Source organism: Chelonia mydas, chromosome 10 (assembly GCF_015237465.2).
Source record: "Chelonia mydas isolate rCheMyd1 chromosome 10, rCheMyd1.pri.v2, whole genome shotgun sequence".
NCBI lineage: Eukaryota > Metazoa > Chordata > Testudines > Cheloniidae > Chelonia > Chelonia mydas.
The window spans coordinates 57603718-57747896 of record NC_051250.2 but is presented as its reverse complement, the minus strand read 5'-3'; the positions used below and the strand labels follow the sequence as shown (position 1 = coordinate 57747896).

General features: G+C 41.4%; 1 protein-coding gene across 3 annotated transcripts; it reads right to left on the bottom strand.

Moving 5' to 3' along the window:
* Positions 1-75821: 75821 nt before the first annotated feature.
* ALDH1A2 (aldehyde dehydrogenase 1 family member A2) lies at positions 75822-143784 on the bottom strand. Of its 3 annotated transcripts, none has more exons than XM_043524095.1 (13): positions 143765-143784; positions 111030-111134; positions 110668-110808; positions 108981-109110; positions 102594-102655; positions 99251-99379; positions 99010-99123; positions 87181-87283; positions 83952-84136; positions 82908-83072; positions 82305-82462; positions 81168-81242; positions 75822-76450 (listed from the first exon to the last, which is right to left on the bottom strand). In XM_043524095.1, the coding sequence occupies exons 3-13, from the start codon at positions 110740-110742 to the stop codon at positions 76378-76380; spliced, it is 1269 nt and encodes a 422-aa protein (XP_043380030.1). In that variant the 5' UTR covers positions 110743-110808; positions 111030-111134; positions 143765-143784; the 3' UTR covers positions 75822-76377. The 3 variants fall into 3 exon arrangements, with proteins under 3 accessions (XP_043380030.1, XP_037767372.2, XP_037767371.1); XM_037911444.2 differs by lacking the exon at positions 143765-143784 and adding an exon at positions 143683-143754; XM_037911443.2 differs by lacking the exon at positions 143765-143784 and adding an exon at positions 141326-142426.
* Positions 143785-144179: the final 395 nt, after the last annotated feature.

The window sequence follows — 144179 nt, the reverse complement described above, 5'->3', positions numbered from 1 at the left end:
AGAACAGAGGACTGCATAAAGTCCAGTCGGGATGTTGCTTTGCTAATCTAATTAATGGAAAGGGGCTCAATGTATATTTAGGTAGATAGATGTGTTCTATGGAAATATCGTGGAAAGAATTGGCAGATGTATGGCAAATGTTATACTCTCTGTGGAAGTGACTAGAAACAGGGCTGGATTAATGGAACAATGGAATTGATTGAACAATGATCTGTCGTAGAGCCTTGATGAAATTTTTTGGCTGAAACGTTTATTTGCCAGAAAAATGCAGGTTTGGGTCGACTGATACATTTCGTGAATTTGTGTCAATTTCAGCTCACTGTTTTGAGTGCAAGTTAAAAAAGAAAGTGTTGGACATACTGAAATGTTACGTTTTGATTTTGGGGCTAAAGTCACAAGGAGAATTAGGCGCCCTTAACAAAATGATAAAACAGGTGCCCCCTTTATGCTCAGTAAGCTAGTGGTTAGTGTACTCGTCTCGGCTGTGGGAGGCTCAGGTTCTAATCTCTGCTCCAGGGAATATTTAGCTATTTATACAAAGTGGAACAGCTCCAACAAAAGTGTGATAAAGAGCCATAGTCCAGTAGTTAGGGTGCTTTCCTGACATATGGGAGGCCTGGGTTCAAATCCCGGCTCCATATCAGGCAGAAGAGAGATTTGATCCCCTGGCTTCCAGGCGAATACGACAACCACTGGGCTATTGGCTATAGGGGTGGCACTGCTACATCCTTGCTTTTTCTTGAGCAAAGACTCACCTGGCTTAAGTCCTTAGCTCCAGGAAAGGGTTCACAGCTCTGAATCCCAAATGGAGGTAGATGCCTTCCCCAACTCAGACTCAGGCACCTAACTCCCTTTGAGCAGTGGGGCTTAGGCCACACCTCTCTCCTTCGTGTTTCCCACTGGCTAGTTTAGGCAGCTCTCCACACAGTGTACTGCCTTCTGTGTATCCCTATTTAGGCACCTAACTCGCCTTATGCATTGTATGGGGAGCTTGGGTCCCTAACTCAGGGTTATGTAGGACATCGAAAAGTTAGGCATTGCAATGCCTACATCCTCCTTGTGAATCTGTCTCCTAGATCATTGGTTTTCAAACCAGGGTGCGCATACCCCGAGGGGTACGGGATAAAAATCCTCTAATAGTGGACAATGCATTTTATTTAGGGAGACTTGGCAATCTAATGAACATATAATTTCCTTTCAGTTAGAACTGCAGCTGCATTGGTGTACGTTTCCTCTCTGCTGTGTGACTCAGAATCAGAGCTTTTCAAACGGTGGGGCATGCCCCCCTTGGAGGATGTGGAGGAACGTTTTTTGGGGGGAAGCAATGACATCAGGTGACTTGTGCTAGCAGGGCCGTCCTTACCCGTACGCAGCTGCGTAGGGCAGCAGGAAACTTGGGGTGCCCTGCGTAGCTGCGTGCTGCTTCAGCCCCTGCCGTACCTCTTCCCCCTGGCCCCCGCCCCTGCTCCGCCCCAGCTCTGCCTCTTCCCGCCCCTGAGGGCTCCAGCAGGGCTGGGCTTGCACTCCCCGGCAGTAGGAAGTGCAGGGACCCGGCCCCAGCCACGCTGCTGGTGAGTGCTGGGAGGTGGTTTCCCCCTGCTTCCCAAGCCACCCCCCGACCCCACGGAGGCCTGGGGCCCCACATGCACCCCTGCGGAGGCCTGCCCCCCCCAAGGGGGGGGCTGCATGAGGCCCCAAAATAGCTAGGGACGGCCCTGTGTGCTAGTGACACCAGGTATCTTAGCTTGGGCCAGCTCCATCTGGTGTCACTGCTCACCCCACCGAATGTTCCTCTGCACCCCCTAGGGAGCATGCACTCCACAGTTTGAAAACCTCTACAAGCTGTTGCTAAATGGAAAGCAGAAATCTGAGGGGGCATGTGACCCCGGCTGCCCCCTCCCAACACATCACCTCTATCTATCTCAGATAGAGGTATGCAGTAGACTACATTATTTAGAAAGAGGTACATATCCTAAAAAGTTTGAAACCCACTGCCCTAGAGCTGATGGGTGCTCTCTGGTGTGGAGTTTTGTTTTTTAATTAAATTCAAATCAAATGTATTTCTTATCCAATTTGCACCATACCGTAGCTGTGTTTAAAAAAAATTGATCAGCTATGAAGGAATTCATACTAGCAATAAAACCAATGCGCATAAATAGCCCGTGAATGGGAAATGACAGGTTGTTTTGCTTTACATAGGGATTAAGAGTTTTGAAAATAGACAGAACTTGGCATATTGAGATATATTCGCGCAAAACCTCGGGTATGTAAATTCACTAGAATTAGGGCTGAAGAAAAAGTTCACATGAATCCTTGCAAACTGCCTGTCCTGTGATGTGCACAGATGCAATATATGTATGTGATTCGTGTTCTACTATGCAGAATATCTCTTAATGAGGGCCTAATTCTACAAATCCTTATTCATACAAGTAGTCCTTACTCACACCAGTGGTCCCAGTGATATCAGTAGGATTACTCCTGTGAGGTAGCAGCAGAGCCAAGCTGTAAGTCACATAAAGTCAATTTCCCTTTTAAAATGTGAGTGTGAGTCTAGTGGCCAAAATAAAAATGGAGAGCTTCCCACCAACTCTGCTTCATTAATAATGTTGGCTTACTCAAAGGTCTGTATATAAATGTATCTGATAACACTACACCCTGCCTTTGTTCCGAAGATTCACACACACAGGGAAACTGACGAAAGTTTATTTTGGAAAAGGAGTAAATCCAAATGATGGATACCATGTGTCAAAATAAGCCTTAGTGCACGTTTGCACTTTCACACTCAAGTTTAAATTATGCTTTGGATCTACGTAGAGGATCAGTCTGGCAAGGAACAGCCTGAGTTATCCAACAAATTAATTCATTCTGTTGCATGGAGTACAGAATATATCCATTTCACTGAAATGCTATATGGTATTCATTACATTCAGAGAGCTCTCTCGATCCTAGAAATAGATCACCTGAAAATCAAGTAATGGAAACATCCCCTTATGGTCAGGTCTTCCTTTATTTGGTGTTCAATGTATTTATTCTTGAAGAGACAGATGATTAAGGCATGTTACTGCGAAGTCTCGTGTTAACTAGATGTTCACCATTATGGTACTATTATAACAAATTAATAACCTTTGTTTTATCAAATGGCTTAAAAACATTAATTAAGCCTCAGGTGAAGTAGATATCTCCATTTAACTTGTTTGGAAACTGACACAATGAGAGGCTAATAGGGCCTAATTATCAGAGATGATGAGCACATGCAGCCTGCATTGATTTCACTTAGAGTTGTGGGTGCTTGGCACTTAATCACATGCTTGCATGCATTCCTGAATAGGGATGGACCCAAGAATGTGGTTAAGTGCTTTTCTGAATTGGGGCCTGTGTGATTTGCCCAAGGTGGTACAGCAAGTCTATGGCAGAATTGGGAAAAGAACTTGGAATTCCTGACCAGGCCAGCAAAATGACCAATAGGCCATTGTCTGAGACTAGAGGGAATGGACTTGTCTTAGATATTTTCTTAGGTTTGGGCATTTTTGCACAGCTGTTAAGTATTTCAGTACACATACACAAGTTTTTCAAAGTAGCAGCAGAGCCACTCACCTGCAAAGTGTTCTTTCTGCATGTGGGAACCCATGTGGACTAGAGACTGAAGTCTCTGTGGTAATAGGGCCTTGCCCTTCGCTTACTCTGAATCTGGTTAATGTTTGCTCAGTCAGCTGGGAATGGAAAGTATCATGTTAGTATCATATTGACAATCTTTCTTCTGTGGATGCTATTTATTGAAGCATTAAAACAGTTTGGTAGAGTTGGGTTTTGTGACTTCTTCTTAAAGTAGAAAGGTTTCAGAGTAGCAGCCGTGTTAGTCTGTATTCGCAAAAAGAAAAGGAGTACTTGTGGCACCTTAGAGACTAACAAATTTATTTGAGCATAAGCTTTTGTCGGTGAGCTGTAGCTCACGAAAGCTTACGCTCAAATAAATTGGTTAGTCTCTAAGGTGCCACAAGTACTCCTGTTCTTTTAAAGTAGAAACACATTGTTACTGTTGGTCCACGTTGTTACTATGCTGATACCATTTTCCTCCTTAAATAAAAACCACAAAAAAGACACTAGTGCTGTAAAATAATCACAATTTTGCAGCTTAACTCTTAGCAAAAGGAATTTTTCAGTGGTGACAGTTCTGGAAAGACTTTAACTTTTAAATACTTACAACAAATAATAAGTAAAACTTCGTGATTAATGTTTCCAGAAGGGACTACTAACATTATCTGTACATCTGTTCATGATATAATCTCCAAATGAAAAACATTCATTTGAAGGAAAAAAAAGACAAGTATTACCCAGTGTTTCAGTGCAGACTTCACTCTGTGTGGACATCCTTGGTAAGAGTTAACCAACAATTTTTTCATGTGATCACTATTTAGCCAAACCTCAACAGTACTCCTGAGGTTGCTTAAATGTCATTGACTGCCTCTCATTTCGTTCGCTGAAAAATGTGGTCATTTTAAATTATGCTACATGAAAGAGCTTTCAATTGCATTAAATAAAATTGGCCATCATATTTGATGAAAATACTCAAAGGTAAATCAGCCATAAATGCTGTGAAACAGCATATTTTAAGTCTCATTGATTTAAATATTAGGAGATTGTATAGTTTGTGCTTGTGACTGTATAAGTAATTTACAGTAGTCTCGCCATATCTTGTGATACATTCAGGATGACAGAATATGAACTTCTAATAAATTTATGTTAACTCACAAAATAATGACCTATGTTGGTCAGCAGCAATTTGCCAGTGTAAGGCAGAGTCTGCTGAAATTAATACAAGTTAACAAAGTGCAGAGAAATCCATTGGACTCAGTCTAGGTAACTTGGACCTGAGTCTTAAATTAATTTTACTCTGTCTGTGAAAGTTGGTGAGATTCATGTCGTCAGTGCTAAAAGTCACCTTTTTCTTCAGATGTGTAATATTTTCTGCTGGCATTAAACTTATACAAATTGGGGTCATGTTAAACATTTTCTTATGATATACAAATTGACATTGACTGATACCATTTATAACTCTTTAGTTTTTCATTGCATGGTCATTTTGATCATTGGTGAGTGCTATTTGCTCATCAGCCACTGATTCCCTATTGTCTTGCATCAGCTGGCACAAAAAATCAGTGACCATATAATGGAGTTACAGCCAACATCATTTATGGATTGCCTTTGATTTTGACAGAACGTCCTTTGATTGATGTTTGCTTACTGCCGGAATATTCAGATTCTAATAACAACTCCACTGCCATTCAGATGTAAGAATGAAAGTGACAACCTAAGGTGCCAAACATGAGGAATCGAATGTGGGATACACAGTGCTAGGTGTTCCTTGCAAATTTAACACATGCATGTGATGGAGCTAAAAATGTTATCATAAAAGGTGTCTAGTGTCAACTATTACAAAAACAGATAATTAATCAAAGTGACAGGAGAGAGAACAACAGGAAAAACAGGGCAATCAGCGATCTCAATAGACCTGCTCACATGCTGAAAGTTAATCACATGTGCTTTGCTAGATTAGGGTTTTGCAGCAGGGTAGTCTGTGTATTTGTTAGAAACATTTGAGGTCAGGCAAGCCTTCTTTAATATACAAACATTGCCTGTGAATTGAAAGAATTTCAAGAACTGATCTGGCAACACCATTTTTCTGGCCTGTGTGGACAAGTCAGGACTCGACCATTCTTGATCCTAAAATCCAGAAAACTCTGTGCGCCAGGTCCAGCACCAACCAGCACAGCTATGCAGTCCGAAAGAGTTTTCAAGATGAGGACCGTTCTATAGTGACGGGACCTAAAATACTTGACACACTTTAGTCAGCAAATACCTCGTTTTGCCAACTGTTTATTTAAAACGTGACTTAAGGTTCTGTATCTGGAACCTCAGAGACAGAGTAACACTGATGGTTGCCTCAGAATAGTCTTTGTGGTCATCATCTTGTCAGAGAGAAGGTAACTACGATAGCAATTTAATGTAAGTAGAGGGTTCAGGAAGCAGAATGCTCCAAAAGTGTTCCACCTCTTACCATGCTACCTGCATATTCAGTCTGCTAAGGGTGGGTAACATCATGTTAATTGAAGGTTTCCTTTATATGGCATGTACAGTATATCTGTAAAGTGTATTGTCTCATTTATGAGAGTAGCACTGAGGGAACTACAATATATAAAGTAGTCACCAGATATTGTTACAGACTAAGGGCAAAATTCTGTACTCAGATCCTTATAACTGATCTAGAATTTGATATTCTGCTCTTTTTAGATGCATGGAAGTCCTAGTGGGAATTCTGAGGGAGTTCCATACATACAGAACGTTGAAACTGAAATCCACAGTACAGAGATGAGAAAATAATTTTGTCCAGGGTGGCTATTTAGGGGGGGATACGAGGTACAATATGAACCATAGCAAGTATTCTCTGTGCCACAATGTGATATTTACTTGTACTACGTATCCTTGGTATTCTCTATACTGAAAATGCAAAATACCATGGTATATTTAACTACGACTGATGGTGAATGACTTATTCTTAATGGTATGCACTGTAAGGAAACAACTATATTATTTGGTTTCTTTAGTGATCCTAAAGAGTCAGGAAACACAAACTGCACAAAGCCTCATATACACCTGAGAAGGACAGGTGGAAATGTGAAGTAGTTGTGCAGCTTGACAAAGTGGGAATAGTTCTCATCCTACCAGGTTACTCTGTCTCCCTTTGTCCCACTCCGCACATGCTGTGGCTCCATGTGGCTCCTGGAAGCAGCAGCATGTCTCCACTCCAGCTCCTATGCGTAGGGGCAGCTGGGGGGCTCCGCACACCACCCCCGCCCCAAGCGCCACCCCCGCAGCTCCCATTGGCTGGGAACTTGTGCCCCAATCTCTTGCCCCAGCCCTGATCCCCCTCCCACCCTCCGAACCCCTTGGTCCTAGCCCGGAGCACCCTGCTGCACCCCAAACCCTTCATCTCCAGCCCCCCCCCAGAGCCTGCACCCCCAGTCAGAGCCCTCACCCCCCCCCAACCCCCTGTCCCAGCCCAGAGCCCCCTCTCACACCCTGAACTCCTCATTTCTGGCCGCACCACAGAACCTGCACCCCCTCCCGCACCCCAGCTCCCAATTTTGTGAGCATTCATGGCCCGCCATACAATTTTCATACCCAGATGTGGCCCTTGGGTCAAAAAGTTTGCCCACCCCTGGTTTAAACACTGATTTCAGCTTTACATAAAATTAATGCTTATTTCTCACATTTTGAATCATAATCTGGGAGCTAGACTAGAACACAGATGTCCTTTCTGGCAAATATAGTTTATATACTTGTATATGATATTTTTGCTCTATCACCTTTAGGACTGTGTTGAACAAAAGCTTGGGTTGTGCAGATTTATGGAGTAAATCTCTGAAATACATATTCTTCTGGCCTGTGTTGATGAACCAATTGTCTCATTGATCATATGGAAGGGGGTAGTTTACAAGGTAGTTGTAAGTGCATTAAGAGAGCTGCATGCTGTCCATGCATATAGGAAACCTCTCAAGTAGAAATACACAGTGTTTCTGTAAATGATGATTGTTTACATCATTTGCTGCAGACTTTAAATTATGGTGATTATACGAATCTCTACTAATCTACTTTTATCCATTGTCTGATGATGTGGCCTCATCATCGTTGCTCATACTCTCACTGGTGCCTTTCAGATAATGTTAAAACACCTCAACAAAGGTGCCAAGGTTTGTAAATCTCCACTCTCTCTCTCTTTTATGAGGGAGCATGCCCTCCTCCCCAAAATCCTATCAGAAGAAGAAAACAATAGTTAGTAACCAACACCTTGGTTACTGGCCCACTCAGTGCAAACACATTACTGGCATTTTATGTTTTGTCCATTGCATTCATCCCTTTCTTCCGTTACTTAGTAGGGGCTCGTCCACAAACTGAGTGCCTAATTGTAGTATGGAACGTTTGCATGCTGTGGTCCTTTTCTGTCCTTTCAGTTGTCACAAGTAATGGGGGCCCCTATGGTTCCCTTTTAGTGTGTAATTGGTATATTTTGACACATTATTTTCTCCCGGAGTGAACCCTGGCAAAGAGGCATATGAGACGAATGTGACCTTTTCATTACAGAAGTGGTGGCCGTCTCCAGCAGCGTTCAGGTTCCCATTCTAAATCCATCTCTGAAACCAGTTTACCATCTTAAGTGTAGGCAAAATGCCCTTTAAGACTTGCAAGATTAGCAAGCAACCACTGAGCTTCAGATGTGTATTCAGGCTACAATTCTCAGCCAAGAATGTCATAACTTGTGCTAGGATTCTTTGCACTCCTGGTTCTAGGATTTACCATTGCTACTTTGGCTCAGAACGTTGGAAGGAGGGGAAGAAAATCTGTGACCAATATGTAAGATACATGTTTGGCTCTAGGGATTTAGTATTAGTATTTCACTAGTGGGCTCGAGGCATGCAGACAGGGTTCTTGTAAGAAATACTGAACCTGTTAAGGGTTTCTGAGGTTCACTCCCATTGGACTTGCTCAAAATTATTTAATGGGGCAGGAATATTTCTGCTGAATAAGTCAAAAGGGTGATTGTGATGGTTCTTTGAGCATCCAAGACTGAGTCACCTTGTTATGTCCTGCCTCTGGAAAAAAAAGAGGGGGATCTTTCTTAGGGTAGCTCCCTGTCACCACCAGCCTTTGAGCCACTCAAACACTCTCCTCTGGGCTATACCAGCCTTAACTTCGCCTTGCAGGTTAACAATAGGAGCACCTCAGTTGCCAATTCCCTTTGAATTGTCCCCCTGTGATATTCAGCCCCTGATGCTGGCTACTCATAGAAATCCCAGATTCTCTGCACCCAGAGGTGTCGTTTTCCCCAGTTTTCCAGTTTACCTTAAACCACCATTCCTGTAAACCATATAACACTTGTGAGCACTTGTAATAAAACAAAAGTAGGTTTATGTAAAAAATACTTAAGATGTAACTAGAAACGAGAAAGAGTAGTGGAAACAAATGGTTACAATACAAAACATATCATAAACCACAAACCTGAGTCCATCCTTATCATTAGTTACCTTTCCTATATAATAAAATAGATTTCCCTCACAAAGTTCACTCCACTGCAGAGCTCGTTGGTATCTCAGGAAGCAGAATCCAAATATTCATGAAAGTACCCCCTGCTCCACCAAGGGTTTCCTCAGTGAATGTCTGCAGAGTGCTTCTCCTTCCTCTGTGTTACCCTGAAAACTGCATTTTGTTTCTATTCACAGACAGAACAAACCCCTGTCATGCTGAAAAGTTTCTTTTTACTTTTAAGTAGTTTTGATTATTTGTCGTTGTCACTGATGGGTTCCCATTAAAAGTCTTAGGATAGCGAAAAGCTAAACAATTAAGCCTTGCATTGGAGCACCAGCCAGCCAGAGCAGGGTGATAACTCCCCCTTGCCCAAATGGACCATCAACAAGACGTATTATCTCCTGGTGACTAATTTCTACTCGAAATCCATAAGCAAACTTTCAATATACATTGTCCCTTAGATATTACCTGTGCATACATCTTGCAATGGTTATGAATCTTGATAAATTACGAGCTCTCTGCAGATACAAGATATTACTCCATAAAGAGTAACACATGAGGTAAGATGTGTTTGGTGTAATGAGTTTGGCTATGTCTACGCTGCACATCTCTTGTGGCAGCATGTATGGTATGCATAGCAGCATGCAGCAGTGACAAGTGGGCTGTGTCTGCTCTGCAGTGTGTAGCAAGGAAAGGATCCAACAGCAAGGAGGCAGTGGCATACTAAAATAGCAGTGTAGACGGTCAAGGCACTTCTTGGGTGAGTAGCAAGCCCGGTAGGGTACATACCTGTGTACATACCCACAGGTTTCAGGAGTGTCTTTGCTCAACTTGCCTAAGGAATGCCTCATAGTCTACACTGCTATTTATATTCATGCTGGGGGTAGCGTGTAGTGTATGTATTCCACTTGCTGCTGAAAGGAGTGTGCAGTGCATACCTTTTGTCAGGTCTGAGGTGAGATTTGTTTGCAGAGAGATGGGGACCCTTTTTTGAGGGGTCACTCTGTCACAGTGATGAAGCCCATTTTGTGGCCTCCCACAAATACTTCTGTTGCCCAGCTGGAAGAAATATCTTGGCTATATTGTTGGAGATTGATGACGCATAGCTTTTTCCAACTTAGTATTCAGGAAATATTTATAAACATGAAGTAGAGTCATGAAGTAGAGTCAATAAAAAGCAATTAGATCTCTTAAAATTGGAACTTCTTCTCAAATGGGTTAAAGTGACACTAGCTAGATATTTCTAAAATTATAGCCTTGAAAGAATCATTCTTAGCTGGCAAAACTTGTTGTCTCTAACGCACGATAATTAACATTTCTCAATTTATTGTAAAAATATTTTTTAACTGACATAGAATTTGTTAGAAATTTGTTTTAGAAGGAAATTTTAGCCAGATCTTTAAGGCACTGAGAATAAAGTACATTTGCTGTAATTGCACAGATGAAAAACTGATCGAGACAGTCTTGCTGACTCTGTAAATCAGGGAAAATAAGATTTGGGGGTGGGGGAGGAAAAACATTTCTGCCTAAAATGAGCTCATTAAGACAAAAACCTACAGCCCTACTCCTCCTGTCCGGAAAGTTCCATTCTACAGGAAACTATGTCTAGCCTGAGGAAATACATTAAAATAGCCTTTGGCCATGTCAGCCTGTGAGACATCATTGTGATACCTCTACTGGAGGAGAATAGGGGACACTTGTTTGCCAGGGAGATTAAGATAAAGACTTCAGGGTGCCTACGTAAGGGAATGTATTTGGATGCAAGAAGACCTGTGTGTTCATAGAATCCTCACCTGTCCCTTGTGGAGTTTAAACTCTGCGCTAGAACGCAGTCAGTCTGGAAGCTGTGCTCGTTTGAGACACTTCAGCCGACAGAGCTCAGGGTATTATTAGAGGATGACAGAGACAGAGTGGTCTAATAAAGGTTGTGTGACTGTGGAACAAATTTTACTGCAGATAAGGCTTAGCCTTAACTTTATACTCCTTATGGCATGTCGCAAGACACATCTCAGGAATATCTGAATACCATAAAATGCACTGACAGCAGTTTGCACCTGCAAGATTGTGCCTGAGACTACTTGCAAGTGCAAACTCCGAGATCACTTCCAAAAGCTAGGTCTGATATGTGCAGTCACGTTTGGCAAAAAGATAACCAAAGGGTTAGGGGAAAGTAACTGATTTGTTAATCAGATTTGTCTCCGATTTGTTAATGGGTGATAATACCAAGGCTATACTGGAATATTGTTTGTGCTACACAAGAGCATAACAAAGAGCAATGGAATGGAAATTAAGAAAAGGCAAATTCTGAGTGAAGATATATGAACATTTTCTTGCAAATGAGATGTATTGGGCTGTGGAATAGGCTCCTCAGAAAGTAATGGAAGCTCCTGTGCTTGAGATTTTTAAAATGAGATTAGACAAAATATTAGAAAATGCCCTGTATGGAACAATGCTAGACTGACCCCTAAGAGATGGATTTTGATGATCTAAGAGGTCTCTCAGTTCTTTCCTCTGTGGTTCTAAGAATTCCTATTCCTCAGTGGGGCAGGTTGGGTTACCAATCCATCAGGGCAGCAGAGAGGCAAATAGTGAAATATTTTTAAAACCATTATCTTTTTTCCATTGTATTATTATTTATTATTGGTATTACTCTAGCGCCACGAACCCAGTCATGGACCAGGATCCCACTGTGCCTTTGAATATATTATGTATATTATTATTATTATATATTAAATCACACTTAGATTTTCAGGACTGTCTTTCAATATGTTTGGAAAGTGCCCAGCACACTTTGAAACCTAATTCAGTCAAAAATTATGTTACAAATAATTTCTATTAATGAAAGCCAATCTCATGTACAACCTGGGGAAGGTGCAAGCTGACGTGGCAGAATTATAGTCTGGTTGTCTTAGAATTGTTTGTCTGTGAATGAGAGAGCACAAAACTAGGCATCTTTGAAGCAGGATCTGAGCAAGTATTTCACAATCCTGCCTGCGTCACCCCTGCGATTCCAGTCCTGGACATTGAGTATAGACGGGGAAACCTGATTCTGCGCTTACATGCTGTACTTTAGTTCTATACCAGTGTAACTTAAAGAGCAAAAGTGGTTGTTATAAGTGAAGATGAAAGGCCAAAATCTGCTCTTATTAAAATCTGTATAAATCCAGAGCATCTCCTCTGACTTTGGCTGAGTTACTCGAGGTTTAAAGTCGTGTAAATGAGAGCAGAATTTGGCCTGGAGTTTGACACACTGGAATGTAATTCTGTGATGCGGACTAATGACCAGTAAGGGTTAGGAGGGAACTACCAAATGCACTTTCACTTGTTACCTTATTTAAATTTCAACCCAGGCCTCTGGAGGTGAAAGGCTAGCATGCTATCCAGGGCCTTACAAAATGTGTTTCAACACACAAACCTGCAATATCTCTGAAATCTATGTTGGTTCTTTCTGCCTGCTGTGTGTAATTTCAGAATACAGTGTTACCATTAAAGGAAAACAACAACTGTTTGCTCTTTCATCTGCACACCCTACTGCACCAATTGGGGGAATCATTCCCCAGGCTCCCCTAAAATCTGTGATCTTTGGCCCTCGCTGTAAATTGATTCCTTGCTCTGCCAGTCAGACATGTGAACAGGGTAAAATCCATGTTATTTTAAACCCTGGCATTAACTCTCTCTACCACTCTACCCTCTTATGTTTTGACGTTATTTTATTGCGTTATTTATCTGGAAGAATATATCAGAGCACAACGCAAGTTTAGCCTGTTAAAAAACTTCCAATTAAAAATAAATCCCTGAAGTATGCTTTGACTTCTGCAGGAGAATTGATGTTGGGAAAAGCAAGTCCAATTAGTCATGAGCAAGTGAGTGCCTCATTACTGTGAAAATTGCTTTAGTACTATTTGGCCCATGTCTACTTTACAGGATCCTTTCCATGCGTAAATACAAATGTGTAAAATGTCCAATATCTTGTTTAAGTTTATTGTGAACTGATTATCTGAAACCCACAAAATACTGTTCTGCTTGAGTGCCATGTAATTAAATAAACCACAACAGTTTTCTTTTTTCCACTTCTCCCCCTCACCCCCCATTTTTACAGCAAGAATAGTAATGTATTTTGTATACATAATGCCTTCCTTCTTACGTGTATTCAATATGAGTCGCTTTGGCAACCACTGAAATTAAGGAATGTCTTGGTTACAACACAGTAACTATTCTACATAAGGGTTTAGGATGGGAAGGGAAGATAAAAAACTGTTTGAAAACTACAGGAAATTTGAGGTAGCCACACTGTAATTCCAAATTGCAATCTTGATAATACCCTGGCTTTAACCAAATAGAAGAAAGTGACATGATCTTTGACTGCAAGTGGTCAGGACCTTGGTATTGTATCTCAGGATAGCAGTACCAACCGAACAGTGCTCCAGTACCACGGTGGGACATTGGTTCAGTGATGACTCATCGGTAAGATGGACTTTTAAAGTTAAACTGATGATTAATAGGGTTAGTTTTGACAGCTTGATAATGTGCTTGTGTGCGTAAAGAGCACAAAGCAAAGATAGTCACTGTATTCTTTGCCAAAATCCTTATTCATGCCACCAGTCACCCTAAAGTCAATAGGACTCCTCACAGGAGTAAAATTTTGAGGATTGGCAAAATTACTTCTCCATGCTGCTATGTAGCTGCCTGGCATATTGTCAGGCTGGTAGCATCAGATATAACATAATATTGCGTGTTGAGTGTGTATACTGAAAGTGGGGTAAAATTATATTTCAATTTTCCTTTGAGAAAAATGTTGGTAATACAAGGCCTGTCAAGACCCTTTCCCGTGTCTGATAGCTTTATCACAGCCCCAGCTCCAAAGGTTAAATGTTTTGGATTACACAGAATGTACATTATATAGGGGACTTACAATAAATCAACAAGGCAGGTATGTTAAACACAGAAAAATATCTACAGCTGTTCTCTTACTCATCCTGCTTGTTATTTAACTCCGTCTCTACCCAAAGGAATATTTTTAGTTGTACTGTCAACAGTTTCAAAACAAAGAAGCAACTACAACTGGCAAATGAGGAACCCAGCTGGTGCTGTGTTTAGGCTCCCAATGAATATACTCTAATCCTGACACCTGCAAGCTATTTAATCAGGATTTACAATTGAACATGAAGGATGAGGGGTCCAGAGGGCTGTGTTCTTGGTGTTTTGATTGCAAATGATGGAGAAAAACTTTGTTATCGGATGTTGTAGTTATTTGAAGTTTGGTGCCCTCTAACCCACAGGGGACCTAGAATCATTTATCACTTCACAGCAAAAGCCAAAAAAAAAAAAAAAAAAAAAAACCCACCATGGCTTACACACTTGCAGTCTCCTTTAGCTTTTCCTGTATTCCAGTGTAAACAAGACTTGGATTTATGAACAATGAAAATCAATTGCCAGCAGGCCTATGGAAGGGCCAGGTTGTATGGGAAAGTATGCATGCTCTATCCTGTTTCAGACTGAAAAAGATCACTTTAAATGCCTCAGAGCTGGTAACACATGCATAATGATGAGATGTGCCTAAAGATACGCAGAAAGAATGTGGTTATAATGCAAAGACACAAGAACAGAATAAGTAAGTGAATTTAGGGAAAAAAAAGTCCAGCTTCTTTCACAGTGTATTCCTTGAATCTTAAAGTGACATTGTCAAGGTTGAATGCCCCCAACATACAGCCTGCCTTAGATAGAAATGTCATATTTATACTCATTGCCCTCTTATTCCTTTTAAATTCCATCTTTTGTCCTAAACAAAGGATGTAACATGAGTCAAATTTTAATCAATCTCATAACAAATCCAAGACACTCAATTATTTTGCGAGACTTTTTGTTTATCTTGTTTATTTACTGAGGGATTTTTAAGTGCCCCTGGCTGAGTGCATGACAAATTAAATACCGTAATTTGGCCTGGGTGTGGGTGTGGGTGTGTGCGCGCACAGGGGGCGGGAGGGTTTGCATGCCATCCTTTCCCTCTGCTGTGCCTGTCGAGCTCCATAACTACAAATAAGCAGAGTGTGATGTTACTGACACCCTCTCTGAAGTTGTTAGGTAACAGTGATGTGCCCTTAGGGTCTGTTCTGATGATTCTAAGTTATTTTTCATTGGCTGAGTGTATTGTGTAACTCCATAGCCTGCTGAACTTTGTGTGGGTGGAGTTATGGAATAAGCCAGATGCTGTCTCTAACTTGATTATGTTGTTGAATTTAATTCTGAATAAAAAAGTAATTGTTGTTTTTCAAGGCAGACGAGTGGTGGGGGGTAGCTGAGATGGCTCTAAGCTACCTTTTATGCCTCCCCTGATCAGCTGAGGGCTGAGAGTGGGGGCAAACCATCCTCTAGAACCAGTTAGAGCAGCCACAGGGCTGCTCAAATTTGTGCTGGCTAGAATGATCCCCTAGGGACTGTTCTGCAGGCCAAACAGCATCATCCCTTCCACGGCCCTTCCCCTACCAGCTGGCTCTCGCATGCCCCTTGTGTTGGTGGTGGGGAAGCCACGAATTCACCTCATGATGGTGGGATGCTCTTCAGCCCCACTGGGGCTGGTTTGATGTTTCTGTGCACCATGTTGGCTGTGCAAAAGGACCTAATCAAGGCACAATCTGAGCTTCAACTCATATCACCTTCACCAAATATTTGAGAAGCATGCAAGCACTGCACCCTCTAGCCGACCAGTAAAAATGAGCCATTCCCCCGCTCTACTTCTTTCTGGAGGGATTTGAGAAGAGAATTTAAAAAGTGTATTCACATTTATTACAAGATAGGCTTGTTTTGATTTATTTTTTAAATAATGTTTTTAAAAGCCCTGTTAGCCCCACTTTTTCCTGCCTCCAGGTGCTGTATTAGAGACATCTTCCTTGCCTGCTGGCTGGTGTCTCCCGCACAGTGTCCATGTCAGGTTTCAGAGTAACAGCCGTGTTAGTCTGTATTCGCAAAAAGAAAAGGAGTACTTGTGGCACCTTAGAGACTAACCATGTCACAGCTCTTCCATTGCTTGCAGAATGTCAGAATGAACTATTCCTTTGATGAAGAATTATTAGTGCTACTCCTTTGCTCCCCAGACTCTTCCTCAGCTTCCTTTGCCTGCTATCAGCAGTACTGGGTCAGACTTTTCCATTTCCATGCTCCTACACTTCTTTGAGCAGGGGCCATAAGACATCTCACTTAGTCTATCACAAGCGCTTTCCCTCCCTCCAGCTCCTTCTGTCGTTCAGACACTAGCACCTGATCCATCAGTAATCACCTGTAAGCTCTTTTCCGGTGAATGCTCTCCTTGAGGTAACTTTTCCTCTGTTTTTCAAGGAAATGCCAATACTTCAGATCAGAACCCACCTCTTCTGTCAAGGAATTTTGATCTCTTTTAAGTTCCACACCAACTTAAGGATTCTTTCTGGATGATTCCTATTACAATTCCTCTGATATCCTTCAATAGGCTATTATGTGACATAACCTCCCCTTGTTTGGGTCAGCATAACTACTTCCTCTGATGAATTCATTGCATACACTCACTTGATTTGTCTTTGCTTTCCTTGATGAGTCTTCTATTTTAATCTCTACCCAGTTCCATTTCCACCAGATTAATAAAATACTGTCAGTTTGAAAGTAACTTTTTCATGTGGAGTTGCAAATATCAGTGTCACCATGGACACAGGAAATGATGATTGGCTCTGCATCTGTACCCAGGATATGGAGGTGTAATAAAGGCTGAAGATTATTGCCACAAAAACAGGTACTCCAATCCTGCTACCTTTACATAAATATTCCCATTGACTAAATAGTCAAACTGGTAAATTCAGTAAGACTATATGTGTGAAAAGAATTGCAGAATGGGCACTTATATACAAGTATCTTTCAATGCCTCTTTGTGTAAAACTGAATTCTATGAGGTCTAGAGCAAGGCTTAATCTTGCTGTTTTTAGGGCATCCAAGGTTCAAACTGAAGTTCACAAAAATGCAAGATTGGGTTCCTAGTCATGATAATTGTTCAGGAAAGAAAATGCTCCTCAGGATGTGATGCTGTGAAGAACATTTTTGATGATGGATGAAGTTGTGATTGATTCTTTACTTAAAACTGTGATCGTAGTCGAATTCAGAGTACATTGATTTAAACTGGTGCGGCTCCTGATAAGCCCTCAGTGGCACATCTTGTTCCAGGAGATGACACCACAGTTGATAAAGTTACAAATTAGACTTTCCATTATATCTAAGAAAAGCATGATACAGGCCTTGATGCAGTTAGTCCTTATGAGATGTCCAGCGGGGAGTGGAAGATTGCTGCACTCCATCATAAATGCAAATGGAAGCTACATGTGGACACACACAAGATTAAGCATTAGGGATGGTCATCAGCACTGAGTTGTAGTAAGTCTCCAGCCCCTCAAAGGCTCACTTCCTTATTTGCAAGTGTTCAGGGAAAAAGGGAGGCAGAGAGTGGGTGTGTCCAAAGAGACTTGTTTGAGTGTGATACTCTTGCTAATGCTGTGCATGCTTAGCTATGCTTTGGCTTCTTAGGCCATATTCCTATAGATAGGCAGGACTAACTTGTCATCAGCACAGCAGTGAACGTGTTGAGAAGTCTAAATGCCTTTGGAGGCAATTGGAGTAAAGTATAGGGTGACCAGATAGCAAGTGTGAAAAATCAGGACACTTTTTGGGGGGGTGTTGGGAGGGCTATAGTTGCGTACATAAAACAAAGCCCCTAATATCGGGTCAATCCCAATAATATCAGGATGTCTGGTCCCCTTAGTAAAGTACAACCTTTCTGATCCTTAGTTTAAAACATTCCTGCGACTGCATTCTTTTCGGAGAGCAGAAATGAACCTTAGTGCCTAGAGCGCAACTCCTTGGAAGGGTGTTTAACAAGTCTCACTATGCAGAAAACCAAAATATCAATTTGATACCAGTGTACACTAAGGAAATGCATGAAACTGGAATGGCGGTAAAAGTTAGGAGGGAGGTGGACTTTAATGTCTGGATAAATGTGCAAAAAGAAAAGGAGTACTTGTGGCGCCTTAGAGACTAACCAATTTATTTGAGCATAAGCTTTCGTGAGCTACAGCTCACTTCATCGGATGCATAGATGTGCCTACATAAATGTGAACAAAGTTTAACCATCTCAACCGCAAAAGATGAAAAAAAATGGTCCTCTCTAATTTTATTCATAGACTACACTTGGTCAAAAGCATCCATAAAAATGCCATAAATGAAACAAACAGGGATTCTTCAAGTGTAAAACAGATACAGTCACATTTCAGAAGTTCAGCGCTTCTGGTAGATAAGAATAATAAATAATGTACAATCTCTGCTGGGAAATGGGAATTTCCTTACTTCAGAGTTCTGCCTTAGTAATGATTATTCAGATATTAGTTTGGAGAAACACCAAATGAAACTTGCTGAGGTCACCCTTTCTGTAACTAGGAAGCGTGCCCATTTGTACTGGGACTGCATTACACGACATCTGCATTGACTGGAAGAGATGTGCCTACATGTGCACCTTTGGAGACAGGGACTTAGCCCTGATCAGTTTTCCCATGGACTTCAATGGGCATTGAGACAGACTCTTAAAGAAATGTTTTGGGAGTGTATAGTGCATGCACACCACGCCAAACACAGCAGAGAAAACTTGCTTGTAGAAAAAAGATTTTAATTTGGCAAATGTTCCAACACCAGGAGACCACCAGTTACAAGATTAGGGAAGGACAGTCAAGAGGTTGAACTTTGCCTGTGAAAGGCTCTATGCCAGCATTGTTTGCTGAGAGTTTGGTAGCGTAATGCTATTTGTTTTTAAAAAATTATTAATAGGGAAAAAAATCCCTTAAGGCTCTGACTTAGGCCATCTCTACACTACCACTTACGTTGGCAAAACTTACGTTACTCAGAGGTGTGAGAAACACTCCCCACCCTCTCACTGACATAAGTTTTGCTGGTATAAGTGGTAGTGTGCCTAGCGCTATGTTGGCGGGAGAGCTTTGCCCGCCCACATAACTACACCGCGTATTGAGGTGGTTTTATGTTGTCGATGGGAGAACTCTCTCCTATCGGCATAGAGTGGCTACATGGGTGATCTTACAGTGGCGCAGCTGCATCGGTACAGCTGTGCCTCTGGAAGCTCGCTAGTGTAGACATGGCCTTAGTAATGAATGATGGTATTGTATAAAATGACCAAATGTTTAGAAGGGTCCAATAGCTCCAAACTGAACACTGAGTGTAACAGTAGCATACTATGTTGCGGCAATTCAGCAGTATCTAGGTGCTTGGATTTCTCTGTATGATCCCTTGGAAAATATTCATCTGGGGTAAAATTTGCACCTGAACAGATGGCCAGCACAAAGTGAATGTATTGCTTTCAAGTTACGCATGGCCTGATTTTGAGGATGTAGCGTGTTGTAGAGCTTCAGTTTTAGTATTGTGCTCAAACATATCAGCACAACCAGCTAGGTGCCTGAATATATTCTGCCAAGTAAGCAGCTAGGTTAGAAACAAAGCCCTGTCTGTTTTAATAAGGGTTGTTAATTACTGACTGCTTCAGCATATGAAAATGAACTTGGCTATTTCTTTTGAACTGTGCCTTTAGAAGTTCAAGATAGGGAAGTACAGTGTTTATTCAAGAGGCCTGTGAATCTATGTATCCTCAGCTAGATTATCACTTTGTAACATTCACAGATAGTTAACAAAACAAATGGCTTTGACTGTAATGCAGGAGCTGAGTTCTTCAACTTCTTCCCAGCAACCAGACCTGCCATCTGATAATCTAACAAGGTGTGCTCCATTTCAGCAGTGGGAAAGGGGGCCCAATGTCCGTCATTTCTCTTAAGAATTAACTTTTGGTCTGAACGCAGAGCTAACTTCAAATACTCGTTACAAAATATTGGTAAACTCTCTACTCGGTTTGGAAGTGAATGCCATCAATCCTGCTCTGAAATTAATTTCTCAGTGTGAAGATGCTTATTATTAGAATTATGAGTCTTGAAAAGTCTTCCTCACAGGAGCAGCCCTGTTGAAGTCACCAGTGTAACTATGGGCAGAATCTGGCCTGTTGTCTGCATGCGTGAGGAAGGGCTTTCTGAATCAGGTTCTAGATTAGGAATGAGCAAATGAGTTAATAAAAAAAGAAAATCTTCTTTTCTTGTAGCCCTGCTGGTTGGTACAGTTACCCCTAAAGGGTAAAATTGTGGCAGATATACACAGCTGTCCTTTAGGGGCAATGTTCGTTTGGATGCTCCGGGAAACTTTCTGAAACATCTAAATATTACCCAAAATATCATTGCTATTGTCAGTAACATCATGATGTAAAAACAACAAGAAGTCCTTGTGGCACTTGAGAGACTAACAAATTTATTTGGGCATAAGCTTTCGTGCATGCCCAAATAAATTTGTTAGTCTCTAAGGTGCCACAAGGACTCCTCATTGTTTTTGCTGATACAGACTAACATGGCTACAACTCTGAAACCTGTCATCATGATGTCAAAGTCCCATATCTCATGAAGTTCCAGGGCTGGTAGCAATGCTTATCCTATTTCTAACCCAGACAGTTATTAGACATCATACCTGTCACCTTTCAGGCACTGAATATTGCTCTACTGGGGTTGGACATTTATATGGATAACCAGAGTTAGCATAATTAATGATAAAAATGTGAAAAGGGATAGTAAATCTCATGCTTCAAGGTTTAAACCAACCCCTGAGTATTAGAGATCAGGATGAGACCGAATGTGGAGGGCAGATTATCCCACATCTCCCTAGTGCATCTTCCTCTGAAGCATCTAATACTGGCTGCTGTCAGAAACAGGATACTGGGTTAGATGGATCTCAGGTCTGATTTAATCTGACAATTCTTATGTTCCGAAGCATTGCACCAGTATAATTTGGGGGGGAAGAACAAAACATTTTTCAAAAGTTTTAAAAACAAAGAGAAGTTCATTGATAATGCCTAGATGTTATTAAAATTTGGAATAAAATTCTAGTGGGGAGGGATTAGTGGGCAGAGTGCAGGTGAGAAAGGCAAAAGAGCATACTAAATTCAATTTTATAATGAGAATATTCCACCTTCACTTCAAGGAGAAAGGAGAATGACATGAGGTATCGGTGATGTGCAAGGTTTTTTACTAATGAAGGAGCAGAGGATTCTGGGAAGTTGGGGCTATTTTCTCCTTTCCCAAGTGTCTGTGAAACTTACTCTTCTGTATACTTATCTAAATCTATAAGGTTTAGGTAATGGAAGTGGCTGAAATTTTTTGAATGAATTTTTTTTCATCCTAAAATGCCCTTTAATATAGTAAACTTCATAGTACAGTATAGTTTTTTTTTTGTATTTTAAAAAAATATTTAGTTGCAAAACCCTAAACCAAATCTTTTTCATATTCTTTTTTCCCTCTTCTTCTTCTCCCTTTTTCAGTGGCAAAATGGAAAAAAGAAGAGTAAAAAGGAGAGAGAGGGGCTAAAACTAAAAGCCCAAATATTTCTGAAACCAAAAATTTGATAAAATCTTCAAATAAACAAAAACTTGTTCTCTTTCAACATCTGTGGGACAAATTACTTCAGAATTTTCAAAATTTGTTGTGAAAACTCTTTATAATTTTGAGTAGATTTTGTTCTAAAGTTTGTTTATGCTTTTTGAACTCCCACCCAGATTTCGGGTAACTAGAGTGGGTGGCTAGGTACTTTTTATTTCTCCTCGTCATACCATAACAATTACGATAAAATATGTGGCTCAGCTTTTCATAAGTGACTAATGGTTTTGGATACCTCAATTTTTGAGTGTTCAACTTGAGAAACCTTAAAGGGATCAGATTTTCAGAGAATGTATGCACAACACTTTCTAAGAACTAGACTCCTTTTCACTAATTACTCCTGAAAATTTTGGCCTATAACTGTAAAAATCTGACCAGAACATCTCAAAAAACTGGAGGAATTTCAGACTGACATAACTGTTTTAGAATATTTTCAGTACATTCTAAATGCCTGAAGATAATACATACATTCCAGCTATGAGCCTTATTAAATGAAAAGTAAACTGTCTATGTCATTTGCAAGTCTGTTTTCTTGTGATGTTTTTTGATGAAAGGTTTCTGTGGCTTAAAGAGCACCACCCCATCCAAAGCTGGCATGTTTTCTGCAAATATTGATGCCCAGAAAATCAGCTCATAGTACAGAAATCCGAATCCAGCTTCTGATTAATAGCACTAGATTTTTTTTTTTTATGGACAGCTCATGCAGAGAATTCAAAAGAAAAACAAACATTTCATGGAAAGCTCTTGGTATTTTGGTGGATAGAATTCAGGCAGGTGCAGGTTTACAAGCAAATTCAAATACAGGAATGAGTAAACACTGCTGTTTTGCCTGTAGCAGAATGGATCACACAGACCAGCTGGAATTTAGATGGATTTTTTTTTTAAATGAAATAATAATAATAGGCAACTTTTATTATATTACTAAGCCAGTAACCCAACAGTGGAATGGAAAAACACCATGGATTTCAGTATTTTTAATTTTTTCAATCAAATTACTTAATTTTGTAAGAAAATGAAACAGCACAAGGAAAAAGATTTTACATGTGCTGTGTTTCCAAATAATATACCTCTCATGAGATGAACTTTAAGCAAAGGGGAAAAAAGTGTTTATATATTTTTTTCTTTATATGATTGTGTGGTGTCTCAGGGTTTGCATGACAAGTTACATGTTTCTTCATCTGTCATAGGAATATATTCTTACATTTTGGAAGAGGGATTAGACTGCTGACTTTTGAGAACCTCGACATTTGGATTTTGAAAGTTTAAGAATACTATGTGGAGTAGTTTTCAAAATGGGTGAACAATAAGCTATCGTCTTAAACCTGGATCTCCCCATTGTGTGATACAATTCCTGCTTATCTGATCTTACCAAAATCACCTTCATGATGAATTTCGGGATCCAACAGACCTCCGTGAACTTTAGTTCAATATACACTTGGAGGATTTATTGTATCCAATTTTGTCTACCTGAAGAAAATGAGAAAACCAGACAAATCAACTATTTGTTAATCATCTCAATAGCATGGGAATTTAAACAAATGTTACATATGCCTTCAAACAAATGGTCAGCTTCTGAAGCACATGTTTAGTTAGAACACTTCTGGCTCTCGGGTGATATTTCTCTCATGGTCTTTCTAAGAATACTGACTATGCCTAAATTTCTTCCGAGAGTTAACTTACAAGTGCCACTGAGCTAAAGAAATTGTCACATCTGACATTACAACTGTTCTTTACTATTCTAATGAAGTAAAAAAATCACACTTCTTCCACGGGGAGAAATTAAAGTGCTTGACCATCTGCATATGCATCATTCACAGGTTGGGCCTTGTTCCCGTGGTATCTGATTTTGATGTTAACAAATATAGAGTTTTGTTCCTGAATTGATACTTTTTGAACTATGTTGATAGAAATCAACTCATGTTTTCTTTTTGTTCCCTGATTTATTTACAGCACATGTTCTTAATTTGGGTACATGCAAACATGTCAAGAAAGAACTGAAGACCAGCATTCCGAAATAGATGCTGTCTGCTTCATTTCATTACTTTCTTCTAAAACCAAAAAGAACACTCATGACAACAACTCAAAGCTTCCATCCTATATGTTTTCATGCCTGGAGTAGGCTGAACTGTGCTCTTCACCATGGGCAGGAGAATCAATGCTAGGGTATCTAGGTCAGGAGAAGTCAAGAGTAAGAATGTGCAGAGTAAGAATGTGCAGGATCTACTGTAATACATTCTCTTTTGTGTCGCCACTCATCACCATTGCCATAATCTTCACCACCGAGATATCGTTTGCTAGAACCAATAGCAGAAGCTAGAGTTCCAGTGTCAGTTCTGTCAGCTCTGAACGGATCCCGATATTGAAATTTGGGACTCTAGTATGAATCATTCAAAACTTAATCTTTCAGGAAGCTATGAAATACTAGCTTGAAAGGGCTTGTGTGTATTTTTGGAGGAATGATCATACATCAGACCCTCTCTGAGCCCGGTTCCTCCTGTTGGAAAAGCTACCACAGCCACTCTATTAACTCCCCATGCCAAACTGTTATTCTAAATGATCCTGACATCAGTCATTCCCCTCCTCATTATTTAATTCAACTACGCTCCATAAGACTTGCATTAATTACAAGTAATTCATGAAATGCAGATGTTTCATTAACTTAATGTCTAATAAGAATTACATCAGAAGATTATTTATATGAACAATAAAGTACATTGATTAATAAAACATTTATGTGTCAGTGACAATCAGTTCAGGCTCCTGCAACTTAATTAATTCATTATTTGTTTATATTGGAGGAGTGCCGAAGGACTCTTTAGTGATTTCTTTGATTTGTAAGAAAGTTTAGATACTTTGGGCCAAATTCCACTTTCAGGTACATGCCTGCAAACCCTCTGACTTCAATGTGAATCTAACCTTGGACAACATTCTGCCTTTTTTCCGTTAGCTGGGGGAGAGGGCCACTTGGTTTGGTTAATTGCACCTTTTAAAATGTGGTGTGCATTGCTGTTGGAGATGAGTAAGAAGTGAGGGAGAACATGGATACTTTCACAACAGTAATTTCCCCACTGAGAGAGAGAGAGAGAGAGGATGTACTGGGCACATTGGCTTATTGTCAGCTCTTTTTCTCACTTTAAATTGCAAGCTATTGTAGGAACAGTCAATAATTTTCCTATTTTTTGCACAAATTCTAATTTCAGTATGCCAGGATCAGGGGCAAAAATGTCCACCAGTAAATACTTCCACATCTCAAAGGCAAGAAGCATCATGTATGGCAGTTCTTGAGGATCTTGCCATTTACAAAGCTTAAAACCACAAATTAGGGCACGGATATTTAATACTTCAATAAAACAAACATCTAAAAATCACAAATTTATTTTATAAAATACTCTATCCCTTGAACAGCAATTATGCTTCCCAAAGCAGGCATGCTTTCCGTGCTAATGAAACCAAGGGGAGCAGATGGTTTCCTCTATAAATCCATGCATGGAGTGTTGTGCCATTGGAATAATGCTTTAAACGCTTTACATAACATTACAGAGAAGGGTTAGAGAAAGAGCTTGCCCAGTATTTACACAGAGGAGTGGGGTTTGGGAAACCTGGCTTAGGAATCTCCCACTGACTTGCTGTGTGACCATGAGGAAGTCATTTACCTGCTTTGTTTCCCTATTTCTGCATCAGTCAAATGTGGCTCATTACACCTACTTTGATTAAGCTCTTTGTGCAATACATTCTTATTTATCACAGAAGGAGAGAGAGTTTTCTATTCAGCAATTAATATGCCTCTGATTGATGTGAGTCTCTCAACTAACTACAGACGGTGCTGCTCAGGGCTGCGGTGCAGATCACAAACTTATTGTAAGAATATTTTCAACTTGAGTATTTTCAGTGACCATAGAAAAAGCATTTTCCTAGCGAAAAAATGCAAGAGGAGAAGTCACGGAGCAGCGGTTCTTTATTGGGACTTAGTGAATATTTCTATAAATATATTACTTCAGGCCCTGACAGTAAGGTGCTTGTGTATATCTTTACCACTCTAGATTGCTAAAGGCCTTTTTAGATTATTATTCTGAACATAAAGCAAGCAAATGGCAGAGAACAGAGATCTCGCTTCCAAATTAACATGCACGTAGACTGAACTTAGTACTACTGGGGTAGCTCCTCAGTTCGCTATCTATGAACCCACAGAGAAGAAGTCAGAACTGTGCACGAAGGCTAGAATTTCCTCGTTTTATGCGAGCTCCAGGACTCGCTCCCCATCCTATTTCTTTTCAGTGTGATCATGTGTTCAGGATTTTAACTGGCTGCTGTAACTTGCCGGAGGCTGGGTTCTACGTGTGCTAGTTAATGAATGGCCTGTTCAAAAGGCAAGGCGGGGTGTATGTGTGTAGGGGGAAGGGGTGTTGTAGCTGACAGGCTCTTTTGTGAAGCCCTGTTTCTGCTTTGGCGCCCCCTATGGGAAAGTGCACAAAATCTAGGCCCACATTTTGAAGTGCCGGGTGGGAATGACACACGGAACTAGGACGCAGGGAGGTGAATTTACCTTACTGTGGGTTTATTGTCACGTTTTTCTGAGTGGGGCAGAGCACTAGGTGTCCCAGTGGTGGAGCCTCCACTGGTTTCTAGCCATTCCAGTGGGAAGAAAAACAGCTTAGGACTGTGACTTTGGGGAGGAAAACTAATGCACAGAGGACAGTTGCTTTGAATGTAGTAGGTCTGCTCATGTGCTTAAAGTTAAGCAGCTGTTTAAGTGTTTTGCCCAGATCCCCAGCTCAAGAGTCTTCTCCAGTGGAGTGACTTTGATGGCAGAAATCTCTCATTCAGTGAGCAGTGAAGAAATTATCATTTCTTTCTTTCATACCTAGGCCACTGTTTGTCTGGCTTATTTTTAAAGAGTGGCAGGAAACCCCATGCACCCTCAAGGTTTAGAAAAACCCTCAAACACATCTTGCCAAATATCTACAGCCATCTGTCTCAGATTGCACCCACACCCACAAACACACCATCCCAGGCAGCGTTCCACAGAAACCAAACTGTGATTGTGTGAATGGCTACAACCATTTTTTCCTCTAGCCGTGTGTTGATAATACGTGTAACTACAAAAAACCCCAAACATCCAGAGAGAGATTTTCACAGGATTTACATTCAAACATGTTTTAGGAAAAGTTGTATATAATCCATCCCATCACACCACTGTGGCTTTGACTGTGCGTGCACACACATCGCAGGCTTCTGATAGCTCCCCGACCAATCCAGCTTTGCTCTTGTGCTGATGAAAGCACTGGATCTCCCTGATGTGTGTGTGTCAAGCCTCTGATGTTAGAACAGTGCTTTGCAAATGTAAAGCAGTGCACAAGTGTTGAGTGTGACTATTCATAATTAGGATCCTCATGTGCTTTACAAACACTAAACATCCCAGTGCCCCTGAGACGTAGGTAAGTGTTGTTGTCTCCCTTTTACAGATAGGTAAATCTGATATGTGAATTGCCCAGTGCTACAAGGCAAGTCAGAAGCAGAAAGAGAAGTAAAACGAGGAGTCCTTAGTTAGCCCTGTATCACACGCCAGCCACTAGACCTCCCACACCTTACCGAAAAGTCCCATAGACTGTAATGGGCTGAAACTTACAGGCTTCTATAAAAATGACTCTAAAACCTGTACTTTTAATAGAGAATTATAAGTCCTGCTTGCTTTTTTTAAACTATCTTCTAGAGTTCTGTATAAGGGCTATAATTCTATATTAAATGCTAATCTACAGTATGGTTGGGGGAAATAATAACCTAGAGAGAAGTTATCATTTTCTATTCTATTGTGTACAGCTTTTCCCATAATCTTCTTCTCTCTGATGTGAAATGGTTTAGTTTCTCCCCCTATGAAAGTTTCCCTTGAAGACATAGTTGGGGAGAGCAAATAGCACACCCAGAGGGCCGGGCTTGGAGAAGACAAGGTCTTTGGTATGCCTGGTACATCCAGGCACAGCTGTTAGCATTTGTGGACAACTTGGCCCCACACCTCCATTCAGCATGTAGTCTGGAGGTGAGGAGTAACTGCTGAGCCGCCTGCTGATAAGAGGCAAGGCAGAGATAAGCATCTTCTGCTTCACAGCTTTTATCTGAAAACAAGTTAATGATTATACTCTTAACACTGTTAGCAGAATGCGCTCAGGCGAGCTTGTGAGGAGGTTGTGCTCCAGCAGAGGACTGGAAAGACACCATTTGTCCACAATAATATTCCAAACTTTGTCCAGGGGAAAAATTCACCTAGGATGTGGTGGAGATAGGTAACGAATGAAATGTACATAGCTCTTTACGGGAGGGGAATCGAAGAGGAAGAGCCTGAAGAAAAACCTATTCACATTGACAATCCCAAGTGACACTACCACAATACAGCAGGGAAGATCATGTGTGAAGGTCCATTAGCAATGCTCTCAACATTTGCACTGAAAAAGAGGCTCAACTTGCTTTGCCTTGGAACAGGATAAAATGAATCCACTCTTCTTTTATGCCACTGAATTATTTTTCATAATCAGCCCTTGTTCTGTGCGGTTTACCAGCCCTGTGTAGTTATGCAATAGCTCTCATATGGAGGGGAAAGTGATATTATGGAAAACTGTGCAGGCTTCTTCAAGTTTCCCACTATTTATGGCTTTGTGCCTAAAAACACAAAGTGGTGGAGCAGTGAAAGGTGTAACCTTTTGCCAGCATGAGGGCGTGGGATTTCAGTCTGAGTCTTGCAGCACTTTCAGACAGTAAAATTACATTCTGGTACCTCCCACCATTATCCCTTATCCAAATGGAAATAAATCCATAGGCAAAGAGCTGATGTATTCAATATACCAATAAGGTGGCACTTGCTCATCAAATGATCCACACAGGATTGTAAAACTAGAATGGGTAGAGGAACATACAGGCATTCTCCAGGGAGACGAACTGAGGTTGGATGCAGTTCTAGAGAACTGAAGTAGGGAGCAAAAAGTGATTACAGAGGTACAAAAAGTTTTATGCTGGGGGACCTATTGTACTTGCATATTCTTTGAGGTGCCTCTCATTTGCAATGGCTTCAGACACAGTTTTTGCTCTGGTTCTGTATAGTCATTGCTTTAGGGCTTGAGGAAGGAGGATCAGTACTGTTTTAAATAAAGTAGCTCTGGAATATACTTAGAATGAGCATTCTTAACACAATGCCCACGTATTCTTGGCTGTTGAATGGAAACAAACAACCTACCAAAGGCTCACCATATTCTGCGTAACTTCTGTACGTTTAGCTATTATAATTGTAATTGGTCATGGGCATGCATTAATAGCCTCAATGCGGTCAACAGTTAAACGCTTGTACCCTTTGAATATTAGACACCCCAGATATGATACTTCCTCCTTTAAGATCTGAGCCTTTCTAGCATTACATTTTTCCCCACTGTCTGCCAAACACTGCAGAGTCACTTCTAAGTCTTCATGTGCTTTTGGCGATCTGGTGAGGAGATAAGAAGATCATCAACATACTGTACAACATAAGAAGCCATGTCTGGAAGCTTTGCCAGCACATCAGCTAACACTCTATGAAACAAAGTAGGTGAGTTATGAAAATCCTGGCTTAGGCGAGTAAAGGTATATTGCTTCCCTTTATCAGTAAATGCAAACCAAAATTGACTGTCAGGGTGCACAGGAACAGACCAAAAGCCATTGCTAATGTCCAAGGCTGAAAACACTACGTGATCATTAGGTACAGTAAAAAGAATTGTACTAGGGTCAGCGACTAGGGGGGTGAGCCTGTCTGCATGCATGTGCTATTTCGATAATCAATGGTAAGCCGCCACGATCCATCTGGCTTCTTAACAGGCCAGACAGGTGAATTACATTTTGACTGTATTTCTTTTACAACTCCCCTCTTTATCAACTCTTTGACTGTACTTTCTGCCTCTGTCAGGGCCTCTGGCTTAATTGGATAGGGACGTGCGGGAGGGGGAGGATTTCCTGTAATCACCACTGGTGGGACATTCATCAAACCACAGTCGAGTTTATCAGCTGCCCACACTCCCACTGGTCCTGGCAGCTCAGGGAGCAACTGCACAACGCACACACACTCCCCTGGAGAAGAACAGATCAGAGGCACATTAGCACTAGACTTTTGAGATGGTATTTGCAACGAAGGTGACTCACCCAAATTTAAATGACACCCCAATTTTCGTAACATGCCAATTCCCATTACTTGTACCTTTGGCTTGTTTTGACGCATAATAAAATCACCCCATCCAAAAACGTTCTTCTGTCTCGATTAAAAGGGGCTTTGTCAGATATGCTTTCATACTTGCTCCCCCCAATCCTGTTAAAGTAGTAAATTTAGAAGTCAAAGGTAATCCTGGAATATCAGTGATGGATACTGAAGCTCCCGTAGCTATAAGAATTTTACACGACATGCCCCCAACCCTAGCATTTAGGTACGGACATGCAGATGAGCCATACTGGCTCGCTGCAATGGGGGCCGAAAGCCCCTAATCAGAGCATTTGTTCATGGAGTTGAGGATTTGTATTAATTGGTCCCAAGACGTAGTCTCAAGAGGGTCTTTACCCTTGTTACTAGGGCAATTCTTGGACCAATGCCCTGTCTGGTCACATTTCATACGCTGATCAGCTCTTCCACCCCCTTTCTTATAACATTCCTTTTTGTTACGGCCCAACATTCCACAGTTACTACAATTACCACCTCCTACATTTGCTGCTTTAACTGCAGCAACAAAGCTATCTTCCAAACTCATGTTCAGTTTTCCTTTTCCTTTCTGTCCTCGGGTTTGCATTCTGTGCACCCTTTCTCCTGTACGCTGTTTCTGATTGTGTTTGCTAATGTTTGAAGCCCATGTTAATAATTCACCATAACCTGGAGGCTGAAAGTCAGTTTTCAGGGCTGCCTTCTACAGGCCACATACCCTGTCAAGTACCCCCTCTATGAATACAGCATGTTCACAAGTAGCATTCTGTTGCCCCCCATACCGTTGATATAACTCAAACTTGTCTTCCACATATTTTTCAAAGGGCTCATTTGGATGCTGTTTTCGGTTAGCATATAATGAGTACAAATTAGTACCGGCCCCAAAGCCACCATTACAGCCTGTTGGAAATTCCGCACTGCGGTTTCCATGTCAGCTGAGGAGGCAAAAATAGCAGTTGCCCATGCAGAGTTATTAAAACCACCAGCAATCCTACTCCAGGCTGTGGCAGGACATTTTGCTTTTGCCATGATGAAAACATCAAAAGCATGTAAGGCCTCCTACTACCATACACTCTTGTGCCTTTTCCCAGAAGGGTAAGTTTGGGTTATTAAGCTGCAAAGATGGCAATTCTTTTAACATGCTGCTCAAGTCAGATGAACTCATAGGAATGTGCTCTAGGCGACTAACAGTAGCAGGGTCTCCTTCCCCTTGATTAGGATTAGGGACAGTGTGCACTCTCACCAGAGCCATGAAACTAGACTGATATCCCCATGTTCCACATGTAGGGTCCAAAGGTGCTGAGGGACAAGATCTCTTTCCCTACGAGTCTGCTTCTTTATACTTTTTTGCTTCTGCTTGCAGTTTTTCTACCTCTGCTTCTAACTCTCCCACCCTTCCTTTTAGCAGTCACACTTTCTAACCAGCTGTTCATAATCAACAATTAAACACATACCAGCCATTTTGTCCTTCTCTTTGCTGTTTTTTAACCCCATACACCAACAGGTAACATAATATGGATGTTTAGTCAGGTAATCGTCATGTGTTGGATATCCTTGTTTCAATGCCTTATCATACTGAGACAGGGCAGATTTTACAGCCAGCAACCTTTCATCTACACTGAGGACATCGTCTTCCTCTGATAAATATTGTGGTTTATGCACAAAATCAGTGTTACCCACCTGTAATGGGAGGTGGTCATCCTTCTTTATTTCAGTCATACAGCTAAAATATCTCAACAAGAAAACTAATAAACTTACTGCTACAATAGTTATAAAAGCACTAATTATACACTCTTCATATTGTGGATCACTATAACCCTTCATCTTTCCCTTTTTTCTTCTTTTTTTAACCTAAATATCCTCCAATCTCCAAATTTTTAAATACAATTCTGTTTACAGACTAATAACAATTTATTCAAATCAAACACCCCAGACTGAAATGCCCAATCAGCAGATTGATCCGTTTTCCAATTTATTTGATCTGCACAATTACAATTTTCAGTTAGGGGTCTGGGCCAGCCAACACAGTAACTGGAGGTACTTATGGCTATACCTGCCCCTACTCTAACTGTTGGTCCTTATGGCCTCTTTGATTTCCCACTTCAACAACACTTAGTCAGAGGACCTTACAGCTTAACCAGCCCCCACACTAAGTACAAAGTCTTAAGACTGTGACCTAAATGTTTCAGAACTGCAACAAACCCCTTGAATTCCCCAACGCCAAGACTTGCTTACTACAAAAGGTATGAGAGTCACCAGTCAGGTCAGAGACACACAACCAAATAAAAAACGAACAAACTCACCCTCTAATTGGATTGTAGGTTGTGATCCTGAAGGATATTTCTCACCCTGCTCGCTGTGCCAAGAAACTGCTGGGATATTGTGGTTCCCAGTAATAACTAAATGAGTCAGATGCCGGGCAGAACCAAGGGTCTTCGAAACTTTATTCAATTCAATAAGACTTAATTCAATGTGCACAAAGGGAAAGCCCCTGGTACAAAAATCAGCCAGAGTCCCTCCAGCAAGGAGCCCCTTCCATTGCTATTTTACAGCACATGGCAGTTACATAACGCAAACCTCTAGCCAATCATATTTAACCTTTCCATATATAGATTTGTTCATCACATGCTTATACTTCTCCACGCCACATGTTGAGCTCACTCCCCTCCCCTTGGCCTTTTCTAGAATGTTCCTAGGGTGGTGAGCCACAGCATGCTTCTTTATGCATACGTACCTTCTAAATCACATTTTGTTTAAAATGAACACAAGCATACCCTTCAACGTGCAGTGGCATCTTTGCTTACTAGCACACTTGTAGTGCATGGCTAGCTCATGATCTATACAGGGATTGGTTCACAAAATTAGTAAGCCAATCAGAAAGTATGTGATACAATGTAGAAGGTAATGTGCATGTGTTAGTTTGTCTTAGAATATGTATATGGTCTGATTTATAATTGTGTACTTTGTAGTTATGGTGCACCCTAACCCACTCCCCCTACACTTGAGCCTGATCACCTCAGATGTAGCTTTAAGAAAGACACCTCAGTGACAAGTCTGGATTCAAATTGAGTTTTTTTATGTAGTCCCAGCTCTTCTCCCTTCTGTACGTGAATCAGGCAGCTTCCTCTTCCATGCTGCCTGCACACCAGCAGGGGGAGAACTGAGCGCACAGGAGAGACAGTTTCCCTGCTCTCTGTTCCTGTGCTGGGTGCCACAGTGGCTTGGAAGAACAAATGCAGAAAAAGTCCTGCTTGGTTCCTTCATCCCAGGGCTGGAATATACTCAGTTCATCGATAATCTTCAGGGAATTTAGCTGTCGAACTCTAACAAACGTCTACTGAGCATGTGCAAACTGATATTTGTCAAGGGCTTTTAAATTTGCCAAAGTTGAGCATTTTTTCCACAGGAATAGCAAAAAGCACATCCCTGACACAAAGACATGCCCTGCTACAAAACATGGAGGTGCAAGAGCTTCTCAAAGAAATGGTTTAACCAAGGCAAAACAATGTATTTTCCCCTGAGCTCAGACACCTGGAATGTTCAATTTCAGACACGTGGTTAAAGTTTTGCAAAGTTATAAATAGGCTTGGAAGGATTAGGTTTTCTATCAATAAATGTTGGTAAATGTCTATTCCATTGCGCACACACAAACCAACAAAAATATTTCCAATGATAATAATCAAATTTTACAGATAAATGAAGTAAGAAAAAATGCTGCTTGAGACCTCATTAGAATAAAAATCCAGTGATCTAGTCTTTTCATAGAATCATAAGACTGGAAGAGACCTTGATAGATCATCTGGTCCAATCCCCTGCACTCATGGCAGGACTAAATATTATCTAGACCATCGCTGACAGGTGTTTGTATAACCTGCTCTTAAAAGTCTCCAATGATGAAGATTCCACAACCTCCCTAGGCAATTTATTCCAGTGCTTAACCACCCTGGCAGTTAGGAATTTTTTCCTAATGTCCAACTTAAACCACCCTTGTTTCAATTTAAGCCAATTGCTTCTTGTCCTATCCTCAGAGGTTAAGAAGAACAATTTTTCTCCTTCCTCCTTGTAACAACCTTTTATGTACTTGAAAACTGTTATCATGTCCCCTCTCAGTCTTCTCTTCTCCAGGCTAAACAAACCCAATTTTTTCAATCTTCCCTCATAGGTCATGTTTTCTCGACCTTTAATCATTTTTGTTGCTCTTCTCTGGACTTTCTCCAATTTGTCCACATCTTTCCTGAAATGTGGCGCCCAGAACTGGACACCATACTCCAGTTGAGGCCTAATCAGTGTGGAGTAGAGCAGAAGAATTACTTATCGTGTCTTGCTTACAACACTTCTGCTAATACATCCCAGAATTATGTTTGCTTTTTTTTGCAACAGTGTTACACTGTTGACTCATATTTAGCATCTAGTCCACTATGACCCCCAGATCCCTTTCTGCAGTACTCCTTCCTAGGCAGTCATTTCCCATTTTGTTTTTGTGCAACTGATTGTTCCTTCCTAAGTGGAGTACTTTGCATGCGTCTTTATTGAATTTCATTCCATTTCTCCAGTTTGTCCAGATCATTTTGAATTATAATGCTAAAGCACTTGCCATCCCTCCCTGCTTGGTATTGTCCGCAAACTTTATAAGTGTACTCTCTATGCCATTATCTAAATCATTGATCACTCTCTGGGAATGGTTTTCCAACCAGTTATGAATTAGGCTTGTTACAAATGGAATAGTGAATGAATAGCAAAAACCAGTGAGGTCTGATTTAAGGATATTTACTTTGTATATTTTGACATGATGTTGAAAATTTGTGTTTTAATGGTTTATAAAGCTTTAACTTTTTGAATCTCAACATCTACACTCATTTAATAATTGTACGACCCCCCACCCCCGAATTTTCTGCAAATATGAACATTTAAATAGATTAAAATTAAAATTAAAAAAATTAAAAAATAAAATTAAGACTACACATAGATATTATCCGTCAAAATATAAAAAATAAAAACAGATTTCTGCCAAACCCAGTTATAAAGGAACTGAAATCAGCACTTATAATGGGAAGTGTCGGGTCACCTTAACTGGACACATTGCTACTTGTTCCACCCATAATGCATAGCTGATGCTTTCTGTATCAAGCATGTTTATTTTATTATTTGTTTGTATTTTCTTAGCCTCTACATTGTGCAAGGCGCTGCCTATACACATAGGAAGTCACTGTCTATGGACTAAAGTGCTTAGACAAACAACATTAGGAAGCAGAAGAATGAGAGGCTTGCAATCAAAGCCATTTGTATTCATCTGTTTGTACATATTGGTGTCTCTTTTAATTAAAAAAGACATAGCCACTGCTCCTCAACTTAACTGTGGCTGGTTGGCCAGTTTCTTGTGAATGTCATGGAGGAAATTCAGGCAGTAGTTGTACACAGCATAGTCAGGCCCCAATCAGATCAGCATCCTGATGCAGAGTAGCACTTAAACCTGGGATTATACACATGCTTAAATTCTGTCCTGAATCAGGACCTTATCAAATTTGGCGAGAGGGTGCTAGTTTGAGCAGCAGGTGGAATCGAGCAATTATGTCTCTGTCTATTGTGGTTGGAGGCTTCTCAAATAAGTCGCCCTGGAACCCATCTGTAGTTTATAAACTCTAAACAAACAGTATCTGTATCAGCTAACTCCACCCCCACAGATGACGACAATGGCCATGGTGTTACCACTGTCTGAGTCAGTGGGAGCGGGAGCCTGATTAGGTTTGCATCTTTGGTAGGTTATACGAAACACTTGCACTTCTCTGAGGGGTGTGTGTGCACCTTTCCAAGTAAATTCTGCATGAAAATCAAATCAGCAGTGTGGGCATGTGTTGTGGATCAAGATCACAGCGGGAATCAGGGATGGGAGAATCTTTAAAAGGTAGGAAAATGAAGGTATTGCCCAAAATGTCATACCCTGAAATGCTGACGCAGGATGCTTTGGCGAGGGAAATTTCTTTCCCCGTCACCTATAGTCTCTGCTCCTCTCATAGCCTTTGAATTTATGAAGTCGGTAGCAAATGGCTTAATCTACAGCCCAAACCTCGCCAGTCCTCTTGTTTCATGTCCCAGTCTTACTAGGCCAGTTTTCACACGGGAACTGGAATCATGAGTAGAGGTTGTCTTTCAGGTGTTAAGCTGATTAAGTTACTAGGGATACCAAACCCTCCATTCCCCAGAGAAACAAAATGCACCCTGGTTGAGCACATTTCACCAGTCCAGCCAGTCCCCTTTGAACTTGGCCCTGGCACGTGAAGCAGAGGCAGAAGTAATTTGGCTCCTGTAAATGCTAATTCTTTTTACACCTAAAGTTATTGTTCTTTGGTGCCCCAAAAGGAGGAAGGTGTGAATCTCTTAGCATCCAACTCCTCACTATAAAATTCCACCTTCCTCCACCTGTAGGGACTCTGAGCAGGCAACAGGTGACTGGAATAAGAACAGTTTAGAGAATGCTACGCTGCAGAACCAAATAAAATGCAGAACAATGAAATATCACCGAAGTACAAACATAACCGTTTATAAAGGGGAGAGAAAGGGACTGGAAAGGAAAGTAACAAATAGAGGGCATGCTGAAAGAGTGCATGGGGGGAAACAAACCTTTCAGGCGCTTTGAAAAGTGCAGGACCAAATGAAATGGATTGTGGGGAGGAGTGAGTTCCACACCCAGCACAGCTAACTCCAGTCAGCGAACACCCACTCGGAAACGTTCAAAGTTTGTCATTCGTGGTGGAGCTTTGACAGGAGCAAGAGACTGGCAACAACAATGAATGACGAGAGCACCCAGTGGGGAGGGACTTTAATTTCTCATGCCACTCGGGCTGCTAAGGCGGGCAGAGCAGGAGGGGTGAGTGACGCTCCCGTGTTGGCTGATCCTTTTCCTGTAATGGCAGCTATTGAGGAGTAAGGGACAGCTACTAGGCAAATACCCCTACAGCACAAATACGCTCAGTGTCTGTGTCCCTTTCTCTGTTGCATGGAAAGCCATTAAGAAAGGAAAAAATTATCCAGAATATCAGGAAAACCTTCCTAGCAGTGAGATTTATTAGGATATGGAATAGTTTCCCTAGGGAATAGGAGGAGGCTCCTTTGTCTGAGGCTTTTAAAACCAGACTGCACAAACCACTAGAAAATGGATGGGAACAATCCTACTCTGGCAGGAAGAAGACCTTCTTTCTCTCATCCAAAAGCTGGTGGACAAGCAATAGAAGCTATGTCCTTAATGTGCTTTGGAGTGAGTTTGTTTTTCCCATCCCCAACTACGTCCATCTCTCGCTGTTCAATTCATTTCTATCTTGACCAGATTTATTTGCAAGCAGCTGAATAGTAAAGTACAGAACTTGCTGAAGAACTAAAACTACATTATTTGGCTGGACATTTTACAGTGGTTTTTAGTTTATGATAACATTTGTTACAGATCACTTGCCAGAGAACAGAGGAATGCAGCTGAAAGGGTTTGGTGTGTTCCATTACTAGAATGGGTACACCCTCTATATGCTGTAAACTGCTTTAATGGTGAATACTTGCACTGAGCAATTAGAAAAATAATACTGAGAAACTATGATTATAGGACCACCACAGACTAATCTGTCTCTCTTCTCTTAGTCTGTGGTTAAAATCTGTTGGCATGTGGCCCACAACATATTGCCTTTGTTACAGCAGAGCAAAAGTATGCAGAAGTATTTCCTCTAACAATCAAAACTTCAGTGCAAAAGTAGTGACCCAAATTAACTGTTTGGAAGAAAAAGGTTAAAGGTGTTTTCAAAAAGCATTCCTGACCAAACTGAAATAAATCAGCCAACTTCACCTACACATCCCCCAAACCTGCAATCAGCAATAATTTAATAGAAATAAAACAAATGGATTGCCACATTCCTTCATGTCTATTACACTTCACTCTTCATTGCAGAAATTACTCAGAAATGAAAGGTTGGAAGGAAACTTGGCTGCTGGTAATGTCTTTATCACTTATGCTGCTGCAAACCTTCACAGAAACATCTACGATGCATTTTCCCAAAAAGTCGCATTTCTGAGGCTACAGAAATTATGAACATGCTTTGAGTCTTTTAATAAAAAGTGTTGCGAATTAATTTTATATATAATAATAATAATAAATAATTTATTAGGCCTCTGAACAATTAACACAATATTATTGTGGAGGTGAGTGGCATGACCTCTAGTTGAAGTTCAGTTTCAATTTCCCTTTATCGGTAGAACATAACAAATTATGACCCCCTACCAGGAAGAGCTCTTAAGCATGTGCTTAAGCCTCACTAAAAATCAATAGGACGTAAGCATCTGCTTAAGTGCTTTCCTGAATTGGGGCCTATGCCTGAGTTGCAATTTTCAATGTTCTGTCTCAGGCCACAGGTGAATAAACTATGTTTATCTGCTTTAAAAAGCTGTGTGTATACTTGTTTTAAAAAAATATACCCGTATCCATTTGCTCTTATAAGAAACGTTATGTGTGGATGATATGTTTAAATATTCAAATGTTAGAGGCAAAAAGCCAATTTACAGAGGGGTTGCCGGAAAAGAAAAAAACAGATCCACAGTACCATCCCATCCCACTGAAAAACAAAAAATTCACCCCTATGTTTCCACAAATATTCTAGGAAGGGAAAAAAACCCATGAGACTTGCACAGAAAGAGTGCTCTGGCATATGTATTTTTCTAATCCACTAGGTTTGAGATAGGCTTGGTCAGCAGCTAACTTTGAAAGTTATGGTGTTCTTGGCATGGGCTTTGCTACTGTTTTCTTCCTATAATACCTAGTTCACCTATGAGATACAATCCTAATATTTTTCATGACACAATGTCTTGAAAATTTCCAGAGAAAGAGGACAGGTTTATTTTTATCTAATTCAAATCTTTGATCCTAAAAGGAAATACACTTTCTTATAGCCTTATGACATTCTGTAATTGCTGAACTTCTACAACTATTTCTGCCCAGGTATATTTAATGAAAATATTTTTTCTGACTGATTTGCAAGTGATGGATTATTATAAAAAACATTAAGTATGCTTTTGGAGCAAGGAAATAATAAGCAACAGTAACAGCTGATTAACTTTCCATAGCTAGTGACGGTCTACAATTTTAAAAAAAGAACAATGTAATTTATGGTCATTAAAAAAAAATCCAATTCTTCCTGCTCCGACTCCCCAGATATTTTTCATATTTAATGATGTTGCAAGGTCATGCTTTTAAAAGAAATTAAAGAAATTTAGGGCGTGCCATTCATACACAAATAGCATGATTTTTCTCTCCTACTAGCCTTCCCCCCCTCCTCGCCTGTGTGTGCTGCTGCTTGGTGTTGCCAGAAGACCTGTTGGATCAACTCTCCTGGATAAAACCACCCGTCGTCCCCTGACATGGATGATAGGATTAGTGACCAGCCAATGCCCCAACAAAGACCCAAAAGGCTTCAAGAAAATAGAGGAGATTGCTGCCCCACCACCATCCTGCTTTGCTGAAGGCAAGATAACAATCAGGGACCTGCCCCTTACATATCTGCTGGGCAAAGCTGCTTTTGGCTTTGAGAGTCAGAGAGAGGTGGAGCTGGAGGTCCCAGCCTGGGTGAATGGACTGTGAAACAAGTGCTGAGGGTGAGAGTGCTAGTTTGAGGCTCTGGGTATAGAGAAGATAAAGGAAGGTGATGGTCACAAATCACCTGGGGACAAGAAGAGGGACAAAGTGAAGAAGCAGGAAACATCTTTTTATATGCTTTAGGAATTATTTTGGGGAAATTCTATGGCCTGTGTTCTTCAGGAGGTCAGACTAGATGATCACAATGGTCCCTTCTGGCCTTAGAATTGATGAATCTATGAGATGTCAGAAGATGGTTTAAGGGAGGAATCCAAGGGCAGAGGAATTGGTTGGGTCTGAATAAAAATTTTGTTATTGAAAAGGAATGGTTTAAATGAAATATTGAAGCTAAGAGACAGGAAAGCACAGAAGTCTGCGAGAAGGAATTGGAACGAACTTTGAGAAGCATTGCTGTGGATTTGTAAATTAAAGGGATTACAGCACACTTGGGATTGGACAGCAACATGGTGGCATCCTTATGCAGGACACTGTAACAAAGAGTGACTGCCCAGGGATCCATGGATAAATACAGAGCCCTTTAATTTTTTTGGACAGGAAGTGAAGGGTCCAGGAGCAATCATGGAGGTAGAGAGATTTGTGAGTGAAGGCCTTGGCCTCTGGCAGATCCTTGAGATCCCAGGATTCCATGGGTTGAACCTCTTTGCTTATCCTACAGGAAAGAAGACAAGGCCCCTGAACAGTTATCTGCCTGCAAAAAACTCCACAAGGGAAACCTCCCAGATCTTTTCTTCCCATCGCACCCTATCAATGTTCCCTCTAGTTTTTGACAGGTCGTGTGTGCAAAAAATTTCTTCTGTGCAAATTGTGCTTCTGTGCAAATTTTTGTGCGTGTGGTGTTTTGCCGTGTGCACGGGGTTTAAGATCTGCGTGCGCGCGCATGCACACACGGCTTAGAGGGAACAGTACACCCTATCCACGGGTTTGGTCACAGGAGTGAATGATCTGGCCTCTCAGCATGTTAACATTTAGTAAAATACAGTTCTTACAATTATACAACCTAAGCTCACCCCGGCCATAGAAAAGTCATAAACTCCTCAGGGCTTTAAACAGAAACACACACAACCTTTTGAGCACCAAAATCCCAGCCCCTTTGAATACTGTACATTTACTTTCTATAGTGCCCTCTAGCTAAGGCTTTCACAGCTTTCTTTTTATTTAGGCACTGATGTATTAAGCTTCAAAATGCTCCTGTGAAGTAGGTAAATATATCGATTACAGGAGGAGATATTGTGACTCAGAGAGTTTCAGAGCCTTGCCTAAGGCCACACAACATGTCTGTGGCAGAGGTGGGAGTAGGACACAAGAATCCTGACATGTTGTCTCCCTCCCCCCCACTCCTCATTTATTTGTGTTTGGCAGAGTTGAAACAGTTTATATCTTCTGGTAGTTTAAATTAATTGCAACTCAAAGAGCTACCAAGATCCTTGGCCTGACCCCAGTGAAGTCACTGACCCAACACCAGGGGGATCTGGTTCTTCATTGCCTTGCTTTGCTGGTTATTGCCATCATTCCACAACGAGCGTCAAATGCTAGACACCGGAGCTACAGGGAAATGAAGAATCAGGCCTCCATGTACTTCTGGGGGGGCAGGAGTGAGCCCAAGAGAGTGTGATCTAGTGGTTCTAGACAATACCCCATTCCTACTGAGTGGTGGGCAGGAAGAACGTCAAGAATTGGTCTGTATTTCTGAAGAGGGATAATTAGTTTGTTTTTTAACTGATGTTGAATATTTGCATTAGCGCTATGTCTGGGTACAGTGGACACAATTAAAACCTGTCAATTTTGCTTTAAGTAACGAGACCAGGTAATTTCAGAGTGTGCCCTGTTCTCTGTACATCACTATTATTACTACAGAAAATAACAAGAATAATGGAAATAGTGAGTTAAGATTATTTAGCTCTCTAAAGTAGTTGGGAAGTTAATATTAGTGATCATTGCAGGTGTTCATGGTAATCAGCTTTTTAATATATTGTGGTATAAATATGTAATATTTGTGAAAGTAAGATATTAAAACAACAACAAAAACAGTGTGAAAACCCGAAATAAAAGAACCCGTTTTATTACATTGGGGGCTGGCGAGAGGGTTTCTCTCTGTGCAGAATTATTATGTCTCCACCCCCACCCCTCTCCTGCACAAGCTCAGTTATATTGTTTGAAACTTCAGACAATGGAAACACAAATAAACACAGAAACACGTGTGTTTCAGTCTGTAATTTCTGCCATTCTGTTCTGGTGCCAGAGATACCTATCCATAAAAAATTTCCCCAAGACAGCAGATTGTCAGTACAGAAACCATGTCTGAAAGTCTCCCTTCTTCCTTTAACTAGCATCAGAAAGAAAGAAGAAGGCCAATACATATTGTAGTAAAGAAAAATCTAAGGCCTAACAGTTTGAATATTTTGGAATTTGGAAAAAAAAATAATTTTGCTCTAGTGATAGAAACTCATATCTTGATCCCATTTCAGGATGGGATAAAATACTGAGGATCCTTATTTCAAAAGATGTTCTAAAGATCCCTTGGTTTTGGTTACACTTTTGACTGAATGTATCCCTGGTGTAAACTGTTTAAATAAGGTTGCACTGATTTACACCAGGAATGAAGTTTGCCCCTTATATAGGCCATTTTGATAATACTGATGATTTGATGTTGTATGATTACTTGAATCTGTGAGTATGACCTTTTCTCAATAATAGTTGGATATAGCACAATGTGCATCATGTGTTACAGACCAAGATTAAGACCATTTTAGTCATCTCCCTAGATTCCATTATGTAAGCAGTTAAAGAGTAAACTGAGGTCATATGGTTGGTTCCGCCCCCATCCCCATATAATCCGGGCCCTAAAGTTTGAAACTCCAGCTGTTTAAGTTCTGCTAAATGAATGTCAGTCAGGAGAGCGCAGTGGTTTGGCATTTCAGCTTTATTGATGCACCTTTGATAGGAAGGAACACCAGCTGTAACTGGAAAAAGCCCTTGTGAGAGAGAAATGACGAGAAGAGGGATAGGTGGCAACACTAAAGAGCCGGCGTTGGAACAATTGGAGGAAATGCCTCTATCCTAGCAGCATCCCACTACGTATTCTCAGCTTTCACCCTAGTCTTTGTCTAAGCATCCTTCTTCCAGTTCTCTAAGACTTCATTGAGTAGTGTGGGCTTGGAGCCAACTAAGTGTAAAAAGCCCCCCGTCCCTTTCAACAGGTGCAACAGCACAAAAACTTCATCTTCCAGAGAGGACAACTTCAGAGGCCTCAGACTTTGGCTATGAAGTATAAACATAACCCAGCTCATTCTGGAATGCAGCTCTGAAATGAGGCAACAGCAGAGCTGCTAAAATTACTGCAACATTCATTTGTTTCAGATGAATTTTCCCTGATGCACATGGAAGGATCAGACCCATGATACACTGTTCATCTTGCTGGACTTATTTCAGAGAACAAATAGTTAAGTGTGGTGTCATAACAAGGGATATGAAATGCCTATAACTTTCCTTTTGCATCAAGACGGTTGAAACTGCATTTGTGTTTGTTTCTATTAATATCAGTAATATCTCAAATGTACAAATTTACCCTTGACCTTTGAAAGTTATTGGCATAAGAGGAGAATGGTTCTTATTTCTATTATCCTGATGCCTTTAAACAAGTGTGTGTGTGTGTGTGGTGGGGGGGGGGAATAGAAATGTATTGGTTCGGGGCTCCTTTTAATAAACACAAAGGTTCACTTTAAAAATTTGATTTGGTAGCTGTTTGTAATGTGTCTACAATGTTTAAAAATTTAAAAATCTGTCTTGCAACAGGGGCAGCCTCAATATATAATCCTGATGCCAGCAATAATGCTTGCTATGATCAGTAACATGTCTAGTGATCTTAACTGGATCGTGGGTTTAATCTCAGAACAGCAATATTTACATTCATATTAATTTTAACGCCCTCCCCAAATAAACAACTTTTATCAGAACAACCCAATGGGCCTGCATCATATAATTGCTTTTCAGCTAAGGTTCTTGTAATTACAGACTGTGGCCCAACTCTTTGACTTCAGTGGATCCATGCCAGTTTACACCAGCTGAGGATCTGACCCAGTAATTTTCTTGAAAAAGTATTTTATGCTTTGGATGGTAAATCAGACTGTTGCTCAAAGGCAAACCAAACCTGAGCAGAAACACTTTTGTGTCTTCAGTAAACTGTGAAGAGCTTTTACCCACTGGTATTACTTAATTACATATGCATCTGCACTTTCTGGTTCTGGCTGGCACTGGATTTAGAAGTGTCAAAATAGCACCAGAAAGGCTGCCTCCTATGACTTTTGCAGCACCATCAGGAGCTGGATGTACCATAACTTATGGTAGTGTAATTTACAACCCGGTTTTGCAGATCTAGAGTTCTGGTAAAGTCTGGGTGATCACCAATGTAACTATACAGTAACTTTACCTCACTGACCAGGTCACATGCAGTATTCATAAAATTATTACATATCAATATTCTTAGATTATTACATAGAAGCTCCATGTCCTTCACAGTTTGATTATTAGAATAACCTCACGTCCACATATGATTAAAAAGAGGACAAATATTTGCCTACTGATATAAACGGGGTAGAGTGGACAAAAGAAACAGTAAATGTTACTGTCATGATCTATTTAGATGAGCTAGAGAATGCTTAGTTGCTGAGCACACTAATGTAGTTTATAATTTGATTGCATAACTAGCTGAGGGGCTGTAGTCTTTGGGTAGTCCTCAAAAACAACCTCTTTTCTCAGCAGGACTCCAAATGTGAATAGCAAAGTTCCACTTGATATGATTCGAAATAGCAAAGATATTTATCATATAGCCTGTGAATTCTCTGGGCAGGGACCATCTTCTTTATTATATGACTATCCACCACCTAACCCTTGACTGGTGTTTATAGGCACCAACTGTAATGCAAATAACAATAATTAACTAAACTTGAAAAGTCTGGATTTACGAGAGGAATGCAAATTGAATTTTACCTGTTGAGGGGCCATTGGGAGCAAGTGCAGAATGTCATAATCTACCATCCACACTTCATGCATTATTTCAGAGACAGGCTGTATTATATGACAACTCAGATCAACTGGATTTATTTAGATACTTTTGAAAAGTTAATAGAAATCGGGTTGCTTGGCACAACTTACTGACCCTGTCAAATCATTCTTTCCTAATCTACCGCAACAGGGATTGTAAGGAAAGCATAAATCTTGGGCATTTGTTTCAGTAATTAGATACGTGGTCAAAACAAGAAGATGTTAGGGATTATTTATGTGGTAGTACAGGACAAAATTATCACTCTCTACAACTGATATGCATTCCTGATAAGGTATTAAGCACCCTCTGCTGCTGCTGGAGTTGAACATGCTCAGATGTGCATAGGTGGTGCATAGGTAGGATCTGACCCTGTGGATTTATACTTGTTTTAATTTTTTAAATAATATTCTGCATTTGTTCTGTTTGCTTGACTTACTTGACAACGTGGCCATCAGGAAATATCGCCCAGATCTACACATTTTTAGCTTTTACATCATCTGGACCCTTCTTTTGTTAAATCAGCTAATGCACAATTGGCTGTAGCACTGGGAACTGGGAGTGAGTCCCACCTGTGCTAAGAGCATGTGCGCTCAGTACCAGTTAACTGCTTTCATCACCTGCATTCATGTTACAGAGAAACATCTGGATACTATTACAATTATAAAAGGTGCAGTGTTTATCCTCACTCCAGGATTGGACTCCGATTTCACAACCCTCCTAGAAGAGTGAAGCTCAAGTAAATACATCCTGTCCCATTTATAATCGACATATGCTTAACATCAATAAAACATAATAGATCTTTGTTAATTACATCATCATCATCATCAACTATAATTGAGGCAGCATTAATAAACCTTGCTGAAGAGTAAAGCTTGTCAGTGCAACTCTTGTCATCTGGGACAGAAAAGTAAAGTTGTGGATTTCTTGGTCTTTTTTCAAGTAGCAAATAGCCTATGGAATTTTGTTTGCTGACTGAGAAGGGAGACACAAGAGGCTTGTCTGGCACATTAAGCAAAGTGACTGGTTCTTTTGCGTGTGGAATAGAGCAGTAATATAGCCCAATGCTGTTCCCACTGACGTCTGTTGTAAAACCTCGATTGACTTCCGCCAGACAAAGGAGAATTGAGTCCTGTTTGCAATCCTTCAAAATAATTCTGTCTTTCATTTTTTCTTTCCGAATGAAAATTGGAAGTAAGAAGTCCACACCTTCTAGTTTGCACATGGTAATGAGTGTTTGCCCATACAAGCAAGTGTATGCCCACTTTTTTGCTCACGCTTTGTTATGCACAAACAAATGGGCATACAGAAACAGAAGCCGGCTTGAGACAAGCCCATAGAGTCCTTCCAGCATTTACAATATAAACATATGGAAGGGGACTGGAAATAGAAAAGGGAACGGCAAAAACGATTTACCAAATTCTGAATGGAAAGAGGAATGAAGCCTCACTCACTGCATGTGCTTCCTGTCTCTTTATGATGGTATTTTTGAAATGTGAGAGACTGTTACTTTGCCAAAGTGAACAAGGAAGCAGATATGTAACCAAAATGTGAAATCCTGGAGGCGTTTTAGCTCATTTACAAATGTGTTCACACCATTTTATCAGTCAGGCATGGCTAAGCAGGTGTGCTAGTTTCCTCCTGACATTATGATTTCCTTGTTTCTCACTTGTAGCTCAACTGTTTTCCCTGCATTTATTTATTTTGTAATAACAGTATCCATAAGACACAGGCAGCTTGTTCAATACAGTACCCTGATTATGCATGGGTGTCCTTGCTGATTGAAGGATTAGTAGGAAGAGCAAATTATATGCTGGGAGAAGCTTGATTTTCTATTGCTCCTTGAAGTGCCATGCCTAGAAAGTATCATTTTCAGGAGTGACATCACAGCATCTCCAATCAGCAATAACCCACCTGTGATTGCTGTGAAGTGGGGGCATTACTTTCAGAAATGACTCTTTTCAGAATGAAATTGTCCAAAGGTTCAAAGATCTTGATCTGCCAGGACAGTTGGTTATAACCCCTCACATCAAATCATGGGCCTCCAAAACCTTTGTATCTCAGGTACTTATACATTTTTATACCAGTTTGGCCATCTTTTAGTGAAGAGTCTTGACCCGTGAAACATAATGGGAGCACTTACCATGCTTTTCAAATGGAATTCTTTGACGTGGGTCAGTCCCTCCTCCTGGACCACTTTCATCTCTGGTTACCCCTTGTTAAGGTTTCATACATCTCTGTCAAATGGCTCTGTCTCTGTATCTGATGGCAATCCTGTGTGCTAAGATGCATTCCTTTATGCAATCCCACCAGATTCATCTCCCTGCCTTGTTTAACTACCTTCTTCCTCTTCGTCATCTCATCCCCACCCTTATTCTTAAGGGCCACTTGTACACTGATCAGTTCAACTGTAAATCTCATTCCAAATTTTTAATAAATATCTTTCAGTTAACACCATCTAAATATTTCTCAGGCCAGAGGAACACCCTCACTATAACCCCGTCTCCTCGATCTCCCTTCTCTGCTCAAATCTCCCAGTTGCTGCAACTCCCTATAAATTTGGCCTCCTCTTTGAACTTGAAATACAGTCCATCTCCTGCATCTCTTATGTCTGTCACTTCCTCCACCACATTGTTTATGTATGCCAGTGTCTTGACTCACTTCTGCCAAAAGCCTCATCTGTGGTTGCTTTCATGTCTTCCCACCTTTGCTAATGCAAGTCCTTTCTACTTGGTTTCCCCAGTTTGCAGTTGTCCAGATTCCAGCATGTGCAGAATGGTGTCGGCCAGAGTCTCACCTAAACATACAAGTACCAGCACATCTCCCATGTCCTTAAATGGCTCCCCATTCAACTCATGAACCAGTTCAAAATGGCATTCCTTGTTCCAGCCTGCTGCATAGACTATTCCTCATCTCCTTGCCTCCCTCGGTTCCCCTCTCTACTCTCCGAATCTTAGACACTTGTTCTCCACAACTCCTGCCATCTCAAAGATCCTTCTGTATTTCTCTGCCTCATAGATTTTCCATCTATTTTCAAATGGTGGGCTAAGATTCTCAACATTGATGTCAATATAGCTACGCTCATTTACAACAGCTAAGAATTTGCCCCATTGTCTCTCCTTTGTTTCATAATTTCTCACTCTCGCTTAGCTTGCAGTTCTTATTTCAGCTTTTTCACGGTAATATTTATTTCACTGTAATGTTTAATTCTTTAAAACAGAGCTGTGGAAAGAGGCAATACAAAATAAACTTGTATGTTTTGGGATGTATGGGAGAGCAACATCTGTCTTCCATCCCATGGGAATCACATTTACCTCAAATACAGGTCTGAAAGCTGGAACAGCCTTTACCTAACAATTTTATTGGGAATTCTTAAAATATGCTTAGGGAATCCTGCTGTCCTCCTTACTAGACAGAAAAGCCAACTTCACAGCTCATGTTAACCTGAGGAGCCTTTTAAAAAGTGCTCTATAATGGCTTAATTGTGCTCCCATTGAAATCAGGGGTATAACGCCAATTGATTTCAATAGGAGCAGAATTATGATAATGATAAGTGCTTTTGAAAATCCCATCCAAGACGTGTATGCTAGTCATTTCCTAAGACATGTCTTTTTAAATTCATCCCTACGAATTAGCAGGGGGATGTCAGTGTGCGTACTGAGGGTCACGATAGACCCATTCCATAGCAAGAACCCAGAAATCCTAAGTAGGGGGCTTATAATTTGATAGCATATAAGAACAGAGCCACATTACACTTGGTTGGGGGTTTTGTGTGTGATCTTTTAAATGTGGTCTCTCTCTCTCTCTTTTTTTAATTTGAATTTAGTTACTGTCAATTATATAATACCAACTAGTGGCAAATTATTATGCCATTAAAGTGGGAAAAACCCTTCAGGTCATGAGGAAGGCAGCACCATGAGAGAGAAACAACATTTCACATCCATAAGTTATTAAAGATGGCCACTGAGGACCACATGTTTGCTAGAGATGTGAGGAACATGTCATTGGTATTTACAATTCCAGGTAGTTAATAGGAATAAATAATGAGCAGAGATGCTGAAAAGAAGAGGGGGTAAAAAGGAGAACTAGAGAAAAACATGGATAGAGTGAGGGAATCTGGAAAGCATTCAGCAGAGAAAGGGAATAGAAGAAAAAAATATACTGCTCTGTTACCCATGATTTCTTCTTTCCCCCCCTTCACCTGACACGATGGGACTGGTAGTGAGGCATTTCATAGAACATCTTACAACATGGTGTGAATAGAATTACGTATCACAGGGCACGGGTGGAATTGCCAATAACTGCAATTTATTGGAAGATGACTCTTGCCACAAGATGAACTTGCCGCTGCTCACCACAAACATGTGGCCAAACACTGAATTTCTTATCATACCTGCCGCTACCAACATGCGTTTAGGTAAGTGCAGTTGATTCATTCCTCTTTGGGAATTTTACTTAAGGATGTCCTGAGAGGATGTTTGTAGATTCCATTGTTTGGAATATGGCATGCTGCCCATTTCTGTGTGAGGTTTTTCAGCAGGGCCTTAACACTTCTAAACAGATGTTTTAAAAAATGACTTTTTGAAATGTAATCTACATAGGTCTGACCATATTTTTGTTACAGATGTCAAACATATCGATGTGTTGTACAAGGAAGATAATGTTTGGAACCTAACACTAGGAGATAATCGAGAATGTTTAGCTGAAAAATCCTGTCAACCTCCTTTACTTGTCTCTGCACATAATCCTAGAGGGAAGAGCCTAACCCTCCCCAGTCCCACATACAGATAGAGTTAAGAGACAAAGGCACCAGGCAAAATGAAAAGATGACTTACCTGAGACAGCACTGAGCTGGCCTTGTTGCTTCAAATCTGTATCAATTGTCCAGGGACTTCTGCTTGAGCTCTCTGAATAAGATTCATGAGTAGAGGACATTTCTAAGTATAGTCTGGTCGTGGCTATGGAATTGGTTTTCTGTTTTTCAAACTCAGAATTATTCCTCAAGCCCTGGTAAATTTCCTCTGTACTCTTTTGACTCCAGATTAGTAGAAGAGAGATTGTGCCCATGACGGAAGCAAAACTGCTGGCAACATGTATGTTTAAATATGATTGTTGCTTAGCAGGGTTCTAGCAAGGCTTCCCTGTTCAGTGTATGCAGATATTGTCTGTCTGAGAACCACACTATGAAACCATGGGTTGGTGAGGTTTTAGGATGGTTTGGTGAGCCTATTTCTGAGAAACTGTGCTAGAGAGTGCTGCCAGGAACCACTGGGTTACTTGTAGCTAGTGAGACAGCTGCCATCTTGGTTAGCACACCAGGAACCTCCAGAGTGCAAAGCATGTTTCTTCAGCTTGAGCTGAAAGGCCAGGCTCCGCAGCTTGAAGCTGTAACAGACTTGCCTCCTTTATGCAATTGGTTACATGCTTCCTTTAAACAAAGGAAGCTCTTTCTAAGCATCTGAGGCCAACAGCAGTATGAATTCAGGCTGAGCCCCCACTTACATGATGGCCACCATGCTGGCTGACACTGACTGAGCTAGGGACCCTACTGAGTTAGAAAGATGAGTCCCTACAGCTTGAGCTATAGAGCCAGACTTGAGCTGAGACCTGTGACAGACCCATATTCTCTATGGAGAGGAGGCAGGGGTTGGGGAGAGGAGACACATAACTTTAGTACTGTTCTTCTCTCAGTATGGACAGGGACGTACTCTGTCCTTCAGCCAATTTAATTTGAAAAATATTTTCAAATAATGCATTGAAATAGAGAAAGTTTGTTTCTCTGTGTGAGATGTGTCCTAAAAGCTTTATTGCCAGTAGTGACTGTGGTTGAACAGTTACAATGGAAACTATTCTTAGCAAATCTGTTTCTGTTTGGCTGACCTGTCCACATTCGCCTTATTCGCTAAATTGTGTTTGCCAAGTATTTTCTAAGGTATCTGCAGGAGCTGTTCAACTTTTATATCTACACCAGAGCTCATCCATTACTTCAAAGACTCAAACGCTAATAATGAAATGGTTTTGTGGTCTCACTATTGATTTTGAGTCACATCTAACTCATTTCCCAGCGTGGGTATTATCAGCTGTTCAAAGAGATTCTTTAGTATCTTTCACCATTCCCATCTGTTTCTTGTGCCCTGAGGTCACCAAGATTTAATGGTCATCAGTGGAAGTTAAAGCAATTGAGAGGAGGAATGGAGAGGAGAAGGATATTTAAGCTGCCTTGAATTTGATCATCAACCTTATGAGGACTTTATTTTGGCATGTTTGAAGAGGTATGATTGAAACCCAGGGGTTGTAGACACTGTAAAGAATCAGCCATCTGAACTCTTGACACAGTCCAGTTAACTTAGGCTGTTGGACTCTAGTTGTATCTTCAATAGATTGCTGCCACGAGTTTTGTTGCATTCTTTGTGCGTAAGGATGAATAGCTTTGGCATAGACTCTCTGAAATATGTGACTGAAAGAGATGCAGGCTCTTGATGGAGTGCCTCCCCTTGGTTGCGTTTGACATGGTTCCCAGAAATTGTGACCATTCTTCACAGTGTTTAAAAAGATATCATTTTAGTGTTAGATAAGAGCCTGATGGCCATCTTCGTCATGGTGGACCTCTTTGTAGATTTTGATGCTATTGAACTTCATACCTTGAAGACAGGAGTCAATCAGTGGTGAAGGAATATTATATATATCACGAAAGGATCTGAACTTCAGTGCCCCTCAAAGATCCAATGTTGTTCAATTAATCTATGAGGCCACCAGCTGAAATCACTTCTTTACCTTGAAGTCTTATGAGTACTCTGATAATACACACTTGTGTAACTCTTACCCAGTAGAACCTGCATGCTACCGGAGGAAAGCTTGATGTTGCTCGCTGAACATCTCAGCACTACTTCATCCTCAATCCTGGGAAACAGTAGCCTTTCTATCAAGTAAAGTTTTTCATGATGAAGATTCTAATGCTTCCTTCATGTCTTCTTTAATGTGGGGGTTTGGTTGTAGTGAGTCATTCTGAGAAGTTTGTCACTGCTTTTGACCGTGCTCTTTCCATGCAAGACCATCTGTCAGACATTGTATCAGTGTGTGTTTCCCAGTTGTACAGACTGCACCCTTACTTATCTTGTGAAATCCTTGCAACATCACCACTAGCCTTTGCGGCTGTGAGCTGTGATCATTTTATACCCACTCTGCATTCTTTGGAATGGTTACCTATAAACTGCCTGAATGACTTTAAGTTCATAATACTGATTTTTGACGTCCTTTAGCAATGTAGGTGGTGGCTATATTCAAGGCTTCCTCCTTGAGCCTTATCCTGGTGTGTATTTGTGCTCTGATGATATCCAGCACTCAGAGATACTACCGTCATATCTTAAGTCAGCAGGTAATAGGGTTTAAATATGATTTTAACCATTATTCATTTTTAGAATGATTTTATTCTATTGCTGTTCAGTGTGCTGTTGTGTTATGCAAGCTCATAGCAATGTCAAGCACAGTTACCCTGCTTTCCATATGAGTTCCAGGTGCACAGTCACTGTTTATACTTCTGCACTGGGAAGTGGTTAATAAAGTTGCATCTCTAGGCATAAATCATTTCCCCCAAACAATTATGGCTAGTAGCTTGATAATGAGATAACAAGGTTGTATGTACTTGAATGGGGTATTTTAGCAAACAGGTTGCAGTAATTTGTGGGGAATGTGACGCAGAAATTGTTGTGATATGCTCAGGGCTGAGAGAGCTCTGGGAGCTTACTTGGTAATCAAGGTCACCTTCTGCTATAACAGCCTGACAATTCTGGCTCTTCAGACCACACAAACTTAATTAAAGCCAGTGGAGAAATTGCAAGTAAAAGGGGAAAAAAGAATTAAGGCAATCAGAAATATTCTGTATTCTAGATCAGCTGAGCAGAGTCCAGGAAAAGAGTCTGATCTTGCTCATTATCTATATATCATGAGGCACGTAGAGAATGGGGCATGTCATTTATGAACTGTAATGAGACAGCATAGTATATGGGTGAAGGCCATCTGCAGGAGCACAGAAGAGACCAATCACTGTGGGACACCTCACTGTCCTAGCGAAGGCTCCCACCATTGGGGTAAGGGCTGCCATTGTGCCAGATCCTTCCCTTTCATTCAGATCACTGCAGCTGTAAAGTAGAGAATCAGAGTTCTGGCTTCTAGTCCCAGCTCTGCCACTGACCTGCTGTGTGACTCAGGGCAAGTCACTCCACTTCTCTTTACCTGTTTCTCCTCCAACCCGTTGTCCATCTTATCTAGTCAGATTGCAAGCTCTTCTCACCAGGGGTTGTCTCTTACTGTGTGTTTGTACAGTGCCTGTAATGGCCCCAAATGGCTTAGATTAGGAGTCTCAAACATGCGGCCCGCGGAGTTATTTCCTGCAGCCCACCATAGGCGCCGACTTCACCGGCAACCAAGCTCACCTCCTCCACCCCCCGAGTGCGCCACTTCCCCGCTCCTCCGCCTACCTCCCACCGCTTCCCGCCACCAAACAGCTGTTTGGCGGTGCTTAGGACTTTCCAGGAGGGAGGGGAGAGGAGCAGGGACGTGGCGCGCTCAGGGGAGGAGACGGAGATGATGAGGGGCTGGAGCGGGATTTGGGGAAGGGGTTGGAATAGGGGCAGGGAGGGGGCGGAGTTGGGGCGGGGACTTTGGGGAAGGGGTTGGAATGGGGATGGAGAAGGGGTGGGAAGAGGCAGGGCAGGGGCGGGGCCTCATGGAGGGGTGGAGTGGGGGTGGGAGTATAGGGGGGGCTTTAACTGAAGTAATTCTAAAAGTAAATGCATGTTTTGTCGTTTGAGTGAGGTGCATTACTGAGTGTTTATATTTATTAAAACCCCTCTTTGCATTACAGTTTTAAAAAAGTTAATACATTGACTTTTAATAGCATACTATATTGATCTTCATTTTTTTCATTTTTGACGATACTTTTGTATCATTGTATGAAATGGTTTCAGTGACACGGCCCTGGGGCCAATGTACTAGTCCTCACGTGGCCCTCGTGGTGATTTGAGTTTGATCCCTGGCTTAGATGCTCTTTGACAGAGCCATCTCGAGGCCCCTGAAAAAAGGCATGTGGTCATTTATTTATTTTGATCTGTCTCTCTTGTGCCTGTAATGAATTTGCTTTGGTATACAGGGACATCACTTTGTTCCCTTCTGTAACTGCCTTTCTCAGTCTTTTCCCCATCACTTGGTAACCATAGGTTAGCGGGGGTTGATTTAAAGATGACCCATTACCCCAACGAATAAAATAATGGTTAGTTTGGGGGCAACAACACAGAGGACAAATGAGCTTCTAATGTCTATATAAGGTGACTGAGGGTTTTTTTTTTTATTACTACTCAGAGCAAGTGAATAATAAGAGGGGCTGATATTTTTGTTATTCTGCACCTGCGCAGGGCTTTTTACAGAGAAAAATGAGCATTCATGGAGTCGGTGGGATGGTTTGCTGGGTGTATGGGTTTATTTTCCTTTTCCTCACCCCCTCTCTCATCTTCCAGCTGGGTCTTCATCCTGGCTTTCTCTCAAATTTCAGTTTCTCCTTTACTCATTTTTATTTAGCGGAATTTTAGGTTTCTCAGTACACATCCCCCCCGGGCCTCCCCCCGCCCCATGTTCCCCATGGGCCCCACTTCCTTTCTCACATTCCACACTGCAGCTTACCACTCTGGATTCACAGTTGGCCAGTGGGCTCAGGGAAGAGTTCTAACCCTGCAAGTTCCAAGCTCGGTCTGTCATCATCATCAAACCAAGGAGCGCACTCTCACTAGTGAAAATGCTAAGATAACAGTTCTCATGGTATTCTCAATTAAAAATTCCTGAAATATTTCCAGTGTCAGCCAGCAGAAAAGCAGGGTGATAGCGAACAAATGATGACAGGAAGGCAAGTGGGAAATGGGGAAGGGAAATATAGGGCGAGACAATAAGGAGAGAGAGAGAAATAAGCAGGAGACAAAAAAAAAAATAGAGAGATAAAATCCTAGTGAGGAGGCATCAAAGAATGAAAAAATGAAAAATGTGAAATAAAAGTAAATGAAATTAAGTGCACAGAACAAATATTTGGATAGTGGTCAAACATAGAGAGCAGATGCTGAATATGACTGAGAGCCAGAAACACAACAAAGATTAGAAAAACCTATAGGAAGGTTTGGGCAAATTTTTGGTCAGTTCTTATGTTATCTGCTCTAAGTCACCCACCTCTGATTCCGATACCTCAGCTCTTCTACTGGGAAGTTGGTTTGCCCCAAATCAGATGATTTACTAGTTTTGATACAATGCTGTGTTTTATGGAGGGTAATTTCTGTGGTGGTTTTTCTGCTTAATCAGAGCAATCATGTCTGTAGTCTGGGTATATTCAGGATATATATACTATGACCTTTGCAGGAGAGGGTTTCTTCCATCATTTATGTTCAGATATAGTCACGCAAACCCTGCCTATGTCTCAGGGCACACTCTGTTCTGAAAAAGGCTCTTTTTGCTGAATACCACACGTTCACTTCCCTACGCCCAGCCGGCCATGGGGGAAAACCCACAGGAAAAAATAAATGTCTGCCTGAGTGCAACTTCTGCAAAGGGAAGGGCCCTTTCATAACATTCCACCCAACCAGAAAATATTGAAATGAAAGAAAGGAGAAGGGACTTGAGCAGTTCATGAGGATCTTTCCATCAGAACATATGAATGCCAGATACCATATAGCTTAATTTACAACCTGCTCTCAGTTAGTAACCACCGCTAGTTAGCAGCAGCACCTTTACCATACAGCTTTTAATGAATGCCATCCATCCTGGTTTAGTAGCCATCCTCACTGGGCACTGTACTTTTCCACACAAGCTTGAGGGGAAATGTAATTTTATTTAGTAGGAGCCATCCTTGCTTTAAAGCAGCTCTTGAGTTAAATCGAGAAGTAATTAAATGTAATGAAGCTCACAACTTGTCGTCGTTGCTAATGTGTTAATAGCCTGGTTTCCTTAATCAGTTTGGATAGTCGGGTTTTTTTCCCTGAGAACCATGCTGGCCAAACTATGGTACAGTGTGTCTGTAGAGGTTAGGGTAGTTTTATAACACAGCTGAAAACAGTTTTTAGATTAAAAACCCTGCCTGCACTGGGAAAATGAGCTAGAACTATATCACATTGCTGCTCATGGACTGATCCAGGCCTTTTCGTCTTTCTGTTGTATTGGCCTGTATAGCTGTTGGATATCTGTTTCACATCTTTATGTATAAATTTCCTTCAAATCCTACCACAAAAACCTATCTTTTTCTACAGCTGTTCTCTACTGACCTTTCTAAAGCAAAATAAAGTAGAACCTGCATTTTCAGAAGAATTAATATGCTGCATTACTGTGCCACCTAAATAATCCCGTCAGCTCATTCTGGGTAGTCCTCCTTCCTTTCCTCTGTACCTCTGTTTTTGGGTTTCCAGGGTCCCTTCATGCTGTGTACAATTTAGATTGTTAGCTCTTTGGGGCAGGGATCTTGGGTGAAATCCAAATCCTACTCAAGTCAATGTGAGTTTTGTCACTGACTTGAATAGAGACAGGATTTTCACCTTTGTCTTAACTCTCTGGTTACAGCAACCATACACATCTACCAACATACCTCTCACCTACCAATGCCCAAATGTGGGACACAGTGTATGACAAAGACCTAAAATGAGGGGCATGAAAAAAAAGTCATGGAGGAATGCTGTGGGATTCACCCCTTCAGTGGAAATAACTGCAACCTCAGTGCAATGATTCTTTATTTCCAGTGTCAGTGACTTCCCACCCTAAGAGTGAGCTGACACCAAAGTGGTGTGGCTGGGCCTTGAAATGGGAAACATTTAACTATATTAGAAGTGGAAAAGGCAACAAGTATGTTATCGCTCAGGGATGATTCAGCCGTCTCCGTCAGTCAGAGTAACTGGCTCAATTTTGCCATTAGTTTTTTGGCCACCTTTTAGGAAGGTGATCCTGAGAGCCCACACTATGGCATATCACTGAAATGAGAACCCAAGAAACACAAAGATGAGGCATTATGGGGTAAATGAATAGTTATAGAGTATAGTGTGTAAGTGGAATGACTCTTGTCAATTCATATCTTCCTGAAATAAGACGTTTGGGTGTAACAAATATAATGTTATAGTGAAAGAGAACTGCATGAGTTCGAACCCATATTAGTATAACGAGAGCGTTAGGACAGAGATTCATATTTATAAAGTGAATGAAAAACAAGAGAAGGGAGGATTTTATTTTCCCTGAATAGGAAACATTTCGATTGTTTTCAACTGTAAATGATGCATAAAAGTTCTACAATAGGCCCCTTGAGGGCTCCTGACTGCAGTTTCTTGAAACACGGTAACACTGGTTCTCTCCAATAGGGTATTCAAAGTCAGTTATATTACACAGCGTAAACAGGTGCATGACACCTGATCTGTCATACTGGGTGTACAAGGCAGACGATGACAGACATGGTGATCAGTTCCAGGGCACTTAAAAAACTGCAGATTATGTATTCGCTGATTACCGAGGTTTTCTTAAATTGAGATCAATCAATTTACACTTGCGTGTACTTTAACTTTTTAAAAGCGTGTACTGAGTTATTATAGTGCTTAACAGCAATTACACATAACATTGGCTCTGTGATAACAGATTTTTTTTAAATGATGTTTCAAGACTGTTGGAACTGTTACAAAAAAGCCCTTTTTGCTTAGCACCTTTTATAATTTGTACTAAAATCCTATAAGTACCTGCTGTAGATATTGTAGTTGTTTTCCCTGTTTATATCAATCTTACAGCTGTTGCTTTGCTGGGATTAATTTGTCTCCAAGGGGTTTCAGCACTATCCTCCCTGGTGCATTTTGAGAGCCTGTAATGTCATGTAATCAGGGCCATATTATTTTTGTCTAAATCTCTGGGAGTGATGTAAGAGGAAAAAGGAAACTAGCTAACTCCCAACCATTTGACCAAAGGTTAAATTAGTCTTGGCCTTCTCCCAGCTGGACTTGAAGCTTTTCAGTCAAACATTTGTTCTGCCCAGCTCAGAAAAATTGAAGGGTTTTTTCCCCCCGTGTCTTCCCCCGCACCCGCAAGAGTTTTTTGAATTTTTTTGAAAGAGTTTTTACCAATATTGTCTGCTTTCCTAAATGTCAATAGACTCATTTGTTGTGGAATAGATCTCTGGAAATATGAGTGTTATCTACTGGCGGTTCTGTCTTATTGTTCTTAATTCCAGCAAAAGCTGTGGAATGACGTGGAAAAAGAACAAAGTGATAAAATGTCTGTATGTCAAACCACACAGTGAAATAGCTACATCATTTACCAGACAAACAGATGTGCTGTATTTTGTGTATAGTTGAGGCATAATTCAGATACAGCCCAGTCCACAATATTGCAAAAAGCTCCTCTTCAACTTTGCAGATGTTTGTGGTTCTGCTTTGGAGTGTGCTACACATTCTCACAACAGCAGCAGCAGTTACCTTGGTTTTGTTGTTGTAAAAAGACATCTTGCAAACTGTTCGGTACAGGTTCTTATACCATCCTCATCACTATAGTATCTGAGCACCTTCCACTAGTGTGTTAAGCAAGGTAACTGAACATCTGTGTTGTGTTTATTTTCTGATCCTCTCCCGAGAGGGAGAAGTGTGTGCAGTGGAGTGGTTTTATTTTGGAATTTTTGTTTTATTTTCTATACACACATTGCTTTATGTATGTATAGAGAGCAAGGTGAAAGAAATGTGCCTTGCACTTAGCACAGAAGGTGGTGAGGGTTATGATGCTCCTAGGTTCCTGTGGGAGTTCATTAGGCAAGTATCCTGATCTGATTACAACAGGTTGTGATTTTAAATCTTGCCTTCTGATAAATGATAATGATAATGAAGTCCCAAAAGCTCAGACATTGGGCTAAATTAGGTTGGGGGTAAGCTAGGTTGGGGTAAGCTTTGAAAAGTTTGGATGCTTATCCATCCTCTTTGGTCTGGAGAACGGGCTTGGAATCTCCCAAAGAACAGGCTTTCCTTGCAAAGTTTCTGGTTGTTTGGACTAAATATCACAAGTGTCCTTTATCCCACCATTTTAATAATTCTGCTCCCTGCTCTGCTTTAAACCAGGAAGTGATTCTGAAGGAAAGAGCTGGTTCTATTAATATCTTAAAAAAGGTTTGAGTGTAGTTCAAGCTTTGAGCAGAAGTTCAGGTTGGTTCATAATTTCTAAGATTTGGACACCCCATTCCTAATGTTGATATCCCATCATTTCTACTGAGAAGTTCATAGAATCATAGAATTGTAGGACTGGAAGGGACCCTGAGAGGTTTTCTAATCCAGCCCCCTGCACTCATGGCAGGACTAAGTATTATCTAGACCATCCCTGACAGGTATTTGTCAGTTAGTTGATCCAAGACTGGTATTCGGAGATCAGAATTAGTAAATCAAAATAGTCTGTTCACAGGTTCTAGTGGCTTTCTGCACATGCCTGCATTCATGGAGTGTTTTCAGATTCCGTCTGCCTCATTTCAGACTTCCCACTGTTGTCAGTGCATTACCCACTAATGATGGCTATTTGTGCTTGTGAAATATCCATTGCATTGTAATACCTGTGCTTCTGTTTATGAAAAAATAATCCCTGGCCCTTTTATAATGCACTACTATGAGTCCAAATCACACCGAGAGGCTAATTCACAGATTAGTATTTTGGCTCTTTGGTCCCCAATCAAAAGAATAATATGTGTATAATTTAAAAAGTCCATATCCAGATATTAATGGTCAGGCAATGATCACGTAAGGAAACTTTATTTGTTACAGGTTACTTTAAAGCACCATTATTGCACAAACCCTTTGGAATGCTATAACTAAAATCAGTCTCCCTCCTCCCTCCTCCCTCCAAAAGAGAGTATGCTCTACTTTCAACAAAGTTTTCAAGGGTCAAAACTCTGAGATAAAATTTGTCCTCGGGTGGTCATTTCTCTTATAGTTAAAACAAATTTGGAGGTATAGATTTGGTTGGGAGCTGCCAAAATGTTCTCTGGAAATAATTAGAAAGCAATTGAGATTGATGCATTTGGAAAAGCACACATGAGTTAACATTGGTGAACTATATAGTAACAATTGCAAATCCTTTGAATAAAGCCAAGCTATTTTAATGTTAAGCATATACCTTTTAAAGCTATTCATAAGAGTTTTTTAGCTCTTGCAAATGATATTGCAGCTAGTTAATGTTTTAAAATATAGATTTCAGAGTAACAGCCGTGTTAGTCTGTATTCGCAAAAAGAAAAGGAATACTTGTGGCACCTTAGAGACTAACCAATTTATTTGAGCATAAGCTTTCGTGAGCTACAGCTCACATCCGATGAAGTGAGCTGTAGCTCACGAAAGCTTATGCTCAAATAAATTGGTTAGTCTCTAAGGTGCCACAAGAACTCCTTTTCTTTTTAAAATATAGAAATATTTCTTTGGCTAGTAGTGAGCATACTCCGTTTTGATATTAATATGGACACTAGAAAAATAGGAAATTGATTTGGTCTATGGAATTAATTGTGTTTTGCCTCATGGGAAACAAGGGTGACCTTATGAATTGTTCTCCTTGGGCAGAGAAGGATTGGAAGCATGGCTGAGGGGATGCCCTCTGCTGTGGGGAAGCGCACAGCTTGTATTTCATCACTTGTTTGCATCTTACAATGGCTGGCTGAAGCATGTCATTGCAGTTGTGGAGGAGGCTGGATCATCTTAAAAGGTACCAACTGCAGCAGATAATAATTGCACTGAAGAAAGAAAATGCAAGGAACTAGAACCATCTAATGTGGCTTCATGGAGTTTGCTTAATATTTGAGAGTGAAAAAGGATTGGCTCTAGAAATAGAGAAGGAGCAGAGCGATAAGCATAAAAGGCAGCCGTATATTAGAATGAGTTACTGTACGAGGTCAGGGGTTGGCCAGATGGGGGATGGGGGATCCTTGTATTGTCATGGAAGTTGTCTCCATGCCAAACCTATGTGGGGCCGGTATGGAAGGTCATAGGGGAGAGGCTACAGACCCCCACATCTGTGTGGATCTTGTGGCCCCAATACCTCACAAAACCAGCAAGGAGGAATTGCGTCTGCTATTCCTGTCCATAGCTGTGAGGAAGGAGGCTAAGCGGCAGCCCCTTGTTATGATCCTGGGTTGGAGTTCTTCATTTCACCACCTGCATTTCAAGCACATACACCCTGCATCCTTTGTGTGAGTAGGGTGAATTTCACTACCGGTACCCCGGTGATCAGGGAACCAAAAGGAATAAGCAGCAAGAGCTTAGAAAGAATGAATCATAAACAATTCTTTGTTGAAATCACAAACTCACCTGTCACTAGGAATAGAATAGATATAACAGAGAAATTTCACATAGAAGTTTATTCACATGGGCTTTGGTCTGAGCGCTGTCAGATGCGGGGGACAGTGAATGTCCAGGCTTTAAAGAGACACACAGACAATCCGGGTGTATGTGTTTGCTCTATATATCTTTATAAAACTATAGCTTTATTTTCGTACTCCATGAACACATTATTCGTTCTATATTAAATGCTTGAGTATGGATGCCACTATTTAAACTTTCTGATGTCATTTGCCAGGCTAATCAGAGAAATATTATATACGGTCTCCTATGAATAATATTTTATGTGGAAATAGGCATTTCCCTGACTAGTGTGACTTTTTTCTACTTTTAAGTGTAAACAGTTATACAGCAAAACTACCAAACATTGCTAGCTCCGATTAGCTACAGCTGCTGCATGCCACATAACGCTTTCCATTAATAGCCAGGTAGCATTGCCTATGGTCACTATAGAGGCTCCTGTTGACTGGGTGGCCTTCAAGTTAGATAGAAGTGAGGTGGGGGAGGAGGGGATATGGAAAGGGTCAGTACAAAGGTTATAAAGAATAAAACGGGGCGTGAAAAATATCATGCCTTGCTCAGTTTCCCTAAAAGTCCCCATAGAAGTTAAGCTCTTCCATGATGTATTCAGTACCTCTTAGGTCTTCTGGGACAAAGGAAAAGAGTTTCCACAATAGCCCTTGCACCATCTTCCTTGCTGCCTTTATTTGTATATATTATGAGTACCATAAGTTAGAAAAATCATTTGCATCTATTGATTTTAAAATCATTGTTGGTTCTGGAGCAGTCTCATAAGTACAAGAACCTTTGGGGTCTGCAGTGCAGAGTTATGGAGCCCCAGGAGGCTGCTCAGTCAGTACAAAACAAGGAGGCAGGAAATACAGGTATGTAAATGAAAGTGCTATTACCTGTACCAGAGTAGGAGCCTTTCTCTCACTCTCTCTGGTGAGAAAGGGTGACTTGTCTTAGGTGCCTAACTCCAGGAGAGGGTTTGCAGCTGAGAATCTTGAACAGAGGTAGGTACGTGCCTCCAGCCTGTCAGGCAGATACCTAAGACCCAGGGAGTTAGGCACCTTGTGTACCTTTGAGGGGCTCTGCCCTAAGCCCCACCCCTTGCCTCTGCATATCACCTCTGGCTAACTTAGGCAGCTCTCTGCTCAGCTTGCTGTCTTCTGTGAATCCTTTACTCAGGCACCTAACTCTCTCCATATAATGCATGGGGAGACTGGGTGCCTAACTTGGGGCTGTGAGTTCCATTGGGCAACAGGGTGCCTAGGCATTAAGCATTGCAATGCTCAGCACTGCAGTGTCTCAGTGCCAAAGACTGTGTGCAAATGGAGTATTTGCAGGGGGCCTTAGTGCACTGTTAATTTGGGCCTAATCCACCAAAGCAGCCAATCAGTATTTCAACAAGGTTTTTTAAATAAAGTTATTCTGCACATTTTTGGAGACTAATTGTATAAATTGGATAGGCTGTGTTATCTTTCAGCAACAGAAGTTTGCATATATAGAGAGATATGTACCTTTTCAGTCTATAGCAGATATATTGTGTAGAACATCAATGGTTCTTTTTCCTTTAAAAGAATGCAGTTTGCTAGATTAACCATTACAAACATAATAAAGAGGGTGCATAGTCCTACATTTAGTTCTGCCTGTGCCTCTGTCCTGGGGCCATCATAAAACTGGAATCTTGTGGCTTTCCTGAAATGCCTCAAGATTCACACTGGGAGTAGTAAGAAGACTAGATCAGTTGTACTTTAGAATGATCCAGGAAGCTGTAGCAAACTGTTATTTGAAAATTGCTATGACAAAATGCTCCTGACCAAAGACGCGAAGCATTGAGAGTAATCGGAATGAATCTAGCCTAAAGCCAAAATTTACACAATAGGGTGCCTAAAGTCAGGCGCTTAGGACCCATCTCAGAAAAGCATCCCTATTTAAAATCAATGGGATTTAAGCATGTGCTTAAAATTAAGCACATGCTTAAGTGCTTTCTTGCATTGAGGACCTTAGCCACTATTTAGGCATCCAAATAAGTGGTTTGACTCAGAGGTGTTGAACATCTGCAGTTCCCACTGAACTCAATGTGGGGCTGACGATGCCCCATGCCTCTGAAAATCAAGCCACTGATTTAGGTGTGTAAATGAGGGATTGGTACCTAATTTTATGCACTCGGGTTTAAAATTGTGGCCACGATATGGGTGTATATGTGTGAAACAAAACCAAAATATGTTATTTTTAAATTGCTGTCACTTCCAACTAAGGAACAAGCCAATTGGCTTCTGAGAAACAGGAAACAACTGAACTAAACTGCAGTAAATTGATACAAGTGCTGAAAAGATAATTTGTCCAAAACCAGGCTCTGGTGAAGCTTCATGGTATTATTTATTAGCTAAGAGATCCTGTACTGAGTATTAATATGTAGAAATGAATAGCTGCTGTGGCTACTAGTAGGGGATTTGTTTTCAGGCCATTACTTGAGTATCAAACACAATATCTTAAATAGTCTTTAGTCTTAAAGTGTTACAAGGGTTTTTTCCCCATTTGGATTGTCAAAAATGAAAACTTTTTACAGTCTGCTCTTGCAGTCCTTCAGGCACATGAAATTCCCATTTACGTCTATAGTATTTCCAGGTGCAATGGCTGCAGGAGCAGGGGGGTGTATGTGAGCATGCGTGTGTATTGGATATACTTTGTCTTAAAATAGACTTAACACAGCAGTCTGTGCAGTTGGTACTGTCGGAGAGGAGGACTGATCTTGTGGTGAAAGCACTGACTGAGGAATCAGGGGAGCTGGGTTCAGCTCCTGGCTTTGCCATAGACTCCCTTTGTAACCTAGGGTAAATTATTTAATCTCTGGTTTCAGAGTAACAGCCGTGTTAGTCTGTATTCGCAAAAAGAAAAGGAGGACTTGTGGCACCTTAGAGACTAACCAATTTATTTGAGCATGAGCTTTCGTGAGCTACAGCTCACTTCATCGGATGCATGCTGTGGAAATCGCACAAGACATTTTATACACAGACACCATGAAACAATGCCTCCTCCCACCCCACTCTCCTGCTGGTAATAGCTTATCTAAAGTGATCATCAAGTTGGGCCATTTCCAGCACAAATCCAGGTTTTCTCATCCTCCGCCCTCCCACAAACAAACTCACTCTCTTGCTGGTAATAGCCCATCCAAAGTGACCACTGTCTTCACAATGCATATGATAATCAATGTGGGCCATTTCCTGCAGAAATCCAGGTTCTCTCACCCCCTCACCCCCCTTCAAAAACCACACACACAAACTCACTCTCCTGCTGGTAATAGCCTATCCAAAGTGACCACTCTCCCTACAACCAGCATGAAAATCAAAGTAGGCCATTTCCAGCACAAATCCAGGTTTTCTCACTCCCCCACCCCCATACTCACACAAACTCACTCTCCTGCTGGTAATAGCTCATCCGAAGTGACCACTCCCCCTACAAAGTGCATGATAATCAAGGTGGGCCATTTCCAGCACAAATCCAGGTTTTCTCACCCCCCCCCCCCCCCAACACACACACACAAACTCACTCTCCTGCTGGCAATAGCTCATCCAAACTGACCACTCTCCCCACACTGTGCATGGCAATCAAGGTGGGCCACTTCCAGCATAAATCCAAGTTTAACCAGAACGTCTGGGGGAGGGAGGAAAAAACAAGGGGAAATAATCTCTCTGGCCCAGATCCTCAAAAATATTTAGGTGACAAAGGGCATGTCTACACTAGAAAGGTAAGTCGCCCAATATTAGGCTGACTCACAGTCTCCACAGTCCACACTACCTCCTTGGGTCAGTGGTGTGTGTCCACACCAGGAGCGCTTCCACCAACCTAACTTTGGGGAGCTGAGAGCTCAGTCTCTCAACTCCATTGGCGGCTCCTGACAGGCTGCTCCCCCATTCTGGTTCCTGTTCACAACCAGGAATGGGGGGAAGCCACCGGGGCTGCTCACCTGCCCATTCCTCACCAGGAGCAGGGGGAAGCCACCCAGAGCTTCTCACCCAGTAGGGAGCGGGGTCCAGCTCCTGCCGTGAAACTGACGAGAGCCAACAGCCAATATAAGGATCACAGTGTCTACACAGACATTGTGTCACCCTAACTACACGAACATAAGCCTTACGCCTCTCATGGAGGTGGAGTTATTGTGTTGGTGTAGTACACTGGCGGCATGGGGGGTGGGTGGAGCCCCCCTTTGTGGAGGCTAGCCCCCGGCTCCATCCCTTCTGCCCACCCCCCCGCCCCAGGCCGGAGCCCCACGGCTCCCCACCCCATTGCAGCTAGAGCCCCGAGACCCCCTGCCTGCCCATGGCCGGAGCAACAAGCACCGCCTGCTACGAGCCTGCCCCCTCGGCTGGAGGAGCCCTGGGCTGGCTGGAGGCCCGAGGGCCCTTGCCCGGAGGAGCCCCAGGCTGGCCAGAGCCCCAGGCGCCGAGCCCCCATCCCCTGACCTGCCCGGAGGAGCCCTGGCCGAGCCCCCCAGCACTTTCCCGGAGGAGCCCTGAGCCAGCCACAGCAGCACCTCCCCTCCCCAGACTCCAAGCCGCCCAGGAAAAGCCGCAGCATGACAGCGTCTCTTCCTGGAGAAGAACCTGAGCTATGTAGGTTCTGGGGCAGCTGAGGAGGCAGTATCCACTACTCAGCTTCCTGAGTTGATCAGTAATCTCTCTGGAGTCCAGGGAGATTACTGGTGAACCCCAGAAGCTGAATCTCATGCCTCCTATGCCGCCCTGGAACCTGCATGGGGCATAATGAAGCAAAACTTCCCCCGCCAAACCTGCAACTGGGCATCCAGTGGCAGCAGCAGCACCAGGGGAGGCAATAGCAGAGCCTCCTCTGGCCTATTATACCCACTGCCCATGATTGGTGGGAGGAAGGCTGTAGTGTAGACACTGACATAATTAGGTTGATGTAAGCTGCCTTATGTCAACCTAATTGTGTAGTGTAGACCAGCCCTAACTTCTATGGATTTCAATGGGAGTTAGGTGCCTAAATACCTTTGAGGAGCTGGGCCTTAGTTTCCCATCTGTAAAATGGGGGTAATAATATTTCCTTGCCTATTTAGCTTATATGCTCTTCGATGCATGGACTATTTCTACTATGTTTTAGAGAACCTAGCACAATGGGGCCCAGTCTTTGGTGGGCCTTTAGGTACTACCCTAATACAAATAATTCATAGCTAATTCATGCATTTTATATGCTCTGAAGGACATGAGAGCATAAAACATAGACAGAGATACTGCAAAAGAGAGAAAAAAAGTCATCCATTCAGATAAATTGTAGGTGAATTAATTCCATTTCATTAGAACTGTTTTGAAACAACCATTTGTTTCATAGGTTGACTGCTTCTGTGCTAGTAAACTTGTAATTAGTTCTGTTACTTCTCTTTCTGGACAGTGATAAAAATATTTGTGGAATCACAGGCCACACTAGCTAGAGAAGTGCCCAGCTCAGGATCTGCACACCCTTGAATACTGGGGAAAGTTCCAATCCAGATCTGGACTTCATGAGTGGCCCTTACACAGATAGTTGGCTGAACCAAATCCCCAGCTCTGAACACTCTCAAACTGTGGAAATTTTGGAGCTAGATCTAGATTGTGCAGCTTGGGTTTTTAATATAAAAACATAATATAAAATGTTTTCATCAATAGTCTTCAGGTTGAATTTGATTTATCAGGTTCTTCACTGAATCAGCAGCATCTGCACATTGCTCAGCTAATAACATCAGCAGAGAGATGGTGTGTGACTCAAGATAATGTAAACAAGCATGTCTTCCAGAACTTTAATCAGCTTCAAAAACCGGGAAAAGTTGGATTGTGTGTGGAAATCTAGCCAGTCTTTTGGGTGGTTATTTTTAAAGGTTACAACAATATTTTTGAACAATGTGTTGTGATAGTAGCTCCTTCACCACTGTCTAATTTCCTGGCAAGGATAGATGACAACGTCTGACGCTTGATAGCTATAACTGGAAAAAAATGGCAAGCTGGAACAGTCATTTCCAGTGTATTAATGTGTGAATTTTTAGTGGCGCAAAACCGTGGTTTACTGAACTCTGGTGAACTGAAACTCTCTTCACGGAAGCTCTGTTATGTTCCCCAGCCTCATTCTGTCTGTTCACTGAGTTCCAAGTTCCCCAAACCCAGAGTGCAAAGAGGAGCAGTTGACCAGTTTGCCCAAAGTTGACTGGCCAAGGAGGGTGCTCAGCACTAGAGCTGGGCAGGAAATGGTTTTCCTTGCCCAGAAATACTTTTGAGAGTTTGAAAGTTTTTCCCATTTTGAACTTGGATGGAAAGGCTATCGTGAACATATTCATGAACTGAAAAAATGAAGTGTTTAGTTTCAGTAATTTAAAAACATTTTGTTTGAATGTTGATGGGTTTTTTTCAACTTTTTAAAGGCCCATTAGCTTAAATTTCAAAACATACAGTTATTTAGAACCAGAACCAGAAAAATTGACTTTTTTCCCTTTGAAAAAAGTCAGAATAAAAAACTTTGGATAACTTTGCAAAAAAAATTCTCAACATTATTGCTTTAATTGGGAAATTCGTCAAAACCACAACCCTGGTTTGTCAACAGCTTCAGTCTTGACAAATCAACACTTTTCTTCAAAAACTTTTCATCAAAAAATTCCCAACCAGCTCTATTCACCACTTTGCCTGAGGCTAACAGGCAGAAAAAGATGCTAGCGGTGACAGTCTGCACTCTGGAGTTAAGCATCTGCTAAAATTCTTTGCTGAATAGGGATGGATTTAATCATGCTTCAGATTAAGCATGCACCTAGGTGCTTTGCAAAACTGGGGCCTCCAGGCTAGCACAACTTTGTATGTGCTGTTGCAATATGTAAACTAGCTAAAGTTGTTACGGAACATGGCTCTGAGCAAGTATCTGTTGAGCACAAGCACAAGAAGAAGAAATTGTTGAACAGAGAACAGAGAAAAATAATCTTTAAAAATGAACATTAGGAAAAAAGGGGAAAAAAATCCATTTTCTTCCAGAAACCATGAAAACAAGGTACTGGGAAACCAGCCATCAGTTTGTTTTTCTTTGTGAGTATCTGGCTGTCTAGGCACACCATTCAGATCATAGCATGCAGACTGGCTGCGTTAGTGTTTGTGTTACTTAATACCGTGTCAAAAAGTTGCTTAAAAATAATTGATGCTACTGATGAAGTAAAAGTTTTGTGCTGTGTTTACAAAATGCTGAGATTACAGCGTTTGAGATGACATTGTTTTGTTGCTGCTATGCTGCATTACACGCACAAAAAGGAAACATGTAACATTAAGGGTAACTATATTTGTTTTATTCCCATTTTTTAAGAAATACAAGCACAGTGAAGGCTCTTGAACCTGGTAGAGTCCCCAAGCCGCTAGTAACTTGAAACATAATGTCCCCAGCAAGCATTTGGGGCTAGAGTCTACAGTCCTTAATCGGAGTTCTGGCTGAATAAGGATGGGGCCCTGAGTGTTTGAAGCTGCACATTATAAGGCTAACTGGTAATTACTCTTCCCAGAGTGGCCATTGTAAAAACAGAGCATGCCGCAATTTGTTGCTGTTTTACCGAGGAGCACAACTGAGACACCCTCAGTGCCAAAAACCCTGAGGAAGAGCTCAGGATGTTCGGTTTTCAAACTTAAACCACCCACAAGCCCAGCCTTTTATCATAGCTAGTACCCAGCCTTGGGTTGCCAACTTTCTAATCACACAAAACCGAACACCCTTGTCATGCCCCCTGCCTGCCCTTCCCCGAGGCCCCGCCTCTGCCCCACTGCTTCTCCGAGGGCCCACTCCCTGCTCACTCCGTTCCTCATCACTGTGTCGGTCGCTCTCCCCCACCCTCACTTACTTTCACGGGGCTGGGGCGGAGGGTCGGGGTGCGGAAGGGGGTGGGGTGAGGGCTCCGGGTGCATGCTCCAGGGTGAGGCCGGAGATGAGGGGTTTCGGGTGCAGAAGGGGACTTCGGGCTGGAGCCAAGGGGTTCGGAGTGCAGGAAGGAGCTCAGGGCTGGGGCAGGGGGTTGGGGTGCGGGAGGAGGTGCAGGCTCCATCTGGGGGCATGCACTCTGGGATGGGGATGGCAATGAGCGGTTTGGGTGCAGAAGGGGGCTCAGGGCTGGGGGCAAGGGGTGTGGGCTCTGAGAGGGCTTTAGGGTGTGGGAGGGGGTTCTGATCTAGGCAAGGGGTGGGGGTGCATGAGGGAGTTCAGGGTGCGGTCTCTGGCTGGGCAGCGTTCACCTCAGGCGGCTGAAGCATGTCCGGAGGGGCTAAGGGGCTCTGTGCGCTGCCCGTGACTGTAGGCGCCGTCCCTGCAGGCACCACCTGCCTTACCCCGCTGCGTTGCCGACTGGACTTTTAGCAGCTCGGTCCTTTTCGACAGGGCATTCCAGATGAAAACCAGATGCCTGGCAACCCTAAACCAGCCTGTCTGTATTAAGGTGTGACATCTAGTGCACCTGAATAGGAAATTATCTTAAAACATTTGGCCCACAATGTTAGATTTCAAGCCACAGCCCATGCTGATTGGCATGGGGTCAGGAGATGGCATGCTTAAGAATATGCTTCAGGACCTGTCTTTCTGACTGGGGAGGGAGGGCTGGGTTCTAGCTGCACAGTTCCCAGTACAACATTCTGAAGCAAGGGGCACTTGGGAGATTTGGAAAGGCCTTCTGAGAGCTCAGGGGGAGAAGAGAGCAAATTCCCATAAATCCTCTGGTACCAGTGGCACTCCTGCTGCTTTTCTCAAAATGGAGGCTTGCTTGGCAAAAGAGGTTTCTCCTTGGAAGGTGACTGCAGTGAGGGCAGGACCTGTGTAGAGCCAAAGTCAGACAGCGACCTGTCATGGAGAGAGTTTTTAATGCGACATTGGGGCAGACGCCACTCCTGGAATAATAGGTTCCATGCAATACTGGTAGATGATATTCATGTGGATGATATTAGAAGCATAACTCTGTGAATGGAGAGACTGTTAACCTTCTGTGGAGAGCGCTATACATTGCTCCCAAATTAGATTGCAAGACTAGCTATAAACAGTATTTGGACATAATTACTGATGATTGTAGAGAAATATGGCTGAAGGCTAAGTGGTGTCTCTGCTAGACCTTTGTGTGTCTTTAGTGTCTGAGAGTAGACATAATTGGCAACGTGATTATTCCGCCAGCTGTCATGGCCTGGGTTAGTTGTACATCAGTTTATTATCAAACTATGCCTAAAAGCCCTTTTCGTGCAGTAAGCAGAAAAGAGCAGCATTTTAACTGTGTGCCCCAGTTCAGTGTCTGGCCCAACAGATACAATGCAAATGCTCCGGTCATAGTCCTCAAAATGTAATTTCCTGAAAGTAAAATGTTTGTTTTACAATTCCCTGCTATCCTCTCTTCATCTAAAACTTACACTGAACCTTTGTGAGATTCAAATAACCATGGCTAACTTTCTATGTATTCTTGATTATTATTTGCCACACTATGTAGTTCTGGGTTACATTTGGGAATGGAACAAAAGTGCCAAAAGAGTGAGAGAGCGGGTATGTCTGTGATATTTTGGTCCAACGCAAAGCGGGAAGTAGCAGAAACCTCCCGAGAAATCCTGCTCTCATGAGAATTCCAGCCCCATCTTGTAGACTCAATTGGATCAAACAAAACACGGGGAGGCGCACCCACTGCCACCTTTTCCATTTGCTGGGGGAGTCACTGGAATCCGTTTTGTTTTAGTTTTGTAGAGCAGCGGATCTGTCGTGCTGCACGCAACTGTCTTTCTGGTTTCGACTGCTGTCTGAAATCTGAACACAGATGTGCACTATTCCAAACAGCAGGAAAAGCCACAAAAGAAATGAGTTGCTGTAAGCACGTTTGGCAATAACGCCAGGCTATTGGCAGGGGTAAAGGACGGTGGCTAAGCAAGGTCTTTAAAAATGGTTAAATTTTGAGTGTGTGTGTTTTCTTGATACTTTAAAAGGATCTCACATTTAAATTTAACGTGGCCACTACAGCTAGGTTATTGGTTCCAGCTTTGTTACATAGATAAATGGCCAAAGGAAACATTATCCAAACAGTTCCACTTCAAAGGCAAAAATGACAAGCTTAGCGGAACTTGCAGTACTTTAAATCTGGCCGGTAACCAAGTGAAAAGTGTAAAATATACATGTTTAGGAAGTAGGACACATGCCGTTCCACACAGGCCTTTCCCATGCTCTTAGAGCAGGCCAGCTTCATTTGATGTGCAAATGCATGATGTGCGAGCTATCCTGGCAACACACTGCCTGCCAGCAGCACAAACACTCTTTTGGAACGCTGCAGCAGGCGACGCGCACAGCAATTCCTGCCTGGTGGGGTTGTCTATTGCGAAACCCAGGTTTATTTAGCAGGCCCCATTAGGGAGGCTGTGCACATGAAACCCACCCTCAAAAGAGCAAAATCCTCAATAGTATTTTTAATTAACAGCAAACAGGAAAGTTACAACAACATTCTGGGAACTATGTTAGTAATACAAACTTCATTTATCCTTTACCCACCCAGAACGTCTCCAGCAAGAACCCTGGGGCATTACAGCTAGTGTCACAACTAAGGCCCCAGCATAACAGAAACAATGTGTTTGGAAACAGCCGCTGAAATGTGGACAAGTATTTTTCTTTTGCTTGGCAGCGCCCAAGTTACAGCCTCACATGGGAGAAGCTGATCATAATATAATGCACAGGGTATTTTTGTATCACTTAACTTTTGATTAACATGTTACATAACCCTACAAATAAAAATGTAAATGCCGGATACAAAGATGCTGTAAATAGTGGTCCCGGTTCTTCACTCAGGCCAACTTTACATCAGTGACTTTAATGGCTGTATACAGCTGTAAGTCCAAAGTGCTGGTAGTCAGACTAAATCATTCCTACCTAGACCCCCCATATGCACCATGTAATTCCTCTCCCTCTCCCTTTACAGTGGTTACGTCCTTCAAGTATTAATTCATGGTTTTATGTCTGTCACGCGAAACATATTTAGCTTTTCTACAAAAAAACTTTCTCCATATGGTTTTTTCCCCTCTCTAATGCCCCCCCCTTCATCGCTCAGGAGACCTGTTCCCAACTTGGCCACTGATCTGCTGCATTGCCCTTAGGGCGGTCACTTCATCTTGCTGTGCCACCATTTCCCCTTTACCTATTTAAGCTGTTTGGGACAGGGACTGTCTTCGTATGTATATAGACTGTATCTAGCACTAACAGTGCACTATGAAAAGTGTCAGCTCCATTAAAATATTATCACCGCCCAGTTAGTGTGTGTGGAAGCCCCACGGGGGGGAGTATGCGTGCCTCATCTTCTAGCCGCCTCCCAAAGATCTGCGCATGGAAATGCCAAAATCATTGCCAAACTCTGACTGCGCATCTTTTAAAACTAAGCATTTCTGCAGTATATTATGCGTGGCAATGTGTTTACTCTCACTGTTCTGGCAGGCATCGGTGCTCATTTAGCATTTGTTAGTTTAGCTTGTGTTAATTAAGGAATACATGGACTGGATTCTTCACACAGTGATGGTGAATGGCAACACTTCCATTGGTGTCAGTGCTACAGCATTGGGCTCTACTCTATTTTTCTTTACACGGACTTTCTATTGTTTGTGTGAGCAATTTGTGGCTGCATAGTGCAGTCAGAACACTGCTGTAGTTAGCTTAACAGAACACACATCAATACTGAGATACACTGGAAAGTGTTGATTGTCCAGATGTATGTCCATGGGGAATTATTGCCTGTTACCTACTGAAGCAAGTGGAAATGAAGGCCTGAAACATTTAAAAACATTCCTGATTCCCAGGATTTGTCAATAACTGCGTCCTTTTCTCTTGTATTGCAAGTTAGTTGCTAGTCCAATAAAGTATCAGGGGGTAGCCGTGTTAGTCTGTATCCACAAGGATTCCAGTGGCACCTTAAAGACTAACAGATTTATTTGGGCATAAGCTTTTGTGGGTAAAAAACCCCACTTCTTCCCCTTCCCCACCAAATGGTCACTCTTTTCCTGTCCTATTAGAGGTTCCCTATGTATAGTGGTCGTCTTTAAAAATGTGTTTAAATAAATCACATTACCCCAGTATTTTCTGTTTAGTCTCAGTATTCTCAGTTGTTAGGGGTGGAAGGCTTAGATTTTTATTGCTCAGTGTCAGGAAACGTCAGTTTCTCCGTACACACACAAATTGAAAAAAATATTTCCATTGATCATGATAAAAATTTACAGCTAGGTAGAGAAAGAAAAATGCTGCTTGCAAACTTATTAGCATTTGAGTTAAGGATAACTGTTGATATGTGAGGTTGACAATTTGTGTTTTACCAGTTAAAGTTTTAAAGTTGTTGAATCTCAATATCTATTGTGAGATTAAGTAATTATTGTCTGACCTCCTCCCTGGAATTTCCCACAACTGGGAAAATTTAAATTGATTAAAAAGCTTAAACATTGATATTGTCCATCAAAATTATTTAAAAAAATTGAATTCTACCAAGCCAAGGGATAGGAAATAGTGATGTAACCATATCTATTTTATCCTATCAAATAGGCAATTTTTCAAAAGATGAGCAATGCTCTGGGCCATGAAAATATGTGTGGAATTTAAGGGATTGTCCAATCGTTTGTGGGGGAGTTGTACATACCATAGAATGCAAATCTACTGCTTGTGAAGTGCCTTGACATTCAAACTGCCCCTTTGGCTTGAGAGACTAAAGGCCAGTGTAATATCAGTCCATAAGTGATCGTGGTGTTAATTTATTTGTATCTGTGACTCATTGGTGGGGAAAGTAAAGTCATCATCCTTTTTGTTTAAAACTTTATCCAAAACTCAAGCTGCGATGCAACAGTTTGCAAGGATGCCCCACTGCTTCAAATGATTTCAGCCCGTCACCGATAGCTAAACTTTATGAGCACAGAGGGCGAGGATGAACTTTGGCGGTGACCTGGATCCACAATTCACAGGGTTTTTTTTCCATACAGCTGCAATAATATTCCAAAAAACATAATTGGCCATTTACTTCATTCACTTTTGCAAATGAAAATAAAGCTACTGTGAGAGCAGCCCCTTCACTAACGTAATGCTTTTTCCCCCCCGGCTCCATCAACAACAAAAAACTCTCGCAGGCTGCAAAATCTTTCTCGAAACCTTTTTAATGGAAAACTTCATAGAAAATATTTCATATCCTTTTACTTTTTTTTAATAACATAACTATATACATGATAAACTGTAACAAAGACTTGCAGGGATTGGAAAAAAATGTTTTGTTGACTACATGCATATGGTACATTGTTCAAAAAAAGATTTTCACAAACTCATGTACATCAAATGTAGCAACAGTGACAAAAGCTGGGGGGGAAATGTCAGCTGTATATTATTTACCTGAATTTAATTGAAATAACACGGAGACATACAAAACACACAAATAATACAGAAGAATACACAATATAAATGCTTATTGCTAGCACAGGTTTCTTTTCTTTTTTTTGTTTTGTTTTTAAGTAAATAGCAGAAAAGAAATAAAACCTCCCTTTTCACATTTTATACTGCAGTTAAAAAGATAACTAATTTGTTATTTGCTGTATGTTTATTTTACTCTGGTATACACTACAGTAGGAGTACATGACCTTCACATGTAACAACTCAGGAATACTGGGTTTCAGCTCTGTTTGTGAATGTACTGTCACTTGTGAATAACAGCATGTTACATAGTACTTAAAAACAAACACAGGAAATGGCATGAGTTATAAATACAAAATGCTTTTGGGGCTCAGTGCCAGAAGGTGGTGGGCGCTTGGGTCCTGATGCACCAAAGCATTTAGGGACAGGCTTAACTTCACGCACAGGAGTATCCCTCTGAAATCAGTTCGTAAAAATTAAGCAAGTGCCTAAATGATTTGCTGGATTGGGCCCAGAGCGCTCAGCAGCTTGGCCTATGGAGCCTATGGTTAGGAAACAAACTGTTAAACACATGAGGCTATAATTCTGTCCTTACCCTCCACATAATGTAGCTACAGTAGGATATTTACTGTACTTTTAAATAAATGTTGTTATAAAACACCCCTCCTCCCCCCCAACTGGCACTTGAGTGTTATTCTGCAGCTGGAAAGAAGAAAAAGACAAAGACTCGTGAGTTTATGTTCAGTTTGTTAACTGGGAATCAGGAGGGATTCTGGAACCATCGGGTGTGGCAGTGTACTGTAAACGTCTCACTTTTAAATAGGCCTGCTCTTATTCTGGTGCAGTGTCAAAACAAACGTGGAATCAGTGAAAAGTCCAATCGCAGCAATTAAGCTCTTCCAGGGCTCACCAGCAGGGTGAGGACAGCAAGCCATCTTTTTGTAAAATCAAGCTTGTCGGGTGGGTTTTTCCAACGCTAATGAAAACATCACAATTTCCCAACGTGCCAAACTTGAAACATCTGCTATAATCACGAGTAGTTTGCTGGCCAAGGAGCCTGCAGTGTCAGACTATGCAGATATTTCATGGCGCGGGGGGGACGCTCAGCAAATAATGAAAGCTGAAATAGTTCTGTAAAGCCTTTGGGATCTCCTTCCCATCCAGCCATGCACTTGTGGGAGGATGGTAAAACTTTCTAAAAATCTTATTATAGGTACCAACTCACTTATAAGACATAAAATAACTGTTAAGATACACTATGAATATCAGACCATCTCTGTGTGTTCATGGAAACCAAACGTCAATGCTAACTAGAATCTTTCCAAATTTAGTAATCCATGCAATAAATTAGTCCCCCCCAGTCTAACCACTTCAAAACATCGTGCTGATTGCAAAGTTGCCAATGTACCATATTGGCTGGCTCCAATTCAAAACCGTTCACGTTTGGTTATTAAAGAATGTCAGTGATACTTGATCAGTTGTGTATGGCTAAAATGGTGTCCTCCAAATGAGATTTGTCGCAAAGCCTCGTATAAGAATATCAGCCCAATCCAGCCTTGTTTGAGAAGATGATTTTAAAACAACCTATCTTTTTTGCATATGTGTGCAAAGGATTGTTGTGTGTGTAACTAACAGATGTATAGTGGTACAGTTATTAAATAAAAAGAACAGGAGTACTTGTGGCACCTTAGAGACTAACCAATTTATTTGAGCATAAGCTTTCGTGAGCTACAGCTCACTTCATCGGATGCATCTGATGTGAAGTGAGCTGTAGCTCACGAAAGCTTATGCTCAAATAAATTGGTTAGTCTCTAAGGTGCCACAAGTACTCCTTTTCTTTTTGCGAATACAGACTAACACGGCTGTTACTCTGAAACCAGTTATTAAATAGTATCCAATTGCAATTTTAACTCTTGCTGCCTGATTTGGTTTAAAAATAAGGGTGGGGGGGGGAGTTCCCAGTGGAGCGCTATGAAATAATGCAGAGTCGGTTTGCATTTTGTATGCAATTATGTGCCTGGTACATATGTTGTAACTTAATATCTTAAATATATACTGCGTAACAACACTTTTTATTCCTGAGTGCTGGTCCCATAAGGAATATTGAGGGTGGCATCACATGTTGTTCTGCACAACATGCTCCTTCATCTTCTTAGGAATTCTTTTGAGGAATCTTTATTGTCACAGTTTTAACTTCAGAATATTCTCTCAATCCACATTCGCCCCTAGAAAACAAATTGCAGCCTATCAACTCATGTCAATTCATTAGTTCCTTATCCAGCCATAATACGTAGCAGAAGGTTATCTGATGAAGTCATGATATAACCTGAACACCAAAGCACAGTTTCATCACCATATTGTGTATTTAACACTGGATTAAAGTTCATTTTATCTTCTAAAACCATTGACTGTCAAGTCCCAGTTTGGGACAGGAGGACTATGGATGGCTCCAGGGTTTGGTAACGAGGTGTGGAGCCACTATAAATCCTGTCCAGGATAGTAGTGACTAGAAGCACTCACTGTCCATTGATGGAGCCATGCAAAATGAATTGATGGTCTCCATCCCTTCCAGGTCCTGGAGGAAAAATAGCCACATGCCAAGAACGAACAGCACAACTGGCACCTGTGTTAGCACTCTACAAAGAGAAGCCAAGGACTGAACGGCAGGAAAAACAGAACTCCTCATATCCCTAAACTAAAGCTGTGCTCAGCCCTGACCAGCCTGTCTTCTATCCCTGCTGGTTCCCGTCAGTGAGTGGGGAGGGTAGGTAGCAGCGGTTACAGAGGCTGAGACTGAGGAAATACCTAGCAGTAGGGACTTAGGGCATTGGTACATACTCCACTGCAGAGTTCAACCTACCCAGACTTCCAGCAGCCAGAAACCCTTTTAGCCCTGGCACAGTGCCACTTAAGTGAGCCTATAAGCTCTTAAAGGTTAGTTATTCTTATCCACCTGGGATTGGATACTGCTGGATACATCCACTACTTGGGAAATATGGAGGTTAAGCTATTGGTGTTGTCTTGGTTACTGAATAGATTTTTCTGTAACCGGCTCTGGCCCAGCTCCTCTTTTGGGCAATTCTGCTAAGTCTCTGGAGTGGATACTGCATGACTCTAATCCTTTTCTCTCTCAGGAACAGCTCGTTTCCTTTTATCTCCATACATTTGGGGTGACTGACAAGTCATTATTTGGTATTGGCATTGCAGTCATGCCTATAGGCTCTAATCAGGAATTGGGGCCCTTTTGTTGAGACAAAAAATAGGCTCTGGCCCTGAGAGTTTACAATCTAAGTACATGAGTTGATCATCTTTTCGGCCTCGATTGGTACTAGGAGTCTCACACATAGACTCCGCAGGCGTAGTGCCATGTCTCCCTGCAAGAGGCTGCACTGAGTTAATTTCCTTATTTGTAAGAATAAAACCTAAAGAATTCCTGTAACTGCACTTCCTGTGAGTTTGTTTGGCATTTGGAGCTTCCCTTCTTCCTTATGCAACAGTGCAGAATGTAATCCTAAATTGCACCAGTAAGAAAATTCCAGGGGGACTCTCCTGAACCCCCTTTTAATAAATGTTGCTTTCAAAACAGGGAGGGGGTTATTATTCAGAGGCTGTCCACTATAAAACCCCTGGGTATGCTCCTGATGTTGCATAGCCTGTTCTGAATTTACTTCCAAAGTGTACATTTTTACACACAAATGTTTCCCCGGGGGTAGACCCTTCTGACCTCCCTTTGGAGTGTTAATTCATTTGTGCAGAGATGTTGATATTTATCAGGTCATTCCACCCCACCTGCAGTTTTGAAACCCTTCCAACGTGCCTGTTGGCACAGTAAAGTTTACACCTGACTTAGCCAGTTGATATTTAACTTGGTCAGACTGATGTTTCAGTCAGCATTGTATGAATTAGTAGAAACTAAGTACAAGAAGGGAAATGAACTAATGAGAATTCTTCACAATTAAGTCTCACATTCAATTGGACAAACCCCCACAACTTGCAACAGAGAGTCCCCAGATTTGTCTTCCGCACAATGACCAAACCATTTATCAAACTTAGCTGAGCCACAGAGCCGTTCCCCAATGGCTCAGTAGAGGCTGTCACAGAGAGCTCCAGGGAGCTGAAGAACTAATGCTAATAAGTCACTCTGTGTGAAAATTTCTGCTTGATTCAGTAGGGCTGAAACTTGGCTCCAAACACCCTTTAGACACATTTTTGAGTCAATAGTTAACCCAGCCAATGTAGAATCTAGTGCCTTTATATACCACCAATTGCCAGCCGCTGTCTTGTTCTGGTCTAGCAAACAAAATAATGTTTTTTGGTGGGGGGGGAGGGATGTGTCTCAAACTCAAGGTGCTATGGGCCTTCACAATCTTTTTTTTTTTTCTTTCCTGTTTTGAACTTGAGAAGGTAGACAAATGTGAAGTGTCCTCGAGCTACTGGGTAGTTGATGCCCCTTTATAAGCTTATCTTGATTGTCCCTACCTCTAATATAGCCATACAGGAGAGTACGGAGCAGGAAGAAAGCCCCAGTGCATGGCCATGTGCAGGCCTAACCAGATCATAGTTCTAGGAACAAGGAGAGAGCTGCTGTTGCAATGCTTGCAGAGGGGAAATGGAGGAGTCAATGTGCAGAGCATCGTCAGAGCCATTATTCCATTCCCCTCTATCAGCTGGTCAGGTTTGAGGGGGGAAGTACGCTGCACTCCAAAAATGGGTGAAATAATGTATGCTCCCTCTCTCCCTCCCCCCAAGAACAAGAGACGACCAGGGAAGGAACTGTGCCCAAGGGAAATTCCTTCTTAGCTCCTTCTGAGCTGTACAGCGAGGCATTGCCTCCTACGCAGGACCAAGCTGAAAACCTCAATCTTCTAGACCTTACGGATTAACTCAATGATAAACAATGAACTTCCTTTGGGAAAGTTTGGACTGAAATCAGAAAGTCTTTCTTTGAGTCATTTTTAATTTAATATGGCCACACTAAATATGATGGGCCTGATTTTCATTTACAAGATGTCACCTTCACAGCACTCTGGCAGTGTAAAGGGGCCTTAATGGGAATGTAACTGTAACTTAAGACCACTTTAAGGCCTTTTTACACTTCCAGAGCATTGTAAAGGGGCAGCCTTAGTAGACAATAGACCTGAATCTCATATGTATATAAGGTCTGGTTCCTCACAGCTTTTTACTTTGTGTCATCAGGTACACCTGTGCAAAGTGAGTGTAAAACTGGTGTAGCAGACCTTAAATATTGATTTTCACACTTTCCTATCTATGAAAAAATAGCAGAAAAATCTAGGAAATGAAATGCAAAACCCAAATCAAACCTTGCTAATGCAACATTAAGGTAGCACAGTTATTACCTGACTCTAATATAATGTTAACTCAGTTGTGATGCACACATTATATGGCCTGTTTTTCTAGTTTGTGGTTTTCTAGTCCTATTTTTCTAATTAAATGTGTAGCTTACTACTGTTTATGTAGTAAAATATGTCCCATCAAACGTATGGATGCACAACATAGCAAATTAACATTGTTAGAACATTCACTGTTTTCATTCTCTGACTTTGTGATTTTAACATTGAAACCTTGACATTGCAGTAAAATATGTGTGTGTACATACACACAATGGACCCTGGTCAAAGGGATTCTTAAATGCCTAGAATGATAACTCACAGCAGAGTTATCATCAGGTGTCTTTTCATGGGGGAGACAAATATTATATCAGACCTTAACATTATTTTCTGTGGGAAAGATTTTCAAAGGCACAAATGGGAATCAAGCTGGCTTAACTACTCAGAGCTTTGAAAATTTTCACACCCTGTGTGATGTAATTAAGCTAACCTAAGCGGGGTTGAGAGGTGGTTGAGAGGTGAGATTTATTATGGTGATGGAAGAACCCCTGTCTACACTTCAGCGCTTCTGTGGCCCAGCTGCAGCATTTTCAGTGTAGGCACAGATATCCTGAGAACAGTATGACTGACTCATGAACGAGTTCTGCTAAGTGGTTCTTAACAAGGGAAGATATATCTGTGTGCATGGAACCCATTTTATGGACCAGGAGCTACTTCACCATATTTAGTTTGAAAGAGTTTGACCTTATTTTGATTTTACTGCTGAATGAGTAGTCAGCCAAAAGCTATTTTCAGGGATTAAATGGGACTTAAGTGGTTCATGTGCCCTCTGCACAGGAATTTGCCTGTTATACATATATATTAACAAATACATAATCAAATGTGCTGCATACACAATTGATAAAATATCTTGCTATTTCCATGAAGGTTTAATATTGGTAGGACGTTAAACTAGGTATGGAAGGAAGAGGATTAAGCGTGGGATTCCATTCCAAGAGATCTGCCATTTACTTCCAACTGGAATAGGAAGGAAGACAGATAGTCCATAACAGAAGGGGAATATTTTTTTAGGAAGTGTTAATAGAGTTGCCTTAGTGTGGACCTGATTTCATTTAACCTTGTTAAATCTGGAAGAGATAAATAGCACTTTAATTACATGCAGGTGGTCCAGTATTGGGAACTGTGGCAAACAACAGTGAAGACAGAAAAAAATAATACAAAGAGTTGCAGCTAGCGAGGCAAGCAATATGGCAGAAGAACAACAATATGGGAATCTTCTCAGAAAATTGCCAGTTAATATATCCAAGGAAAAATCTCCGGGATCAGGGAGATATTTGGAAACTTCCATTCTTTTTAGTAATGAGAAGACAGTCCCACTAAATCACCTTGCTGTTCCAAAATCTCCAAGGGAAAAATACTAGTGCCATACAAGCCAAATGTATATACAACCAAGAAACGAGTATCCCTGTCTTCTCATACCACGCTCATCAGTGTGGTACATGAGTATCTCTATCGTTTTCATTCTAAAAATTCACTAATATTTCCTTACTTGTATATCTGAGCAAAGTTTAGAAGGCAATAATATGATACTTACATTTCTCTCCCATTGCCAGACATTTTGAACCCTCCAAAAGGACTCTGGGCATTTAAGGCATTGTAACAATTTATCCTGTCAAAAGAAAAGGAGCTAATCTGGGTGCATTGTCAGTTATGTATTTGGGAATCCAGTTGGGAGGACTAAACTCATAGAAATAAGGATACTAGCCAACTATTTGTAGTAACTAAGTAATTTCAAACATATTAAAAGAAACATAAGCAGTTTATCTTTTAAAAGCGTAATCCTACTCCCAATGCAGACAATGACATAATTCCCATTTCGACAGGTTTCAGAGTAGCAGCTGTGTTAGTCTGTATTCGCAAAAAGAAAAGGAGTACTTGTGGTACCTTAGAGACTAACCAATTTATTTGAGCATAAGCTTTCGTGAGCTACAGCTCACTTCATTGGACGAAAGCTTATGCTCAAATAAATTTGTTAGTCTCTAAAGTGCCACAAGTACTCCTTTTATAATTCCCACTGTCTTCAAAAGGGAGCAGGGTCAGCCCCTTGGATGCTGACGGAAAAAGTTAAGTAGCTTGAATTCAGCTTCAGTAATGAACTGTTAATTTGTTAACAAACCTCAATGCCATCTTATAACACTTTGCTGTTAGATTTGAAATGGTCTTTTTCCACCTGATTTCCTCTGGGCTCTTTAGTTTATCCAGTCCTGACATATCAAATTACATGCTTTTGTTAACCCTCAGAAATGGAGTTTATCGGTCCCTAAGGATTAGGGACAATGGGTGCCTGTTGTTTTCTTGATGCATGTACTTTAACATCAGCAACTGCATTATTATTGGAGCATTCATCAGAAAAATCTAACAGAGTTTCTCCATTCTGAAAACAACACGGGACCTTATTATTATTTTATTAGGAGGATGATTATTATTTCCTATTATTTGTTTTCAGCGGTTCCTACCAGCATGCCAGCAGCTGAGTTTACAGTCTAAAGAAGATGGGTGAAGGGGCACAATATACAAGTAAAGTGGGCGGGATGATGACAAAATACTTTTACCTCTACAGTTAGTAGATATCTAGACTGGGCCTGGGAAAGGGTGGAAAACTAGGGTGGAACAATGGTGAGTCAAACCCCTTATCTCCAACAGCAGGAATGCATGGTGACTGCTGCCTTACCAGACTGTCCCAGCTTGCATTGCTGATGAGACTGTCAGGGCCTTGTTTATGTCATTTGTAAAGACAGCAGCTACCAGTCCAAAATCTGAATTGTTGGCTCTCTCTATAACTTCATCCATGGTTTTAAATCTCAGTATTTCTTGAACAGGCCCAAAGATCTGCAACAGAGATTAATGGTTAATTTGTAAAACAGCCTTGGGATAAAAATCCCCATTTTTTTCCAGCTGTCTCCCTTTTCCTGTTTTACTCTTTACCAATTCCTAAAGGAATATTAGCGGCACCAGCTCCCTGCAAAACTGTGTGAGCTTTCCCAAAGCAGAGCCCTAGGAAGAGCAGCCACTCAATGAAGCCCATCCACTTCCTTTTCTCAGCTCTGGAACTCGGCTAACTAAGACAGATTCTTTACCCAAACAGGTGCTGAGAGCTTCTCTACCCCTAAAGGGTATTGAGATGCACACCATTGTCCAGCAAGACCCATATTCCATTTACAGGAGTAAATTCCAACTCTAAAACTTTTATCTCCTAAAATAAATAAAATAAAGTAAATCCTGTTTAGACACAAATTTATGATGATTATGCCCCCGAGAGGAAATTTGTGGATACCTCTTCCTTGGCAATCCGCATGTCATCTGTTACATTGGAAAACACTGTAGGTTCAATGAAGAAACCCTTTCTTCCTAGTCCTTTACCTCCACATTCGAGTTTTGCGCCTTCTGTAATGCCACTTTGGATAAGTTCCAGGATCTTGTTATACTGTTTCTTATCAATCTTAAAGGTTGAAGAAGCTGTGTTAGTTTACTGCTTGAGAGTACTCTTGACTACAAACCAGAATGAGTCTGAGAGCATGTTCACAAACACTCACTTTGGCTCAAACTTGAGAGGTATTAAATACTTGCCACTCCTGTTGACTTCCTCATCTCAAAGAATAGTGTAACCCACATTAACCCTGCATGGTCTTTGTCCTGCTATAGTGGCTGGCCCACAAATAGCGGCTAATGAGTCTGCTACTGCCTTCCATCTAATGAAGCTGAGCCTTTTGTTCAGTTGGTAGACAGGTCATGCCTTTAGGTCCAGATGCCCTACAAATGACCCAACCAGGGGGGTTTAGTTACAATTAGGTATTTTTAGTAGTTTTTAGTGCAAATTAGGTATTTTTCCAAATCTGCCTAATTTTTGTTCAAAACTCACCCCTTTTTGGAGATCAACAATCACAATTATGGCATTATGAACTTTTTGAAGGATGACAGCCTAGAGCAGAGACTTCTGGGAGTCTGCCTCTCCATTGCATGTGCTCATTGCACAGCCTGGAGGTGCACAGTGTAGATTTAAGGACAGAATCTACCTTTAATTCTATGAAGCAAACTTTGTAGAATTTGCCAGTATGCTCAGACAATAGAACGCAAGAGTGACTTTTCATGAAGGGGGAGAGACCTACTTCTGCACTGCAGCAGATAAGGTTGGCCCCTTTGGAACTATAATTTTTAAAATGCTTGTTATTTCAATCCCTGTGTACCACAACAAGGCATGCATTCATTAGCCACAAAACATGCTGTGGTTTGAATGAGAACCACAGTGCTAAACAGGCACCACCATACTCTCTATGCAGCCGGCCCATGTGTCATGAAGAGCTGACACATTATTCTTTACCTGGGGACCTTGTTCCGTAGTTGGGTCAAAAGGACTCCCCACTACTCTCCTCTTGGCACGTTCGACACTTCTTCTAACAAACTCCTCGTAGATCGACTCTTCCACGTAAATCCGCGAGCCTGCAGTGCAACATTGTCCTTGATTGAAGAAGACCCCCTGGTGAGCTTGTTCCACAGCATAGTCCACTACAAAACCGAGACAGCCACACACTGCTGTGAGAAGTAATTCACACACTGCGATTGTGCCAGCATCAGACATATTATTTAGTGTTGAGTTTTTATAACTTCATAGCAGAATTACAGGATTTGGTTAAAAAAACAAAAACAAATTAAAAACACATTATTGTGGTATGGTCCTTACACGAGGATTCGTTTTATTTTATGTAACAATCCCTGTGAAAACATGGTACACAATGTGTGTTTTAAGTTTAAGAGCTCAAATGCTGTAGACTATTAGGGCATGATTTTTGTCTCATTTACATGAGATTTGACATTACTGAAATGCTGGTGATTTCAGTGGAGTTACTCCTGGAGACCAATGGGAGGAAAATCAGGTATGTAGAGACAAAAATTCTACCCTTGGTTATTTGGGTGCAACAGATGCCTAGAACAGAATTTGGCCCTCATGGTATTTCATGTGCCTTTATAAAGATTAAAAATACCACCTTATTAAGCAGTAATGTCCAACAGGGTAGCCATTACCCCACTGTCAGTTGCAGCACTTTGGAGTTTGGAGTAGAATATGATCAATTTGGGGATTTTAAAAACAACAACAATGCTTTATTTTCAGAACATTCTAGAAAACCCTGTCTAAGAAACATGTCAAACATGTTTCCTTGTCACCATCATCTTGAAAAAGTAATTCAGCCTGTTTCCTGAAACTCATTCAAAATCTCTCAAGAAGACTCCACAAAGATTGAGAACAATAGCATTTAGAACTGGTTAACTGATTTCCTTTTTCTTTTCTTAACATACTTTTGCACTCCGAAGGGCTGTAACCATCCTCTTGTGGCTTTTCAAAGAAAGTATAGTTTCTATGGCTTTGCCACACTATCAGCAAACTTTCACACACGTTGTTCTGTAAACAGATTAAACAGTTCCTTTGTAACAGCCAGCAAAAACTCTTCAATGTTTAACTAGTGGCTTAGAATGGTTGGGTGCTAGTAGTGTATTTGCAAGGAGGCCAGAACTTGCAATTGATCCTCTGTTTTGTACGATACACTGTGAACGTATCTGGAATTTAAATTTAAATTTTTCTGTAGGACAAGCAGAATATAGGTTGGGGAAAGAAGCTCTTGAAACATTTATGGCATATGGGATCTGTAATAAGTGCTTGGCGGGAGAACAAGTTGCTGCCTGTCAATTGTCCGTGATAACTGAGCTTTGGGCAAGAACTGGACAACTGTTGAAGGGTGTTCATTGTAGGGATGGATTAATTAATATTTTGGCTGCTTGTTTCAGATTACCTAAAATCACAAAGCTTTAGGCAGAACAATTTGTCCCAATCCAGGAGAATACTGTCAAGTTTTGTATACATGCTTCAATTTAAGATGTGATTTCAGCCACATTAGTTAAACTGGTTGTAAAAATCATGTGGACAATTTCAGTTTGAATCACTTATTTTAATTTAGCTTTTTATTAGAAATACTTTAAACCAATTCATTAGGAATAGCTTTAAATAATTCAAAATAAACCTCTCAAGCCAAAATAAGGGTGTCCTTAAATGGGTTTGCACTGGTTGAGTTAAATCAGTGCAAGTCTGTGCCTAGCAAGACTTGAGGCCTTGTCTGCATGGGAACTTTTTTGGGGGTATAATCTAAGGTGTGAATTAAGGCAGAGTTATAGTTACATGGTAAACCCTTTGTGTGGATGCCCTTATGCCACTGTAGTTTATGTCACTTGGGAAGGTTTTTAACCTGATAAAAGCCACTCTTCTACCTGAATAAGTGTGTCCACACAAGATTTATACCAGGCTAACTGTAGTTGTATCACTACTGTATATCAGTAGAACTGCTAACTTTTTCCCATATCAACCAGCTCTCTGTAGTTGAGAGTTCTTTGACTTTATCCTAATCTTGCAGGGCCTATCTGAAGGCTTTGAAAGTGGATATCAGATTGTATCCTTCTGTTGCTCAGCATGGGGTTTAGTTAAAAACCCTAAATTTCTAGCCCCTATGGTTGCAAAGGCTTTGTCTACACAACGCACCTTTTAGCGACACGGCTGTGCCGCTAGAGGTGTGCCGCTCAAAGACGTGCAGGGTAGCCACTGTTTGAGTGGGAGAGAACTCTCCCGCCGACAAAAAACTTCCACCCCCAAGGAGTGGCCCGAGCTTTGTCATCAGGAGAGCGCTCCTGCAGATAAAGCGCTGTTCACACCGGCACTTTTCATCGACAGAACTTTGGTCTTGGGCGGGGGGAGGTATTTTTGCCAGTGTAGACAAAGCCAAAGAAAGCTTTTCAAAGGTGCAATGAGTGCAGTGTGTCTGAACGGCAGCCTGAAACAATAGCTCAAAGCAAGGTGTGAACTGACCCATTCATCGTAATAAGGTGTTAACTTCAAAACCTCCTGCTGAACAATTTAAATGTCAACACTTTAATTACTTAATTGCTGATCATTTTAGCAGAAACTTCCAGCTAATGTGCTTATCCCACAATCCTAAAATGGTGCCCGCAACTTCTAAGGTGCCAAAAATCCTAAATTTCAGAGTAGCAGCCTGTATTCGCAAAAAGAAAAGGAGTACTTGTGGCACCTTAGAGACTAACACATTTGTTTGAGCATAAGCTTTCGTGAGCTACAGCTGTAAATTGGTTAGTCTCTAAGGTGCCACAAGTACTCCTTTTCTTTTTGCAAAAATCCTAAGTATCTGGCCTGGTATGTGTGCGCCAGAATGGGCAAGTGGGGTTGGAACACTTGATGATTGCCTGTTCTGTTCATTCCCTCTGGGGCACCTGGCACTGGTCACGGTCAGAAGAGAGGTGGAACTTTGGTCTGACCCAGTATGGCCATTCTTATGTTCTAACTCCCAGCTGCACACACCTTACCTAGCTGCCAAACCTCCAGCTACCCTCTAAGGCTCTGACAAAGGCACTTATGCTTTGTCAATGCACAATTCTGCAGCACATTGCAAATCAAGAAATTTAGGAGGAGTGTAAAATGTACAATCAAATCACACAGCAAAATTTGTATTATCATTGTCAGATTTAAGGAGATTGCGTAAGTGCTGACTTACAATCAGCATCTGCAAAAATGATGTTGGGGCTCTTCCCTCCCAGCTCCAGAGTTATTCTCTTCAAATTACTCCTTCCAGCTGCTTCTTGGATCAGCTTCCCAACCTGAAAGGAAATGGAGAAACATTTTACACACAATGCAGTCATACAGTTAACTGCACTAGCAAGCTCTGGATATCAGTGGGACACAGCTATTAAATAATCCAGCAGGTTCTTCAAATTCACAGATTCACGTAATAAAGAGACAACTTCCCAGGCCTTTCCCAGAACTGGAGGGTGGCCAAGACATGGGACAAACCTGGCAATAGGCACGCCCCTTCAATAGCTGTGCTGAAATGGGTTTGGGTTCTTGTCACAGGGTAGCTAGTCCCTGGGGATAGACTAAGCCTAGTGCCTCTGGAGCAGAGCAGGTGAGTCCAAGCTAACCAATTAAAGAGGCCTAGGCTACAGCTGGGCCCATAAAGGGCTTCTAGTGGGCAGTTTGGATGGTGGCAGCGATGGGCAGGGGCAAAGAAGTTACGTGGAGTAGAGCTTGCTTGGGTGCTGGGTCCCTAGAGCAAGGGCCAGGTGGCTTGGGGCTGCTGCTCCAGGAAGGGAGCAGAGCTGACTGAAACTGGGAAACTGCCAGGAGCACCAGGGACCCCTCGGGGTAAGGGGCGGGGGGACAGCCCTGAAGCCTAAGGCTAAGGAGTGAGTTAAAAGACTGTTTTTGTGTTCGTCTGCTGGCTTCTCTTAAGAAAATAAACCTCCTTGCAAGAGATCGGGCATGGCAGCATACATTTTGGAGCTGGGGAAAAGCCTGGCTCAGTGATCATTTTCTTCTAGTCTTTTTATTGCCAGGATCAATAGGAGAATTAAGCTGAAATCTGTGTAACTGGAATGACTTCTTACACAAGCCAGTTATTTTAATTATCTATGGAGTAAGTGCAAAGGGTTTTCCATACCATTAACAAGAGGTTTAGGCTGACCGCTTTCTGTTGCTACTGAAAAAAGGTCACTTGTACTAGCGCAGAATGCATTAAGTTCTTCTTTAGTAATAAGCACCATCATGCTTTTTTTATACAGTACAGCAGTTAGTAATATGATCACTTTAATTGTATTGTAATTTATTGCAATCCACTCCGAACACTGACATTTTCCAGATTGTTGGCCAAATAAGTTCGGAGGAATGTGTGTGTGTGTACATATATATATATATATACACACACACACCCTCTCAAACATTCAATTTTTAGTCCCCAAAGAATTAAACTAATTTGAAGAGTGAAATTATAAACCAGAGAATATCACCTCATCTTAAAATTAGCTGCATTATACATAGGATTAACAGCATACAGTAGTTACAGAAGGATTGCACAGGCAAAATACAGCGCACACATACCAGGCCAGGTACTAAGCTGCATCACAGCTAGAACAGGTAATAAGGGTGGGAATCAAAGGTGGTTTTGAGATCCCTTTGCACCTTTTCAATCCTAGGGGCCATTGGAGGCAAATGCAGCCCCTGGTGTAGTTTGGAGCAGCCCTAAGAGATGATGCTTCAGGTGAGGATCAATAAAGTTCAGCACCAGTCTGGCCACCCCCACCTTCTGCTAGCCATACCTATGATATGCCATCTATGCCAATGTCAGAAGAGTTGTGTAGCATGGAGCCGGAGCTGGTAACACCTGCTCTATGTTCCCTGGAGATTCCCCTGTGCTGGGGAAATCCCCAATAACCAGTTTAACTAGATTTCTGCTTGGTTTCCATTGTTTGAACTGCATTATTATGCCCATTTTGTAGGTTTGGGAAACAGTCACGGGGAGAGTAAGGCCCTGATATAGTAAAACATGAGTACAGGGTTCAGTGCTCTGCTGAAAAGGGATGGACTTAAGCATGTTCTGAAGTGCTTTGTTGAATCAGGGCCTAAGGCTCAGATCCTCAAAGGTATTTAGGCAACTAAGGAGTTAGATGCCTAAAAGCCCATGAGAATCTGGGTCTAAATTACATGCCCAAGGTCACACCGCAAGTCAGTAGCTGGCTGACACACATGTACACATGCATTTTGATTCCCAATCCTTCTCTCTAGCCATTAGAAATCAGTCTTTCCTTGTGCAAAAATCCCATCGGCAGCTGAACTTTCATCTACACTTTGACTGTGCTGCAGGACCTAGGTGTTGATATTTCTCAATGTTAAACTTCTGTACACAGGGCCAGGTGACTGTGACTGCCGGCATTAAGGGGTTAATGGGAGAGAAGCTGACCTACAGAATTAAAGTCAGTCTGCTGGAGAAAGTTAAGTCAGCACTGGAGTAATCATAAATGAAATAGAAACCCAGGGCCCCCACCAGAAAAAACAAAGAAAAAAGCCCACAGGATAATTAGGGAATTGTCAACCATTCCATGTAACTCAGTGATTAACTGTGTATCTGGCGATACCACTATCAAGTTTGACTGTGGATTTTTTAAAAATAAATTAACTTCAGCATCTTTTCTTTACTTCTATATTGATGAAACAGAGTGCTGACATTATCATGAAATTCCTTACATATCCCCTTAATTGGAGCTGATTTTACCACTATGTTTAACTGACAGCCGGGCCACACTGAATATGTTTAACACGTCACTTAGAAATTCCAACATCTCCCAAACAGGTATGAAATGTACGTTTGAAAATCAGCTAGAGCCTGGCCGTTATAGTCGGTGCTCTAGCCAATGGCACTCTGCAGCCTTATGGCTTCAGCCTCCCTCTTTGAAAGACCAATAATTAACTAGTTCCACCCCAAAATCACAATACAAACAAAAAGCAGAACATGTTAAGGAGGACAAAATTTATCTTTCCTGCCACCCCACCATTTCCACTTTAATGTCACAATAATATTTGTGACCAAGTTAAAAAAAAGATTAAAATGCCTGGCAAAACATGTGGTTGCCAAGAGGGCCGGATTTACACCTTACGTACCCCTAGGCACAGCATCTTCAGCACCTCTCCCTCCCCCCGCTCCCGCCTACAGCTGACCTTAGTGTGTGCTGTAAAAAATGAAACTTTTAACCCGCTTTTAACTTTAAGGAACCCCGAGAATGCCAGTGCCACCTAGGTACATGCCTATTGTGCCTAATTGGAAATCTGGCCTTGGTTGCCAAATGTTATAGGACCCAAGGGGCTGGAGACCATGGTCCTAGTTTGGAAATGTGTTGTCTTTAATATACAGAGGTTGTCAATGTTGCAAGGATAAGCTTAACAGAGAGTCTTACTTCAGCCTTAACACTGGGAATAAAAGCACGTTTCTGGGTGGTAGGGCACAAAGCAGCTTACTACGGGGCATGCTCCTGAGTAAGCACTGGCATTTTGTTCAGTCGGTACAGTGCTCTGTGCACTCATGGCATGAGGGGAGCCTTAAGGAGGGTACTGAGGCTGTGATTATTTATTGAGAAAAGGAGCCTTTTTCATTTCTCTCTTCATCCACAGCGAGAGTTACCAAGGGATAAGTGATAGCGTTCCAGTCCCTGTAGTCTTTTAGTTCATGCTCCCTGTGGTGTCTCTTAGCTCTATCTGTGAACTTCCAACAGGCAATGCAGCGTAGCGAGGGAACTTTGGAAACGAGGACTCCCCCACAGATAATGGAGCTGAGCTGATTAATCAGCAGGAATGTTGGCACAGAAAACCTCAACTCCCCATCCTTGTTTTGAATAGGCTGCAAGATAGATATCAGGAGTATCCCTGGATAAGTTGTGAAGTACCATAACCCTGTAAACTGCATGGAGGGTGTGGGTAGATGTAATTTGGCTCATCTCAAAGAAAACAATCTGTTATGTGGGGTGAGGGGTGGTGGTGGTTGGTTGGTTGGAGGGGGAGGGGAACGGGACACCCAGCTGTACAGGGCACCTCTGTTCAAAACAGCTACTTGAATCGCAGTCCCTAAAAGTGTTCAATTATTAAACTGATGGTTGTTTTCTTTGTATTAATTCAATAATTGACAGGAGCACTCAATAGTTTGCTTTGTTTTTGAATGATTAATCTTTCTTATCAGAAGAGACTCATCTAGTCACATATTAAATAGGAGTGTGCAAACCAGTTTGGGATGAGACCCAAAACTTTACCCAAATTCTTTTAGAGGGTGGGGTTTCGGGTAAGCTATTGCACCCATTAACTTTTATTTTCATGTGCCTCTGCACTTTCTGATTCCAGACAGAAGTGGAAGTGCTAAAATCATACAAGAAAAGCTGTAATTTCTAATCTTACTAAAGCCCTGGAAATCTCAAAACCTCTTTCCCCCACCACAAAAACCAAAACAAAGCCCTTGTCCTGTGAGGTTTCCACTCCAGTCCTGAATAGTGCATTTGAATGTTCAGGTGCTTCTCTGACCTGAAGCTCCCAATGTTTTGAGGCTGTTAAGTGGTCTAAGAATCAAGTAAGCACTACCTATAATCCTTGGATTCACACAGCAGGGTCAGTTTAGCCCTTTAAACTTCTGAGGTAAAAGAATTCAGTGGGATTTTTCGACAAAACGTTTAAAGCTGAGATGTTGCTTGCTTTGTGTGAACTTTGATTCCAGATTGTCTCCAGATCACTCAGTATAACCCTATTTGACCATATGAGGTACTCTGCTTCTAAAGTGACCTTGGGGACTGTCCCCAGGCCAGCAAAGATTAGTGAACTTCACAATTCTGAAGTGGACAAGAGTAGCTTTTGGTATGTAGCCTTATCCTGGAGGAAGGACAACTTCCTAGCTCTCTACCAAATGCAATAAGGAAAGAAAAAAGAATGGTTTTATTTCGGGTATCCTAGTTATTCAGGAAGCAAAAGTTGCCCAGCAGAATGAGTGACAAAAATTATCAAGAGGGCTTAAGCTAAAATTATGAATGAATTATAATATATCCTTCCCAAACCCTCCTGTATTGGGCATTTCAGTAGTATGATTAACTGACAGACTTTTGGAAATGGAACACACAGCCTTTAAGAATTTTATTGTTAGTGGAAGAAAAACCAGGACGTAATCCTGCAAGAAGATCTAAAAACAAGGAAAGATTTTATGATAGAAGAGAGCTGACACAACTCATTACTCATGCAGTAGGTAGACATGCTGTCTATATCATGCAACATGACATTCATCTCACTTAGGAAATGAAAGGAGAATCCTGCTGAGTAAATTAGAATAAATGGTAATACAGCTGTTAGCTACAAACATTTGTTTGGCATGAATCAATCTTGACTCTCCTGTAGCTTGCTTTGATGGTCTCTCTAGTCTCTTGTTGACTAATGATGAGATCATGGTTTGTTAATCTAACTGCATAAAGAAAACACTCTGCCAAGCAAAATGCAGACCGCTTTGTTGGGTTTTATTGAAGTTGTTTATGGACCTTGTGTTTACATAGGCATCCAAACTCATTTATTGAATATTTATTTGACTTATGCACATAACTGCATGAACATAGAACTGAATCATATCTTTAATCTGAGTTACTCTGTCTGCTTTTTAATGGGATTTAGCTTGAACAACATGGAAACCAGCCACCTAAAATACATTTCTTGTTGGCCAGCGCTTCAAATGTTTAGCATGCTATCTGTGATTCCTATCATCTTGAGAGCATGTAAAAACTGGATGGAGTTTCAAACCAGTTCAGATTTGGAGGAAACACATTTGTTTTTGAACAGAAGTTATTGATACACATTAAGCATTTGCTGAACAAACTGCTGGGTAATATGTAGCAACATGCAAATTTATATTAAAACCTTCCCCTTGTCAATACATTTCTAATCTATATTGTATAATTTTCATCCTTTGTATTGACTATATACTTACCAACTACAGTACTATATGTTTTGCTTGAGTCATTAGATATTATTATTAGTCCTATATGTCCTTACAAGAACTCATGCTTTGTATACACATAGACATTGGATTAGTTGTGTTAGTATCTTATAATGATAACACTATTACTAGTTTAGTAAATGTAACATAAAAGGCCTGATTCTCAACCTGGCCTCAACTCCCTCCATTTTTGAACAAACAGTGTGTTATGGTTGTAAATATAAAGTTAATGTTTTAGTGCATTCAATAATGCCTCCCTCTCATGACCGTGAAGTACAGGCTGGGACTGGCTGGTTAGAATAGGCAATATAAGCTTTGTTGAGTGTATTGTTGTGTGTATTTGTTGGGAGATAGAAGACCAGAGAGAACTAGATAGTCCTATGTGTCCGGTGATCTCATGGACTGTTGCCAAATGCTTATGACTATATCATGAGTCTGTTGGTTTGGTGGGTTGTTGTTTTTTTTTTTTAAAGGCCCAGGACCTTGAGCCATGGGATTAGGTGAGAATCACAGCTTTCCTTTTTTAAAATGAAATAAGTTTCTAGTCCTCCTGGCTGTAGAAAAACTTGAAAACGTGACCCCCTAAAGGCTCAAACCCACAAAGCTACATAAAAAGAATCCCAAATGTATCTAATGTGTTTAAGCCAATCACGATTTTTTTTTAATTCAGGGTAAGCAAATAAGAAGCTGCCGTCTCCGCAAATCATGTGCAAAGTTTGAACACTGTGTGCTTCAGAAATTTATTGGCTTTTACAAACATTTTAAAATCAGATGGTGTTCTAAAACTCGGATAATGCTATTTTTAAAATGTTCCACTTATTGGCCTCGGCCATGGTAACTTAGCTGGCTGTCCAAGTACTGCATGCAAAACACTTACACAGGCATTCTTGGTGGCTGCAGAATTTGGCTGGCAACTACAATAACGGCTTTTCTGTCTTTCTGAGCCCTTTCCCCCTCACTATTTAGAGAACCTGTCTTTAAAGAATGAAAAGATCTTAGGAAGAGGAAGAACTGCCGCTCAGCATTTGAGATATGTGTAAATTGCTGCCCCCTCACAAGAATGTATGTTGTTGTAAACAATGGCTGAAGCAGTTCATTTTACTATAGGGAAAGAGAAGATAATGGCTCAATTAATACATGACCTCATTCCATACAGTGAAAAAAATGTTTAAGGTGCTTTTGGAGCAGTCTTCAGTTCTCACTTCTGTCCACCATTAATATTGCATTATCTAGTGTTGACAACCTACAGGGATCTGTAAAGTGATAAAAATGAAGATATCTCCTGCCCTAAAGAAGTAGCAGTCCAAAGGCAAGTATAGGGACACACTAGGAAATCCAGAGCTTGGGATAACTTAGGTTCTTAAAAGATCATTTGATTGTATGTAACTTTAACATAATCACTCCTTGTGGGCCTCCTGGAAGAACTGTATTTTTAAAAGGGATGTAAATGTGCAGAAGGTAGTGAGATGGTGAGGAAATCAAATGGAGGGTGGCATAGAAAAAATGCATGCAGATGGCTATGGGAAACAAGGCAACAGGGGTAAAATCCTGGCCCAACTGAAGTCAATGGCAAAGCTTCCATTGGCTTCAGCAGGGCAAGGATTTCACCCTGGACTGGCACCAATGGTTGGGCAGAGAGGGTGAGGGCAGTATGACAGGAAACCAAACCCATGAGGTAGGTGGCAAGAGCGGAGTCATGAAGAGCTGAGAAGGCGAGGAGGAGCCCTGTAAACTCAAAGTAGTGGAAGCCCATGAGGAAATACAAATAGGTGGTGACATGGTCAGCTCAATTGGTGAGGAAGGTCCCATTTGGCAGCTAAAGTTTGACCGATGGGGTGGAGGGAAAAAAAGGGTGTCAATGAGGTCAGAGAGGAGAAGGTTGCAATAATTGAGAAGGGACACGATCGGGGCCTGGTTCAGTAAAAAGCACCTAATAGAAACAACCAATCTTGTTAGAAATCCCTCCATCAAGCAAGCTGTTGAAGAGTATCAACCGGTGAAAGCAGAGAAGCCTAAAGGGACCATGGCAAAATGTTCCAAATCTGGATCTTGTGCTCAGTATGATTTTTTTCCCCTTCAGTGCATTGGTTCTCAAAGTGTGGTTCATAAACCACCAATAGTCTGGAGAACTTTTCCTAATGAGCCATTGAGAACCATGCATTGGGGGATTAGGAGAGGAGGTGATGCATGGAGGGATGTTTCTCTTGTAAAGTGGTGTAAAATGAGATGAAAGAGATGAAGGACCACTGTTTTGTGCATGAGATGAGCCATGAAGGAAGGGGGATGGGGGAAGGGAATAGTGATAGTATCAGGGAAAACATGATTCATGGGATGGGAAGATGAAAGGGAAGCATAGGCATATTTTGACTTTATATTTGGGGGTGGAGGTGGACAGCTCCAGTCAGGCCAATGGGGCCATGCATGGGGTAGGCAAATTCCACACCTGTCCAAGGCTTTCAGTTTGGGGAGGGGCAAAACTCCCTGGTCTCCCCAAACTATGCCCATGAAGGGAAGATGGTCTTTGCACACACATGACATTTTAAAACAATTCTCAAAGTGCCCAAGAGTCTGAGACAGAAATAGAGAAGAGCTGGAGAGTACAAACTGATCAACAAAACAGTCACAAACCTCACACCTGAGCCATCAGGAAGTGACTAGTTCATATTTTGATTGATTCAAGTGCTATAGCAAGTTCTGCATGGATTCTTCTCCTCTCTAATCTGAATTAAACTCCCTGAAAGAGACAGATGTCCCCCTTTCCACTTAAAGACCCGTGAAAGGCACACTTGCAAAAATGTCTGCCTCATGGTTCCTTGGTTCTATGAGGTGAAGCCAATGGGCATGCAGACCTTCAAATGGATGGGATGAGGGGCTTATGGAGGCCAGCTATCCATTGGCTCTTCCACTGTGGTTAGGCATTACTTGCTTGACTGAAGATTATGGAGATGCAGTCAATGCTGCTGAGTACATCAATAATTTATGTGGCAATTTGAAATATAAACTCATTCTGTCTCCTGCTGGCAAGTCAAACCATGCACCCCAACTTGCACAGAGAAGAGCTTGTGTAATATGGCATGCTGGTGGCTTTACAGTGGGAGAAGACAAAGCATGTGGCCACCTGACCCGTATGTATTCCCCCGACTCCTTTTCCATGTGATTAATTTGGTTTTACTGAGCTAGGGTTGCCAATTTGGTTGGACGTATTCCTGGAGATTTCATCACATGACATAATCTTTATTTAAAGACTAATCTTCAATTCATGGAGACTCCAGGACAATCCTGAAGGGTTAGCAACCCTATTTTACTCCCCTTCATGCTGTGCTGCAGAAGGGAGTGAGTGGGGAACTAGGTGGACTGAAAAGTGAGTTTGGCTCAACCAGCAGATTCTGCCAAGTTCTTGGCGAGGGCGTGTATTCCTCTGGATTCAATGGGCATTCCATTGCCATTATCATGAATTACACTTGTTTACTGAGAGAATAGAAGCCTTTTATTACTCCATCAATTGGGATCATATTGTCTCTCTCAGGTTAGGAGAGGGAAATGAGAGATGCAGTTTATAGCCCTGATTGAGGAAAGCATCTCTATTCAAGACAGAACTTAAGCATATGCTTAAAGTTAAGCATGTTCTGACGTGTTGTCTTGAACAGGCATGGATATAAAGTACGTTCTTCAGTGCTTCCCTGAAGCAGGGCCTAAATGAGTTAGAGATTGAAGTCAAAATATGAGAAAAAACTTGTCATCTTTGTATAGACCTAGACTTGAGTCCTCACAATGGACTCCAGCATGGAGTCACAGTCATGCACTTGGTCTCTCTTAGTCTTATTTCTTTTGTTTGTTGAATTTTTATTATTTATGAAATTGTACCAAGAATGACCTCTTCCCCCCACCCTCCTTAAAGGAACACTGCTGAAAAAGAGACAATAAAACCCAATTAATGCTGATTCTGCAAACAGAAGATTTTTTTTGCAGGCAGTTGGGGAGCTTAATTAGCTTTTACAGGAAAATATTGATTGTTTACGGTATAAGCAAGAGGTTCTAGTGGTGGAGACTTGAGAAAAACCCATGCTACAGGCCCTTAAACTGGAATAACTTTGCTTTTCTTCTGATAGGTTTTATCATTAACTTGTTGGAGCTAAAATAGTAACTGCCTGTGCTAGCACCTGGAAGAGCTGTGGGACTGGAATATTCCGGCTCTGGGTATATCTGATGGCTGTAAGAAACCACATCACTGGAATATACAACTGACCTACTGTAGGTAAGAGTAGACACACAAAATATTTCCATTTTTATTTCATTAAAAAATGTGAAAACTGTTTCTGAGAAGTCTGATGCTCTGTATAACCATTGATATTACAGGACCATGTCTAAAATGTTACAGTGTTGACTTGCTGTTATAAGAATTCAGTGTTACAGGAAATCAGAAACAATATGGAACAGTTTACACTAACTCTGCATTAAAATGTTCCATCTGTTCTTGCTTTAGGTTCTTAGAGAATTGCTTTTTCATCTCAGTAATGCTTTTCACTTCCTATTAGTAAGGCTTTTAAAGGTAGGCACTGAGTTAGTATAAAACCCACAGCTTTTGAGTTTTAAGCGCCTATTAAAACTAAAGCTGTCTTGAACTACAATAAAAATTTATTTTGGCTACAAAAGACAACTTTGAAACCTAACCCATCTGTATTATTTCTCCTCCAAACAGCGCAACATCCTGTATAATAGAATATTTATCTTAAACACAGACCACATACCTTTGTGAAAACAATTGTTTCAACTTAATTTATTGGGGGGGTGGGAGGGAGAGACAGAGCTCATATTAAGATTTCCAATATTCTATGATGCTAATGTAAATCGCTAACAGAACAGGAGTTGTAATGAAATTGTTGCAATTTTTCAAAGTAATCTGAAATCTGATGTTTGTTGCAATTGACTTTGTTACTTTTTATATATTATAACCTAAATTTTCATAAAAATCCACACATAATTACACATGGTAAATTTTCTAAAAGGTAATTTTGTGTGTAAACTAGGCACACAATTGCATCCACATTATACTGACAATTTAGGCCCATACACTGTGGTACCTACGATTCATTATAGATTTTATTGTACCAAAAAGTACTGAAAGTAATAGATTAAGCTTGATCCCGCAGTCATTGCACGCACAAGTTTCCCAGTGACTTCAGTGAGAGTTACCATGCATGCACATAAGGACGGCAGGATCAGGTTATAATCTCACACCAAGAGTAAATCTATCTCACTATGGAGTGTAGTCTACCCTTGATGCACACAAAATGTCCATTGAGCCTAGTGGGAGTCATGTACACATATCAAGGAGGGAACAGACCCCTGGAATTGTAGGATCCATCCATACAATAGTTTGTCAAAGTCTCAGTGGAACAGGGCCTGTTATTAGTACTCTCTAAATATTACCAATCCTGAAACTCCCATTGAGATTCCTCTCCTTCTGGTTTCCTTTTTTCCTCTCCTCAGACTGAGAGATAAGGACCCTTCTATGGTGGCATCAGCCTGTAGCACCTCTATTATCCCCAACTCCTGAATGATAACAGCGGTCTTTGTACATATTTGAGAGTTAGGCAAAGTCACTGTTCTGGTTGGTTCAGCCCCCTTTATGTAGATTAAAACCATTCTCTTCAGCGTTAACCTCTTCAATAGCTTCTAGGTCACACAGATTATGGACACCAAAGAGGGACTTGTGCACCGTATGGCTTATACTACACAATCTATCTACCCATGTGTCCTAATTCATGTCCTCACAAGCCCATAGGAAATCCTACCAATATTTTTCCACATGTGCTTCTTGTGCCATGGTATTTGGTACAGCAGGTGTTAAGGGGAAAGTGACACCTCTGCTTTGGTAGTGTGATAATATGTAGATTTAGCTGGGAAGGACAGACCGTTCTGGTGTGAGTATATCCTTTCTGCTGGATGACCCGGAGGAACTTCAGTCAAGAGCTTGGCTATTGTTCCCTAAATATTTTCTGGATTGATATCTTACAGTAACATATTTTAGAATACACTTACCTCAGTAGATCCAGTAAAAGCAATTTTATCTATGCCAACATGAGAAGCTATTGCTGCGCCTGCAGTTGGACCAAATCCTGGCAAAATATTGACTACTCCCGGCGGAAAGCCAGCCTAGCAAAACAGAATGAGAGGAAACATGGTTTGTGAAAATTGACCAAGCAAACTAAACTAGACATGCTGTGGTAGTTCCTTAGCTGCCAGGAGAGCAGGAGACATTATTCCTGTCAATTATTCTTACCTCCTTGACGAGGGCTCCCATATAAAGCGCGCTGAGTGGTGTTTGCTCTGCTGGTTTAATAACTACTGTATTGCCACAGCACAGAGCTGGGGCAATCTTCCATGCAAACATCAGCAGGGGGAAGTTCCACTGTAGGAAAAAATAAAAGTTGATAGATGGAAAAATATTGCAGTGGTGCTTTGTTTTCAAGATGTCAAGCTGCTACCTCACTGATTTCTCAGGCTTATCCTCCACATAAATCTTTCCCAGCACAAAGCCAGGTTTTTTTTTAATTACCACCATTAAGAAAGAGGCAACAGTGACCTTTCAATTCTTCTTTCTCCTCTACTCAAAGAATTATAACCTCCGCCCCCCCATCTTCTCAAAAAGAATTTTGGGTTAGACGTCAATTTTTTTAATCCGAGCTTTTAATTTCATTGACTATTCTGCAATTGGCACCTTTTCCCCCCCTCCCCCCATTCAGGACAAATAGCTGCTGGCTCTGTGATGTTCAGAAAGAACTATTTTGCATCAGTGCCAGATTATATAGACAGATTTCTAAACCTTGAATGCTTTTTAAGAACTCCAGAGCATTTCTAGGCAAACCCATACATAATTAACTGATGGGATTATAAGAAATAACTCACACACACACACACACACACACACACATCCCTCCCAATATCTCTACAGTATCAGCACTCTGTATTATCTATTTATTTACCAAGGAAGTTTTAACATGTTTACAGATCATTGCCATGGAAATATCAGAGACAAAAAGACAGTCAACTATCTGTGTCATTTTCATTACAAGTTCTTTTTGAACAATTGGTATGAAACACACAAGAAAAAGAGAGACAATAAATTGATCCAGACAAATTATCTGCTGGTGTAAGCGACTCCATTGACTTCAACTGAAGGATGCCAATTTACTGCAGCAGAAAATTTGGCCCATTATATTTATTTGCTGCACAAAATGGTTAGGATTCCATCTGGTAGCAATCATCAAACGTATCGGGCCTTCTGCATTTGGGCCTGATCCTGCAAACACTTATGCATGTACGTTATTTTACTCACATGAGCAGTCCCATTGATTTCATGTGAGTAAAGTTATTCACATCTGCGGTTGCAGCATTGAACTCATAGATGTAACTACAATAATCTCACTTGGAAGAAAATAGAAATATCAGTCATGAAGAGTCAGCCACTAGCTAGAAGGTGTTACTGCCTGATGCACATCAGCTGCCACTCTCATAGACCTCTCGCTGGACCCTGGCAAGCTTGAAAAAATACACAAATGTCTTTCCTTCACCAAACACCCAATTTTTTCCCCCCTCAGTTGTTTATAAACTTTGGAGACAGAGTGATGTTTTAATTCCATCACCAGTATATAAGCCTGGGAGTGGAGACATTGGGCCAACAGTATGCTGACAGCCTGCACTTCTGTCGCCTCTTGCAGTAAAGCTCTGAAGAGTTGTATAGTGCAAAATGTGGCAGGGTGAAAATAGGCATTCCTAGTTAGGAACCTTGCAAGGTCTTTCCTCATTCTTCTCCAGGAAGGTTTTGCTACGTAAGACACTAAAAATCAAAATAAATACAGCTTCAACCTACGTCTCTGCACAAAACATATGTAACGGATTATGTGTTTGGACTGTGCTGTTAGTGCCTAATTTACAGCTGGATCCTGGCCTAGGACATATCTACCTACTGGATCTCCTCTCTCCTTATGTCAGGATGCCACAGCTGTGATCAGCAGAGGCACCTGAGCTGGATCCCCCTCTATTTAAAAGAGAGGAGCTCAGCAATAGAGCGTTCTCCATGAGGGGAATCTCAGGTCTGAGAGAAGCTTCGCACCCCTGGCCCCAAATGGCCCGGGTTTGTTAACCTTCAGGGTATGCTGCAGGATTCAAGGCTACAGTGGAGGGTAGGTTTTGATGGGGGTTAGATGTGGAGCAGGGAGGGGAGTTTTGTGCAGTGCTGGCTGTTTAGTTTTATTTTTGTAGTACATTGCAGGGGTGGCTAAAGCCTTGGATAAGGTTCCCCTTTATACTTTTGTACAAATCTAAATCAAGTAAATAAATCCTATATTCTTCAGGATCTTGGGCACCTCCAGCAGAGTGTTCAGTATCTGCAGCGCCCAGTCACTTCAGCAGAACATGTCCATTGAGGGCACTGAGCAGCTCCCAGGAAATGCCCAGTGCCTTAGGAATGGGCATTAAGGTTCTGATCCTGCAATCACCTACGCACATGCTTAACTTTACACAAGTCTATTGCCATTGAAGTCACTCATTCCACAGAGCTGCTCATGTGACTAGAAGTTCCGAACATGTGTAGGTGTTGCAGGATGGGGCTTAGACTGTGAGCTCCTTCCCATGGCGTTCATATAGAGTGCCAGCCACAAGAGTCACCCGTTACAAAGAAATAGAGTAATAAATAGTAAGAGAAAAAAGGCCTTGACGCTGTTAAAAATCATCTTTTTTGGGTTGCTCCTTTTTATTGAAATTGCTGCGTATTACAAACACACCCTGGCCGCTCAGGGGCTTGCGGTAGACATGAATAAAACAAAAACCAACATCAACAAAAAATTCTTGATTAGTTCCCCAATGCTTTGTAAAGGAAAAGCTTCCGCACCATATTTTAATAGCTGTACATGAGCCTCCCATTGAAATTTCTCCCAGAAACCATTAACCAGTACTTTTGAAAAGAATGCTTGTTCAATGGAGTTCCCATGCAATGTATCACAGGAGTTTGCCGAGGATGCATACAAGGGGGTGGGAGGGGAGGAGAAGGAAAGAAAGAGTATTAAATTTAATGAAATAATAAGTGTCCTTCTCTCTTGCAACAAATACAATAAACCCTTCATGTTTTTAATAATCTGCCCAAAGTTAACTGTAATGACGTGTCTTCTGGAGTTTCTTCTTTTCTAAAAGCTTTGTAAAAAGAAATACCAGGAAAGAACAGAATTAAAATACATAACATTGTCCCAGGAACTTGGAGGCGTCTGTTAAATTGCAGTAAAAACTAACTAAATAAAAAATGACTGCCACAGCAAAGCATCAATTTTCCATAAGTTGTGTGAACATCCATAACCAATGACAGCATATTAACACTGTGTTTTGCTTTGCTTGTTTTAATCATGAGAATTCTATGACTTGAGAACTTAACTCCTAATACCAGAGCTAAAACCCTATTAGCGTGTTCAAATAAGCATTTGCAGGGAGACTGTTAAAGATATGTCAACAATATGAGCTCAGCTTTTTTTCGTAATGGAAAACACACATAGCTGAGGTCCATGTTTTATGTGTCTTTTAAAGAGAACTGGTTCAAATGAAAATAAATACAAGGCACTAGCAGAGATACTCACAGGGATGATCTGTCCACACACTCCGATGGGTTCATGTCTTGTAAACGTAAAATAATCTCCATCTGAAACAGATGAGAATGGTTACTCTCAAGAGCAGTTTGACTTGGCAGAACAAAAAAAAGGGGAGGGGGGAGAGCTTTAAGGATCAGCCTTTGATGGCAGTAAAAGAAATAGTTACTGAAATATCTTTCGTGAGCCAGCGTGGGAAATCTGGAGCAACCCAATTGTTTGCACCACATGCAAAGGTGACAGGCTTGGTTCCTTGGGAAAGAGGACAATCTGTGCACAAAGGGTATGTCGACACTGCAGTTAGACACCTCTGGCTGGCCTGTGCCAGCGGACTCAGGCTTGTGGGGCTTGGGCTAAGGGGCTGTTCACTGCAGCACGAGTTCTGGGACCCTCCCACCTTGCAGGGTCCGATAGCCTGGCTCCAGCCCAAACCTGAATGTCTACACTGCAAATAAACAGCCCCTTAGCTGGAGCTCGAGTCAGCTGGCACTGGCACCCACGGGTTTTTAATTGCAGCGTAGACATACCCACAGAGGTTTTGGCAGTGACCTCAAAGGAAGCCATTTACTTGCCTCCTCTGCTTCCAGGCTCGAAGAAGAGAAGAAAAAAGTAATCCTCTGAATCACTGAGGAAGAGCTCTGTGTGGCTTGAGAGCTTGACTCTCTCTCCCGCAACTGAAGTTGGTCCAATAAAAGATATTACCTCACCTACCTTGTCTCTCTGAATCACTGACAATTATTTTTAGAGCCTTGAAAACCAAGATGGCAAAAAACAAATGTGGTAGGTACCAGGCTTCAGAATGAGACCTATGCCCAGCCTGGAGGTTTCATTTAGTGGGGGGCAGACTCCTGAGCTAAATCACTACAGTGAAGGGGGTGAGCTGACTCATTTCAAGAAGTAAACAGAAACCTGAAAGCTCCCTGATTTGGGGGTCTGATCTTTCCTCTGTGCCAACCTTTCACATTGCCTCTGAGCTGCTGGTCTCTGAGTGGGCCTGTGTCTATAGGAACACACAGTATTTACAAATGTAGGCATCTGTTTATGCACTAGAATCACCTCAGCTAAATATGGGTAAGACTGGTGAGAAGTGTACCTAGGCTCAATCTCAGGGGAAAGAGCGAAAATTAGAGCTCGGAGTGCTTTTGGGAACCTGCAGCAAACTTTGGTCCCGTACATCTGGTAACAATAAATGGGTTAATCCAGAAAGTTTCCTGGTTTTAAATATGGGCTTCAGCTTGGCTTTAATTAAAAACAAACTTTTTTAGGTTTACTTGTTTCTGTAAGTCTATTTCATTTTGTGTAGGGGAAACATACCCATAAAGCACTACCGTACATTAATCAGCTGGGATTTGGCTTCAAAGTTTTCAAGAGACCAGAAACTGAATATTAGCTATAAAACAGTTATCAGCAGGCTATGTGCAGCAGAGGGAGACAAAAGAGGAAAAGGGTCAGCGAGAGCGAGAGAGAGAAAGAAAGATTAATAGAATAAGAGAGAGAAACAGAGTGTAACACAGGGGAAGGAAGAAGAAAGATGGTTGATGAATCAATTTGGTCTGCTCTGCCTAGTCAGAAGGAAAAGAATAGGAGGAACTATAGAGACCGGGTTATATTTCAAATGATCAAAATGCTTTATTTAGAGCATATTTTTAAAAGAATCATAGAAGTGTGAGGTGAAAATACCAGCCTATGCTCGGTAACACCAAGATAAATGGCTCCTAGGCAGAAAACCTTGGATAACGTCACAGTAACAGGCCATCCCTGTATCATCATTACTGCACTACTTCATGCCCCCTGAGGTAAAGCTGCAGTGAACCCAAACATGGGTTGCGAAGTCAGCCAAATCATGGTTAATTTGATTGGACATAAAAGGCATGTTCTTTCCTCACTCAGAGTTTTCTTCATAGTGTTACCTCCAATGCTTGCACAGCTTCTGCCAGACTCCAGAATAACTGGCCTTTTTCGACACCTACTTTAAATGTTGGTCATCCACAGACCTCACAATTCTGGTGAAATTTTTGGGGATGTTTAATAACATTTCCTTCAGCCATCACTGCAGATGTCAAATTACCCAGAGGATGAAGGTGAAGTTGGAAATGCCAAAGGTGTATCTGTAGGCTGCCTGGTGCACACCATAAAACAAGTTTTTGCAATGGCAGAATAACTAAGTTTGATGAAGTGAATCATTTTAGCTAAACAATGATAGTTAAAAAGCCTGAATCCCATGTGCTCAGAAACTACACAGGCAGCAATGAAACTTTTACAGTTTTAATATAAACTTATAAAACTAGCAGTAATGAAAACACTTCCACTTTAAGCTAGTCTGAAAACGTGCTAATTCTCACTCACTCTCCTCAGCGCTCTCCTAGTAGCTGTCAGCAGGCAGGAGACTACCAGAGTGAGGTCTGTATATCTGACACCCACACCGAGGTGACTGAAAGAAGATCCATCTTTATGCCAGGCCACAAAGGTCTTGACTTTAATCTCTGCAGCACCTGAACCTGTCTGCAACTGCTTCAGGAGTGTGAGCTGTTGTCACTTGAGACAGCTTACTCTGAATCCCCATGGGAGGGCAGACCGGCTGTCCACTAGCTCTGGCCATCCCTCCTGAAGGACAAGCTTCCCACTGGGATCTCCTTAAATCAGCTAAATTAGCCCTGGTGAATTAGCCCTGGTAGACAAGGCTCTGGTATGTTGTACTGCGGCTGTTATTAGACATCTTTGTGTGCATTATTAGCCCATTACTCAGCAGAAAACACACAGATTTAGGTTTGGTGAGAAAGCAGATCCTAGCAGACTCCAGGGACAGCTGTGAAATCTAAAAGGATCATCCCTGTTAACCAATTTCATGACTTCTAAAAAAATTATTGTGTTGAAAAATACTTTAGAAAGTTACCATGAGTGGCTTGAGGGAATGGCAACATGATATGCCATTCCACATCTAAGGCCACTGATTCCAATCCAGTCCAGATTAGTAGTAAATGGAAGTTGTCACTGCTTGATGACTTTTGAGAGCTGAAGTAGGTTACCCTCTAGGTCTCAGCTGAGGTCCTCTAGGTCTGTATCACAAAGTTCACCACCTCATTCATTATCAATCAACTTTGTAGACAGTAAGCAAAGAAACTGGAGATCATATGGGTCTGGTGACTGAGAGCCCAACTGTGCGCCCATTTACTCATGCTAGCGAACACCTACACGAGTCATCCCCTTGGTTTCAAATGGGACATCTTGCAGGAGTGCGTGTTCACCAGCATGAATAAGAATAGCACATGGAGTAAGAAGGGAATGCAGGCCCCTTAGAGTTGGTACCTCCAGGTCAGGGTGGAGGCATATGGCAGGACAATGTGTGAAGCTTGCACTGTTGCAGTACATACTGTAGCCATTTGGTAGGTAGGGGACTTCAGCCAGGCTGCTAATCTGACACCTCTCCTATTTTTTTCTATCAAATCGTTAAGGTAAATGCGGAAAAACAAACTAATTTGTCTCTTTTTCAAGTTGTATTAAAACAGGGTTAAAGAAAAGAGCATAGGTTATTTTTTAAAAAATATATCCTCAGCTGGTGTAAATTGGCCTAGCTCACTGACGTGAATAGAGCCACCAATTCACAGCAGCTGAGGATCTGGCCCAAAGATTTTTTTTTATTATTATTATTTCCCAATTAAAAAATCCTGTTTATATTCAGGGATCTCTGCTTTGGTATTGGAACACCTTCCATAGGGGTATTCGACCAGATCTTTCACAGGAGTCAGAGCATGTCCTAGGTATTTAGTTTTCACATATCTGGTAATGTGGCAGGTCTAATATGTAACCATATGGCTTGTACAGGGGCACGTAGGAGATAGAGATGAGAGATTCAGGAAACATTGGAAACACATTGTGTAATAGTCCGGATGTAACCAGAGCAGAATTGGTCCTATAACTTGTGATATGGAATATGCTGTAGCTACAGCTATACTTTGGACTGTGATAGCTTTATTAATCTAACCGTTTCTAGTCAGGGCCTGATTCTGCTGTCCTTGATGTCAGCAGGGTTTTGCAATAGGGAGCAAAGGGTAGGGTGGAGCCCTAACACTGAGACCAGAACAAATGTAACTCTAACAAACGCTCTTCCTTCTTAGCCACCCCTGTATCCAGTGCCTTCCTCCCTGTCTCTCCTTGGACTGTAGTTGTTTTAGAGAAGAAAAACCTTGTCAAAAATAAACATCAGAGGACTGTAGGGTATCTAATTCATGATCACATTTAACAGGCGGGGTGGAGGAAGAAATTTAATAGTGGTGTTTTTGTGGTTTTATTTTCATGGCTGATTTCCTTTAACAAGTTAACTGTAACTATGAAAAAACAGTCATCTCTGGGTAAGACCAACTTTAAGTTGGTATAACTAACTTTACACTGGTGTAACTCTACTGACTGCCGAGAGTTTACCAGAGTAACACAGTGGTGAATCAGACTCAGGGAGAAAATCCTTGCTAGTTAAAAAGGGCCAAATTGCACCCTCAGAAATTGAGATTTCACCCATTTGTGTCTGAAAAATCCCACGTTTGCACAAGGATATGGATACCAGTAACTGCAAGCCATTGTGGTTTGCACTTAGGGAGGCTTGCTGAAAATGCAGCCCCAGGAACTCAGACCACTTTACTAACAAACTCAGTTTTGCAGCTGCTTCCCTGCAGTGTGTTGGTTGTTTGCATTTTTAAGGACTGGAATAAACAGAGTATTTGTAATCCCCAGTTGGCAATGCCTCTTACTCACCGACTTAACTTCTGTATTCCTGCTGGGCTCATAAGTGAGAAGGAGGCATTCACTGACAAGGGAAGAAGGGATTAGGGAGCAGGAAATTTGCTGAATATATGAATTTATGGTGTGCTCTGCACTATTGCTTGTGTCAATTTAAAGCGAAAGCAGGACACAAAGAATTTGGTGCTAATATTTTCTTTAGTCCTTACAGAAGAGCTTTTACGCAATGTTACAGTGCCATGTCTTTAATGAAAATACACTGACTCATAGACTTTAAGGCCACAAGGGACTGTCATGGATAATCTAGTCTGGCCTCCTACACATTGCAAGCCTCAGAACCTAACCCACCTACTCCTGTCACAGATCTATAGCCTCTAGCTGAGTTACTGATGTCCTCAAATTGTGATTTGAAAGATTCCACCATTTACTCTAGTTCAGACCAGCAAGTGACTCATGCCCCATGCTGCAGAAGAAGGTGAAGACCCCCAGGATCCCTGCTAATCTGATTTTGGAGAAAATTCCTTCCCGACTCCAAATATGGTGATCAGTTAGACTCTGAACATGTGGGTGAGACCCACCAGCCAGATACCTGGGAAAATATTCTCTTTAGTAACTCAAAGCCCTCCCCATCTAATGTCCCATCTGCAGCTATTTGCTGGAGATATTTGCTAATCGCAGTCATGGATGGGCCATATGTCACTGTAGGCAATCTCATCGCAGACCATAGATTAGTATGCTTTCAATAGAAAATGGAAGGGGAGTAGGTTGTCAGCTAAATATGAAAGCTAAGAAAACTCAGCTTCATTTTCTTACTTCTTTACTAAAATAGAAGAGCAGAATAACTTCTCCCCACCACTTATGCCCCAGCTTTTCTCCCACACATATTATTAACTACTGATTCCACTGTACATCAGAAGGAAGCAGATACCATAAAAAAAGTCTTTTGTATTTATGGAAGTTTCTCGCTAATGAAATTACAAACTCTCTCAAAGTATCTGGGAATTTGGATCCAGTTTGAAAGACATGTTAAATGAGTTGGACAGTCACATCCTGGTGCATGCTGGGTATTACTAATCCCCATTTTAAACCACACAAATGAGCACAACTAAGGCTACAAGGTGGGAAAAGCAGGGGCAATAGGGGTGAAAAGTAAGGAGTAGCTTCAGTAGGAGAGCTACATGAAGGATTATGCACAGAATTTGCCCAAATCATGCCTATATTTTTCAAATGCATCAGGGTGCATAATATTCATCTTGACAATTATATTTATATTTAAATATAGCTATAAAAAGCTATCTGTAGTTTACTTCATGGTACACATACATAAGGGTCCAAACATTCCCATGAATGTGCATGTGAAGTTTTCCATTGACTTTAATCACAGTAATTTATCTAGTTATCTAGTCCATCCCAGTGCCAGTTTAATATTGTACCCAACAGCATACTATCTAGTGATTTTTCCAATATGATTTTAAGCAATCCAATTGTAGGGCTTCCTCCACCTTCTACAAGAAGTTATTCCATAATCTAATAGGTCTCCTGGGTGCTCCATTTGGCCCAAGTGTGTTTGTGTAGATATATAAACAAAATTCCAAAGAATCATCATATTGTAGGTAGAATCTGCTGCTTTCTGTGAATTCTACTTACCCACAGGAATGGTCATTCCATGAATCTTGTCTGCCCAACCTGCATAATACCTCAGAGTTTTGATGACTCCCTGAAGATCTACATAGAAAGCCTGCAGAAAGGGTTTGCCACTATTCAGCGATTCCATGGTCTGGAGGACAAGAGAAAGTGAAGAGAATATGAACAAAGTAGCACATCAGGCTCTGCAGACTGCAATACTCCAACTGCTCATGTAATGACATTAGTGACAGATGAATAGAAATGAGGATCAAACCAGGCTTCCCCCAACATCAGGAACTTCACAGTAGTGATTAAGACCCCATTTTACTGCTACTGTATTTTTTGGGGGGGAGGGGTGCTATAATACTAGGAACAAAGACTTCTCAAGAGTTGCATAATGAAACTTTTGTTGAATATTTCAACTGATCTGAAACATACAGAATTTTTCTTGAAAAATCCTAGTAATTTTAAAAGTCCCTAAAATCCCTATGATTTTAAGTGTGTGTGTGTGTGTGTGTACACCTAATAGTCACTGTGTTTAGTTCAAATACATAAACACAGCATTTCTTTAATCAGGAGCCAAGATAAAAATGCCTGTCAAACTAGGTTCTGCTATGTTCATGATAACAGCTGAGAAGGGACTCTTTGTAACCCTACATTAACTATCTGAATTCATAGAAGAGTGGACGTATTCCTCTTTATATAATTGATGGGAATATAAAATTTTCGATAAATGGCTGCCAAAACCCCCATTGAGGCCTGAGATATCTATAGTGTACAGCCAGCTTATTTATTACCATCAAATACACAAGCTCTCCTCTAGGGAAGCTCATAATTTAACAAGTGAAGGGCCTCATTTTTAATTCAATTTTCCTATTGACAACAGTATCTTATTCGGCATCCTCTTAAGAGTCCCTAAGATTGTTTAGTGAAAAGAATCCAATAAAATGTCCTTAGATGTTGAGTAGCTTAACTAACTTTCAACAGTTAGCATTATCTAATAGAAATTGTTATGAATGAGCACAGTGGAGATAAGATAGCAGGTATAACACATGACTAGATACAGACCATAAATGTAATTTGTATACAGAAGAGTAGTGGCCTAATTCTGCACTGATTTACATCCCAAACTGAAGTCAGTGGCATTGCCTGTGATGCAATTCAGCAAAGAATTTGGCTCTAGACATACAAATCAAATGACAGGCATAATGAGCTTGGTTTGTTGTCCACTTCCTTCTCCCCATGGCGATTTTACAGCATACACTGGTGGTAACATGATTTAAGTGTTGACAAAGCTGGAATTAAGATGTTCACCAGCTTAGTTCCAAAGCACTTGACACGCAGAAAACAACATTAACAATGCTTCTGTTTATAAGCTTAATGTATGTGCTAAATAGCATAATTTCTAAACTGTGCATTATTGGTTCAGTACTGCACAGCATTTCATCTATCATTTTATTAAGTAGTACCGCACAATTGGCTTTATGCAGTTATCTATTTTTTTTATATTAGAACATAAAACCAAGTTACAAATACACACACTCACAGCCTGATCCAAAGCCCATTCAAGTCAATGGAAAACCTATTCAGACATACTAGCCAATCTGACACCAACATCATGCACATTTACACATCTATGAACTTATTTGCTCTCAGAATGTAAAGCTCATACATGAAACAACTTCTGATTTCCCCCTGCACCACTTACAGCAAGAATTGCCCTGTCTCTTTCAACCAAGTCCGCTAGTTTATCCAAGAGACGGCCTCTTTCTGATGCATCCATTCTCCTCCACACTGAGCCTAGAGAGAAAGCAAGGCGAGCTGCCCTCACTGCTTTGTCCGTATCAACCTGTTGAGGAGGAAGGAACAATAAAGCTTTGGGGTAAACGCTAACAGAGTATTAGTTGGTATCTGAAATTTCTGAACGGACAATATACCATAATCATATTATGAGGGGCAGGGGTTAATAAAAGATTGGTCTATCATCAGTGAAGATTCTGGAGTGGACTAGTCAGAGGTGTGGGTTTTGGTCTAGTGTACATTTGTAACCATTTCACAGGGATACTTTACCTTGTCAGCTTCCTGGATCTCACAGATTTGCTCTCCTGTCGATGGATTATATACTGGGAATATGTTCCCACTCTCAGAATTTTGCCACTCATTATTTATGAAAATCTAAAAAGGGGAAGAAGAAGAAGAAGAAGAAGAAGAAGAAAAGGCACTTTAAAGCTTTGAATCATTCTGTAGTACCAGTCATTTAGCAAGTAGCATTTTACTCATATAAGAACCTCACTGAAGTCACATTAAAGCCATCAATAAAGGTCTGCAGACTCTGGCACCAAAGTGCTGAACTCATTTTTGCTTTACAATGTTCAAAAGTTAAGATGAAGGGCCTGATCCTACTGTCACTGAAGTCAGGGGCCTAAGGCCTAGATCCTCAAAAGGTAAGTAGGCTTCTACCTTCCGCTGATTTAATTGGAAGTTAGGAGCTTAAATACCTGGGAGGATCTGGGCTTAAGTGGCATGGTTGAAATTGAAATTTGCGACACCCACTGTACAAAAACAATCACATATCACTGACTTATGGGAGCAAAACCTTGAAACTACCAGGACTAAGGCAAGATGGTGGATTAGTCACTCAAATCCCCATCTCAGCAAGTAAATGTTTCGTTACTGAAATAACACAGATAATATTAAGTAATCTCAAACATCACAATTCTCCAAGAGATAGTTGATTATGACCAAATGGAAAAGTCACAGCACAGAATTAAATATCTACACAGAACAATGGAAATTACTGTTAAGTCCTGTTAGTAACGATATCATCTTAATTGTCATGGACAAATCAAATGCAGATTTTAATTCTGCCTAGCAGTTGCTATTTTGGCAAAGGTTCATTACTGCGGGGCTTTGTGTTGGTAACTACATAGTAGGGGGTCCAAATTTCTACTGCATGACTTTGGAGAAAACAATACAAATTTTTATTAGCAAATATGAAATGCCCCCTTACAAATAATTCACTCTAGGGGGAAGTCCTGGCCTCAGTGAAGTCAATGGAAGTTTTGCCATTGACTTCAGTGGGGGCAGGAGTTCTACCTTAGACTGGAGCGACAGGATTAAAGTTCATAGCCTGCAAGGCAGTTTAAATTGTGTTTATAGGTAGGCCCCTTTCTTCGGTTACAGCACAGAAAGCCCCTTCTGGGCCCTTTGATCTTGCAAGAAGCTGAGTGACCCTTTGAGTCAATGGGAGTGAGGAGGCTCAGCATTAATCCTTCACTGCACACAGTGAAGGGACCAATCCTGCAAAGTGTTGAACATCCGTCCACTTTGCCAGGAGGCCTTTAACACCATGGCCGATGAGGCATATGCTGTACAGAGCTGTCTCTAAAGTGTAGACATCACTACTCTACTGTTTATGGTTTATATTAAGATTTTTTAATGACAACTGATTTTTCTGGTATGCTGGGAGACCACAATGTGGGTGGCCATTATGCAGTGGCACATGGAGCTTCTCATCCCATATAAAGAGCTAATCAGAATTGCTTCCTTTCTCTGGCTCTGGGTCCAGTCCACCCCAAAAGGGGATGAGGAGAACATTGAGCCATGCTCTCCCATGTGTGCTGGCCCACGGAGCAGGAAAGCCAGGCAGATGGGAGTATGTTGCACTGCTGAAGATAGGATTTCTGTCTGACCACCCCAGGTATGGTGTGAGCACATTTCACAGTTTACTCAGGGTTGTATGCACCCTGTACACGCTAACCATGAATTGGACCCTTCATTCATAACAACAGGAAAGATCTATGTTACTCAGAGAATATCTGAACATTTGTTTTTATGTAGAAATCTGCAGATTTCAAAATACATGGGTCATGATAGTTTGCTACTGGTAGACTGGAATGTGGCTGTCTCTGTTAGTGCTGTTCTCACCACCCAAAATACAAAAATTCAATGGTGACTTGGGCACTGACGTTGGGTGGAAGCCATATGTTTCCATGAGTTTTCAGTGTGAACCCTTCTTCACTTGAAAACAGCCCATTTTCACTAAGAAAATCCACATCCCTCCATGAAATTCTTCATGAAACCTAGCCCATTTTCACTGGAAAAATACATGCATTTGGCAACAACTAGCCCACTTTTGAGTTCATAGCTACATGACAGGAGATGACTTCATGACACACATTTCATACCCTTCTCGCTTCCTCACAGATCAGTTAACCCTCACTGCTGAGCCTGCTCGGACAAAAATGGTACTTCCTATTTAAGTAACCTAAACATCATAGACTTGTCTAGACAAAAGTCATGACTTTGTCACCCCTTTTGATTGCTGTTACTGCCATTGCAGGAGTCTGCGCTCTGACTTCTATACCTGGGAATCATGTGAAGGGATCGCTGTCATACTGACAAATGTGCCTCTGAAGCTGTGCTCTGGACATCCACCCACAGAACATAGTTAAGAGAGATGGCCAAGGGCCCTGACTTCCCTGACAAATGTGCCTGGATGATGGAGCCACACAAACAGATAAAAGAAAATTTAGAGAAAAATCTGGTGAGACAAACCCATGGCCTTATTTATCATGGGCAGGATTTTCCTGTAGGCAGGAGGCAGATTGTTATACTTTGTGACTTTCAGTTCCTCTGCTTCATCGGCCAGGGAGTTGATTTAGATCTCATGGTCACATCTTGCCATGGCCTTGAAAATGCCTTTCTGCCATTTAAGTTCTCAAACATTTCCCTGCTTATATGCTTCTGCCTTTTTCACTAATATATCAAAGTCCTCTTCAGAAAGTTCAGGTTTGTTGCATGACCATCTGAAACTAATTGTTCCAGCCATGGCATGTGACATAGCATTACGTATACCACTTTAGGCGATCACCCATTCGTCCTAGAGAATCTGAAGTTTACATATGTGATCATCAACTGCCTGTGTGTATTTCAGGGCTTCAACAGGATCCTCGGACATTGGAGACACTGGACATTGACTGTTGGTGGACATCTGGCTTTTGAGGAGTTGGGAAATGCAGTGAGACCTGAGGGAAGCTAGTCTTGGTCTGAGTTTGCTCGTGCTTCTGCACCGCCAAAGGCCTCATAAGATCTCACTATGGAGCAATTTCTGATGAGAATGTGGTCAGTTTCCGTCATGGCACATCCATTGTTTGAAATCTAGTTACTGCGATGGTTGTTAAGGTGCGTAAAGTAAACCAGGAACCCATACGAGACAAGCCCTTTGCAGCACATGTCAAAAGTTGGGTGGTGGTGTCATGATTTGGGGAACCTTAACCAAAGCTGTCACAGTATCATACCGAGTTTGATCACAGCCAGTCACGGCACTGAAATCTCCAAGAACTAGCAGTGTGTCATATGGCGGAGTTGACTGGATTTTTGCTGCTAGCTGGTGATACAGTGCCACCTTGGCACAGAGCCATCATGCACCTGGCTGGCAGCCATAAACAGCCTTCTAACATCCCCATCACAAAACCAGACAGCTCTCCCTGCTCATCAGTGGACGAGGTCCTGGACAGATGGAAAACACATTACAAAAATGTGCTGAACCACACACATGCTAATGACTGTCCAGAGCTATGTGACCTGGCACACCACAAAGCTGCAGAGCCAGAGATGCACACTGATACTTCATCACCCAAGGAAGTATGAAAGGTCATCCAAAAGTTACAGAATGGACATGCTGCTGGACCTGATGGCATTCACCCTAGCTACTCAAAGATGCTTTGGAACCAGTGAGCGTTGGCCTGCATCAGCTGTTCTTAAGTGTGAGCATCAGCAAAAGGGAAAGATGGCATCTTAGTGTCCCTGTACTAGGGCAAAGCATCTCACACCAAATGTAGCAACTGCAGGCCAATCTCATTACTATAAGTCCCTGGAAAGGTCTTCACTTGCATTCGGCTTGGCAGGATGCAGCTGCTCCTTAACAGACATTGTCATCCACGCAATCAGATTTCACCGTTGGGTGGTCCACAATGGATGATGACTTTACCTTCTGGCTGAGCTGCATTTCTGCTTCATGTGGCATTTATCAATATCAACGTAGTTTTTGATTCAGTTGGCAAATCAGGATTTTGGCTCACACTGAAAAGAATTGGTGTTCCAGATGTTTTGCTAAATCTGGTGCATGATTGTCGCATCAGTCCCAGTGTAAGAGTGCGCATTTGTTCCCAGCTTTCACAGCTTCTACCCAACCTCAGCTGCATGGCAGAGATGCATTCTCACCCTGGCACTAGTCTGTCAAACTATCAAGTGGATATTAGCACTTGCCGCTCCACATGTTGGAATCAAGATTGGTCAAGAAGTGTTCACTGACCAAGACTATGCCAGCGGTGGTGCGATACTTGTGAAGAAGCCAGAGAATTTCAATCCCCAGTCTCCAAGACACTACCTGCACTGTGGAGGCATCTCATGACAGAAGGCCAAGGTTCAGAACCTCAGATCTGGGCCAGCAGAACCCTTGGTGCAGGTGGGGTTGAGTGTTGACTAGTTTATCTACCTAGACTGCCAGCAGAGTCAAACAGTCACACCAAACTGGACTTTCTTCAACAATTAGGTCTCACTGTCTTTTGCATGAAGTCCATGTCTGACTTATGGATGGAAAAACATCTTTGCCTTAAGACAAAGTTCAGACTCTATCAAACTTGTGTACTACCTGTACTGCTGTATGGGTCAGAAACCTGGACCCACTTACAGGCAGACACAGAGCGTCTAGAGGCATTCCATATGCACTGTCATCATCAAATTCTAAGGATAAAGTGGTTTGACTTTGTGCAAAATGTCATAATCTTGCAGAGATCTGATCTTCCTTCAACAGCTCATTATATTCCAAAGCGGTGTTGCATGCTTTTTGGCCACGATACCAGGAAAACACTACAGCACACTATGCTCTCAAACTCTTCAATAATGTGCAAAGTTTTGCACACCTTACCCTGCCTGACACTGCCTGCAAAGACACCCCAGAGATTTGTGAATTTGCAGGATTGAACCAGATCTGGGCACTTCCATATACCTAGTGTGACACCATCCATTGTAATCACTCTGGCTGGCACAATACTCCTCAGTTGACTGTGTGTGTTTGATAATTCCATGGGGGTTTAAATTTTGGTGAAACTCATCTGACTACAAATTGATCCATAATTCTATTTTTCACTGTGCAAAGATCATATAAGATTAGAACCTGTTGCTGAGCTGGCTTCTACTAGAGAGACCAGGATCTAAAAGTCTGTACACATGGCTTGGAGCCAGGAACTCCTCCATTCCAATAATGGCTTTCACAATGTCTTCCACTGTCGCCTTGGGCAAGTCACTTTGCCTTCTGTCTTAATTTCCCTGTCTGTAATGCAAGGCTAGTAACACTTGCCTGCCTCTCCGGGGTAACAAGGGTTAACTAGCCAATGTTATAACTTACTTGGAGCTTGAAAAAAGCACCAGCCTGAGAGGTCTTTGTAACATTGAATCATTGACTAGTGAGAAAGATCATATAAGGCTGCAGTCTGTCTCCTGGGAAGTGAGGGAGTGAGAAAGATAGTAAAGAGATAAGGAGAAACCAGATACAAGGAAATTCTTAATGAGAAAGGAAAGACAAAAGGATACTCTTCGAAAAATAAACTGGAGAATTATAAATTATTGCTATTTTAGAAAACTCACTGAAGAACCTACAGAGGAGGCATTGTCATACAGAAATAAATAAAGGCCTATAAACTGAGAGAGAAATGTGAAGGACAGTGTTGTGGATCTGATTTTTTTTTTAAAGTCAAAGGTGAGACTTGGACCTGGAGAGAGAGAGAGACAAACACACACACAAGTTAATTGTGCACACCAATGGGCAATTACAAGCGCCAGATGGATCTGCATGTACATGGATTTGGTGGATCTCAGCTTTCTGGGTTTTTATGGACTGGGCCACTGGAAGGTAACTAATTCTGAATGACTTGATGTGAAAATATTGTAGAGATGATGGATGTGTGTTCTGTATTCACAGTGGCCCATAGCAGAGAGGGACTGAGCCCCAACTGGTCCCTTCCCTGCACCCACAATTGAACTCATCTGGGGACACCTCCCCTAACCAAGACCCACCCTTCCTCGTTTTCCTTTTCCCAGACAAGGCCAGCCCTATGAGCAAAGGAGACCGCACCCCCAATAGGAGCTCTGTAGGCAGTGTCAGCAGCAGGGCAGAGGGGCAAGGCACTTTCAGAACCCCTGGACTCTGGACATCCTTTCCTCACTGCTAATTGGTTGCTAGCTGCAACCTCCTCACACTGCTTTCCTTCACATTCCCTTTGCCTTCAGCCTCACTCTCTTTGCCCTGCTCCTCTCTATCCCACTGCGGTGTCCCCTCGCCTTTCCTTTCTTCCTTCCGCTCCCCTAGTTCTAAAAAATTCACCCCCTCCACCAGCTTCACCTTCACAGTATAAATAAGCTTGGGCCTAACATGGCATTTGCCAGATATCATTTTCTTTGGATGTTGCATCCTTGGTCTGGCAGGGGTATTGACTGTAAGCTCATTAGACGAAGGACTGTGTTGTCCTACTGGTTTGTACAACACCTAAAAAATGGGGCTTTGCTCCCAACTGGGACACTATGGTGCTAACCCAACAGAAATAATAAAACTCATCATCTGTAGTAACACCACGTGCTGAACTCATCCGGCATGTTATTGTCACTTCTTAGCGTATATTTTAGACCAGATTTGATATTACAAACAAAGAGCTGGCTATGACCTGCGTAGAACAAGGATTTTGCTGGCAGCCTTTCCACTGACTTTAATTGACTTTACATTAGGCTCATACCGGGGGGGTGGGGGAGGAGGCTCTCCAGAAGCAGATGGCCAGGGAGGTGGCAAGGATGTTTGTCCAAGGTTGCAGAGTGCACAGAGACATGAAGCGTCTTACTTAATTTTTCTGTCTTGAAATAATAAAACATTTGGACTGAATAAAAGAAGTTGAGATGGGAGGGAAGGAGAACAGGGGGCAGGAACAGCAGTTTGGTTTTCTTCCCGGATGGAATTGCTCTGGCTTTGTAAAGAGCTTAACAAATGCCACAATATGTTCTGCTGGGACCAACAACAATCATCAAGTTCACCAGTATGTAGGACATGTATTGTATATATTGTTAAAATGCATTTCAAAGCAGGGACTGGATATAGCAACACAGAAGTCACAAACTAACTTGACCTATCTGATGTAATATTTTTATTCAATACCCCATTTATCCCCATAGTGTTTAAAAAGCAGCACCAGCAAAGATTCTTAGATAGGGCACGGGAAAGATCTATTTGGCATAATGTTGAGGTAGAAGGCAAAAGAAATTGCTACTGTTAATGGTTAATGTTAGTTTCTTCCTGTTCCACTTTCTATAAACAAGGTAATGCCTATACAAGCTCATTACTGTAAACTGAGCACATTTAAATTGGCAGTAAAATCAGAGTATTTACTCTAGTGCACATATAAAGTACCTCGTCCAATGTTTTGGAACAGTTTCAAGTCTTGAAATCCAGCAGCTGGCGGCTTTACAAGCAAAACGTTACACTTAAATAACTCACTTTTGAAAGTTTTAGGTGTTCTGTGTCAGGTAGTACCATTCAGCAGACATTCATACCACCAAGACCCAGATTCTTTTGCAATAAATTTGCATTCACTAGAGCTTTTATAACTCTTCCAGCACTACTGACTCCAATGGCTGTTGATTAAATGTATATATCCTGGACATTTAATCTGACTTTCATTATGGCCACTTCGTAAAAATGCCATGGAATGGACAAGTGATGACACATTGCAAGAACAAGGAATCCCTGCAAAGCCTCAAATTGGGTTTTTTTTTCTTCCTTATTTATAGTGACCATTGTAGTGGCTCGCTCTAAATCAGGGAAAATATTTGACAGCAAATGTTCCTATCTATGGATTATATATAACCCATCCTAAACACCAGATGAAAAAAGGGATAACCCTAGGAAAAGAAGGGCTTGCTTCCATGTAAATCATGCTACAAATTGGACAACACCCAGCGAGTTCATTGTTCAACCTCAATTGTGAAAGCTATTCACATTTACTATTCCCCTGGAATCAATGTTAATTAAGGCTGAGTGAGGCCATAAATCAGCCCTTGGTTTTTACAACTTAATTCAGCATTAAGCATATATATTTAAATAAAAGGTAACTGATTAACCACTTGAGTTTTCCAGGAGTTGCTGAAGTAATTTGTTTTTGTTTGAATCCTAGTGTTCACTTTTGTGGTTTGCAATAGGGAAAAGAATAAGTATACAGTATGTCATGTATTAGCTATGTGGCAATGTGAGTAGTTAAGTAATCTAGCCCACTGGGTGTTGTCAATGAAACTGTGCCAAACGAGGGGGAAAATAGTGGAGAGATTTTGGAAGCAATGCAGTAAGCATTAAGTTTGCCATCTACCCTCATTTAAGTGAGTACTTCAGCCATGTCAGACCAGTAAGAGAGAATAGAAACTCTCCCATTTTATTTGTGTTCCTTATCAAACAGCCCACAAATCTATCCAGTACAATGAACTGACCAATCATAATGCATCGGTGCTGACGCCATAATGTAACAGGTGGGGGAGGTTGTTATTCACTGTTCAAAGTGCCATCTATTCACAAGGGGCATCAACAAGAGGGCCCTCTTGCCCAGCTCTTGTGACGGGCTCAAGACACTTTCCCAAAAGAGTAGGGATATTCCTGCTGTCATCAGAGATGAAGAGAGGGGAGGAAAAAGGGGGGGAATTGTACTGGAGCCCTGAGCTCAGGTCCCCCCACCCCCCTACCCCAAAATCATCTGTAACATCTAAGTAAAATGAAATGGGAGAGGGTGGGTCCCCATATTTCTCTTGCCAGGCCAGGATTTCGTGGTTAATATTCTCACTCACTCTCATGCACACACACATAGTTTCTAATCCAGAGCTTTGAATGTCTAATGGTTGCCCCAATTTTTGCCTGGGGAATCACGTCATTAGTAGGGCCTTGGTTAATCACGTACAAATCCCATTGACTTCACTGGGCGTTGTAACCAAGGGAAGCATTGGCCCATTGATTAGGACACATGGCTGTCCCAAACACGATGGGATACCTAGAAAAATGAAACCTGTGGTATCATCCTGAATATTATAGAAAACAAGCACTGGATTTCTCAGTGTCACCTGGAGATACTGCAGACATATAATCTCAGCCCTGTTTTTTATTTTGGATCATGCATTATGGTATATATGGCCTGAATTTTAAAGGTACTGAGCACAGGCCTTAGTAGGATTTGTGGATGTTCATCGTTTCTGAAAGATCAGGGTAGTAGTAGGAGCTGTTTTAGCCTAACGCAAAGCAGTCTAAGCTTCATGAAGAAACCATTATAATAGCCCAGTTAACTAGTAGTCTGTCCCACTTGAGCCTTGATCATTATTAGTAACAATGTTCACCTCAAAACATCGCTGTAATTCATTTCTAGAACATTATCGATAAGCAAATTTATGTTTACAAACTCCTATTAAGTGACACCCCCCGCTTCCCCCGCCCCCCCCCACAAATATGCCACAGAGCTAATATCTTCTGTGCTGCTCTGAATCGAAAGAAATTTGTTTTTGTTGAATTACAAATTCCTTCTGATGTTTACCCTGGGGCTAACTCTGGCTTTGGGAAGCGGAACTGATTTTTAAATCCACCAGGGATTCCTGCATGTTCATTGCCTCTCATGCTTACTGTCTTCTCTAAAAATATGCAGGAACAATAGCATTGGGGTTGTTTTAATTCAGCAGAGCAATCAACACAGGTGGCAACAATGTAACTTTTCATTTCCTTTTTTTAAAATGTTCTCAGATGATGTGCTAGTGAAATGGATGATTTACATTCCTAATTCAATATTGCTTAGTGATGATGTCATCAGACTTTTTCTATAAGATCCCCAGGTGCACAAGTAAGAACCTCCGCCAGTGGACAGACAGTGGCCTAGCTTTCAGCTCCTTTGAGATAGAATTATTTTCCCATGGATTTAATAAACAGTGTTTTTGTACTTTTGCTGATCCAAAAATGTTTTTTTGGTACAGGAAGAGGATTTTAACATCCAAATAATAATGGCTTCCCACAGGAGACATGGTTCTGGATGAATGCAGGAATGAATGGGAATTTCCTAACTCAATTGATTTAGTAGCTGGTTATAGTTTTGTTCTATCAAAGTGATCCCTTTTTCATATGTGGCTTTTTTCCTTGGAGAGCCTTCAACGCCAAGGCTACAAGAGAGGGGGAGGGGGGCATCAGATGCCAAAGTACTTTATGAAGGAATCACAGCTGTTTGGCCCCCAGCATCTTCTCATAGCTGGAGGAATTAAGAAATACATAATAGCACTTTTCGGGGGTGGGGGTGGGGGGAGGCACACTTTTAGAGGCATGCAAAAAATTCAGCATCAGTCCCTTGGTAAATGTTTCATAACATCACAGATACTGGGCACCTGTACCTCAGTCTGGTCAGGAAATTTCATATCCTTTCCCATCTCAGCAACTTCATTTCCTCTCCTTTGGACACATTTCAGGAGTTCTAACAGTTCGTCATTGGGAAGGGAATGAACTAGACGGGATTGCCAATCAGAGGTGCAGCTTGTTTATTTTCTCAGGCTTTGTTTTCCTTCACTTTTATGGCTGCCTTGATACAACAAGCCTCCAGCATTCTAGACAGTGTGTCACAGGGCATTTCTGTGATTGCCTGGGAATCGACAGGTGGCTACAGAATCCGGAAAAATCCATATTTTATAAACTGGCGTCATGATGGCAAAATACAATCTTGGCATGTCGGTGGAGAACTTGGTGATTGGTCAACAAACTAACTATAAATAAAATAAGGCGTAGTGCAGTGAATGAACAGAGTACACAGTGCTTTGCAGTGGCCGCTAAACAAATGATATGGGCTATGCACTTTTAAGCAATGTGGAGTTCTGTTTATAAAGCCAGTGGCATGACATGGTCCAATGTTTGGGCTGTCCCAGTGATAGGACCACTTTTGAACCTGAATCAATAGATAGATAGAAGAATCACAGCTAGAGGCAGGATATACAGATTAATGGTATAAACTGCCAGTGGCTATTCTGTTGTTCACTAAAGCAATGCTGAGGGAACAGTGTGGCTCCCACTGAAGTTGTCCAGCGTTTGTTTTCATAATAAGGTGTCTTTCAAATGGGGACTGTTTGTAATCACTTTAATTAGAGTGACAATGAACTGTGAACAAGATTTAAACTCTGGCAAGCAAGCCAGGACTGCCAAAGAACTGCTGTTCCATCATGAGGGGACCAATCCCATTTGCACTGAAGTAAACAGAAAAACTCTAACGGACTTCAAAGGGAGCAGGAGCAGGCCCCTAGGCGATGAAAAGGTAGCTACGCAAGCAGCCAGTAGGGAGATGTTTGTACTGGGAGGTTCCATTGCTTTACTGGAGACTGAAACCAGCCAGAAAGACTGCGAACCCCACACGCACGTTGATTTTCCTTCTTTGGCTGCCTGTCTGTTGACTTTTATTCAGCTCTGCCTGACCTCCCAAATAAGAAGAGATTTCTAAAGAAAGAAGAGCATTCTTTTTTTACCAGGTGGGATTTTTCCCAGCTCTAATTTGGATGTAGAGCCAGGAACAAGTTGTCATGGCCCTTAAGGAAATACTGCCATAGAATGGGGTTTTCATTCGTTAACTCAAATTTAGGTTTTATTAAAAAACACAAGATACAAAATATCTAAAATCCAAAATGTATCAAGTGGGAAATTTAGAACATTTGCAACTAGGGACTAAAGTATAAGAACTAGAAAGGGGAATTGCCTAGAAACTGACACAGTGAAAGTGACATGACAAGCCCAGTTTCATTGTCACTACTGGCTGAAATGCAAAACACTTGAGGTGAAAAGTAAACTATTTTTTAAAATTTCTCTTTTGAATCATCTAAAATGTTGTGCACAACAGATAAGATCTTTATGAACTATACTGGGACAATTTAATCCTACTGTAACTTCATTAGCTTCATTAGACTGGGAAAGGATTTGGCCCACTATTTTTGTTTTAACATTGTCCTTTAAGTCCTATTTCAAAGAGAAGAATCTAGTTTCCTACTGACAAAGACAGTTCCCCCCCCCCCCCCCATGTAAGAGTGGTTCCATTTTAATCTGGTTCAAGTCTCAGAGATTTTATTTTAATTAAAAGCAAGTGGGACATTAAACTATACACAACTGATGGGACAAACAGCTTCTCTCTCTCTATAGTGTTCCAAACCATCAAAAGAAGCCTCATACTGAAGCCTTTATTCAGCCAATAAGTCCTAGATAAAGTCAGTGGGTGAAGTTCTGGCCCCACTGAAGTCAATGAAGGCAAAACGTTCCTTGACTTCAGTAGGGTCAAGATTTCTCCCAAAGAGACCATGAGCAAGGACAAGGACTGGGCCCAGGGAAAGCCTTCTGGAGTCAGACAAGATGTGTCTTGCACCAAGCTCTGGAGGCTAGTAAATTCAGGATCAAGTCATTCCATCTCTGAGCCAAATCCTCAGCCCTAATAAGGTGCTTTGCACCATAATGGTGAAACAAATAAGTCTTTAAGTTGGTCTAGGGATCCCTCCGGTGTAGGGGGCGCATTAGGGGCAGGTAGCATATGGCCAGACTCATGATCTTTGGGTGCCGCAATGGCCACAGAGGCTCCGCTATCTTATGCTGAGAGCTGAACTGCCTGCAGCAGTTCCATGGATTGAGATGGATTGAAATGGAGTAGAGTCACCTTTACCACCCCTTTGAGGCTTATCCCAAGTGCTGTGTGTCTGGATAGTTCTGATTGGGGCCTAACGCTTTTCTGGATATAATCCTCAAACAACAAGGGCTTGATCCAAAATCCATTGAAGTCAATGACGGTCTTTCCATTCACTGCACTGGGGTGTGGATCAGGATTTAAGTTTTTAAAATAGTAAAGTACATCAATATCTTGAGAACAGAGTTTCAGGGCCAGATCCTGCTCTTACTTATACCAGTGTAAATCAGGAGTCACTCCATTGCAATGTCCATTGAGTTAAAATGGTACAGCCGGAAGTGGCTGTAGCTTGAGGAGAAGTTCTGTGGGAAATTCAACTCCTGAGTAGTAGCTGGAGACACTGATGGGGTTTGACAACCTCCTGTCAATCGGTTGTGCAAGTGGAATGTAACATGATTTTTCTTCTCCCTATGAAACAAAATCCTCGCACCAAATGTTTGATCTGCCTATCTCCCTGGCTTAATTAGTCTTCTGTCTTTCTGAGAGTTGAGTCTGCTCTTTTGCAAATGGCAGCACATCAGACAAGGGGAGACCTGTCGTGTTTATTTTCTAAGCCATAGGGGACACCTATTTGAGAAAACATCCAGCTTATCTAAATGTTTTTGTTTGTATGATTTTGAATTAGGAGGTTTGGGTAATTAGTTGAGGAGATTAAGTATGTCTTAACAACGTGCAGTAGTAGCATGCTTACTTAACTTGTTTCCTTCACAAATATTTCCTGCATAAAACCTAGTCTGCCAAACACCGATTATATCCTTTTCTATTCGAGTTTCTCACTGTGGCACATGCTGATGAAGCAGCCGTTATTTTAATTCAGTCACACTAAAGGGATTAATTTTGCATTTGGTTCTTCCAGAAAATTACTCTAGGACGGAAAAAATATATCAAAGTGCATTGTTTGTTACACTGTCCTTGTAACAGTTCAGAAACATCTTATTAGTTTTGGTTGTATTATTGCAGCCTATAAACACAATTTTACACGCAGCACTGGAAGTAATTGCTTTTCTCAAAGTAATTTGCACCTTTTCATTTAATGAAGAATTTATCTGCTGATAGTAGCACAATACAGGGACAATTACACTTGCACTAGTCCAGCTAATATTTCATGTAATGCTAACAAAACTTTCAGTCATGCTTTCAGTAGTGGGGCTCTCTTTAATTTCTGGTGAAACTCTCTGCTGTCTTAATCTGCCCTGCATCAGAAAGGGTTTTGTTGGAAACTAGGATTCCTGAAACATTTATTATGCACTGGATCTGCCATTTAGAGAAAAGAAAAGCCATTCGTGAACAAGTAACTGCAAATTTGGTTACATGTGGGGGGAAAAATTATGTTTAGGTCACACAGTCCATCTGGTTGATTGCATTTACTGAGACCTAAAAATTAAACAATGAGAGATTTCTAAAAATTCATTGTCAGGAATTGGGTGGGGGGAGGAGGTATTTGTTTTGAAAATCAATTATTGAGCTGCCAGTGCACTTTAATGAAGTTGTGGCAATTAAGAAACCGATCCTGGAAACCCTTCCTTTCACAAGTATCCTTACACAAGGACTGCCATTTTAGGCAGTGGGCATAAGGACTATTCAGATAAGGATTTTTTTTAGAAATGAATCTAAAATTGAACATCATGTTTTTTCCTGAATCATGCATAGGTGCTTGTGTGCTGTGCTTGTTGCTGTGCATCTCAGCACGGATTTGGTAGTTAAATAATACTACAAAACAGAATTACGTGTTCATTTTTGCATGGGAGAATGATTCTAATATTTAAATGAAGACGGCAACATTAGTCTTCAGAATTGTTTGTAGTTAACTATTTGCTATTTCACATGTCCATTACCAAAGTGCAGGGTGTTGCTTACAAATTAGGCCACATTTTAGTTGCTATACATAAGTATTTCTCCTGCTAAGATCTTGAACATTACAGACAACTCTGCCCTCAGAAAAATGTCATGGAAGAGTTCAGTTTGACTTGAAAGTCCCACATGAGAAAATCACTTTATAACCACATATGAGAAATTGCTGGAATGTCAACTTCGTTTGCAGTGGCCCCATATGGCCTGATCACTCTCCCTGGCATGATAAATCACTGGCAGAATCCTTACCTTAGCACGTTTGATCTCAGCTCAGCAAGACTTGGTTTTGATGTGAAGAACTCCAGATCTGTTAGGTCAGAGACAAATAGCAGAGCCACTGACCTGCAAAGTGCTAAGTCTATATTAGACCCAAGTGAACAGTCATGGCTTCTGGAAAATTTGCCCCCACTGGTATCCCACTAACCTACTTAATGTTTGCAAATATTTCTGTTAGAGCATTTTGAACGTATTTGCTAAATGATACCGATGAAACTTCCTTTTATTGTAGGTCCTGCAGTGCAAAAATTACCTAAAAGTGAAAAACCAGACAGCCCAAAAAGCATTTAGGAATATAACCTCGGATTAACTGTTTTAATTGTCAATACTTCAGGGATATATAAAATCAAGCTGAATATTTATCAGCCTGATTGGATTTCTGTGGAACATCTATACATTTTAAAGTTTACACTAACCCTGTTCTACCCAAAGTGCATTCACTGATATATCTAGTAATCATGATATTCACTAATACATCTAATAAGATACGTGCAGGTGATTATTTGACTTCCCAGACTGGCTATAACTGAAGACCCCAAGCCACAAAGTCTTGATCTAAATCTGAACTTTCCCAAAGTTCTGGAGGCCCTTATTCCTGGGGCTCAGTTCTGGGTCTGATACAGGTTAAACTGTCACTTGTCTCTAGGATACTATGCAGGAACATTAACCTTCCTGAAAATGGGACATTATTAATGGGCTTCAGAAAGAGAATAGCTTGGCATCATCAGCATTAAGTTACGTCACATTATGTACCACTTACACTGTAGGGAATACCACCCGTGACATCCTTGGTGGAAGCCTTTAAAACAAGTTGTTGTGTTTGGTAGATGCAGGCGTGAAGTAATTCCCAAAAGACTAATTTGGAAACTCTTTCATCAATTGCTCTTCAAAAAGATATAGAACACATCATCTCTCCTCTTCTCCAAAATGACAGTGGAATCTCTTTGCTCACAGGCAGAGATGAACAGGGGCTTTTCTTTCCAACAAAGGAGTTTGCGGGGGTTTTGATTTGTTTATTTTAAACATGGTTTCTCTCTTGAAGGAAATAAAACTTTAGTTAGAGTCCCTTGCCTCAGAGTTCAATTTTGATTCCTCCTTCAGTTATTTCAGTCAATTAGCCACTGAGTCCACAAATAGAAAATTGGAACAGTCCATTCAACTTACTTTCTATTATCCATAAGGCTGATTGGGGAAGGCTGGGATTAAGTTGTCAAAAGTATCCCACTGTGTTTGGATATCTGACAGATTTACACCCCAAGGTACACTGTGGTGCTAAGACGAAAATTGGATGTGAAGAGTTCTTGCAGGAGTTGATTACAGTGCTGAGCAAATAAAACACTTAGGGGTATAACAAAATAATGCCAATATTTAATGGTGTTTAACACTAGTCTTTTTATAATTGTGAGCTATTCATTATGGCCTGCATGAAAAATGAGCTCTTTTATTTACCTCTAAATAGAAGCAGACCAATAATTTTAGGTGTGTAAATTAAAAACATAAGCCTCACCTTTTGCCAAACAAACAGCTTTTACAATATGGACTAGGGCAAAACCAAAACCCCACAACCCAGAGATTTCCCTAAATGACCAGAGTGGGTTATAAGTCTTGTGTGTGTAGCCTTCCCTACACACACATGTTCATTTATCTAATCCTGAGAATTTTTCCATTTGCTTTCAAATCACTGTTTCTCTTCCTCTTTCCAAATGACTCCCCTTTTACTCTGCTGGAACCCCTTGTAATGATACCAGAATGTGGGCAAAGCTCATTAGTCTCCCTGCTGTTTACAAGACAGGATTTATGCTCAATGTAGTGAACACAGTGACACTTGATCACTAAATGGCTAGAACCACCATCAAGGCTTTAATCTGAGAAATTTTTCACCCAGACAGTGCAAATACCTATCAGCATGTAGAAGCATGAAGAGCCATATTAATTACAGCTAGCACATGTAGACCAATAACTAACCTTCTCTAAAGAGCACACCAATAAATACCCATTTGCGAAGGTTAATTTAATACAACCCTTGGCTGTTATCTGGTAAAGGATATGTCGCCAATTCAATCCATTAAGTAATAACTGAACTCTCAGGGGGCCTAGTTGAAGTCAAATGTTGTTATTCCAGGTTCACTGCTTTTAGTCTCCCTAAAGACCATTTAGGCAAACAGATGGAAGAGCTGACTACAAAGGCTCTCAGTCACAGAGAGCCACTTTGTGAAAACAGGTAACTGATTTCCTGGTCAGAAGCCTTTATCAAGTACTCTGCGTGTGTGCGCGCCCACACTTGTATTTAGAGAGACAACCCAAAAAAGAAAAGCAATTTGTTCTTGCTCCATGTGTAACCAGAGGGAAAGTCAGGTTGCCATAAAAACAGCTTTCTTTCAAAATGAGTCGATTAAAAAAAGCAGTGAGAGATACAGAGACTATCATAGACTGAGCTAAAAAAAATATCAGGGACTAGATGGAGTTATGTTGATTTACCCCAGCTGAGAATCTGGCCCCAAAAGCTTTATGCAACCTGGCCCACCTGGGTAGATGGGGGTGGGGGACGCTGAGCTGTTCCAGTTGCTGGATGTCTCTGCCTGTGGGGTTGGGGTACTTTTCATATTAAATATCAGGGCCTCACCTCCCCGCACCCCTTTAAAAAAAAGAAAAAGGAGGACCTTATTAAGCTCTTTGGAAGACCTGAATAGTGATGTCACAAGTGGGAATGACCTTAGCTGCAGGTTGTCTTCTCCACACCCTGTCACCCCAAAGAATTCTGATATTCATAGAAAAATAAAAAGGGGGGTAGCATTTCAGGATACAGCCTCATGTGACCTCATTATTCAGATCTCCCATCAAAATCTGAACCTAATATCTCTAATGAACAGCAGCAGCAAAACTCCCAGACACTGAGTCCATCTTCATGCTACATCAAGAAGCAGCAAAGAGCAGAAAGCAAATGTAAGTTTGCGTGTGTGTGTGTGTGTGTACACACAATATATAATACACTAAGTTCAGCCTTCTGAGCATTTGAGGAAGCAGCCCAATTCCAAAAGTGCATTGTATTGTCCAGGGCTCTCAGCCTGTTAATTTGTCTCCAGTGTTATGACTGTCCCTGAAGTCTTTGATACTCATGCATCTCTGCAGAGGGAGTAATTTAGAGAACTCACAGCTTGGACTATTTAAAATATGCCATTTCTCTGTTCAAAGACAAGGGAAGCACATGGCCTAATTGATGCAGTGAAGGATGGGGAAGTCAAGAGCTCTGGATTCGAGTCCTGACTCTAACACTGACTTGTTTAACCTTGTGCTGGTCACCATGACCACCTTCAGGCCTGAGCTTCCCTATCTGTAAAAAAGACCTAACGCTCACCTGTCTCCCAGGGATGGTGGGAGGCTGAAGTAACTGATGTTTGTTAGAAGCTTTGAGATCCTTGGAGGGAAAGTGCTGAGTATTATTTATTGCAGTAGAATGACTTTAGGTAAAAATGTCTTTACCAAAATAACAAATGGTTTTTAAATGATTACCAAAGGGCTCAGACCAGTAGGACCAGGTTAGTATAGTACAGACATGTTGCTCTGGAGACCTGGGCTGCTTGCCTAAAAAGTACAGGTGCGGAGTTAGGGCCTGCTCCAGTTCAGTGAAGTCAATGGAGAGAGTTCCATTGACTTCAATGGGCTTTGGATCAGACCCTTAGTAGAAGTGGCTGGGGAATTATGGTAAAGACAAGGAAAGACCAAGAAAGCCTCATGGGTGATGGAGAAGTCAGGGCTGAAATCTTATTAAGATCTGTCACAGACACAGTGTAATGGTAGCCTCAGTAACTTAGGCATCTAGGAAGAAAAATGGCTGGATCGGGTATTTTAAGTTTGCAAAAATTACAATTAAATAAAAACAATGTTAAACAAGTGAAGACTATTGTAGGTCTCTGATCAGGATGATCCTGGGTTCAGTTATTGGCTCCTATTTGAGCTTACCACTCTGTACTCAAGTGGGAAGACTCGCTCACTTGCAGCGGCTTTGGATCAGCCCCTTTGTTAGCTTCAGGAGCTGTAAGTTCTTGTCAGAGCTTTCAGGATGCCCCAGTACAGGAACTGCTGGAACCACACTTTCCAGCCTGAAAGAAGCAGTAAGCGTTAAAGAAGGCTCTCCTTTTCCCTTGATCTGAACAGGTGAACAGCCCATTAAACTGTTCATTTCTACCCACTCCATTAAGTTAACCTATACAGATGGCTTAATGTTGATTAGTATTCAAAGCTATTAGGAGGAAATAGAGATTTCATATGGTAAGGTAAATTGGTGCTTGGTGGAGATGTACAGTGACAAGTGCTGGAAGGAAGGCACTTCTAAAATGGGTCAGAAAGAGCAGTGATGACAAACTCTTGTCAGATTTCAGAATGCAAAATAAAATGGCTCTTTTCAGGTCCATGAGCCCTGATTCTCATTTACACCAAGCCCCATTACATCACTGTGGCAGCATAAAGGGGGCTTAAAGTGGCTGTAAATGTAACTTACTTCCATTTTAAGACCCTTTTCACTGCCAGGGTGGAAAATGAGAAGTAGGTCCTATGTCTTGGGAAATGCCATAGTGATCTAGTTGAAGAGGCTTTGTAGGCTTTTCAAGTGGTCAGCCTGCAGCTTTCATCCAAGTCATCTTACAGTTATAAAAGTACAAGTGCCTATAAACCAATGCAAAAAGCTTAAGAGAAAAATGGGTGATCTGGACTGTCTCACTGCGAGAAAAAAACCCTGGCATGTTTGAAACATGGTGGGGTGAGAATAATCAGTGGCATACCATAATTTTTAGCTATAAACTTCATAGGGAGGACAGGTTAGGCTGCAAAGATGGGGGGAGTAGCCCCATACATAAAGAATTCCATGAATTCTATTGAACGAAAATGTCTGGGTAGAGAGGACCCTGAGGTAGACTCAGCAGTGGATAAAAACCTGTGATCATAAAGTACAAACACAATAGCAGGGGCATAGTCCTGACCTCTGGATCAGAACAATAATCGTGAAGTTAAATTTGAAAAAGAACAGGGAGGCAATAAAAGCTATTAGAATAATCACCACATATTACCCAACTGAATATTATGCTGTGAAAGAGTGTAAGAAAAATAATTCTCTATATTCTAACCCACACTTGACTTAGTCCTGTCACACAGGAGGTTTAAGAAGTAATTGTAACTGGACCATTGAGTAACAGTTACCACATAAATAATTTCAACATCATTGCAGGAGAGGATCACATGAAGAAGCACTACTCTCTGGGATACTAAAACTTCAAGAAGGGGATTTTTTTTTTTTTTTTAAAGAAAAGGAAGGAAGTTAGAAACCTCCTGCTTGAAGTTAGGAAATTAAAATCCATAGAATCAGCATGGAGGCTTACGAATGTATACGAGTCACAGAAGATTTGCATTCCCAAGGCCAAAAAAAGGAAGCAAAGAGACAAGAAAATAAATGGGATGGTTAAGCAGAAAGATACAAGGGTTTATGCAGGCCAAAAAATATCCTTTATAAAAGCAAAAGCAAAAGAAATCCTGCCTAAGTGATGCTAATAGAAGAGAACATAAAATGTAGAGGCAGCAAGATATAAAATGGAAATTAAAAAACTGCTTTGAGATATTTGACGAAAAAATACCAAAGATGTAAAGGCAAATTAAAAATTCATAAAGTGTAGTCTTTTTTTTTTAAGCAGCTTTGCGAGAGTCAGCGGGATCACAAGACAACCTGGCTGTGAAGGGCAGAATAAAGGAGGCCGCAGACTAAGCTAAGACTGACATTTTCAGAACTGGCCCCTGATTTTGTGTGTCTCAAGTTGACCATATTATAATAATAATAATAATACCCATATCTGGAAGCACACAAAGCTAGGAGACTTTCTAGGCAGTCAGGACCTAAATTAAAGAAGGGGGACGTGGAGGAGGGGGGTCATAAGTCTTCACCACAGAAGAGAATGGGGAAATACCTGTCCTAGGGACTGCTCTTTACTTCTCTATTTAAACAGCATCCGATGAAGTGAGCTGTAGCTCACGAAAGCTTATGCTCAAATAAATTGGTTAGTCTCTAAGGTGCCACAAGTACTCCTTTTCTTTTTGCAGATACAGACTAATACGGCTGTTACTCTGAAACCTATCAGTCAAGCGTGCCACTGTTTCATATATGTTGTAAAGAGATTAATTCTGAGATTTTACAAGCAGACCCGAATGCTAACCTACCTCAAATCTCACAACCTAATCAGGCTGAGGCCCGGCCAGTAATTGCATGAGAAACCTCCTCGGAAATCCCAGGGTGCTGCTAAAAGTGGAGTTGGTGATTTAGTATGTGGCATACTTCCCACTGAGCCAGTACTGAAACAATGCCCCAGCATGGTGCTGCTAGGGATGTCATATTTCAGATGAAATGAAGAATTGAGGTCCTGACCAAACACTGTCATTTAAAATCCTGTGGCATTTTCCACCCAGGGGTGGTAGGGTTGTTAGCCTTTGTATTATGGTCACATTTTAGTTTGGGTAATTACATTTCACCTTCCTAAAATCCTCTCCAAGTTCAACTGACACTAGTATTCTTCACTTCCTGTCTCAAACTGTTCAGCCTTGTGTTACTCTGCATTGTTACGCAGCTAATGTGTTGCACCCCAGAAGTGGATTCACTTCAGTGACGGGTAAAGTATTTTACAGAGAGAAGTGTGTTTGGAGATCCTTTGTGTTGAAAGGCACCTTTTATTACCCACATTTGCAATTTTGGGATTGTTCAGTCATTGCCTGCTACTGGATGTCCAGAGAACAGCAAAGAGCGGTATTGACCCAGAGTGCTTTTTTTTTTTCATCTGAGGTTGGCAAAAAGGTGGCAACCGTTTCATTCAGAGATGGACTTCACTACAATTCTCCATGCCCCTGCCACCTCCAGCCTGGATTACTGCAACTGAGTTACTCCACTATGGGCTACGCCTGAAGACCACATGGAAACTGCAACTGGATTAAAATGTGGCTCAGTGCATACTTAGTGATATTGTGTACAGGGACTGCATTACACCTTTGCTCAATAGATCACACTGGCTTCCACTTAGGTTCTGAGTGCAATTTAGAGTGTTGACTGTGACCTACTAATTGCTTTATGGAGTAAGTCCTGTGTATTCTAGAGACCACCTCTCTCCTTGTATTTTATTGTGAAAGTTGAGATCAGGTGGGGTGTCAGGGAATTTTCACTGGAGGGCCTTTCCCTCTGAAAATTACTCCTACTTCAGTCCAGCAACACCTGAATGCACTGATTTTCAGGTCATGTTGCAAAATCTAGTTCACCAGGCACCCTCTGGGCAGGGTTCGGAGTGCTACTGAAGGGGGAGGAATTCTGTTTTTGTTGTTGACTTTGTTTCATCTTTTATGTGGCGATTTGTACTGCATATTTAAGTAATGAAATGTTTGTGCACTAAAAATTTGATCACATTGTATTAATTTAAATAAATGTCACACTTATCTACACATAGTGTAGATCATTATTAAAAATAATAGAAAACACTGGCCAGGGGTGTTATGATTTTTGACAGATTCCAAAGCATGGAAGTTCTTGTGTTCTGGGTGAAACAAGCTGCCCTTCACTAATAATGAGTGTGCAAATAATGCAGGATTAAGTCCTTAAAAAGCAATCACTTTTTAGGCTACATCATTTTAATATATTATATAAAATACAAATAATGTTTAAACGTCTTTAAGTAGCCAATTTAGCCACTTATTTGTGTTTGTTCCTAGGTACCCACATCACTTGACTGAGGATGCCTCTCCAAAGGAGAAGGTGGAGGGAGATTTATATGCAAACAGCATGAAAGTGCTCAAGAGCTTTAATTTGCTGAAGAAATTGACTTTCTTTGATAATAAATAAAAATACTTTGTCTTTACATAGCCCCATGATAGTGGTACTTCTCTATAAATACACGATTTGGCTGTCACAATGCATCTCTTTAAGCCAGGTTGAATTTTGATGCATCCATGTTGATTTATAATAATGAATTAGTCACATTGGCCTATGCAATCGTTCATTTTCTTGAGCTGTGTATCTTTGTCTCTGCATCTGTGCTTTTAGTTTTGTTTGCTTCAGGGAGGAAGTGGTACTCTTATACTGGAAAAACTAAAACAAACTAATGAAAAACAGTCATTTTTAAAAAATGAGGTGATGAAAAATTAAATTGCAAAATGTCTTGTTTCAGTACTAGGAAAAATAGTTGAGAAAAATCATAAAAAACCAGTGATATTTTATGAACCATTTGGCTATACAAGCAAACTGATATAGATTCTTCTACCACTGTGCCTCTGTAACCCGTTAAAGAGTTTTTTGAAAAGAATTACCCAAATGATGGGCAGAGAAGAATCAGTGATTATAATTTATTTAGACTTTAAAAAGGCTTTTGATCATAAAGTCCTTCGCAAGAAGCTATTAAGGAAAGTTAGTAACCACATGGTCAGAGATAAAGTCCTGTCATGGATTAAAAACTGGTTAAGAGATAAGAAGCTAAGAGTGGAAATAAATGGACAATTCTCACTTTGGAAAGAGGTTAATAGAAAGGTGCCCCAGGATCATTACTATGATTAGTGGCAATCAATATCTTTGTTCACTAGATCATTAACAGTGAGGTGCATCGGCTGCAGATGAAAAATATTCAAAGTAGTCAAGAGACTGGAAGGGATTGTGAGAAATTCCATCAGGATCTAACCTAACTGGGTAATTGGACAACAATACAACAGATGAAATTCATCATAGGTAAGTGCAAAGCAGTGTATATTGGAAGGAAGAATTTAAATTACTAGTACAAATTAATGGAATCTGAATTAGTTGTAACCTCTGGAGAAAGATCTAAGCATTACTGTGGACAGTTCATTGAAGACATCTCTTAATGTGCAGCACAAAGAAGTGAATAGAGGAAGATACATACAATGGAATTAATGTGTTCGCCTGGAATACTACATTCAGTTTATTGTAGATAACAACATGTATAGGATCTGATTAAGGAGTGGGGGGCAATTCTGCATTGTCAGGCAGATAGATTAGCTGACTAACTTAACAGGCCTTTTCAGTCTCCAACTTCTATGAGTCTAAGAACAGATAAAGATATTTATATCAAAATAATAGCATTTTCAATGATATTATCTATACTCAAGCTTCAAAGCATCAGGGGTCAGGAGGAAATTTCCCCTTTAGACCACAATATAGTTTTGCACAGTTCAGTGCACCTTTCTCTGAAACATCTAGACCTGGTCACAGTGGGAGACTGTTACATACCAGTTGGTCCACTGATCAGTTCCAGCATACTCCTAGTGCAGAGAGATTAGGCCTGTGGATCCACATAGCATCAAATTCAATAGCTACTTTGCCAGTCCACGCTGGCACAGAGGGCAGACTGGCAGAGATGTAGCCAAACCCCCACCCAGGCTGGCACAGAGAAAAGCATCACAGAGTGCAGCATCTCCGCAACCTGAACCCTCTGGACAGAGGAACTGAGGGGTTCTATTTGTCCACTTCTCAGATCTCATCTCTGGTTGTCTTTCATCCAGGTACCCCCTAGTCCTGGAATCTTCCAGCTGAGCTGACCCACAAGGCCACTAACCCCTTCCCATTCAAATGCTTCCCTGGGAGCAACTTCTACCAATAAATCTACAAGAAATTAGCCAGCTAATAATGGCCTGTTACACAGATAGAATGATTTTTTTTATATGAAACAAGACACGTCAACCCAAAGAGGATCTGCTACCACAAAGGATAAAGATAGTTAGGGAGAACTCTACTCACCTGAATTTTTTCAAACCTTCTGCTTCAGTTCAACACATTCTAAATAAATCATCTTCCCTGCCACCCCTAATCTGAATTTTGGTCAAGAAATTACTCTGAGAATCTCCAGCAGGGAAGAAAACCTGCAGGAAAAGGGTTCTAGGCAATGTCACAGAGTGGAGATGGGCAAGAGAATTTAGCAGCAACCAATAAAAAACCCAAACACTTACTTTTTTGGAAGCTCAAATGTTTCTGTTCAGTTCTTATTTCACCAGAAGTCGCTTGCCCATCCCTATTACAAACTCTGTAATTTTACTGCTTTACTGTAGGGCTGGGCTTACAGTTTGGCTAAATTGTCTGAACTGTACCTGGTCTATATTTAGTTTATAGTTTAGGAGTGGAAGAGGATCCCTGTTACAGGTTTAATATGGCCATCAGTCTATTCACCTAATCCTAATGTATAATTCTTTCTGAACAAAGAGCCATTAATAGAACTATATACTCACTCCTTTCGTAATAAAGCAACTTCATCCTGTTACAGTCCTTTTATCAGAGGATCTCAAGAGACCTAATTTAGCAATTCTTACTCTTACTCAAGCTCAAGATCAAGCTAAAAATGCCATGCAAACAAGAATTAGAACTCAACATCAACTTGAGTATTATCATCCCCATTATACAGAGGTAAAGTGAAACACAGAGAGGGAGAAGCTTTTCACTCAAAGTTGTGCAAGCCAGTGACAGAGCTGGGGAAAGAACCCAGGAGTCCTGGCTCTTTATTCCAGCTCACAGCACTCTACCCCACCCTGTCCTTTCTCGTCAATGTGACTTATTAAAATCACTATGACAATGCTCTGCACATAGGGCTTCTATTTAACAGGATTTATTAATTTTATTTTTCAGGGTTTATTTTTAGCAATTTTTGAGTTCTGTGTAGATGTTCAAAAATCAGGTTTTGGGGATTCTCTCTTTAATACTGTAATGAAGATTTTTTGTGGAGATACTTCCCAAAATTCTTGACTAAACAGGATCTACTTTAATTTTTATTATATGTATAAAAATGACTTACATGTTAGTTTAAGCTTTATCCTTGTTATTGAACCATTGGTTTTAGCGTTCAGTGCATTTGTTCCCCACTGACCTTTAACATAGCACTGTTTCAAATGGCACTACAGTAGAACCTCAGAGTTACATACACTTTGGGAATGGAGGTCGTTCGTAACTCTGAAATGTTCGGAACACTGAACAAAACATTCTGGTTATTTTAAAAGTTTACAATTCAACATTCTTAATACAGCTTTGAAACTTTATTATGCAGAAGAAAAATTCTGCTTTTAACCATTTTAATTTAAACAAAACAAGCAGAGAAACAGTTTCCTTACCCTGTCAAATCTTTCTTTTTTAAACTCCTTCCCCCCTTTTTAGTAGTTTACGTTTAATACGGTACTGTACTATATTTGCCCCCTTTTTTTTTTGTCTCTGCTGCTTCCTGATTGCGTACTTTTGGTTCCAAATGAGGTGTATGATTGATGGGTCAGTTTGTAATTCTGGTGTTCGTAATTCTGAGGTTCTATTTATGTTAAAGTGCAGTAAGGAACCTTTAGTGTCCACCAACAGGGACTACACAGATCAATTAATGTGCAACACATTAGTACACTTTAGAAATCACATCCCCGTTACTGCTCCATGTAGATACAAGCCAGGGACCAGCAATAGTGCCCATATAATAACAAACTGTAATGGGAAAGGGGTGAAGTCAACATAAATTGAGTAACCATTTCTGATATTTTTCCAGTGTTTATTGGATAAACACCTACATTTTTTTTTCAAATTGGGGGGTGTTTTATTGGTTAAAACCTAACATCAGAAGTCCTATCTATAAAACAGGGTTGATTACACAACAGCAAGAGATCAAGAATTCCTGCAGAAAAAACCACCAGAGGTGGCCTTAGGGGAAGAAAACTCTGCAAGGGGAAATAGTTCCATTGGAATAATTCCATGTCTATTTTTAAACACTGGAGAGTTGCTCAGATATGATTGTGTTGGCGAAGCCATATAAATATCTAGATAGGAGAACAGATCAAATGATAAGGGGGTTCAGACTCTGGAGCCCACAGAGTCCTCACAGATACACACAGATCTCCAGGGTTCCATGCTCAGAACGCCCAGACAGCGTGGCTTCACTGCAGCTTCACTGCTGCGGCTTCCCTCAACATCTGATGCTCCTGGAACACCCCATTTTAGAGGAGTTCCCAGCATGGAGATGGCACAATTGGATTGATTGCTTGTTACCAGGGAGAGGGTGTGAATCAGCCTGGCATTCCCTCCTGCCTGCCCCTTCCCTACTCATGGATCCCTGGACTGACCGAGGTCTCCACAGGTTTGGAGCAGGGGGATGAGGAAGGCAGAAAAACAGAACTGCAGAATGACTTTGCTTCTATGCAAGAGGGGAAGACCCTCCTCTCTGGTGAGCCTGGGGGAATGATTCCTCCCCACATATTTATATGGGGCTCAGAAATGAAGAACAGGTTTAAAAAATAATAATTATATTGAAAATCTTAAGTGTCTTGCACGTAGCAGTTGCAGTTGGTGTCATCAGAAGGGGAGATATTTAACCCTTAACCTGTAAGCCTGTCTAAATGTGGACATTAATCTTGTTTAAGTTTGGACAGAATCTGGCTGTTTCTCTTCCAGCATTTTCCTATTATTTACATATTAAATTAGTCATTTTCTATAGTGCCCGATCTAGGGCGATATATTTCTACAACTAGTTTTTAAAAAGAAGACTACATTCCCTTCTGAGGATGGAATGCAGAGTAAACTACAGCATACATTAAAAGAAAACTGCATTTGTGCATCAGGAAACTGACAGTCATTGCAAATATTTTTTTTCCTGATCAGTGAAGAAATGTACAGTGTGCATGTTCCAAAACATGGAGCAAAAGTATATGTGATAGAACGCAAACATTCTCTGCTCATTCATTTCACTACATCTAGAATTTAATACTTTAAAGAAACAATTTTATGATATTTGATTGCTAACTAGTGGAAATACACCCAACTTTAAACACACAAACACAAGCAGTGTTTATTTTATGTATGATGACAGGTTTCAGAGTAGCAGCCGTGTTCGTCTGCATCCGATGAAGTGAGCTGTAGCTCATGAAAGCTTATGCTCAAATAAATGTGTTAGTCTCTAAGGTGCCACAAGTACTCCTGTTCTTTTTATTTTATGTATGTCACTCAATGGTCCATAACAGTGTGGTATTTTCCTAGGAAAATAATATATGTCCTACTATTTTAAAGATTTCTGGGTAAAAAAGTAATACTTTCTTTCAATGCACATTTTTTAAATCTATATTGATTCTGACTTAAGGCTCCCTGGAAATCTAATAGCTTTTAGACTTAACAAAATTTCCTCAGCATTTTTCAAATTTAGAATTTAAAACACAGCAGAAATGCAATCCTTAACTAGAAAAAACATTTTCAAATAACTTTAATTTCTCTGTATTACCATGAGTACCTTTATTTTATGTAAAGAATTAACTCCGAAATGGTTAAGACTTTACATTCAGAGAGAACTGTAATAAGAAGTTCAAGAATTCTGAGCACTGCTTGTGTGTTTAAAGGTCTCAGCTAACAAGCAGGAGGAGAGAGGCTGCTGGAAATGCTCACAGATGTCTGATTTTACAAGTTTTTTGTAAAGTGCTTTAGTCTAGCATTATTTATTGTTTATGGAAGTTGTTTGTCACTTAAGACATGAAGTGACCCCTCCCCCAAATGAAAGAATCAAGTTTCAATCCATTATTTCATTTCTGATTGTTTTTCTTTGTAATAGGTGGGAAAGTGGATCCTGGATAAAAGTCCTGCCCAAGACAAGACTCTAAATTGAAGACTCCAATTATCTATAAATCACTTGTCTTTCCTGCAGAGAGAAAGAAAAGGGAGGGGGAGGAGAAAGAGATAGAGACAGACAGAAAAACAGAGACAGACGACATGCCAAATAAAATACTAAAGATACCTTTTCTATATCAAACTTCTATCTTCAAGGGCAATCACGAGTTACCTGATAATTCAGATTCTGGTGAAACATTTTTGTTGTTGCTTTAATACTGAAAAATGAACTCTCTTACTTCAACCATTAGGCTAAAATCTGTCAGAACTCTCACACTTCTGAGATTATGGCATTTGCATTCTAAATGATTAGAGTTTATATTCCTTGGTAATGTTTTCAAACAAAAAAGAGGCACATGGCCACTCACAAGTTTGCATTATACTTTAGAAAGATTTTTAAACCAACTTCCCAGTTGCATAAAGTTGAGAAATGTATACACAATTACTATACAAACTGACTTGGATAAGCACAACATCATTCAAAGAGTACTCATAATACCTGACACACATTTTATAATACAAGAACTAATAACTTTAAGCGGTAAATAAAATTCATGCAAAATATTTGCTCAATATCATTGTTCTTACAACGACACAGCAATCACCCTCAAACACCCATATACTTTTTTTATTTTCATTTAAATTACCTTCTGGAAAATTATAAGCAAACAAATATACGCACTCTTAATTTGTATATCTCGTTTCTCATTAAAAAATTATGAAGCCTAAAGTGGTTGAGTTTCCCCTCAAACATACTTCTAAAACATGGAATAACTAACAAATTAGAGAACAAATTCGTTTTGGCACTAGCTTAAAAAAAGAAAGACAAAAAGCTTTTAAAGTGATAATTGGAAAGAAAATATTACAATGGATTGGCCAACATGGGTTTCCTATCAGTGCTAAGACACCTGAAGGTGTATTTCTAGTAGATAAAAATGTTATCACCTTTTTCTAATGTTAATGTGTTTTCTTTTCCTATTAAGTTACTCAGTAATTAGGAATAAAATCTTAAACATTGGAATCTATTTATACAATGCATTTGATATTTCTCCAGCACAAATGAAAACATACTTCAGTTCAAGGTACTAAAGGTGTAAAGATTAAAAACATAAAAACAAATTTAAAAATTGAACTTGCATTTACAAACAACTGGTCTAAAAGCCTGTTTTAGCCTCTGGAAACTGTTCAGTTCTATAATGTAATATAGAAATCCTGAGTATGTATCTACAGTGACCCAACTGGATAATTCTTAACCATGCCTTAATGAAAATATAATATGACACTATATGTCTTAAATGTTAAGATAATTTGCCCTCTAAACAATGTCATTTCAAGGGCATACTCAAATATTGAGGAAGTTAGTCAAGAGACCTGTTTCAAGGCTGTAACAACCTGGTAGGATTAAGAGCCCTCCAGGAATTGTAAAAAACGTCCCAGGGGTACATGGACCATTTCAAGAAAGAAAACATTTTTATTTTCTGATTGAGAAGTAGAAGTATGTATAACCTCCTCTGATTTCCATCAGGAGCAACTGAAATGTATAAGGGAAGCACTGAGTGCTACACTGAAAATAAAACTGATCAGTTTTGTGGAAAACAACATTTAAAGAAGCACAGAAATGGTTCAGCCAACCTCAGCAAATCTCATTTGCTTTTCTATTATCCTTTGGCTTTCCAGATGGTTACAGGGCTACAACAATCCGTTTCCTTTATTAGTGTTTCAAGGCAGTTTTTTTATCTCTGCACTGAAGTCGGTTAGGGCAGATTGGAACCGATGTTAAGCAAAATCCCTCTTCTGGAGGGAAAGCTGTGAGCTCCCTGCCAGAATAAATGAACACAACTTACCTTGGTGTATTTGATTTCAAGGTTGAGAGTGGGAGAAGGCAGCAGATGCAGAGATGCCATCAGAGCTGCAGGGTCTGCCTTCACCTCTCCTGGCATCTCAATTTTACTGGAAGTCATAGTCTTTGGGGGTTTTATAGTACAAACGTTCCCCCTTATCTGACCTGGGCTTCCCCCCCCCTTTTTTTTTTCTTTTTTTCCTCCCCCCACCCCCCCTTGCACAGATCAGTGCTGAAGCTTTTGCTCTCGTCCTCTGTATATAGGCAGGTGTCAAGCCGGGTCTCTTCTTATTGGCCATGAGGGCAGAGGCAGGGGGGCAGGTCCATCCTACCTAGGCTGCGAGAATTAAAATGCTCTCTCTCCCCATCAGCCTGAGCGCTCAGCCTCAGCCCAGTCTGGCCGAGCGTGCAGGAGACCAGCCCGCAACAGGTCTCTTCTCTCGGCCCAGGCTGGAGCCCGAGCGGGCTCCCCCCTGGCTCTCACCCATCCGCCGGGTAGCCAGCAGCTGGGCCCCCACGTGAAGCGCGCTCTGGTGCCGGGGCTGCGGGGCAATTCCCGAGGATTTCCCTGCAAGAAGGGCAGGGGAATTAGCAGCCGGGTGCTAGGTGCAGCCCGGCGGAAATCAAAGCGGGTTTCCGAGGGGCGCACAGGCTCTCGGCCGCAGGGGGGCACTTGGGAACCTCATTAGAGCCGCTCTGCCAAGGGGGGGGAGCGGACAGAGCGATGCGCGCCCGGCCCCAGCGGGGCAGCCCCTCCCGGGGAGGCCCGGCTCAGCGGACACCCCGCGCCAGGGGCGACCCTCCCGGAGCGGACCCGCAAGTGCAGAGAACCCCGCGCTCCCGGCCACGGAGCAGCCCACACAGCGCGGGGCCGGGGCAGCTGCTGGTCCAGCTCCGCGGGACAGGCTCAGCCCTGTGCCAAGGGCAGCTTCCCTCCCTCCCAGCCCAGGGTCCCCCGGGCAGAGCGCCGAGCAGCGGCTCAGTTCCCTGCTTGCCCTCCGCCGGGGTAGGGCAGGGAGAGCCGGCCGGACACACGGACACGCACGGAGAGACGGAGCTACAGCCAGCCAGGCTGCGGGAGATACACACACCCCGCCAGACAGAGAGACACGGATGTACACACACAGAGAGATACTCATACCCAGAGATACACCCCGCCAGACAGACCCACCCGGAGAGACAGGGATGTACACACAGATACACACACTGAGAGAGATACTCATACCCGGAGATACACCCCGCCAGACAGACCCACCCGGAGAGACAGGGATGTACACACAGATACACACCGACAGATATTCAGAGACACACACACACAGAGAGATACTCATACCCAGAGATACACCCCGCCAGACAGACCCACACGGAGAGACAGGGATGTACACACAGATACACACCGACAGATATTCAGAGACACACACACACAGAGAGATACTCATACCCAGAGATACACCCCGCCAGACACACAGATATACTCATACACGGAGGTACACACACAGACCCAGAGACATACACCGACAGATATGTGTATACACACACAGATACACTATTTTTATATACACACAGACACAAAAGTACACCCCGAGGGGCACAGCACAGACGCATGCCGACACACGTTTTGTTTCCACCTTAGGAGAAAATAGGGGAATTGATACCAGTGAAGATGCTGGTAGTCCTGCCTCTTTGCTAGGACTACCCTCTTCCCACGCTGCCCTGCCCTGAGCAAAGATGGGCACCCCTTCCACTCCCAATCAAAGACACAAGGTGGGGGTGAGGTAATAGCTTTTACTAGTCCGACTGCTGTTGGGGAGAGAGAGAGGCTTGCAGCTTACACAGAGCTCTTCCTTCTGTGTAAGCTGGAAAACTTTTGTCTCTGGCCAACAGGAGTTGGACCAAGAAGAAGATACTACCTCACCCACCTTGTAGCCTAGTTGGGTGGCAGGATATTAGAGGGACAACAACAGGGCACACTCCCAAAGTTTCTTTAGAACTGCCTCCCTCCTGGTCTGTTTCTAGATGGGGATCTGCTCCCTTTGCCCTACCTGCATCACACCCCACTACAGGAAAGGGGTTTCCTTGCACAACCCAGCCTCTTGTTCTCATCTGCCAGTTATTTTATTTACCCTCCTTCCTCCCTCCCCTTCAAGCGATCTAACCAAACGGATTTCCACTCCCCCTTCATCTACTTTTGTAGAACAGGGACCCTGCCTCTCCTTGCATTGGTCTCACAGGATGCCGCAATTTGGGAACCAGAGTTTTTAAACAGGTCCTGGTGTTTTTCCCCTTCTATATCTCTCCCAGCTTTATTCTCAGCATGTACCGATTTTCTCAAAATCGCCTCGCTTTTTTGCGGCTACTTACATCAAAGAGGCTGGATCTCAGGGTGTGACAGTGATAAACGCAAACCAAATATCCTCCAAAGAAAGCGGCCGGCAGCAGATACCTGGTTACAGGCAGCAGCATCTTCTGTTAGCCTGCTGCCCTCTGCTGGGCCACGTGGCTCATATCCATCGTCCGGTCCCCCAGCAGAACTATCGCCGTCTGTTGGAACTGAAGACAAAGAATGCACATCAAAGCAACCAGGAACATAGCAGGTTATTCTTTTTATTGAACTAGCTAAGAATAAACAATAGAATCTGGGGACACTCTGGTTTTATTAGATGGACCTTTTGCAGAGTCCACAAATCCTTGTTGCTCCTTGTTGTACAAACATGGCCACAGTTCATGGACAACTTGCAAATACAAATATAGAGTGTCAACAGGGGTTATGTAAGGACACACGGTGAACTTCACCCCTCCGCAGAGAGCCAGCAAAAGGTATATGTCACATTAGGGCTAAATGTTTAGTGTTTAGTGGT

What these genes read in the sequence shown, in the direction of transcription:
- ALDH1A2 (XM_037911443.2), bottom strand. Translation starts at nt 141,442, where the DNA reads ATGACTTCCAGTAAAATTGAGATGCCAGGAGAGGTGAAGGCAGACCCT. An exon ending in AGATCCAGGAAGCTGACAAG is followed by an intron (nt 110,809 to 111,029) that starts GTAAAGTATCCC and finishes CCTCCTCAACAG; the next exon opens with GTTGATACGGACAAAGCAGT. An exon ending in GAGACAGGGCAATTCTTGCT is followed by an intron (nt 109,111 to 110,667) that starts GTAAGTGGTGCA and finishes CTTGTCCTCCAG; the next exon opens with ACCATGGAATCGCTGAATAG.